This window comes from Acartia tonsa, chromosome 4, assembly GCF_053477335.1.
Source record: "Acartia tonsa isolate MP-2025a chromosome 4, ASM5347733v1, whole genome shotgun sequence".
NCBI classification, from domain to species: domain Eukaryota; kingdom Metazoa; phylum Arthropoda; class Copepoda; order Calanoida; family Acartiidae; genus Acartia; species Acartia tonsa.
In genome coordinates this window covers 34,762,278-34,889,234 of record NC_137263.1, presented here as the reverse complement: position 1 = coordinate 34,889,234, position 126,957 = coordinate 34,762,278, and the positions used below count along the sequence as shown (strand labels likewise).

The 126,957-nt window shown below is 31.4% G+C and overlaps 3 protein-coding genes across 6 annotated transcripts; 2 read left to right on the top strand and 1 right to left on the bottom strand.

The window, feature by feature from the left end:
• The first annotated feature begins 9,300 nt into the window (after positions 1 to 9,300).
• On the top strand, positions 9,301 to 38,076 carry LOC145318310 (uncharacterized). The gene is made up of 6 exons (XM_080159617.1): positions 9,301 to 9,541; positions 30,075 to 30,301; positions 30,878 to 30,969; positions 36,009 to 36,127; positions 36,329 to 36,402; positions 36,688 to 38,076. The coding sequence occupies exons 2-6, from the start codon at positions 30,077 to 30,079 to the stop codon at positions 37,291 to 37,293; spliced, it is 1,116 nt and encodes a 371-aa protein (XP_080015743.1). The 5' UTR covers positions 9,301 to 9,541; positions 30,075 to 30,076; the 3' UTR covers positions 37,294 to 38,076.
• A 16,590-nt stretch (positions 38,077 to 54,666) lies between these two features.
• LOC145316942 (uncharacterized) lies at positions 54,667 to 112,754 on the top strand. Of its 4 annotated transcripts, none has more exons than XM_080157792.1 (8): positions 54,667 to 55,021; positions 93,219 to 93,371; positions 105,272 to 105,374; positions 105,656 to 108,038; positions 108,137 to 108,523; positions 108,639 to 108,834; positions 108,935 to 109,089; positions 109,258 to 112,754. In XM_080157792.1, the coding sequence occupies exons 2-8, from the start codon at positions 93,224 to 93,226 to the stop codon at positions 109,339 to 109,341; spliced, it is 3,456 nt and encodes a 1,151-aa protein (XP_080013918.1). In that variant the 5' UTR covers positions 54,667 to 55,021; positions 93,219 to 93,223; the 3' UTR covers positions 109,342 to 112,754. The 4 variants fall into 4 exon arrangements, with proteins under 4 accessions (XP_080013918.1, XP_080013917.1, XP_080013914.1 ...); XM_080157791.1 differs by lacking the exon at positions 54,667 to 55,021 and adding an exon at positions 57,772 to 57,901; XM_080157788.1 differs by lacking the exon at positions 54,667 to 55,021 and adding an exon at positions 79,300 to 79,391.
• A 1,734-nt stretch (positions 112,755 to 114,488) lies between these two features.
• On the bottom strand, positions 114,489 to 117,351 carry LOC145316939 (J domain-containing protein-like). The gene is made up of 5 exons (XM_080157786.1): positions 117,289 to 117,351; positions 116,637 to 116,709; positions 116,426 to 116,482; positions 115,699 to 115,866; positions 114,489 to 115,363 (listed from the first exon to the last, which is right to left on the bottom strand). Exons 1-5 carry the CDS (start codon positions 117,330 to 117,332, stop codon positions 115,196 to 115,198), a joined length of 510 nt encoding a protein of 169 aa, XP_080013912.1. The 5' UTR covers positions 117,333 to 117,351; the 3' UTR covers positions 114,489 to 115,195.
• Between the last annotated feature and the right edge of the window lie 9,606 nt (positions 117,352 to 126,957).

The window sequence follows — 126,957 nt, the reverse complement described above, 5'->3', positions numbered from 1 at the left end:
AGATGCTCTTACTGGTGGGGATGGTGAGCTAAATGTTATCAAAGTGCATGCCCATAATGAATACTTATATATTGAACTATGGTCCAATTTTTGTAGTCATAGCAGCCTCCAGCCACGCAATATTAAAAAAGAAAAAAAATACAATTTTAATTACTAAAATTCATAAGGTAAATAATGTAGTTTTTTGATAATGGTTATGTTTCATGTCGTGAGGCTCTATTGGAGGCTGCTATGACTACAAAAAATGGTACATAGGTTAATAGACAAGTTGTTGTAATGGTAATGTACTTAGATAACATTTGGCTCACCATCACCACCAGTAAGAACATCTTAAAGGCCATCATCCTCAAAATAAAGATTTTAAAATGGATTTTTTTAACACATCAAAAAACATTTTTGTGTACATTTGAGGGTTATTTTTATCTTTAACATGTATTTAGCTTCATCCATAAGACTGGGGGTCAGCAGCTGTCCTCTAAAGTGATAGGGATTGAATTTTATTTTTAAAATTATCTATTAGTTAGAAAAATCATTAAAATCTACCTTAAACTGTTTTTCATTATAATCAATGCATAAATCCCTTAAAAATTGTTATTTTATCATAATCAACTTTAAAAAGTGGAGAAAAGTGCAAAACAAACGTTTTCCCATTGATTTTATTTTGATTTGCATAATGAAGTGGATCAGTAGAAAATCAAAAAATATAGATTTCAATTGATATATAAGCATTTTACTTTAAAAAGAATCTTTTTCTTTTATCATACGTGTTGCTTTAACAAATAGAAACAATGTACTGTAAAACTGTATACTTATGGACTACCATGGACAAAATATCCAGCAAAATATAGATTGCATAATGAAGTGGTTCGGGGTTTAATATCAATAAAGTTGCTACGCTAAAAGATTGGTTCGAGAACATTCACACCTAGTTTCAAATAAATAAGAAAATTTTAACATGCCCAACATTACAATGAGAACTCTGCCTAACGACAGATAGAAAATATATAAATGTAAAAAAAATATGCTTTATAATATCCATTAGCGGATGCGCCCCTAGCATCTAGGTTATCTTGATCTATAGGGATAAGGAAGGGGCAGAATATATCTTAAAACCATACCAATTCTCAAATCTAAAAATGAAAAACGACACAAAACCATCCCGAGACGTATGGGAAGCTTCCCTTAAAAGGAGAACTCAATTAGTTTGATAATTATTGCAATCATAAGCTACAGTTAAAACAAATTACTAATTGGATAAACTTACCTCTCTCTCTATCTTATTTTCCAAGCTGAAAAGTAATATAAAATATTGCAAAAGAATATTTTTCATCTCTTCTTAAGAATATAACTTCTCATAATATTAATACATCTTTTTTTGGTAAAAGTTGGTAGAATAATTTTGTTAATCCGTGCTAGTTTAATTAGTTAAGAAGCTTCACCGTTAACCATGAGAAAATAAGTGCAAATGGGCGGCTTAACCCTTAAAAGTTGTTTTCTTTATGCACATTATTCGGTTGGTCGTTTAAATAATCTACTGTAAGTCAATCAAAGTCATATTTGCTTCTTTCATCCTTTAATTTAAAAACATTTGTTTTTTAAGTTCTTTTTACCTAAAAATTTTAAACGGCTGTAATTTTCTCATTCTTGGAGCTAGAATAACAATTTTTCGTCCGTATATCCATTCTAAATATGATTCGCAAAGTCCGACAATTAATGTAGCTACGCTACAAAATCACAACAACATCCCCAATAAAAGTAAAGGTAAAAGGTGATTATATTAAATTAGATGCCTTTGTATGTTGTCCATAAAGAGGAATGAAAATGACCAAAGAAATTATCCTTATTGCTAATTGTAAACTTAGCACATAAACATGCAAAAACAAGGACATAAAGATCCTTAGTTTCGTGGCTTGGGAAAAAATATTGCAAAATGTGGCTTATTCGTTCATGACACATTTTAAAGATGCAAAATCTAGCATATAAATTAAATTCTGTCATTCTAATGATGTTATAATTGACATCTAATAATTGTTTTACTAGACATATTAACGTTGGTCTATTGAGGTACCTTTTATATTAACAGGTCAAAGGTTTGGTATAAAACACTTCTTTTGTTTATATGATTTTGCTTCATATTTATCATTTAATGCTTTTTCAAATGCAATATTTTTGTAGTTTGCTGTATCGTTAATTTAAAAGTGTCTTTTAAAATGATTTACGGCCTTTGTTTCACACTGCTATAGGCAGAATTTTACACATACATCATTATAATCCATTGATCCTTTCTCTCTCTCTCTCTCTCTCTCTCTCTCTCTCTCTCTCTCTCTCTCTCTCTCTCTCTCTCTCTCTCTCTCTCTCTCTCTCTCTCTCTCTCTCTCTCTTCTCTCTCTCTCTCTCTCTCTCTCTATCTCTCGCAGACGTCTATAAAGGAAGCAATTACTTGTAGAGATACACCACTATTTAAATAACATTTTGTAAATGCATAACATAAGCATTTATATGGCCTTTGTTTTTTCTAACAAACAATTAGACCTACAAAAGTACAAACAAGAATTATTTATGATTTATGCAGAGTCGTGGCATACTAAAGACGTTAAAATAGTAACTAATGATTTCACGTTTCTGTTAGTTGTATTATAGATGTTTTATTTAGCATACATTGGGTGCCTTGTTAAAAGCATAAGCATTCTCTCGACATGCAACATCGATAATTTTAAATCTGGAATCAAATAAAAGTGTTCTTGGCTGAAATAAAATCAAAATTGTCGGGTTAGGATATATTAGTTACAAGGTATCCCCGCAGGGTTAGGATATATTGGTTACAAGGTATCCCCGCAGGTTTAGGATATATTGGTTACAAGGTATCCCCGCAGGGTTAGGATATATTGGTTACATGGTATCCCCGCAGGTTTAGAATATATTGGTTACAAGGTATCCCCGCAGGGTTAGGATATATTGGTTACAAGGTATCCCCGCAGGGTTAGGATATATTGGTTACATGGTATCCCCGCAGGGTTAGGATATATTGGTTACATGGTATCCCCGCAGGGTTAGGATATATTGGTTACAAGGTATCTCCGCAGGGTTAGGATATATTGGTTACAAGGTATCCCCGCAGGATTAGGGCAACCCACCCCCCTCCCTGAAGGGATTAGACAAGATAAAGAAAAAGTACTTTTACAAATTTTCAAAGAATTAGGTGTTCATTGCTCGAAGGCCACTTTGCCGGAAAGCACCATTTTTTAATGTTGACGGTATGGTTTGTATAAAAGTGGTCTTAGGTTATATGTTATCCACATTCTAAAGATGAATGGCTATGTTATGTTGATACGATAACTACACTCATGTTAACTTAGTATAAAATTAAATAATTAGTATGTAGTAATAAACTAGATTCTCTAATATATAGATTAATATTAACATACTAATATGTATTTTTTTATCATTTTCCTCAATGAATTATTTAGAAGCATACTAAAAGTACCAAAAACAACATTATGATTATCTAATATACTTCTTGCGGCTACGCCCCCTAAAGGCTTCAAGGGGAACTTGAAGAGGTGGGGGGCTTGTTGACCCTGCCTATCTTCAATTTTAGTTTTAATGAGAAAAAGTAATTGGATGGGGCATTTTTTACGAAAGGGGATTTTTCTTGGGAGGGTGGTTGTATCTTTCCTAAAAAACAGTTATAAACATTCCCTTTGCTGTAAAGGAGAACCATATCGGTTAAAAGTTAGCGAGATCCTTCGCTACAGACAAAAAAGCTTTTTTTTTAAATAATAGGATTAGAATGTTCTATAATGAGGTTGAACTAGATCATATCAGACAAAACTAAACTGAAATCTAATAATAGACAAAAGTCAAATAAGCCATTCAAAAAATATTATTTTGCTTGGATTTGAACTTTTATGGAAGATTGATTTAGTATCCAACTATAACTCTGACAGCAAGTTTTGAGTTTTCAAAATCCAAAACTTTTAAGCAACATATATATACACTAACGGCAATGCCCTTAGAGGTCTCTAGGGGCATTTTTGGAGGGGGTAGTTGAATTATATAACCCAATTTTTTTTTTTTTTGGGGGGGGGGATTTTTAAGGGAGAGTAGTTGTATCCTGTAAGCTATCCTGTAAAGGAGAAGAATATTGGTTCAGCGGTTAGCGATATCCTTCGGTAGACAGACAGACAGACATCCTGTTACTTTATCATAAGGATAACTAGAGTTACTTACATAAAGTTAGATAATCAAAGCGAGGGAAGCTAAGCATTCTTTACTTATTAATAATACTTTTTTTGTATTCTTAAAATATAAATCAAAAACCCTGTAAAAATTAACAACCATTTATAATTAATCCAAAGCTTAAAGTTGTAAAAATACTACTTAACTATTTCCCCCTTTTTATTTAAGTTATTTTTATTTATTACTCATGTGTATATTTACTGTTTTTGTTTTATTTTGAAGGTCCTCTTAAACTTAATCACTAATAGCACCTACGGCCCTACAAATTCTCTTGGGACGGTTGTTGCGTCCTCCTTTAAAATAGATAAAAATCCTTTAAAAAACTTCCCTGAAAAAAGAGCCATATGATGATACGGGTGGCGAGATCTTTCGGTACAAACAGTCAGACACCTATCGTTTATAAGTTTTTTCACTCAATGTTATGGGTTTTCCTTCAGAGGTATAAGAAGAAAAGTTTATACCTATACTCTTTTCTCCCTTGCTAGTTATGATCATGATAGTCCTTGTTTTGTATGAATATGATAGACATATATATATATACACACACATTAAGGATTCATTAATTAACACTTACTAACTTTTACATACAATAATTGCAGATCTACAAGGCAACATAACAAGTACAATATCATTCAAAAACGCGTAATATATTAGTTATTTATCGTATCGTATTACAGAAAAGTTTCCAGTTTAACCAATTAATTTGGCGGGTTAAGGCAGCATGTGTTACCCTAAAATATTACGATTCCTCTGGGGATTTTTCCAAAGTGAAACGTTCCTGCAGGAGCAGATTGTTGAGAACATTGCTTCTGATTGTAAGTTACTTGTTACTAAATGTGGCTGAACCTTATGTATCTTGAGGCAAGGTTCAAGTTAGAATCTCTACCAAAACCACGTCTTACGAAAAAGGCTTAGAGAAATTAAAACTACTATTTTCTCAGAAGCGTGAATATATTGATGACAGGGCCTTGAAAGGTTTAAGGATTTATATACTAAGAAAATAAAAAAATTGTTACTTTAGGATAAGCTTTACTCTAAGAAAGGAAGTTGTAGATAGTCTTTAAAGAATTAAGTTTAGTACGGGATAAACGTTTAAGTAAACAAATTCAAAATTACACCAAATTGTAGTAATCAGGAATTACAACATCCGAAAAAGCGAAGCTTAACAAAGTGTTCCTAATTGTGCTAGTATTTGCCAATTAAAAACATTGTGTCAAAATTTACTCAAAAATATCTAACACATGTTTAAAAGGATATATTGACCTAAATGTTTAAGAAATCATCATGCAAAGTTATAAATAAATAGGACAATTCTAACATGTCTAAATTAAACAGCAGAGCTATCCATTACGGACGGGTTTCATTTTTTGAACCCCAATCAAATTGTAACCGGGTATTATCTGTCAATGTGTTTATTATTCACTTTAATTATTCAAGTTATTATAATCAGTGATTTTTAAACATTTTTCCTTTTCCTTTGCCTTTAGATGAAAATAATTTTTATAATTATTGTGGTTTAAAAGGGAACAATATAAAAAGGTTTATTTCATTTTTACACTAACTAAATTATGTAGACTAGTACTATAAAGTTCTAGAATATTGTATTTAAGAATACTTGATCTAAAAAAATTCAGGTTTAATTATTGACTGATCTCGGTGCTATCCGATGGCTATCGAGCATAGAACTCCCCCCAAACCTTTTTTAAAGAAAAGTAAAAAACAGGGAAGGTGGGGTAGTTTTTCCAAACTCCAGCGAAGGGCACTTACCAGGCGGAGTTTTTTCTTGCGGTATCCAAACCCTGTGGAGTTATATAATCTGTATTAATGACAAACAGACATTCTTTTAGTAAAGCATTTTTTCGCGAATCATTTGTTATCGCAAACAGACTGTTATTATGCCGAGTTCCATAACAATAAGGCAGATAGTTCAAATCTAAAACTGCAACAGATCCTAATTATGGAAATCCCTGCTCTTTTCAACCCAGCAGTTTATCTAGACTATATTATTCTCTGTATAAAACCAAATTTTTAAATTGATTTATAACCTTCATTTTCCATATATAACTAATTTGTAAAATATGGATTTATTACATGCGTAACACTTCCATCATAAAACACTAAGACACTAATTATCTCTCATTTAAAGCGAAGCTTTTCTAAATTAGGGTCAAAGAATAGCTCTTAACACTAGTTTAGGCATGTTAGAATTGTCCTATCTATTTTAAACTTAGCATGATGATTCCTGTAGTAGTCAGGTACGATTTAGAAAACGTAGCAACTCTATTATCGTTACCTTATACAGCTTTGCAACTAATTTACAATTTTGTTTTACTCTATTTTACACATTAATATTCTGCTTATTCAGTTCTGATACTCTACAAGTGTTCATTTTCCTTTGTCATACCGTTCCAGATCTTCACGTTCGTGGATGCTGTTATCTTTGTTATTGTACTTTTAAAAAGTGAGTGTTTTCTATAATACGTACGTAAAGGGTAGCTTTTATCGTTAATTTAAGCATGTAATTAATGGATAATTACAGGCAAAATATTTCTTATGAATCACAATATGTCGATAATATCAGCGACGACCACTTATATGTAAAATCAATTTATCTAATGTTTGACGAGCTAAAATAAGCTTAGCAAGTTATTTTGAATATATTTAGAGCCAACTTATCTCTTAGAACCCTGACGAACCTGAAAGTTTATAATGATATACAACTTCAATGTTTCATACCGACAGTATGTCATAAAATAAATCTACTTTGGAATTTATTTTCATCGACATATCATTTAAAGAACTAATACACCTGATATTTACATTAATTTCGTTACCATAAACATTGCTACAATATGATTTTATCTAGCACTGAACTCAACTAGAGGCCTCTAGGGGCACTTGAGGAGGGGTGAGTTGAATCCTAAAACACATTTTTAATTAAGATTTTTTAAAAAGATTTTTTTTTTTTGGGGGGGGGGGGAAGGTCGACCTCCCCTTCCCATCCATCCCATTTTTTATTTTCATTTTTTGAGGGAGGTAATTTTTTTCTATGGGCGATTTATCTTGGGAGTGTGGTGGTACTATCCCCCAAAATAGTACTTTCCCGGGACCCATGAGAATCTACCCTGTTAAATAGAACCCGATCGGTTTAGCGGTTAGCGGTACAGACAAACAAACAAACAGACATCTTGTTATTTCATTATAAGGATACAGAATAATAAATTTAATATTAAGAAATATGAAACTAATATTATACAGCAAAAAACAGAAAATATTTCTAAGATACTAAATGTCCCAAATTAACCTGTCCCGCGGTGAATAAATTGACATAAGGTTAAGAAAAAGTAATATTTGGTGTTCATAAACTTCCGCAAAAGTGTAGTATATACAATTGAATCATTCTGCGAATATTACAAAGAAAAACGCTAAAGTTCAATAGAAATTACGGTTAGATGAATATATAATGCTGAAAGTGATAAATTCACGGCTCTGAAAGCATTCTAAAAGTTCTTTTGAGACGGTGATTGTACACCGTAATTTTCGTATACTTGAATAACTTTTGAACATTAAAATTGTGCAAAAAATAGAATGAATTACATTACTAAAAAACATATATTTTGTTTTTTATCCTTTCCAAATAATAAACATTCACACGCGTGCGACAAATGCCTGATCTGAAAATAAGCTTGCATTTGGTTTAAATATTTAACAATTCGGGACCTTGCCGTTTCTGAGATCTTTCTGGACACGGTTCTCTCTACCACAATTAACATTACAAGGGTGGAGGGGGGTGTTTAACCCTCTCCCTCACCCAAAATATTTTTGAAAATATATAAGATTACCCCCCACCCCCCTCCTCCCTCCCACAATAAATATTTTACCCAAAAAAAAAATTGGTCCTAGTAGTTCTCATTTATGATAAAGTTTTATTTTCAAGTTTTTAAGACATTTTTGCATGCATATTAATTTTGAAATGACATTCAGTGGTAAAAATATTCAATCGTAATAATTTCACTATGTAATCTAGGGATATGCTGAATCTCAAATAGAGTGCTTGATTTTTTTGTTGTGCCAACAAACTTAATTGAATGCAATGGATATTAAAATTTTCAAATACTTATTCCAAATCGTCTTTTCCCTTAATTTTTGTTCAAGCCAGAGATCTGAAATAAATAATCAATAATAAAAATCACGAAACCTTTTTAAATTCCACCCGTTTATCTTGAACAGGAGTTAAGAAAATCACAAAAACTTTAAAAACTAGGAATCAATCTAGCACCCCAACTAATAAGGGTACCGTAATAAAACTTGATGGAATTATGTAGAGTTTAAACTTATTCAATCCCTAAAATTTTCAGCTGTCTATATTGTATAGGGATCGAAAAAATCAAGAAAACCTAAAAATCTAGGAATCGATCTAGCACCCCAACCAATAAAGGCATTTTAATAAAACTTGATGGAAATATGTAGAATTTAAATTTATTTAATCCCTAAAAATTCCAGCGATTCATCTTGAACAGGAATAGAGAAAATTGCAAAAAAGTAAAAATCTAGGAATCTATCTAGTACCCCAATTATTAGACAGATGGACAAAACAATGTATAGATTAGATGCGCACATGTCATAGTAATCTTCACTAAAAATTTCAGCTGTCTATCTCTAATAGGAGCCGAGAAAATCACGTTTCCCCCATAGCGTTACTGACTGACTGACTGACTGACGGACAGACAAAGTGAATTATAGAGTAGCTTCGCTACTAAAAATTGCCACTCCTGTGGATAAAATTACTGGAGTCTGGAGGGAAAGTTTAAACAATAAACAACCCAATATATATTTGATAGAAAGTCTCCGGTATAATTAACAGTCAAATGTCCCATCTATCCCTGGTTCAAGTCCACCTTTTTGGGGTCATATGTAAAATAATCTTATGAAAAACATTGAAAAACTTTGAACCAAATATGGTTTATATCTGCATACCTTGATCCCTGTGCACACCTCTCTTTCCATCCGTCCCTAATCTATTTGTGTCCCCGTGTGTGCTTGCAAAATATTGACTGCGCACAGTAACTATCACAACGCGCTTCACATAACTACAAAAAAGTTAACACACTAAACAACATAAAAAAAAACATATTTAAGCATGTTTTCTTGTATAAAAAGAAAATTTAGAAAATTGTGAGTCAAAAAAAGTTTTTAAATTATTAAATTTTAATAGATTAAGTGAAAAAAATGGATTTTTGTTGTGAATAAAAACTTCTATGTTAATTTGAATTCTTTTTTCTATTTCTTATAACAGCCACAGGTAAAATATAAGTTAATTTTGTCATCCATATTTTTTAACAATTAACTTTATTTGGTAAACAATAATAATCTCGCCTTTTATTAACCTTTATAAATAAATAATGCAATATTTTGCGCATTAAACTGTTTTAAGTTAATTATCTAACTCTACGAATCTAAAAATATACAAAGCAATTAGAAGATTTTCCAAATCAAATTCAAACCAGTTTAATTTAAGGTGAACGAACAATACCTTTGTTTTAAAATAAAAAATAATATAAAAAGAATAGCACCAAAAACTTTCCATTGATTAAAAATTGTCAATGCACTATTAATATCACTTAAGGTTTTGAAGGTGATTGTTGTTTCACTTTAGTGGTTCTCTATACGATCGAATATGGAAGGGCAGAAAAATAGCTTAAAACTATCCCAGGACATAGAAGATTCCTTAAAATTAATGACTCAATTATTTTAATGATGACTAAAATTGTATGCTACAAAAAAACCTTACTACTTTATATAATAGGATTCAAATAGTATAATTTTGTGTTTAAAAGTTCATATGAAACGAAATCGCCAATAAGTTTTGCAATGACGTTCACAGGAATTTTTCAGAATGTTGTCATCCTTTAGGGGTAAAAATGGGTTAGGTAGACTCTCAAATTTTATAAATCCAGATAGAGTTAATACCCCACTACACCACCCTTCTGCAAGCCCAGGGAAGCTTCGTATTGGTCTCAGGAATTAAGTAAACACATAAAGCAAATCACATTGGTTGTAACAAAAGATTACGCTGACCGCGCTGGATCGATATGGCTCTCCCTTCCTGTAAAAAATTACCAGAAAGTTTAAAACTGTAGTCTTTAATCCTATTATATAAAGTATTCATAGACACAGTGTTTCGCCCTTTTAGGGCTCATCAGTATGGCTCAATTCATCAGAGTTAATTTTGCACGTGGCGGGGCTTGAACCGGGAACCTTAGAATACCAGGCCAACACCCTACCCATTGCGCCATTACCCCATGACGAGTAAGGAATGAAGTTTCGACCAGAGAGCTATAAAGTAGTAAGCTTAGAATATTTGGAATCATATAATTGTCGATACCACTGTATAATCAAGTAGATCGATGCTTACCGTCCTGTTATTCTGCATGTTTGTTTTAAAGATGTTGTCATCCTTGTTTAGCCAAAAAATTAGATTTTTTCTCATTTCTTCTTCCCTTTCTAAGGACTAGAGACTAGACCGTAGCCACTATTTAACTAGAATGGGTTTGAGGTAAAGAAAATGTAATTTGTTTGCAAGATTATTGCAAATTCGTGCATGAATGCCCAAAAACACATTAATATTATGTATTTAGAAAAATATTTTTCTAAATATTTGAAAACCCAGTACACGTGTCTTTAACATACTTGGACAAAAATATACAGTGACAGATGGTGCTTTACTACAAGAAGCATGTTCAGTATTGTTACCCCCAACCCTTATTTTTTAATAAATTAAAATTAAGGTGGGGGATAGGGTTGTTTATTTTCTATGCCTAACCCTTGCGGGGTCCCTAACCCTGTGGGGCTACCTAGTTCCTAATATAATATTCTACCCTAACCTGACCTAAAGTAATAAACGTTCAAACGAGAACTATCCCCACCACCTTATTTTCAATTTATCTCAAAAGAATTGGGGGTATGGGGTGTTAAAAGTGCTCAAGAGAGTACTTTGTGTGACCTCAGTTATAAAGCATCTGCGCTTTTAATTATAGATTACATGAAGACAATAACAAAGCTTTAATTATAAAAAAAATATGATAATATACGCATATTTATATTCTTAAAGTAATTATATTATTACATACAATAACAAATTTAAACTAAACGTACTATGTATCCTATCCAAATATACCAGTAACAGGATGGATATAGGACATACATAGATAATAGGACATTCGAAAAAATTTCGTTACTTTAGGTTGCTTACATGAACATGACTTATTGCTCAGTTCGTTTATCCAGTAGGAGGGGGAAAGGATGGAGTAAAGGGGTTGGATGGGGGGAGGGTCGTTGTTTTAGCCAGCTACAAGTTTCACTTTTATAGAGTACATGATAATCTGGTGTAAGATGTAATCAATCCAAGTGACATTGTGAGTTATAGAGTTGAGGCTTATTGACAAGATAATTTTTTACAAGAAATTTCAAACTTCTATTTGATATACCAACGGAGTATTACACATTCCCATATAGAAATGCAATAGCGTAATAGACAAACGGCCGGACAAAGTAAGTTGTTAAGAAGTAGAGGTCTATTACAGCCATATATCTCGAATTTCATTTTAAAAAGTCTTGTTTTGTTCAAAATATTTTAGAAGGAGTGTCATTTAGTATTTTAGAGTAAACAGGAAGGAATTTTCCAGTATGGCTTTGAAGCCGATCAAAATTTGGCCTTACTGAAAAATCATGTAGAATCGTATTACAGATAATTTTCCACGAATATTAACAAAAATGATATTCATACACAAACACACACTCTCACACACACACAACACACAAACAAAAACACACTCACACACACAAACATACACCAATAAAAAAACACCTAACACTAAACCCAGGGAGGGAGGTTACATTGGGCTGTTCATTGGACTAGTCCCCAAACTTTTATAATAAATTATTCATCCACGCTTATTACACACTTAAACCACTAATTGTAATCTGGAGCATGGGTAATTTTGTGTATCATCATTGTTATATACATCAATTTATCAGCCATTGTCTTATCCCTAAGATCCCTGCACTAAACCACATGCACGCACATAAATTTTGAATACAAAGCAACACTAGAAATTAAAATTTAACTCTTTCTTAAATGTTTCTTCTCAATTATCCACTACTAGCGTCTAACATACCCCCTAGACTCTAGGGGATATGTTAGTTGAGGGAAATAGGAGCTATAAAACGAGCAAAAAACAATCTCAAGATATAAATCCCAAAAAAAGTCTTAAACCTTAAGCCATACATATCTTAAACATACATATGTTAAAAAATAGAGATCTCAATGGGTTCAGTACTTATCGAAAGCTACAGACAAAAAAAAACTTAATACTTTATATTATAAGATACTAAAGAAGCTTGATCCATTTGTATTTGTTATTGTGTGTGTACTGTGTATGTCAAGTAAAATCTCAAAAACTGTTGAATTATTGGTTTACCTGTTCAGGAAATCTTTTTGTTAACCTTTGTTATATTCTAACTTTTTGAGGATTTTATATCGACCCCCTAAAATATGAATTGCCCTATGAAAACTCCACCAAACTGCCCAAAAAAACATAGTAGGGGGTAAGATTAGATTTTTATCTGTTTTAAGCAAAATATCTCAGTGACGGCTGCAATAATTTGGTTGTACTTTTAAGGGAAGCTTTTCAGTGACTATAAATTCAGACTTTGCCAGGATTAAATTTCATTGACTTGTAGCGTATCAATTACATTTTGATGCAAAATTAAAAGTTAGCCAAATACTATAAAATACTACCGTAGGACCAGTATCTATATTCCGTAAAGACTGACAGACAGACAGACGAATAGATTTATATATTACTTTAATGACAGACGTACATGTCCTACTTTGTAATATAAATAAGGATAAACATCCATGAAAGCGAAGCCCTGCAACGGTAGGACAAACTAACATTAACAATTTTAGAGTGTCAGAACTGAATAATCATAATATAAATGTATAAAAGTCGAAACAAAATTCTAAGTAAATTTGTTTAAACAAAAATACAGTATAATGTTTAGGGACAAACTTACATTTTTAGTACTTGTTTATAGAAATGCATCGCTTATAAAATTGTACTTTGTTGTCGTGAGAATCAGTATTCGAAAAAATCAGAAAAATCGGATAATTATATCACATAAAAATGGACATACTGGTTACGCGTATAGAATTGCTGCTCAAATCACCAAGCAAATTTTGCAATCGATAGCACACTTCTAACATGCCTAAATTAACGAAAAAAGATATCTGTTATAGACGTACGGATGGATGTACGGACCGACCATAATTATATGAAAAGCTTCGCTTTTAATAAAAATATTGTCTAGGGTACAGTAATTTTTATAACGTAACTTTTTGACTTTGAAGTAATGTCAAATAAGAAAACAATAACACAGAAATTTAAAAAAAAGACAACACTACAATTATCAATTAAAATATTCACATACAAAACGACGCACACACACACACACAAACATACACCTATAAACACAGAAATAAATAAAGACAGTTCTCATATTAGTCCGTACCAACAGAAACAACATTTTGGTCAGAATTATGGTAACATTAAATTCAATGCTCTGACCTTCCATAAGCCTCTGCTGTTCCCTGGCAAGCCAAGCTTCTCACAAACTGACTAATTAAAGTGTTTGGTGCAAATTTAACATGTGTACTTTAAGTATAATTTAACAGTTCTAAATAAATAAAAAATCTATTTAAATAAAAATACTTTTTTTTGGTAATTTTAGTCATTTTTCTTCAGTGTTTCGTGGCGTGCACATCGATTCACCAGGGAGTGTGAAACCATTAGGAGTGAAATTTTAATTAAAAGGGGACTGTTGACAACAAGGGATTTCATTCAACATAATTTAGTTTATTCTCCTTTCACACCTACGTACTTCATCTTGGTTTCACCGCAAACATTATCTTTATGTTGCACAGTTTATGAAGATTTTCATCCTTGTTTGTTTTTGCAAGTGGTGCAACAACATTATTGTTATTCATTACTATTTTCTTTTTAACACGGATTCGTGGATTTTCAACAACAATGCTAGTGTATGTATTAAGCGGCTGTGCACCTAGCTTCTAGTTGCCTTGTATTCGAAGGGGTAGAGAAAGAGGGGGGGGGAAATAGCCTAAAACTATCTTACGATTTAAACCTAAAAAAATAGTCTAAAACAATCCAAAGACCCATGTGAAGTTTATTTGAAATTGAGAACCTAATCGGTTCAGTAGTTTTCGAGATCTTAAGCTTCAGAATACTTTATATTATAGGATTATGGAGGAAAAACGAATTTGAATTGTTTTTCGGATATCTCCTTTTAAGTTTATTCTGAATGACCCTTAAAAAAAAACATTTTAAAGTATCATTTAAGAATAAAATTTACACTATAACCAATAAATTTTTGTAGACTTAGTTTTTATATTTGAGCTAGTTCATTTAGTCAACTGGTTTTTTTGAATAGTTGTTTCATTGTGAAGATTCCCGTGCTCTAAAGGAAATCTAATTTCTATGTATAAACGAGGTTTTACTCAGCTCCTATTTTGTTGTTATTTTAAATTGAATTTGAATTTCTAGTAAAATTCATCAGATGAGTAGGCTCCAGGGGCGTCCAAGCTTTTTTTTGGGGGGGGGGTAAAAAATTTTAGGGGGGGGGTAATTCGTGTTTGGGGGGGGTAAAATGGCGCGCGAAGCGCGCCGAAATTTTTTTTTACCCCCCCCAAAATTTTTACCCTGGGGGTAAAATTTGATTGGGGGGGGTAATTACCCCCCCTAAAGTCTGTTGGGGGGGGTAAATACTCCCCCCAAATCTGTTGGGGGGGGGGGGGGTAATTACCCCCCCCAAACTAATTTACCCCGGGGGTAAAATTTTTGGGGGGGGTAATTTAATTATGTAAAAAAAGCACCTACCTAATCTATTAAGTTAATAAGTACTATCCTATAACATAAAGTAGTAAGTAAGGTTTATTTGACTATAGCTTCAGATTTCATTACTTTTAATACTGAGTTCTCCTTTTTAGGAAAGCTTCACATAGATCCCATGATGGTTCCACACTATTATAGGTCAATCCTTTGAGTGGTTTTAGGCTATTTTTCTCCTCCCTTTTTACCCTTTAGAAAACACGAGTTCTTAGATGCTAAGGGCGCCACTACTATTCAAATATATAGTAGTATCTCATTCTTTATAACATAAAAATACAATAATTAACTCACTAACCAATGAACCAATATGATTATACTTTAAAGTGAAGCGTCTTATAGGTCCTGGTAAGTTTTATAACTAGTTTTGAGACACCCTGACATGCTCCCAAAAGAAATCGCCTATAGAAATTCTTTTTCATTATTTAATGAAATATTTAATTTAGTTAGGTATCTATTTTATGGAATCTTCAGTGCTTTACAATTACATCATAGATCCCCGGGATGGTTTTAGCCCTTATAAAGGCCCAAGCAAATAAAACATGATCAAACTATTAAATTTTTTGTTATCATGGTTAAGAACTGTTTTAACTGGTTGGACTATATTGGGGTATAGTCCCTTTTGTGGCAACGCTCTTTAAGGGGCGTTTCTTCGTTTTTTTCACACAAGCTTCTCTCCTATTTCTAGCCCCTGCGGGGGGCCAATTGCTTAACCATGTGGGGCAATCACCTAAACCAATATAACCTATCCTAAAATAAACTATCAGTAAAATTTTTTTTTAAAGAACATTCGGATCATATGAAGAAAATGAAGTCATTCCTAAAAAGGACAGAAATTCCCTTCCTTGGGTATAGGAAGGCTATTTACTTTCCTTTTTCTTACAAATTCTCAGTAAGGAAGGTGATTTCTGTCCACTATCTTACAAATTCTCACTAAAGGAAGGTGACCTCTGTCCACCATCTTACAAATTCTTCCTAATTCTTAGAAATTCTTCCTTTTCCTTACTATTACAACTATGCTTAATAAATCTACCTTATTTATCCAAATTCTCACTTATTCTCAGAAATTCTACCTTAATTACACAAATTCTCCCTTATTCTAAGAAGACCTACCTTATTCTAGCAAATTCTTCCTTATTCTAAGAAATACTTCCTAATTCTATGAAAATCTACCTTATTATAAGACATTCTTCCTTATTCTAAGAAAATCTACCTTATTCTAAGACATTCTTCCTTATTCTAAGAAAATCTACCTTATTCTAAGACATTCTTCCTTATTCTAAGAAATTCTTCCTTATTCTAATAAGATCTACCTTATTCTAAGAAATACTTCCTAATTCTATGAAAATCTACCTTTTTATAAGACATTCTTCCTTATTCTGAAAAAATCTACCTTATTCTAATAAGATCTACCTTATTATAAGACATTCTTCCTTATTCTAAGAAAATCTACCTTATTCTAAGACATTCTTCCTAATTCTAAGAAAATCTACCTTATTCTAAGACATTCTTCCTTATTCTAAGAAATTCTTCCTTATTCTAATAAGATCTACCTCATTCTAAGAAATACTTCCTAATTCTATGAAAATCTACCTTATTATAAGACATTCTTCCTTATTCTGAGAAAATCTACCTTATTCTAATAAGATCTACCTTATTATAAGACATTCTTCCTTATTCTAAGAAAATCTACCTTATTCTAAGACATTCTTCCTTATTCTAAGAAAATCTACCTTATTCTAAGACATTCTTCCTTATTCTAAGAAATTCTTCCTTATTCTAATAAGATCTACCTTATTCTAAGAAATACTTCCTAATTCTATGAAAATCTACCTTATTCTAAGACATTCTTCCTTATTCTAAGAAAATCTACCTTATTCTAAGACATCTTCCTTATTCTAAGAAAATCTACCTTATTCTAAGTAATTCTTCCTTTTCCTTACTAATTCTCTCTTATTTTCAGATAACCTAGCTTATTCTATGAAGTTCTTCCTTAATTCCCCTAATTCTTCCTTTTTCTCAGATAATTTTCCTAATTTATATTGGGATATCATAACTGAAATAGAGGTATAGAGAATATATAAATTCTGCCTTTTCACCTTCCTTATTCTCTCAAAATCTTGGTTTTTCTCACATATATTTCCTTATGTTTATTGGGATATCAGAACAAGATGTGTAGGATAAGTTTGGGTTGTATCTTTTGACCTGAAATATTTGTTTGTACTTTAGAGGAGGAACCCCAGTCTGGAAAACAAATATGAAATTATCTTAAGAAATAATAGTACATTCAGTATTTTTTTGGTTGTATCTTTTGACATTTAGTGTTTATGTTTTAATTCATAAAATTATTGATAATATTAACATAATTTTACTGAGAAATAAACCTTATAATAACAGGATGGCAGAAAATAAGAACAGGAGTCTTTATAATCCTTCACTAGCCAACACATACAAATATTAGACCAAGACCAAAAAAGTAATAATTTCAAAACAAATTTAAATATATTGTTTTTTTTTACTGATATTTTCTTCAATAACTATATGTAATTATCAATCCTTTTATAAAAGTAACAGGATGTTTGTCTGGGCTCCCAAGAGAAATTGCTTAAAGAAAAAGTTCCTACCCTACCCATCAGAAAAAAATTAATTTCCTGGTCAAAAATAAAATACCAGGCTTAGAGTCAGACATTTTTATTTGATTAATTACCCTAAATGTCCATGGAAGCCTCTAGTGGCGTAGCTGCTAGTCTCAACCAATGTAATGTTTTTTTTTTTCACATTCCTATTTATGTGGTACAAACTCTATAGAAGGTTGGCAACTTATTTTTTTCGCCGGAAGTGATTGAACTCAAAACAGCTGATAATTATGAAATCAATTCAAGGGCGTACATTGAAGTTTTACTATTTAACCAAAAGGGGGGGAAAAGTTTAATAAATAGACAATAGAAAAAAAATAAATAGAAAGTTGTAATTGATTAATTAAACTTGGAAATTAAAATCATTTTACCGGCCATTATCTTATCCCTTAGATCTTGAAGACTGGTTTTCACACATTATCCACCCCATAAACTGCATACGGAAGGAAAGGTTTTCTATAATTAGGGTCGTTCCGTCCATGTGTTAGCTTTTTTCGTTTATTTAGACATTCAAAACATGCGGATTTTTTACAACTTTTTGTATGAAACTAGCGGCTGCGTCCCTAGCCTTTGGTGGCTTTGTATTTCAATGGGTAGAAAAGAGCAGAATAGACTAAAACCATCCCTAGACTTAAATTAAGATAAAAAAGTTGCCTAAAACCATCCTGTACCTATGTAAAGGTTCTCTACAATTGAGAACCTAATCGGTTCAGCGGTTAGCGATATCCTTCTTTACTTTTTATAATTGGAATAGCGGCTGCGCCCCTGGCATCTAGTAGACTCTTTCTGTTGAGGGGTAAGGAGGTGGAAGAAAAATAGCCTAAAACCATCCCAAGGCTTAAATATGAAATAGCCTAAAACCATCCCGGGACCTATGGGAAGGTTCTCTACAGTGGAGAACCTAATCGGTTCAGCGGTTAGCAAGATCCTTTGTTACAGACCAAAAAAGGCTTACTACTTTATATAATACTAGCGGCTACGCCCCTAGAAGCCTCTAGGGGCACTGCACTGGTAGGAGAAGGAAAAGTCGACCTCATCCTATTTTAAATTTGAGTTTCCAAAGAGTTATAAAAATAATTTTTTTGGGGGAGAGGGAGGTTAGGACACCCTCTCGAAAAATAGTTTAAAACCTTCCCAGGACCTATAAGAAGCTTCACTGTAAAGGAGAACAATATCGGTTCAGCGGTTAGCGAGATCCTTTGGGACAGACAACAAACACTTACTACTTTATATAATAGGACTAGCGGCTACGCCCCTAGAGGCCTCTAGGGACACGTAATTTTTTTTCTCTTATCAATCTATTTTAAAATCAGCTATTTACCAAAAATATTTTTTCGCTGATAGATTGTGTTAGTTATGTTTTTTTCCCGGGACATATGAGAAGCTACCCTGTTAAGGAGAACCCGATCGGTTCAGCGGTTAACAAGATCCTTCGGTACAAACTTACAAACACAGAGACATCCTGTTACTTTATTATAAGGATTTATTTATATATGTAACATGGGTTATTTTTTAACATTTTATTAATGGAAGACAATTGTTTCACTATTAAACAGATCATCGGTTCCAATTAAAATGTATAAAAAGAGTTACATCTTTATATAATAGGATAATTATCCTATTCATCATACTTTGGGAATAATGATTCCTAGGACAACAAGGTACAATATCATATGCAAGGCATCTCTCTAATCAAATCCTAATAAAAAAGTACATATATATAAACAGTATCCTGTATTTAACAGTTTAAACATTTTTACAGTAACACATTTATAGTCGGATTATTTAGTTCTGACACTCTAAAGTTTTAATGTTCTTCTTTCCCGCCGTTTTAGAGCTTCAGTTTTATGGATGTTGTCATCCTTTTTAAAACTAAAATAAGGGTTGTGGGTTGACCTCCCCTCACCTTAGGTGCCCTTAAAGGCCTTGAGGAGCGCAACTACTAGTCAATATTCAAAATTAACATTGTGTGTTTGTGTATATCTGTCAATACCTGTGATTATATATGTATATCGAAAGATCTCGCTAACTGCTAGACCAATTTCTGGTTCTCCTTTGCATAAATTGGGGAAGGTACCCCCACTCTCCCAAGAGAAATTACTTAGATAAAGAGGGTACAATGGGCTGTTTAATAATAGTCCCCAAAGTTTTATTATAATGATTCTTATTCGTTGGCTTATTACCTTGTGGAATATAGTGAATTTTGATTCTTTGATTTTTTGTGTTCAAACGTTTCAACCACAAATTTTTAAGGAGTAATTTTGTGTATCATCATTGGGTTGTACATCAATTTAACGGCCATTGTATTATCCCTTTACATCACTGGAAAAATCTGAGAAGAAACAAATTTAAAATCAAATTAACCAGCATAAAAACTAAAGGCATTAATAGTTAAAGTATGTAGAATGCCTTGGCCCCAAACAGTCACAACTCATTACCAATCCCATTTAGGACTTCTCCGACAAAGGTTTTGCAATCAAAATGGTGGTTGTGTGATGGGTGTTAGTGTTACTTAACCTAATACCTCGGGTGTTTGGGCAGTTATTTTGGTTTGTTGGACCTGGCGTTTGAGTTAATTGATAATACCCAGGGATCTAATGGGATAAGATAATGGCTAATAAAATTATGTAAATCTCAATGTTAAAACACAAAATTACCCCTTCTGTAGATTACAATTACAAACATTTGGACACTAAACTTAATACACCAACCAATTAAAATTTATTAAAAGTCCTCACAGTTGTTAAGCCAACTAATAAGAAAATGTTATTGTAGATATTTTTGGACTTGTGTAATTAACAGCCCAATGTCCCCTTTCTCTCTTTCTCTCTGCAAACACCAATATTCTCTGTTTATGTAATACTTTTTGAACCATGGTAGCGCGTACATCCCCAATGATGATGCACAAAATTATCCCTTCTATAGATTAAAATTAGTGGTTGAAACGTCTGAACACTTAATTAACCAACCAATGAAAATTCACTCAAGTGCGTAAAGTTGTATAAACTTACAAATAATAAAACATTATAATAAAACTTTGGGGACTAGTGTAATAAACAGACCATTGTCCCCTCTCTCCCTGAAATAATAAAAGTATAAACAAAATTAAACATGGATGACAGCATCCATAAAAGCGAAGCTCTAAAACGGTAGGACTTACGGACACTAACACATGTATAGTGTCAGAACTGAATAATCAGAATATAAAAAAAGGAGTCAAAGCAAAATTGTGAGTAAATTTGTTGGAAAAACTTCTTGATAGAGGATAATGTTTATGGACATATTTAATTTTTTTGTACTTGATTATAGAGTAGCTTTGCTTATAATATTGTACTTTGTTGTCCCAGGAATCACTATACCAACAAATTATAACAATCGGATTATTAGATCACATAAAAATTTGTTGTTAAAAAAGTAAAGAACTAACATGTTTAAAATGGACGTACGGACATTCTGGTAATGATTATAGAGTTGCTACGCTTTCTTAATCATACCTAAATACTAAAGGAATAATCACCATGAAATCGACAGGATAATTCTAACATGCCTAAATTAATGAAAAAAGCTATCTCTCTCAGACGTACGGACTGACGGACGGACGGACCAACTCTAATTATAGAAAAGCTTCGCTTTTTAAAAAGAATGACAATATCTATAAAAATGAAGCTCTGAAATCAGAAGGACCTCATTGTTATAGGAATCATCATGCCAAGTTTTAAATTGATAAAACAATTTTAACTGTTTAAATTAACGAAAAAAGCTAACTGTTACATACAGACGGACCAACCCTAATTATAGAAAACCTTTGCTTCTACCACTTTGAAGTCTCAGGGATCTAAAGGGATAAGATTATGTGTTCAATTTTTCAACTATAAGTTAAGTCAGTATTTAAATTATGTATCGTACAGACTTTAAGGTTAAAGAAAACATTCACATTTTTAAAAGAAAATATACAATTTAACATTAGCGATTGGGTGGGGTGGGGGAGGGTAGATATATAGATAAATACTATGCTAATTTTTGTACAGTTTACATGATATGTAATTTACATAATTCTAATCTTACGTAACTCCAGTCTTGTATATTTTAATGTTTTTATGTGCAATCTTAGTTCGTTATCAATAAATAATTGCTATTCTGCATAATTTTACACATTGCTATCGTGTTATATAAAGATAAATGATGATCACTGTTCAAAAAGTTTAATTTAAATATTTCTGGAGAGAACACAAAAACTTTCTTTATACCCCAAATAGTACAAATTCATAGTACGCCCTTGCATCCATTACATAATTATCAGCTGATTTATAGACAGACTGAAAATTAAGTTGCCAACCATTTGAGGGGGGGGGGTGTACTTTTCATTATATACAAATATCTGACTCTCTGCCTGGGTTTTTATTTTATTATTGTAAAGAAAAATTTTTTTTTTTTGGGGGGGGATGATTTTCCATTTTGGTCTAATATTTGTATCAGTTGGCAAGTAGAACAGATTATTGATACAGCTAGTGTGTTTTACAGACTGGGGTTCCTCCTCTAAAGTACAAACAAATATTTCAGGTCAAAAGATACAACCCAAACTTATCCTACACATCTTGTTCTGATATCCCAATAAACATAAGGAAATATATGTGAGAAAAACCAAGATTTTGAGAGAATAAGGAAGGTGAAAAGGCAGAATTTATATATTCTCTATACCTCTATTTCAGTTATGATATCCCAATATTAATTAAAAAAATTATCTGAGAAAAAGGAAGAATTAGGGGGATTAAGGAAGAACTTCATAGAATAAGCTAGGTTATCTGAAAATAAGAGAGAATTAGTAAGGAAAAGGAAGAATTACTTATAATAAGGTAGATTTTCTTAGAATAAGGAAGAATGTCTTAGAATAAGGTAGATTTTCTTAGAATAAGGAAGAATGTCTTAGAATAAGGTAGATTTTCTTAGAAATAGGGAAGTATTTCTTAGAATAAGGAAGAATTTTTTGGAATAAGGTAGATTTTCTTAGAATAAGGAAGAATGTCTTATAATAAGGTAGATTTTCATAGAATTAGGAAGTATTTCTTAGAATAAGGTAGATCTTATTAGAATAACTAAGAATTTCTTAGAATAAGGAAGAATGTCTTAGAATAAGGTAGATTTTCTTAGAATAAGGAAGAATGTCTTATAATATGGTAGATTTTTATAGAATTAGGAAGTATTTCTTAGAATAAGGTAGATCTTATTAGAATAACTAAGAATTTCTTAGAATAAGGAAGAATATCTTAGAATAAGGTAGATTTTCTTAGAATAAGGAAGAATGTCTTATAATTAGGTAGATTTTCATAGAATTAGGAAGAATTTCTTAGAATAAGGAAGAATGTCTTAGAATAAGGTAGATTTTCTTAGAATAAGGAAGAATGTCTTAGAATAAGGTAGATTTTCTTAGAATAAGGAAGAATTTCTTAGAATAAGGTAGGTTATTTGAGAATAAGGGAGAATTTGTAAGGACAAGGAAGAATTTCTTAGAATAAGGTAGATTATCTGAGAATAAGGAAGAACATGGAGGTATTGGGTTAATTTTCTTAGAATTAGGAAAAAAAAGAGAGATTTACGAAGGTGAGTTTTATCTTCTTTTTCAGATATGTAAGAAAAAGGAGAGTGATTTTTGTCCATATTTGAGATATCTGAGAAAAAGGAAGATGATTTCTGTCCTTTTTGGAAGGGAATTTCTGTCCTTTTTAGGAATGACTTCATTTCCTTCATATGATCCGAACATTCAATTTGGGGGGGTAAATACCCCCCCAAAAAAAAAAATTTTTTTAAACATTTATTTTGGGGGGGGTAATTACCCCCCCCAAAATCGTTGGGGGTGCCTACGGCACCCCCAAGGTAGGGGTAATTTTTTTTTGGGGGGGGGGTATTGTTCACAAAATTTTGGGGGTGCCAAATGGCCCATTACCTCCCCCCTTGGACGCCTATGGTAGGCTCTATAACTCATTTGTACATCCGTCTGTCTATCCGTAAATGGCGCATGGAGAAGATTAGATTAACTATAGAAAATGTGATTTATTCTGCTGCATATGAGTGAGGCTGGCAAAACTTACTTTGTCCGTCTGTCTATATTAGAGGTTCTTCTATATAACCTAACCTTAATTAAAAGAAAAAGGAATGGTTTGTTATATCCAGTACAAGTTGATTTTTCAAGAATTGTTTTATTTCAAAGAAGGTGTATCAACTTTTTTTTTTATAGCTAGCCGGTTCTTTTAGTAAGTAGTAGATGTAAAATTTTTCATAGAATTCAGATATGAAATCGGTTTTTTTGTAGACCTCTTATTTTTTAAGTTATTTAAGTTTTTTAAAAAAATTTAAGTCGATTTTAAGGTACTAAAATGCAACAAAAAAAAAAATGGCCATTATGAACAAAAATAGTAAGATCTTTAATTTGACACCTTACTTTTTCAATTCTGTCAGGTAATTATTGAAAAAATCGATTTTTTTTAAACCCTCGAGAATAAAAACTTTGAACTTAATTTTATTATTTCACAGGTAAAAAAATATGGGTTCATATATACCTTTAGAATCAGAAAAATATTACGAATTCATTGTAAGCAAAATTGAAAAAAAAAGTTTACAATATAGTATATAAACTACAATAAAAGGAATTATATGAAAATATCATATTATATTGTACAGGCAATGTCTTAATTCTTGAATTGAGTATAAAAATGGGAAGGGGGTAAAGAGGGGGTAAAGAGGGGGTAAAAAAGGGAAGACGATGGTGTTGCCTGAACAAAAAATATAATTGGCCATTTGTTTATTTTTTTATTTTTTTACTTTTTTTCAATTTTGCTTACAATGGATTCGTAATATTTTTCTGATTCTAAAGGTATATATGAACCCATGTTTTTTATGTCTGTTTGAGAAAATATTTAGGTCTAAAGTTTTTATTAAACCGAGGTTAAAAAAATAGATTTTTTCAATAATTACTCAACAGAATTTTAATAGTAAGGTGTCAAATTAAAGATCTTACTATTTTTGTTCTTACTGGCCATTTTCTTCTTTTATTTTGTTGCGTTTTAGTACCTTAAAACCGACTTAATTATTTTTTTTTAAAACTTAAATTACTTAAAAAATAAGAGGTCTACAAAAAAACCGATTGCATATCTGAATTCTAAGAAAAATTTTACATCTACTACTTACTAAAAGAACCGGCTAGCTATAAAAAAAAAAGTTGATACACCTTCTTTGCATTTTATCTTTTTTCCTAAAGAAGGTGTATCAACTTTTTTTTTTATAGCTAGCCGGTTCTTTTAGTAAGTAGTAGATGTAAAATTTTTCATAGAATTCAGATATGCAATCGGTTTTTTTGTAGACCTCTTTTTTTTTAAGTAATTTAAGTTTTAAAAAAAAATAATTAAGTCGGTTTTAAGGTACTAAAACGCAACAAAATAAAAGAAGAAAATGGCCAGTAAGAACAAAAATAGTAAGATCTTTAATTTGACACCTTACTTTTAAAATTCTGTTGAGTAATTATTGAAAAAATCTATTTTTTTAACCTCGGTTTAATAAAAACTTTAGACCTAAATATTTTCTCAAACAGACATAAAAAACATGGGTTCATATATACCTTTAGAATCAGAAAAATATTACGAATCCATTGTAAGCAAAATTGAAAAAAAGTAAAAAAATAAAAAAATAAAAAAATAGCCAATTGTATTTTTTGTTCTGGCAACACTATCGTCTTCCCTTTTTTACCCCCTCTTTACCCCCTCTATACCCCCTTCCCATTTTTATACTCAATTGAAGAGTTAAGACGTTGCCTGTACAATATAATATGATATTTTCATATAATTCCTTTTATTGTAGTTTATATACTATATTGTAAACTTTTTTTTTCAATTTTGCTTACAATGGATTCGTAATATTTTTCTGATTCTAAAGGTATATATGAACCCATATTTTTTTACTTGTGAAATGATAAAATTGAGTTCAAAGTTTTTATTCTCGTGGGTTTAAAAAAATCGATTTTTTCAATAATTACCTGACAGAATTGAAAAAGTAAGGTGTCAAATTAAAGATCTTACTATTTTTGTTCATAATGGACATTTTCTTTCTTTTTTTTTGTTGCATTTTAGTACCTTATAATCAACTTAATTTTTTTTTTTAAACTTAAATTACTTAAAAAATAAGAGGTCTACAAAAAAACCGATTGCATATCTGAATTCTATGAAAAATTTTACATCTACTACTTACTAAAAGGACCGGCTAGCTATAAAAAAAAAAGTTGATACAACTTCTTTCTTAGCTACAGACTCTTAATTTACTTCACTGTTCTTTATTATTTATAATTTTAGTTACTACAGGGAAGCTTTAAATTGCAATTATCTAAAGTTGCATTAAAATTTTTAATTGTTGATGCTATACTTTCCTAACTTATGTTTAATTAGTTAAAGCTTAAATATTCTTAAAAAGTAGAAGAACAGGTTTTACACTGTACAGTATGGCACCGAAACCTATTTATGTCCGCTGGATTGGAACCAGTTCTATTTCAATTTTCCACGAATATTAAAATAAAATCATAAAATTAATACAAGTTTTATTAGCCCGACCATGCGGCCCATCAAGGCTAACAAACTGGTTTTATAATTTATCATTTTAATAGCCGCAGAAAGCTGTAACTATTATTGAAACACAAGATTAATTTAATTCAACATAGCTGCATACTCATTGGCGTGTACAGGGTTACAGATAATGATAATTATAGAGTATCTGTGTTTGTGATAAGCATAATATACATGAATTATTCTAGTAACATATTACTGTTTATGAATAAATAATAATAATTTTCCACCATAAGGCATGGAAACTTAATTATTTACGATTATGTTATTTGTGTTCTTAGCATAAAAGTACTAAAGGCTGAGCCCCTATCATATATGAATAAGTACTAGGTAATAAGGGTTAAATTTAAATCCATTTGGGTGTTTAAATAATTAAGACAGCTTGCTATATTAGGAAAAGACCCTTAAGGTAAGTTAATCCATTATCTCTTAAATTGTAATTCTATAATAAACAAGGATGACAACATCCATAAAAGCGAAGCACTGAAACGGTAGGACAAACGGACATTAACACTTGTATAGTGTTAGAACTTAATAATTATCATAATATAAATTTATAAGAGTCAAAGCAAAATTGTAAGTAAATTTGTTGTAAAACTGCTTGATACAGGATAATTTTTATGGACTTGATTATAGAGTTGCTTCGCTTATTACATTATACTTTGTTGTCCCAGGAATCAATATACCAAAAATCAGATCAATCCGATGATTTGATCACATAAAAATTAGTTGTTAAAAAAGTAAAAAAATCAACATGTTTAAAATGGACGTACGGACATTTTGGTAATGATTATAGAGTTGCTACGCTTTCTAAATCGTACCTAATTACTAAAGGAATCACCATGCAAAATTTGAAATCGATAGGACAATTCTAACATGCCTAAATTAACGGAAAAAGCTATCCGTTACGGACGTACGGACGGACCGATCCTAATTATAGAAAAGCTTCGCTTTTAAAAAAGATGTTTAAGCTTGGTTTAAAATGTTTTTTAATAAAATCTCACTTGAATCTATGAGACGATTTTGATCAGATAGAAACCATTAATTAAAAGGGAGTGTGAGACTTCGATTTTGAAACTTAAAAACTTAAGTTGTAAAGGATGTTTTCTTTTCATAACGATTTTGTATTGACCAAAAAATCAATATCAAATGTTTATAACCTCAAAACTACATTAAAGAGCATCTACACTACTGAAGAAATTAATATGCAAACGTATTATGAAATAATATTTGGTGTATAAAGTTAAATGTTTTTTCCAAAAATTTTTCTTGACTCCAACCTCAAAGAAAATTGATTTTAGATCAACGGTGTTCCAAAAATGTGACTAATTTTATTAGTCAGCAATTCTGATAAATATAAGGCTCTATTTGACGATTTTTTTAAACATATAAATGAAAAAAAATACGTTTTTACTAGTGGCTGTGCCCATAGCCTCTAACAAATCTTCCATTCAGATTGGCTTGTGTTCTTTACTTTAATTTTTTGTTAGAATTTTTTGGTTATTTAAAGGACTGTTTAATTTATCTTCTATTTACATTCAAGAAATCATGCCAAGTAGGAAAAAAGTCTTCCCAGATAATTAAGATTTGATATAAGAATATTATAATTGTCATTACAAACGCATGAACGCCCCCTCCCTTTTTAAGTATTATGGGGGGGACTTTGCTTACTAGGCACTTTACGGGAAAGTGCCAAATGTTTTAGTATCTCTGTATTAATACCAAGTAGGAATTGCAAAGAATATTTGTAATTATTTGTTTGGTATATTTATGATTTTCTCAATGTTATTGAAAGAATTGATTTTTAGTGATTTGAAGCAAAGCTGCTTTATCAGATACTAGTTACTTCGTACCTAGCCTTTACGCGGTGGCGTTCCTCCCTCCCTTTTCTTTCCCCTCACTTGTGATGTAAATAATCAGCCCCGTCAAATCAATTTAAGATTTGTCCCCATTTTTTGCACCAATACTCACAGCATCCGTTGGGGTGGGGGTCATGAAAATAACCAAAAAACACCCCAATACATCTATAAAGCTTTCTGAAAAGTGCAACCAATTAGGATCTGACGTTTCTGATATCTTCAGCTTCAGACAAAAAAATTTACTACTTTTTAATAGGATTGGTTGGTTAGTTTCTCTGCTCATGATTACATCATAAATTACATAATTGATTTTCTAAAGATTTACAATAGATAGTCTAGCATGTACTTTTTTTATCAAATACTGTTTTCTAAATGCGCTACTTAGGGACAACAAATGTTTTAGAAGAAAAGCTACTCTATAATTCACGTTGTCTGTCCGTCAGTCAGTCCGTAACTCTATGGGGGAAACGGCTCCGATTCAAGATAAACAGCTGAAATTTTTAGGGATTAAACATGTTCACATTTGTCTTATTTCAACCAAGTTTCATCAAGATTTGCCTGATAATTAGGGTGCTATTTAGGTTTTTAGGTTTTTGTGATATTTTCAGATTGACGGCTGAAATTTTCAGGGATTAAATATTTTCACATTCTACATATTTATATCAAGTTTTCAGGATTTACTCGACTCCTATTTAAGACAGACGGCTGAAACGGCTGATAGGGATTAAATAAGTTTACATTTTACAAATTTAATGTTTATTTGTATTACACTTTTATAGTTAATGTTTTCCTGTTATTCATTAATAATTGTTGAGCTTCGCTATTTTGGATGATGTCATCTTTGTTAAATTTTTATGTACATAACCTAAATTTTATTTACTTAATTTGTCCAAAATGTGAACAAAATTATTGACTATTTTCAAATATTTTAAGTGTTTGCATTTTATGGTTTTCTAGAAATTTTACAAAATCTCTAGAGCATTACTAATGACTCTCATAATGAACTTAGATGTATTTGAGTCGACATATCAATTTCAAACCAGCGGGCGCTTGCATATAAAGTATCCTCAGAAGCACTGAAACCCCATTACCATCCTTAGTTTGAAATTAATTGAAAAATAGGAGGAGGGGTAGTTTTTAAAAGCGAAGCTTTTCTATAATTAGGGTCGGTCCGTCCGTCCGTCCATCCGTCCGTCCGTCCGTAACGGATAGCTTTTTTCGTTAATTTAGGCATGTTAGAATTGTCCTATCTATTTCAAATTTTGCATGGTGATTCCTTTAGTAGTTAGGTACGATTTAGAAAGCGTAGCAACTCTATAATCATCACCAAAATGTCCATTTTAAACATGTTGATTTTTTTACTTTTTTAACAACAAATTTTTATGTGATCTAATCATCCGATTGATCTGATTTTTGGTATATTGATTCCTGAGACAACAAAGTATAATGTAATCAGCGAAGCAACTCTATAATCAAGTCCTAAAAATGTTAGTATGTCCATAAACATTATCCTGAATCAAGCAGTTTTTCAACAAATTTACTTACAATTTTGCTTTGACTCTTATACATTTATTTTATGATTATTTAGTTCTGACACTGTACAAATGTTAATGTCCGTTTGTCCTACCGTTTCAGTTCTTCGCTTTTATGGATGTTGTCATCCTTGTTTTTTGTTAGTTTCTTTATTGCTTTGGGTTATATGATTTGGTTATATGGGGTACTTAGTAATAAGAAATAGTATTTTTCTTAATAATTTATATATATTTATTTCAGGCATGTATGGAAAAAGAAAGAAATGCCACCTAGTTTCTTTTCCCTCCACTCTGCAACTGTTGTACACCGCCATCTTTATTCTAGTTGCCACAAAACCGGTTCTAACAAGATTAACAGCTGACGGATATAAAAACAATGTTTATGATTATAATAGTGTTAAAAACTCTAAATACAATAGTGAAATAGAACTTTTTAATGATACAAATTCATCAAATTTTGTAACTCAGGTATTTTTCTTGGAGCAAAGTGTCAGCCATGTGACGTCATAAAAATGAGGAAGATGAGAGGAGAAGTGGGAAAGAAACCCCCTAAAAAGAGATGGATGATGCTGTGAGTATTGGTGCAAAAAATATGACGTAACAAAAAAAATTAGCCAATGAGAGGCCACTATAAATTTTACCATTGGTCAATAACGGCCTCTCATTGGCTAATTTTTTTTGTTACGTCATATTTTTTGCACCAATACTCACAGCATCGAGATGGATAATTCCTCATTTTTATGACGTCACAAGGCTGATTTTTTAGACACTCTTTCCAGCTGCTGTAAAGCTGCTTTTTAAACCTTGCGTGTTTGTCTGCAATGAAATGAAAAAAGTATTTATTTGTTCAGTTTACAAGTGGATAGTTGGCTTTTGAAATTAACTTTGCCTAAAGTTTGATACTTAGACTTAGCTAAATGAAGGATTTTTTATCAATATTTCATGAATTAAATAATTTTTTGAGATTTTTTTCTTTTCTTTAACTGTACAATATATCATTATCGCATTGCACAAGAGATGGTATATGATTGATTGATTATTTAGGCATCTTCCCGAAGTTCTGAGGAAAGTGTGACCTACCCAATATTTTTGGATCCAAGAGAAGTGACTCATTGGAATTGTCTAGGCTTTAACCTGTAAGTATGAACCCATTTTTTGGAATTTTGGAATCTTCCAAATATTTTCGGATCCAAGATAAGTAGTACACTGTAAGTGTCTAGGTTTTAACCTGTTAGTTTTAAAATCATCTAAATATTTTTGGATCCAAGAGAATTAATTAATGGAAATGGCTGTGCTTTAACCTGTAAGTAACCTTAGAATTTCCGAATTTATGACTTGCCGCTAAAATTAACCAATCTTGTTCCTCCTTACCAAAACAGCATCCAATAATAAGCAGGTATTTTGGCAAGTTGGTGCTTGATGGGTTCAGTTCAGCGGTAATTTCAGACATTTAAAGAAGATTATATTTTATTTGATTTATTTTATAATCAACCAAAAATTAATTAAAGGTTATAACAAGAGAAGCGACTGCATTGCATATTGTTTTACCTGTAAGTATAACTATTGCTGTCCGTTTGTCTATCAGTATGTTTTCCGCTAACAGTTTATTATAACGTGTTTGGGTTTTTATTTATTCTTATTTACCTCTATCTAGAATTTGCCTGTTATTATTTAATCAATTGTGTTATTCATTTTTTACTTAGAGAATAAAATTTCGTAGTTTTAAACTGCGTAAAAACTATATTCTTATTGGTCTTTGTTTGCTAAACAGTCGAACATACCTTTATCATAAAGTAGTAGCTGCCAAATTAAAGCCATACTGTACAAACCAATCCATTGGTTTTATGTTTAAATTTATTGACTATTTAAAAAACATAAAATGTCTAAATATCATGGAAAAAATGTTCATATTCAAACATACATATCAACTCTAACAAGAACAATTGTGATAAAAAGAGCGAAGAAATTTAAATTGATTTCAAAAGAACATGTATAAATTTGAAGAAATATTCTAGGATTTATACAAGTAGAATAGAAGGAGGACAACATCAATAAAAGTAAAGCTAAAGAAATGGGACAAAGATTTTATGTTTTTTATAATAAAATTAATTAAAAATAAACAGATTCTACTCTTACAGCATCAAGACACGACGTTTAAAAACCCTTTTAAAAAAAATTTAATATTTTTGAAATAGTAGGACGATTCTAATAAAAATATGTCTAGATTTACGATCTTGGTTATCCGTTATGGACGGACAGGCAACCCCAAAATAGAATATTAGAAAAGCTAGTAAGGAGGATAGCCGCCAGCTATGGACTAGCTACGATACTAAAATAAAACACAACACTTGCTTTACATTCAATATTGGCAGAAATGAATATTAAAATATGCAATAACCATAACATCCTTTTTTATTTTAAGCAATTCATTAAGAAAATAGTTACAGTGCTATTATACTACACAGTAATAACAATAAGTGTTGTCTGAACTGATATTTAAACAAGGACGAATGAGTACACGAAGAGCATTACACAAAAAAATCGCAAAATATAAGGAGGGAGGAGAAATGGGACTGTAAATTACACTTGAGTTTTATAACCATGTTTTTCTTTTTTGTTGGCTCAAAAACTTTGGGTACTTTTATTGAATTTTGGTTACATGATCTAAAACAAGCATCGAAAATTTTCATCCAATAATCTTAAACTAAAACAGGGGTTATGTAGTTTATTATCATTGGGAATTTAATTCAATTTATCGTCGATTGTCTTATCATTTTCGATTTCTGGTAGAAATAAAAAGCTTCTGAATGAATATACCAGATAAAATTTAAGCTTTTTTGTTCATCATATTTTAGATGGCTTTGGTAATTTGAGACCCATTCTTTGAAGGTCATGATTAGAATCATGCCCTTTGATTTAACAGCATTTGTCGGAAATTTTTGTTTTAGGGCTCGTCAATTTAATGGCAGCCATAGGCCAGTTACCCGTCAGGCTAAATTTGCGAATTATCCACTTATCCATACATCCTTTGAAAAATTGAGAAGATAAAAACAGTTAAAGTTCATAATGAAATTTTTGTAATTATCCTTGCTCATGCTCACCTTATGTCTTCGTGGTATGTAAATGGATATATAGAATATACGTGGATATTATGAAAGGGAAAACATTGTCTTCAATTTATTTTCCTAACATGGATATCACTAATTGGTCAGTTCCAACTTCCTTTATCCAGTAGCAGGGGAGGAGGTAAAGGGGGTGGATGCAAGGATGTCGTTATTTGAGAAAACTACAAGTTTCACATTATTAGAGTATATAATAATCTGGTGTAAGATCCAAGTAATAATAAATCCAGGTTTTACCAATTTATGCTGACAAAATTACTGCAGACAAAGGTTTACTTATCACAATAGGATTCAAATGGAGGTTAGATCATTGTCTTAACCATGACACTTAGGTTAAGTATGACTTCCGAATTCGCGGGAAGTTCTAGAGATCTTAGTTTGACGGACAAAAACCCCCAATACCAGGAACCATCAAGTTTCAACAGCAGGTTTGAGTATAGATTTATTGATACAAACTATTTCAAAGTCCTGAAATTACAAAATCAATTAATCAATCAAATTCCAGTTTTTATAACCACGTAATATTATTTGCTTTTTATAATCTTTTTTTCTACGGTTAAGAATCTTTGGGTACTTTGGCTTTAAAGGAAAATTATTTGGTTTAATAGATCATTGTTAAATGCAAAAATAAAGGCACATAAAAATTACTAAAACATAATAATTGAATCATAATAAAGTTTCATGTTTAGCTGGCTAAAGCCTTTTGAACTTATTAAATCCGTCCTATACGCCATTCAATTTAAATAAAATGAACAAAATCTACCTGAAGTTCTTATGGTTTAAAGCCCCTGGTATACTAGGGTTGTTCACGCACTATGAGACCAACGATAGGCCCAACTTTATTCTCCGAAATCTTCATCCACTCACATATCATTCAAAAGTAAAGAACGTGGACACATCAAAACATAAACAACATTCCATGCTGCGTCTCTTTAGGAAAGGAAAGTCAAACAAAGACGACATTTGCGCTGAATTGGAATTATGAATAAGGGAATTAATTTCGATCTTGATAAACACAAAGCTTCCTCGAAAAGAGGTTAAGACGATCATACAAATTTGCTACATGAATAGTAATCTCATTTTATGAAGATTTTTAAAATTCCATAGTTAAGATTTACAAAAATAAAAAAAAAGTAGTTTTGACAGAAAAAAAAACATGAAAGCAATGTTTACAGAAAAAAAGTTAAAAAACCTATAATTATTCTCTCATCGATATAAAACAATTGGAGAATATTCAAAACTAATTATGTCAAAAAAGGACTTTAATACACATTTTAAAAATATGATTCTTATACCTCATATTTACAAAGAAGGTAATGCTTGTAAAGTCCATTAGTCTTGGAAGTTTTCTATGGATATTGTAATCCTTGTTGTATTACGTTTAATATTCAAGATATAAACAGAAAACCTCTATTTGAATATTTTTAACAGAGCAATAAATCATTTTAACACTATGTAAAGATTTAAAAATTAGTTCAAATGCGGGAAAATTATATTATTACTTAAACGTTTGTGCATTTTAATTCAATAGTATTAGAAAACTATATTTTGCAAATATTTTGTATATCTACTATAGCAAAATAATAAATTGTTTTATTGGTGAAAAACTAAAAAAACATATATAAGGAAAATTTATATATTCGGTAAATCTATATATTTACACCTATATAAAACGCTCATCCACCCTCTTTAGCACAATTCTCTCTGCTTTTAATGAATGAACGAACTAACCAATAGATGAGATTTATATTAGCCACATAAACTGACCAAAAATTTTCCTTTGTCAATATATCCACGTATATTATCTCCATTATTCTGTATTATCAAAATTTATGTCCCTAAGGTAAATTGTGTTTGTTGAGTCATCTGACAACATGTTTCTCCTGGAGATCACCATTCATGTACCACAGAAAAAACATTAGGAGATTTTATATTTTTATTTGTTAGTGCTAAAAGCTTTGTTTCAAATAAAGGTTTCGCGATTTTTACTTAATAAATATATATATAATATACAAGTATTAAAGCCACTAGCCTGTAGGGATTTTTAACAAGTATTAAGAAAATAGCCCAAATCCACCAAAAGTTAAATATATGTCCTTCCTAAAAAGTAAAAGTCTTTCGGATTTGCTGTTTTCGAGATCTTTTGTATATCTTAGAATTTTTTCTTCGCCCAGCGGACAATGGATCTAAAATTCATATTTCTGACAGTCATGGACGTTGGGTACCAGAACACATGCAACTTTTATTATTTTGCCAAATTTCAAAGACTTTGGGTACCAGCGCAAAGAATGCCGCTAAAACAATTATTCCCAAAGCAGACGACTCTTACTGAACTAACCAATACAAATACTAGCAGACTATTTGAAAAAAAATTAAACAAATTTTTGGGGTTTTATAAACAAAATAGTTTTCTTCTGAGAATGGGTGAGATAAACCAGAAATTCTACTGTGATACTTCTGTAACTATCCATTCTAATCAACCCCTTATTAAATATGAAAACAAACCCCATTTATGGTATTATTTTGTGAGAAACTGGCAGTACTAAGGTCATACCTTTTATGATAAATTACAGACTATTCACAGGAAAATGAGACAGGATAACCTAATGTTAATACTTTTCTTTTAGTGTTTAATAATTTCTTATTAATTATACAAATCTAATAAAGATTGCAATATCTAAATTTTCCAGATATATCTGGTTTTGAAGATATTGAGTTAGAACTCTAAAATTTGATTAATTGCCCATTGTCCCCTCCCTTACTCCCTGCCCAGCGCCCCTAGGGGAGGTCTAAGGAGGTAAAAAAACTCGAAAATTATATAGCTTCATTGAAATGTACAACCAATCTAGACCATCCAGCAATAACTAGATTTTTAGCTACAGAAGAAAATAACTTCTACTTTATATTGTAGGATTTACAGAGGAAAAGGTTTTGTGATTTTTATGGTTCATTAATTCAGTTCTGTTTTTAACTCTGTTTGTGATAATAACTTCGAGGCAAAAGTTTTTTAAGAATTCACCTCTGGTCTGTATGTCTGTAATGTTTATATCTAGGTGGACCAACACCCAGAAGTCTAAACAGTACACTTACGAGGTTGATGCTTGCGTGCTGGTTGCCTTTGGTATACAGATTCTCTTCCCATGGATATATCAGCTGATCACTGGAGTTACAAGTAAACTTTTTAAAACAATATCTAAGACAAAGTATCTGGATGTCTCATTGACTGTCTATACTCTCAATATAAAGGGCTGTATAGTACTATCATCGACCTTGTCGGTACAGTGGTTTCCGATATCTTAAGATTCAGACGAATAGACGGACAGACAGCGTACTAATTTGTATTCAAGATATTCTAATTATTATATAATTATAGTCTTGAGTCGTATTGGAATCCCTCTAATACCTACAGGAAATCCAGGTGGCACGCTAACTGTTACGAATCTTCAGGTAAAAAAGTATTATTCCTAGCAAAACAAGGATGATAACATTCATAAAACGAATCTCAACATGTCAAAAAGTCAATCCTTCGAAACAGTAAGATTAAAAGTAGCTTTAACCACAACTTTTTTTAGAAGAAAAAAAATATTTCTTATTATCAGATGTTTATTTTTTACTTAATTTAAGACATTTTTTATCTGGCCCCCGAATATTTTTCTCTCGTTTTTTGCTTGTTGGTTATACCATTTCCTTGATTGAAAGAGATAACTCCAATAAAAAAAAAAATATGTTTAGAATGTGGATGGAAGCCTAAATCCCAGCATAGCCGAACGGCTGGTAATCCTCCTCGAATACCTGTCTGAACGACTGCCAAACCTGCCAGCTAAATCCCTATCTAAAAATGATAAAGCTACATTAAAGCTAAAGCTGCCACCGATTCCGACACCACCGCCGTTTAGCCTCCCCAACAAACTTGAATTAGCCGATTGGCTGCCGAGTCTTAATGAAATAACGGAACCGGTATCCCGCCGTACGTCCATGCTGTTCAAACCTAAGAAAAAGCAGCAACCACCATCATTATTAATGCAAAGTCTCCAACATAGGTTTGGGGGCGCAGCCATAAAAAAGCCAATACCCACACCAACAGCTGCCACGGCAAACACAGGCCAGCAACCAACAACTGCAAAAAAGAAAATAAGGTTTCCTGAGGAAACAAAATCAAACCCTTTTTCTTTACGCAGTCTACTCCTCAAATTAAGTCCCAAAGATCACAATAGAGAAATCCAGAATAAAGCTTTAAACATGGCGCCTGTCAAAGAAGCTGATAGTACACAGTCGAAACCTAGGCGAAAAAGAAAAAGGCCAAAATACTCTAGAAATGAGCGGCAGCTGCTTGTTTGAATCCTACTCTGTAAGAGCAGCTGCGCTTTACTGGTGATAGATGAAATAGTAAATTATTAAAACCGAACAATTATGATTAGGGTTTATTATATGATAATACTAAAGTGGATTGAGACTTAGAGAATAAATACAATTGAACTATAGAGAAATTAAACTAAAACGAGTGATTGGCTCCAATTGAATAATGCATTTTTAACCCATCTGTTGTTAAAACGCTAAGTGTGTTCTATAAAGCTGAGTTTCCCTTACTTTTTTCTGTCTGTAACGCCAATTCTTGAAAATCTTCTAGAATAGGAATGATTGTAATCTTAGGTCAGATACAAAGTTATACTTACCGATATTCTTTTAAAGGTTGTTTTCAATAATGTTAATAAAGTTGTTTACTTATACATTTATTCTATTATCAAATATAATATGATTTTGAAATCCCAAAATTGCTACTCTACCCACTCTCCGAGAATTAGGACTGGTGTTATGTTATCAATGTGAAATAAAATTATTATACCTTTTGCGTGCTTTGGCCACATGCAGTCTTGTTTTTAAAGAGAAAACAATTAACAATGAAAACATTAAAATTCATAACCTAAGTCATTACCAAGCCTACTTGCTCTAAATATCAAGAATCTCTATTAATTATATTGTAATTTTATAGTATTTATATTATTCATGTTTGCCTCTAACTATTCTTTTTAGCTTGTATTTGTACTTCTATTACTTTTAGAACTTTTGTGGATTTTCTTAAATAATAACATAAATGAAAACGAAAAAACTATGTCTAGCATCGTATTATATCCAGTTTTCTACGAATATAGAAATGTACAATCATAAGATTAAAACTGTTTTTTTTAGCCGGTGCCTTCGGCACCACGGGGCTAAAAAAACTAGTTTTAATCTTATAATTGTACATTCTGTATCCGCGGAAAGCCGTTTATAATACGATACGAGAAATAACTATTCTCGTATTCATTCGAGACCGATAAGGTGGATTATCCGCGGAAAGCTGTTTAAAATACGCTGCAAGAAATAACTATTATACCATTAAAATTTTTTGACAGACAAAAAATTCATTCAAGTTTCTATTTCTAGTCAAACTTTATTAAAAAATCTGTAATTTTATCATAAATGGAAAATGAACATTGAATAATTTGATTAACTTGGCTTTTATTTGCCATGGTTACAATTTAAGGTTTATTTTATAACCCTACTGTATGTTTGCTATAATGCCATTATTTATATATTCATAGTATTTTTATTTCTAGTCATATTCAGACCTGAATTGGGTAATCAAGACAAGTTAACAGAACCAATAATTGAAAAATATTTGGATTTAAAAAGGTAAAAAAGAGAAAAAAACCTTTTACGTTAATTAAAACATAAAGAAAAAGAATAAAAAATCAGTAATATCAGAGTTTTTTCCCCAACATATTGCTCAGCAACCAAGGACATTTAAGCTTTTTAATTTTGGGGGAGGGGATTATAAAAATTAAAGGGGAGTTGGGGGGGGGGGGGTAATCACCCCTTTATCCCCCCCCCCCTTGGACGTCCCTGTCAGCAACTCCAAAAATCTTTCGTATTATTTCTCTCATTGGTTATAATTTTGTCAATTCATAGTTTAAATCGTTAAATGCTTGTGTATGAATTTTAAAAATATAGCCAACTTTTCACGATTTAATTAATTTAAATCACAGTTTATTTATGTTTAAATTAAATTTAACAAGGATGACAACATCCATAAAAGCGAAGCACTGAAACGGTAGGACAAACGGACACTAACACTTGTATAGTGTCAGAACTGAATAATCAGAATATAAATGTATAAATGTCGAAGCAAAATTGTAAGTAAAATTGTTGAAAAACTGCTTGATACAGAATAATGGTTATGGACATACTTACATTTTTAGGACTTGATTATAGAGTTGCTTCGCTTATAATATTGTACTTTGTTGTCTCAGGAATCAGTATACCAAAAATCAGATAAATCGGATTATTAGATCACATAAAAATTTGTTGTTAAAAAAGTAAAAAAATCAACATGTTTAAAATGGACGTACGAATATTCTGGTAATAATTATAAAGTTGCTACGCTTTTTAAATCGTACCTAACTACTACAGAAATCACCCTGCAAAGTTTGAAATCAATAGGACAATTCTAACATGCCTAAATTAGCGAAAAAAGCTATCCGTTACGGACGGACGGACCGACCCTAATTATAGAAAAGCTTCGCTTTTAACAAATTGTATAACTTTTTATAAAGCTGGGACATTGAATCAGGGGCGTCCAAGCTTTTTTTTTTGGGGGGGGTAAAAAATTTTAGGGGGGGGGGTAATTCGTGTTTGGGGGGGGTAAAATGGCGCGCGAAGCGCGCCGAAATTTTTTTTTACCCCCCCCAAAATTTTTACCCCGGGGGTAAAATTTGATTGGGGGGGGTAATTACCCCCCTAAAGTCTGTTGGGGGGGGTAAATACTCCCCCCAAATCTGTTGGGGGGGGTAATTATCCCCCCCAAACTAATTTACCCCGGGGGTAAAATTTTTGGGGGGGGTAATTTAATTATGTAAAAAAAGCACCTACCTAATGTACTATCCTATAACATAAAGTAGTAAGTAAGGTTTATTTGACTATAGCTTCAGATTTCATTACTTTTAATACTGAGTTCTCCTTTTTAGGAAAGCTTCACATAGATCCCATGATGGTTCCACACTATTATAGGTCAATCCTTTGAGTGGTTTTAGGCTATTTTTCTCCTCCCTTTTTACCCTTTAGAAAACACGAGTTCTTAGATGCTTAGGGCGCCACTACTATTCAAATATATAGTAGTATCTCATTATTTAGAACATAAAAATACAATAATTAACTCACTAACTAATGAACCAATATGATTATACTTTAAAGTGAAGCGTCTTATAGGTCCTGGTAAGTTTTATAACTAGTTTAATCCCTCCCCCCCAAAAAAAAAATTTTCAGTAAAATTTTTTTTTTAAGAACATTCAATTTGGGGGGGGGTAAAACCCCCCCTAAAAAAAAATTTTTAAAGAACATTTATTTTGGGGGGGGTAATTACCCCCCCCCAAAATGGTTTGGTGGGGGTAAATACCCCCCCCAAAATCATTGGGGGTGCCTACGGCACCCCCAAGGTAGGGGTAATTTTTTTTTGGGGGGGGTATTGTTCACAAAATTTTGGGGGTGCCTACGGCACCCCCAAAATCGTTTGGGGGTGCCAAATGGCCCATTACCCCCCCCCTTGGACGCCTATGCATTGAATAAAGCAAGAAAAACTATCTTAGATAAGCAAATCCAATATTTTTTTTAACAAAAACTTTATTTTCAACAAATAGTTATAAAAAATGATTTTTTTGCTTTAATGTAAATAATCTAATGTTTTTAGTGGATAAAAAGTTAAATAAACTTAAAAAGTAAATATTTGTAAATATATTTTTAAGCTTTTTAATATAATAAATATATTTTATAATATACATTGTTTGTTTGAAACAGAATTTGTCAAATACAGTGCTTTTTGTAAATGTTTTTTTATTTCAATTCCATTATATTTTATGAATCTTAAAGATTTTGTTTATTTCAAAACAACCTAAGATGGAAGTACCAGAAAAAAAACTAAGACTGCCTAGACGGTCAAACAATGTTTGTCATAAAAGAACATACGCATTATTAACTCAAACATTCAATTCTGTTGGTGTTACTATGTAGGATACTAGTCTTAAACCATCCTGGGACCTATGTGATGCTTACCTAAAATGAAGAACTGAATCGGTGAAGTAGTTATCGAATTATCAAGCTACAGACAAATAAACCTTTCTAGCTTAAATAATCCTATTATATAATGTACTAATCACTACTAAATCGATTGAGTTCTCTGTTTTAGTTAAACTTCTCATAGATCCTGTGATGGTTTTAGGCTATATTGTTTACAAATTTATATGCCCTTACGAATACAGAGCCTCTTGTTGCTAGGGGCGTAGCCGCCAGTAAGATTTATAATAAGATTATTGGTTTCTTATATTTATCAATTTTCTTCTTAAAATCACGAAACCTTTCAAGAAAGGAAAAAATTCGCTAGCTTTGCAAAATTGTCTTTAACATTACAAAGCTAAAGTTTTATTGTCTAACTGTGTATGTTATAAATAATCTTAAATTTGTGGGTTTTTTCCAGGGTTTGAATCATTCTTGGGTGACTTCCCTTTTTATAAAAGTGACTTTTCTGTTTCAAAAAAAGTTTATGAAAATGGCCATTATTAGTCGTTTCTTTTTAAATTCCCTGGTAGCATATAGCAGTTACAAAGTGTCTCAGAAAGTTGTGACTAACTTACAGCTGTGGATGTATGCTGGGCTACTGAATAAGATGATATAGCGGGCGGCTGATAGCAACTTCACTTCGGATTTATCATGAAATAAGAGTGTGACTGCCCAATCCCGATATTTGTATAGTACAAGGGACCTCTAAAACAATGGCTTCAAAAAAGTTTCGACGCTTCGACGTTTTCCCTAAAAGTGCCTTGTTGGGTCCCCATTAATTTTGAAATAAATTAAAAATAAGGTTAAATGGTTAGTTATTGTGTAATAGGTAGTCCCGCTGGGTTAAGGCACTCACAGTTATGGAATCTCGACCACAAAGAATTTTTTATCCAATCTTGACAAGTGAGGTATTTTTAGAAAGAGGAATATACATAGAAAACGCCTATGTAAATTAGAAAATCCGCAGAAATCAAATTTGCAAGTTATTTGCAAAAATCTGCAATGTTAATTTGCAAAATTAATTTCATGCCCTAAATGACTGATTTAGAAAAAAATCTTTTTATGAAATGTGTTTATCTACAAGTTTAGAACATACTTAAGGCAAAAAAAATTTCTTTAGTGTTACTTTTTTCACCTTGTATATGTAAAAATCAGATATAGAATCCTTTTTAGAGTCAATATAGTGCAAAAATTAACCAAGACATTTTTGCAAAGTATGAAAATCTGAAGAAAATAGTTCTTTTTGCTTTTGATATACATATCAGATAAATGTATATAAAATTAGTGATCAAAAACTAAGTTTTTTCAACACTGTCATTGATTAAATTGCACTTTTAGGTTTAAGAATTACCAAAGTAGTGCATAAAAACTCTTTTTATGTAGTAATTAAACAAAATAAATGCCATAAAAACAACTATAAATGGTCTACTGCATTATAAAAAAACGCCTAATTGTTGATTTGAATTTATTTTGTTTGATAACTTAATAAAAAGAGTTTTTATGTGCAACTTTGGTATTGAGTAAACCTAAAAGTGCATTTTAATCAATGATAGGGTTGAAAAAAGTTATAACTTGTTTTATAGTTTTTGATCACTAATTTTATATACATTTATATGATATGTATATCAAAATCAAAAAGAACTATTTTCTTTAGATTTTCATACTTTGCAAAAATGTCTTGATTACTTTTTGCACTATATTTGCTCTAAAAAGGAGTCTATATCTGATTTTTACATTTAGGATGATAGATTTATGCCAATTATTGTGTTTACATCAAGAAAAAAATTTTTTTGGTTCTATTCCTTTTTTTATCATAAATTGTGAGAAACTGGTTTTTTTTTCATATATAAGGTGAAAAAAGTAACACTAAAGAAAATTTTTTTTGCCTTAAGTATGTTCTAAACTTATAGATAAACACATTTCATAAAAAGATTTTTTTTCTAAATCTGTCATTTAAGGCATGAAATTAATTTTGAAATTAACATTGCAGATTTTGGTAAATAACTTGCAAATATGATTTCTGCGGATTTTCTAATTTACATAGGCGATTTCTATGTATATTCCTCTTTCCAAAAATACATCACTTGTCAAGATTGAATAAATAAATTTTTGTGGTCGAGATTCCCTAACTGTGCACTGTGCACATCCTCTTCGTGTTTACTTTTTACTACACCCCTGATCTCTTGATGAATAGACCTGATTACTCTCTTCCTTGTCATAAAAAATATTTTCAAAAAAATTATACAATATAGTATGACATTTAGGTATGAAATCATAAAAAAACGACAAACTTAGTTATGCTGAGTTAGGTTGATAACTTCCTAATTGAAGTATCTTGGCCCCTCTAACTTTTGTTTGATATTATTAATACAGATTTTTACAAGGCAAACTTTTAAAATTAAAACAATTGACTTCTCTTAATTTTTAATTAAGAAAGACAATATTTTGGGAAGAAGGATTTATATTTCAACCGGGACTTTATTCCTTACTAGCGGCTATACCCCTAGCATCTAGGTGCTCTATGTATATTCGGTTAAATCTGAAAATAAAATAGCCTAAAACCATCTAAGGACCTATGTGAAGCTAACTTAAAATGGAGATCCCAATCTGTTCAGCAGTCATTGAGATCTTTAGAGTCAGACAAAAAATGCCTACTACCTTATAAGATAAACTCATCAAATGGCATAAAACTTGCTTGGGCCCATCAACGACATTTTATTGGAAAATAGTCTGATAAAAATAGGTCCAATTTCAAGCTTTGTGGGTATTGGACATTCAACCTTAGCTGCAAGTGTCCCGTTTTAAAGAACTTTAAAAATACACCCAAAATTGGGAAAGCAACAAACTATAATTTACTTAAACTTAAGTAACATAAAACTTTATCAAGTTAAAATGTTCTTTGGTCTTGTATTTGTTTTATATAAATTGTTTAATATATATGACTATCTTATGTTTATAGCTATATTTGCAACTAAAGAGCCTCGCCCCTAGAAGATTCTAGATGGGATGGGGAAAAATCACCCCTCCCCCCACTATTGGGAGGGGGGAGATACCCTCCCCCAAAATAGCTAAAAACCTTCCCTATAAGATGCTTCACTGTAAAGGAGAACCATATCGGTTCAGGGGTTATCGAGACCATTCGCTACAAACAAAAAAAAGGTTACTACTTTATATAATAGGATAGGATAAGATTGCCTTCAAAATAAAAATACTTGTAAATCCTGAAAGAATTGTCCTAATACGGGACCTCCGTGCTCATGCCTACGGTTTTTTTTTGGCGCCAAAAATTTGTAATTTTGAAACTCTGGCATTGACCTAGTTAGGTGAACTATTAGTCAGTCTCTCCAGAGCTTAGACATACTTATTGGTGTATTTTAACTAAATATTACATGTTGGGTGTGTCCGTAGATCCTTCAATCCGTAACGGATTGCTCTTATAATAACTTATAGGTTATTTATTTAAAATAAGACACAAACTATGTATATAGTTTTAAGATGTTAAAAATTTTGAAATTTCATTCTCAAAAGCTCTTTAATACATTGGATCTAAAGTAAAAAAATAGCTGCCAGAGTAATTAAAAAAGTAATTTAGCTTTATTATTATGATTTCTTCGTTTTTTTTCTATTGTAATGCCTGTTGTCCCTGTTTGACAAAAAATAAATTCTAAAGCACTTATTTCAGTTACTAAATTTTAGTATTTTTTAAGGGAAATGAATTAATGTAGCAAATTAATTTTTTATGCCTTTTCAGCAATTCTGGATTCCTTGTTCACTGAAATTGAAAAGATGTCATTTTTCCACCAATAAATGGTGTTCAATGTCAAATTGGGGAGTTTTTCCGTTAACTTTTTTTAACAATTTAACAAAATATTTGAGAATGGAAATGAGTTAGAGTAGCAGAGTTATGTAATTAGAATGCTTGTTTCTAGGATGTCAATATATCCATGTATTAATCTGCTTGTAAATTATATAACACTAGCGGCTTCGCCCCTCGCCTCTAGGGGCTTTGCCCCAAGAGGTTTGGTCAAACCAATTTTTCGTATTTTAGATTTAAAATAAAAAAGAAAAAAAAATTTTTTAAGGGGGGGGAATTTTTTTTTTGGGGGGGGGGATGTTAGTCGACCCCACTATTTTAATTTTAGTTTTAAAAAGAAAAACAAATTTTTTTTTGGGGGGGGTATTTTTCATTTTTTGGGGGGTTTGGGGTGTCCCACCCCCCAAAAAAATAGCTATAAACCTTCCCGGGACGTATGAGAAGCTACCCTGTAAAGGAGAACCCGATCGGTTCAGCGGTTAGCGAGATCCTTCGCTACAAACAAACAGACAAACACAAACAGACAGACATCGTTCTACTTTGTATTATAGATTTGAAAATAAATAGAAAACGACGATTGCATCCAAAAAGGCAAAGCAAAATATGGTTTTTAGATAATAAGCTTTAATCACCTGCAAATTAATATACTTATTAGTAGCGAAGCTACTCTATAATTCCGAATGTCCTTCCGTCCGTTTGTCCGTCTGTCCGTCGGTCCGTAATTGATAAATTGGGAGAAACGTGATTTTCTCGGCTCCTTTTCAAGATAGACAGCTGAAATTTTTAGGGAAGATTCCTATGACATATAATATAATCTATACATTGTTTTGTCCATATGTCTGTTATTTGGGGTGCTAGATCGATTCCTAGATTTTTAAGTTTTCGTGATTTTCTCAACTTCTTTTTAAGATAGAGGGCTGAAATTTTTAGGGATTAATTAATTTTACATTCTACATATTTTCAACAAGTTTTCATAATTTTTGAGCTTCGCTACTTATGGATGTTGTCATCCTTGTTTATTTAATGATTTTAAAAATTACGTTTGGAAAAAAAATATTTTATTCGAATTTAGTGTCTGTAGAAATATATTATTTTTGGGGTTTAGCGTTTAGTTACTTTACTTTATTTGTCATCTAATAATCATTAAATGCTTATGTATTTCTATTATAGTAATGGGTACTTTTTGTACCTATAGTCAAATTTTAATACGGTTAGTAATTTTTTTTTTTTTTCAACACTGCTCCGAATTCGATATGTTCCCACTTGTTATGATTCGTGCAGAAAACACTTGTATCGTATAGATTCACACAAATCCTCCACGAAAAAGAAAATGAAATTCATAGGACCAATTCCTTTCTGGGTTTAAGTCAAGATGTCAAATAAAACAACACTTCTCCTGTAATCCTATTATATAAAGTAGTAAGCTTTTTTTCTATCTGTAGTAAAGGATCTCGCTAGCCGCTGAACAGAAATGGTTTTACTTTACAGTGAAGCTTCTTATAGAACCTGAGATGGTTTTAGACCACTTTTCTGCCCTTCCATGCCCCTTCGAATATAGAGCCCCTACTTGCTAGAGGCGCAGCCGCTAATTCTTATAATAAAGTAACAAGATGTTTGTCTGTCTGTGTGTACCGAAGGATCTCGCTAACCGCTGAACCGATCGGGTTCTCCTTAACAGGGTAGCTTCTCATAGGTCCCGGGAAGGTTTAAAACTATTTTGGGGGAGGATACCACCACCCTCCCAAGAGAAATCGCCCCTAGAAAAAAAATAACAACCCTCCAAATATTTTTTTTACATTTTCTTTTAAAATCTAAAATAATATACCTATTGGGTTTTCAAATTTTAATGAATATTTTTTACATCATAAATAAATTTTACTTTTTAGAAAGATAAATTTTTAAGATCAATTACTCGAAAGAATTATTTTAATTTCAATATAGAAATAAAGAATTGATTTCCGACAAAGATATTTGAAAATTAAAACACATTTTGGTTGGAATGAAAGTCAGTGGTGTGCGAACGTATATGCAAATATTGTTAAAACCTGTTTCTTATTATTCTCGTAATCAAGGGGGTGTTGGGTCCGAATCTTGGTCTTGACTGTGTTGAAATTAAATATTGTGTATACATAACGGATTTATAGTATGTATATACAGATAACTACCTGCCCCACTTTTCCAAGTAACTTTTTCGTCTGCTAGTTAATTGTTGTCTGCTTCTTGGCTGTGTAAATATTCCCAACATTTTTTTTGGTTTTCATAACCCAATTGAGAGTGGGCACAAGGTCCTTGGGATGGGAACATACATTTATTTAACCCATATTCCCCTCTAGTGTTTTACTCAATTGAAAAAAGTGGTAGAGTAAGAAAAGGGAAATGCCTCGCACAATTGTAAATCTATTTATATAGACTAAGGTCGTGCAATCAAAGGGTTAAATATCTGTAAGTATCGGTATGCATTAAAAGATAGGATCTATTGCAATTTAATCCCAACGCATGAAAATAAAAATTTTATTTTCTAAAACTAAGTTGCATTGTTAGCACTCCAAGTGATTTCGAATGTAAATAAATTGCCTGCTAATCCTTTAACTGTTAGCAAGATGTCTTTATTTTAAATTGGTGTACACGAGAAAAAATCATCCAAAGAAAGAAGAAAAAAACTAAAAGAGAATGGATAATGAGATCAGATTAGGTTTCAATAGAGAACTATGAAAAATCATATATTTATTGCTCTTAAAACAAGGATGAAAAAACAAATAGTAGAAAAGCTGAGAATTATCAAGAAAAGCAAAGCAGGTGAACGAAAATTTGTGTTTATAAAGTGGATGTTCAGAACACAGTAATAGTGTCTGACTGATTATGACGTAACAAAAAAAATTAGCCAATGAGAGGCCGTTATGACTTATGGTAAAATTTAAAGTGGCCTCTCATTGGCTAATTTTTTTTGTTACGTCATAATCAGTCAGACACTATTACTGTGTTCGGATGTTCATTGTCCAGGCAATAATAAATCTCATCCTCCTATAACATATAAAATAAAGTAGTACTTTTTTTTGTCTGAATCTAAAGATTTGAAAAATTGCAGGTTCGAATAGGTTGATCTTTTCAGTGAATCTTTAAAAATGTCTTGATTTGGTTTAAGGCTATTTTCTTCTGACTCCCGCCTCACTCCTCTAGGGGCTAGGGGTGAAGCAACTAGCAACTATATTAACTATTAAAAGTTAATACAATTTACACAGAGTAGACTATTTTTTTTGTTTTTAAAAGTCACCCAACCTTTCCATTTTGAAACATAAACGACGAGCTTTTTAATATCGAATATGCTCTATAATTAGGATATGTCAGTTCGTACGTCCTATCGTATTTCTCTTAATTAAGTACTTAATTTAGCTTGAAAGGTTTTGTGATTTTGAACTAATTTTTTTCTCTCATAATTTTACCATTTTTTATTTTAATTCAAAATAACAATTTACTGTTTTTTTTCATCCAAGCTATTGTTATCTTCGACTGCTGTGCTACATATAATTGTCCTTGTTCAATAATATATTGAGTTATATTTTAGTATTAACAACAAGATGAGAAAGTAAGGTGATTTTTAAAAATGCTTATTTTTGGCCTACACCTAATTTAAAGTAGATTTTTTTGTCATCAATTATAATTTGCTGCATTTTCGGTAAGTTTAAGAAATGCTTATAGATCATAAAACAAAGATAATTTTATACAGTTTATTTGATTTACATGTACGTTTTTATGGAGTAAAAAATCACGCAATCTTTGATTTTTGTTTCCTAGCATTGCTATCTATCTGTCACTCATGGGTGTCCATATATATAGAATAACCTCTTACAATTTCGTTATTTGGTAGATTAATTATTTCATCAATTTTAGGGAAGCTTAGTACTAATCACTATAGTAAAATTATGTGTATTGGGTATGGGGGTGGGTAGGTCAACCCTCCCTCGAGACAGCTTCACGTTTTTTTAAAACACAATGTATGAACAAACACCCTGCACAATCAAAGGATTAGGTCGCTTCAAAATACATGAAAAAATTGTTAAACATCATCACCCTTTCTAACCCTGTCAACCTTATGGTTTGCGTTTCTGCCTAATCCAGGCCCCTAAAAGAAACCCTCTAGGAGTTTCCAGATTCATTTTATATAGATAAATATCCCTTTTAGGCTATATTCTCGAATAGTTTGGAAATATGAAAAACAGCCATCTCATGCGGAAAGACTATTATTTGTAATGGGTATGCTGTCTGTGTTTCTGTCACCAAAGATCACTAAAACGGTTTAAGAATTTATAATCTGGCTGCTGCATTATGTATTACAACGGCGTAAGGAAAGGCTTGATTGAGATGCTTTTTAAGAGGAACTTCCTATTTTCTTATTCTTATAGAGCAAGGCCAATGAAGACTAGGTAGTAAAGCCAGTAGTTTGGTTTAGATGTGTAAATAGGTAAGATGGTGTTATGAACCAAGAACTACAAGCGATTTTCTTTTCAGTTAAGCTTTGAAATGGTCCTGCTTTAATTTGTTTTTGTTTTTTTTGTATTTAATCATCATAATTCCCAACGATGAATCTAAAAATAAATAAACTAAAGGCTTTTTTAAAAAGCAGGAATACAAAAAAAATATCTTCTACGAAACAATTAAAAGGGGTATCATAAAACATACCTACTATAAACAATCATAAAAAAGGTATCTTTCTATCTTTCAAACAAGGATGACAACATTGAAAATATTTCTTAAAAAACAAGATTTCTTGGCTGTCAGCTAAAGATTATGAAACAAGGACTGCATTTTTGCGGATTTCATAAGTGATTTAAGCGGGTTTGGCTGCTGATGTAGATTGTCTTAAAATATTTTATCTGGACTTGGATTGTTTAAAAATGTGAGGCTGAACTTTGGCTTCAAATGCCGAGTTATCATTTTCAAATTGAAAAATACTATACTATCAAAGTACAGCTTTCATTATTGTATAACAGACTCGCTTTAAAAATACTTTTAAAGCTGAGCTAAGCTTTTTTTTCACGTTTGCTTCTGGCGAAAAAAGTCGTTATTTTAGGTGAAATTTGCCTTGGGCAAAATATGGAGGGAAAGATGTTGCGAGATAGAGAGAGAAGGAGAGAGAGAAGAAAGGGAGAAAGAGTTGAGATTTAATGTTGAGTTGCTTTGTATGCTTTTACAGGGAGTGTGAGGGCTTAAATCAATCTAGGCCCATTTCTTCCCTGCTATTATTATATGCTACCTGAAACAAAATATGTACAAAAATATTAGAGAAATAATGATTGATTATGATTATCCTTCGTCCTATCCATGTTTCCCTGATACTTGTCTGTTGTACATGTAGTTGCTATGCGGTTGCATTCTCTCTCTCGCTCTCTCTCTCTCTCTCTCTCTCTCTCTCTCTCTCTCTCTCTCTCTCTCTCTCTCTCTCTCTCTATCTCTATCTATCTATCTATCTATCTATCTATCTATCTATCTATCTATCTATCTATCTATCTATCTATCTATCTATCTATCTATCTATCTATCTATCTCTCTATCTCTCTCTCTCTCTCTCTTTCTCTCTCTCTCTCTCTCTCTCTCTCTCTCTCTCTCTCTCTCTATCTCTCTCTCTCTCTCTAAGTAGAATGATGTATGTCTGTCTGTCCGTCCGTCCGTCCGTCCGTCTGTCCCTTAAGATCTCGGTAACCACTAAACCGATCGGATTCTGCTCTTCAGGGAATATACCTACTGGTCCTGTGGTGGTTTTAGGCTTTTTTCTTGGGGGGGTGGAACACCCCCAACCCCCCCCAAAAAAAATATTAAAAGATTGAAAAGAAAGCGTTATAGGAACCTAAAAATTATGGTTCGCAGAACCAAAATATATTTTTTTTTTAAATATGTTCGAAATAAGTGGTTGCATCTCTATTTTTAATTTTTTTTTAATTACCACTTGGGGCAAAGCCCCTAGAGGCTAGGGGCGAAGCCGCTAGTATATATATATATATATCTACCTATCTATCAATCTATCTATCGCAATCTTTCTATCTTCTTTTCTATCAACAGGAAATCTCATTCAAATTGGCCTAAACCATCCTATGGGACATTAGTAAGCTTTCTTGAAAAATATTAGTCTACTCTACTAGTCGTTTTAGAGATCTTGCAGATCACAATTACCAAGCTAAATCAGTATTTGGGATTTATTTATCTTTTTATTTTTTTCAGTATTTTTTTATTTCTAAACTTCTTTCTTCACTTTTTAAACCTTTTTCTCGTATTCATTCGAATCCGGTGGATAGGAACCGGTTCTCATCCATACGAAAAAACTATGTCTAGCATCGTATTATATCCAGCTTTCTACGAATATAGAAATGTACAATTATAAGATTAAAACTAGTTTTTTTTAGCCCCGAGGTGCGTTTATAATACGATGCGAGAAATAACTATTCTTTACAATTTTTTCTATCTTTTTTTCTGTACTTATCTTTTTCTATTTATATTTTCCGCCTTTTCTTCGGTTTTTTTATCTTCCTTTTTCCCTTCATTAATCTTAAAATTGACTTTCCAACGACTTTTAAAAAATTAAACAATAATAAAAGGAATATTTACTGTAACGTTTTTTATGACAGAAAATTTATTAATTGTGAAAAGAACATAGATTTACAGATCTAAAATTTTTAAAGAATTATTAAAGATAAATCAAATAATTACATATTTTTATGACCTTGGAAGGGTCAACAGTGTACATATTTCAAGATTATCTAAATTGTATTTTTAAAAAAAGTTTAAGATTTAAAATAAGAGTTTTAAAAGAATTTTAACGGTAAGACAATTTTGAAAGGGTAGGACCTTTTTTGAAGGTCATTATGAATAATTATCGAAATATATAAAAGTTATTTTATTGTTATTTTTGTTTAAAAGCCGCTTTTCTAAATAAAATAAAAACTTTTTTTGGAATTGAAGGCTAGAAAATTGAAATGACAACTGTAACCTTGGAAGGTCAGATGAGTGGCGCAAAGAAATATTTGTTTTCATTCAGGAAGGGAGGGAAAATTGGCCAGTTTATTTCACTGGTCCCTAAACTTTTATAATAACGTTTTCTTATTTGTTAGCTTAACAACTTTGGGAACTTTTATGTGTCCAAACGTTTCAACAGCCAATTCTAATCTTCAGAAGGGATTATTTTGTTTATCATCATTGGTGATGGACATAAATTTAAGGGCCCTTGTCTTATCCCTGATTTGTATAGTTTAGGCGTGTTAGAATTGTCTTATCAACGTCAAACTTGACATGATAATTCCTATAACAGTGAGGTATAATTTAGAAAGAGTATCAACTCTTTAAATATTACCGAAGAGGTCCGCATTTCCATTTTTAACACGATGATTTTTTTGCATATTGAAGAAAAAAATTATGACACATCTTCTTAAGTATTTTCTTGATTTTTGTAATATCTAGGACGATTAGGTATGCTGTTACCAACAAATCCTCTCTATAGTCAAGTCTGAAAATTTAAATATAACAATTAACCTATATCTAAGTTTGTTTGGTATAGATCTTTATTCAGACTTCAAAATAATGTTCAAATATAAATGCTATGTTACTCCAACTTTGTTTATGTTCGTACGTCTGATTTATTGAGCTTCAATTTGATGGATGATGGTATTCTTTTTTTGGCTTCACTTTGATTTTGGACTTTTTCTGGTGTTTTAGATTGCCCTGCAAATGTGCAAAAAAATTTATTGGCTTGTGTCCCAATAAAACTCTAAAAATACAATCCCTTTATGTCTACAATCATCAGTGATGTCTTGTATTCATCTAAGTCAAGTTTAAGCCCATTTTACGTTTAAAAGTAAATATATTAGATATTATATATTTTTACCAATACAATGTAGGAATTTTTAGATAAATTATTTTTGTCTCTGTCTGAATGATTTTGTGACAAATTTATAGATGTATGGTAAAGGGTGCAACAATTTACTGTATAGGCTCTATACCTATATCTTTCCTTGTAAATATTAATATTTATCTTAAGCTTTTCTCTACATTTCATTTCTGTCTTATCCCCTCTTTTTCAAATAATCTGCATTTCACACTCCCTATTCTTTTTTCCCTTCCTCTCTCTCTGTTCCTTAAAAGCAAAGAAAGTAGGAAGGGCTTCCAGAGAGCATAACCCCATCACACACACATATACACACACCCACACACACACACACAAACCACAAAAATTGACTTTGGAGAAATGAAAAAGAACAACAGCTTTGTGACTGTGTGGGGGTAGAGAAGAGATAGAGCAACAAAAGAGGAAGGGTAAAGGGAAAATGATTTAGAAGGGAGGCTTCTATTTTAGAGGAGGAATGGAGAAAGGGAAGGATTTGCCGGTTTTGATCTGATAACATTTCCACACCTACTATCTAATCTGAACTTCTGAAGGCTTTGAAAGTTTTGAAGCTGCACCCGAGCAGAGAGACAGGCATTGCCCTTGCATCCAACACTTTAATTATTCTCAATAAACTTTTTAAAAAATAAATCTAAATATTTGAAATTTTTCTACTTTTTAAAGAAAATTAACTTAAATCTTTTTATTTTATTTAAGATTGATGTTCATTAAATAGTGGTCTCATAATCTCATTTATGGCTAAAACATGCAAAGGGGTTAAATTTTCGGGGAGGCTTTATATCAGATTAAAGGTTTCGATGGAACAGGTTAAATTAGGAATGGGCAAAGAATATAGAATTTAATGAATAATATGGTAAGCATAAATAGCCCCCCCCCCCCCACCCCCATTCATTTACGATAGGGGCGCATTAGAGTTGAGATAATCATCATTATTTATCATTACTTATGTACGTTGAAAATTAAGAACATGTGTTGTGACTTGAAACTCTTTTTTTCTTTGCATAAAATTTACAACTAAATTTCTCCAAACATTAATCAAGTTGTTAGCTCCTCTTTAACTAAAAGACTTAAAACGACATAAATTATTCATCAATAAGATGTAATTTAATATGTATACTATTTTTTAAAGAATCAATATAAAGTCACAGGACTGTCCAAACAAAATGACATTCACTTTGCAAAAGATCAATATTGTTGTTATTTAAATTGGACAATCTTTTTTTCACTTCCTATGATAGGAGAGAAATGTTACCTTCCCCTTTTGTTGTTGCTATTCACTCACCGGAGAAAATCTAGCGGATTTTGGTTGGGTTTGGCAGATTCTGCCCAAGTCAAGTTCAGGGACTTGTGCGCAATGGTGCATTGCGCATCGTGTTTTTTCATATTTATTTTTTATTTTCATAGCTAGCTTAAGATAATGACAAAGGAATTAAGATATTGATTTAATGTGATACCAAGAATAGATAAATACAAAAATTTTATTTTTAGAAAAAAATTACTAAAATTGAAAATAAGTGAAAAAAACCAGATTTGCCTGACGTAACTAAAATGTTCCCCCCTTTTATGATGTCTACAACTGTCTGGTGAATTTAGAAATTTCTCCACGGCTTTCTAAACTTTTTTTTACAGTCAAAACAAAACAAAAATAATCTATATGTGGTAAATATGCTTAAGATGGAATAAGATAAAAACTTTTTATAGCATATGTTAGGTGCATAAAAAGGCTAAAAAGTAGCAAAAACCTATGGTAAAACTGTGCACACAGACAGTACTCAATGAAGGGGGACTTAGGGTTGGGGGGGGGGGGGAGTGAAGATGGGTAGAGAAGGAAGCCGGGAGGCTGTCTAAAAAGTATATATCGGGGAAGGAGGAAGGGAGAGCAACGAACCTGAAGGGCATTGAACTTTTAGCTACACATATCAGTTTATAGTGAGAGCCGAGACAAGCACTAGGGGGCGCTGGCACTTTCCAACATATTTTCCAACCGATTTCTTCATCCCTTTAAATTACACAGAACAAAACATTGTATTTAAATGAGTAGAACAAGTTAAAATATAGATTATTACGCTATAGTTAACAAATATAATACTAGTTTATTAATAAAATATAAGTGTCACTATAAATAAATAAGTGTGAAATTGTATAAATTGAAAAAAGTTATAAAATTGATTGAAATCTAAAAGTGAACCCAAAAGCTGTGGTTGTCATACTACTCATGGTGTCCTAATGAGATGATTAGTTGGTGTTTCAAACCATATAATGATCAAAAGTACAATGTAAGTAAAATTTAAAATTATTTTATTATAAACAATACCCATTCATTTTTGAGTTGTTCAGTACAAATTTTAAGTTAACAACGAAAAGTTGAGAAGCACATAAATAAAAGAAATCTTCCAAAATTTGGTGAATTAGTATTGACGCGATGGTTATATAATTTCATAGAGTAGCTACCAATGAAATGGAAGAATATTCACGTAAAATCTGTGTTTCTTTTTTAGTAGCTAAAAAATTCTTTTTTCTCCAGTAAACTACAAAAAAAACTTTTTATGGTATTTTTAAACGGTCGGACAGACAAAGTGAATTATTCATTAGATTCTTATTAGCCGAGAAATCTTCACCAAAAAAAATAGCTGTCTATCTTTTAAAGCAACCGAAACTGACGGTTGACAAATTGTTGGTTAAAGAGTAGTTTTGCTTCTAGAATTGGTAAACAGTATTTAATATGTATAAACAAAATTTAAATAGGTTTAAATTCAATTCCACATAACGAAGTTTTGGATTCTAAGTGCAGCTTTAAAAATAAAATGTATGTTTGTCTGTCAGCTTTTCCAATATAAGGTTGCCTTTATGTTTCAAATGTCTTTATGTTTAAAATCTAAAAAAAAAAATATCAGAAATTTGAGTTAATTATTTGCTATATTATTATTTAATCTATCCCCTATCTACTTTTTGCATTTCTATATGAAAAAGTCATAAAGATTATTTGTATTTAGATACCTATCAGCTCTTAAAAATACTAATTACTACTGAAAATTTGATTTAATCAACAAATATTATTTAACATGTCAATGTTACATAATAATACTTGAATATGAAAAAGTGATTTATCTTTTACAGCTTTTGTTAAAAAAATTACAAGATGCTAAATTATGTATTTTTGTTACTATAGTAACAACTTATACATTATAAGTATATAAAAATGTTCTTATTCTAATTTTTTTATTTTTTATTTTTTTAAATGTATTTATTAGTTTGATTTTAAAAAAATTGTTAAATCTTACGAATTTGATTGAATTAACTTGTATGTGTGTCCAATAATATCTCAACAACTTGACTGAATTGTATATTAAAATAAGTTACGGCTTTAGAAAGTATCTACCCTCAAGAATATTCTTTTTCTTGTTCAAACATATAAATTTGAGGGTTCATTAAAAACTCAATTAGTATGTTTGTTTAAATTATATTGTGTTTGACAGCCATAAATAAATGGCATAGGACACCTGCCATTTTATTCAGCTGAAAGAAACTGAAATTGTTTAAAAGATAGATACCAACGAGTGTCTAAAAAAATTCTTTACATAACAATTAATTGAAAGGCCCAGGCATGTACGTCATTCTATCCCCCTCAAATTAAAAATAAATACATTAATTAACGCCCTTAAAGTTTTAAAACCCCTTAATTTACCTACCTCAAAATAAAAAGCCCTGATGTCCCCGCAGCAAAACTTAATATTTATATTTATTATAATGTAAAGAAAACTTATGATTATTTTTTGAAAATGGACCAAATTAAAAGGGTTAAATTTCCTTTAAAATCTTTCCTCGGATATTAAGATTTTCATTATTGATAAAACTATATACAGTTTAATTTTTGCAAATATCTAAATATGTCTGTATGTACAGATTTATTATTATTTTTAGCGAAAAATTCAGACGGAGGTTAAAACCTATTAGGGCCCTTTCCAAACCTATTTAAATCCAATTCAACCTCAATAAATCTTAACATGGATATTATTTTGAATAATGGATCTAATGAAAAACTGAATTACGATGAAAATTTAATAAAAAGTAATATTTATCAGTGGATTTCTGTACGATAGCATGCTGTTATAGCCACAACCAGTCAAAAAGTATTTTTTTTATATGAGATACAACATCCATACCTATTTCCTACTACCCATACAATTTTTTTGCGACATCAAATCATTAATTTTATTCATTAACTTCATAAAAAAAGAACTATCATTGATAACACTTTTTTAATCAAAGTTTGTTGATAATTTAATAAAATGACAAAACTATTTTTTTTGCATATTAATTTATGTTTAAAAGTACATATTGTACATAATTAATCATATCATGAATTATCAGAAAAATAACTTTTCGTTAAAGTTTAATTTTGGTATATATGGTTGTGCCTTGTCATATAACTTTTAAGTTCACTTATTTTTTTGCCAGTCAGAAATTCCAAATTATGTTCGTATTATCAATCTGGTGGTTTTATGGAGTTTTGTACATAAATGTTATTGTTAAGTATGATCTCCATCATATGAATTCTTTTCCTATAATTTGGCAGGTATTGTTATACAACATTAATTTTTTTATTAATGTAATTATAAAAATAACCTATTGTTTTTTTCACGCTATCTCAAACCACGTTTAGCTAGCACAATGATGTTAAAATTTATTTAAGCTTGTTAAATAATGGGAAAAAGATAGGAATTGATAGAAAGATAGATAAATTCATAGATGGATAAAAGATGAGAGATAAAGAGAAATGAATTTAAAGTGCAGTATTATGAGATAATTACTCTTTATGGAGGCCCCCCCTCCCTCCGCATGCTCCGGGAGGTAAGAGACATTACGAAATGGGAGGTGAGAGAATTTGCATCAAGGAGGGGTAACAAAAAGGGAAGAAAAATGCATTTGTAAGAAACTTTGTATGCCAGGATGGTCTCCTGCCAGTCTGGACACTCCCCACACACCTCTCAGTGTCTGGCCGCCGCTGGGATTCAAACTACAACCATCTGAACCGCCGCCGATTCTTTTTGTACCGCCTTTTTATACGCCGCCGATTTTTTGCATACTAAAACTTTGTCATGGTTGTGATTGTTATTGTTTCAAAATGTTGGGATGACTATTTGGGCTCCTTCCAGGTATGAAAAATCAAATCTGTACAGAAGTAACACATTGATAGATAGATAGCCTTGCAAATCTGTTCCAGGAAAACCTGTATGGTTACCAGGAAAAATGAACAAATATATTTTTACAGTGTTTTAATTAATATTCAAAAAAATCAGTTGTATAATATTGAAATACATTGGTACAGTTACAATGAAAAAAGGATTTTGGACAGACTAGCTAGTGTAGATAAATAAATTAGAACTTTAGATTAAAAAGAAGAATCTTTACATAAATAAGAGAAAGCATGATTATATTTACATAGGTTAATCTTTGCACATTTTTAAAAAGAAAAATTCCTAACATTTCTGCATTTTTTTCACAAACAAATTAAATTATTTTTAACTTTCTATTTGTGTTTTTGCCCTGTCAACTATATGGCAATTTATAAAAGTGATCTTGGCTGACATACTATCGACATTCCTGTTACTCTACAATTGTTTGGTCTATAACCAGCAAAAATTTATTTGGGTAAAAAAAATCCAATGATTCATAGAGAAATTTCTCTCTCTCTCTTTTTATAGTTGAATCATATATAATCATTTTTACACGTAATAATAAATATATAGTGAACACTCACTTCCGCATATCATCAAATCTGATTGGGTTTCATTCGAAATTCTCAAAAGACATATATTCTTTAGCGAGGGGAAGAGGGATATTGAGCTGTAAATTACATTGGTATCCAAATTTAATAGACACGTTTTCTCATTCGTTGTCTTGAATAATTATCAAATTTTGATTCGTTGTAACACACTTTTTCACCAATAATAATTATTTACAGAAGGGCTAATTTTGTTTTTCATAATTGGGGGTGTACATATATTTGTCCTCAATTGTCTTATATCATAAGGTTCCTGACAGTTCGTTAAATATCCAGTTATTAGTAGCGAAGCTACTCTATAATTCGAAATGTCCGTCCGTCTGAGACAAAGTGGGGGAAACGTGATTTTCTCGGCTCCTATAAAAGATAGACAGCTGAAATTTTTAGTGAAGATTCTTATAACATATGCCAATCTAATCTATACATTGTTTTGTCCAACCGTCTGTCATTTGGGGTGCTAGATCGAATCCTACATTTTCATGTTTTCCTGATTTTCTCAACTCCTTTTTAAGATAATGGGCTGAAATTTTCAGGGATTGCTTAAATTTACATTTTACATATTTTCCTTAAATTTTATTACGATTTTTTATTAATAGGGGTGCTAGATCGATTCCTAGATTTTTAGGTTTTCTATTGTTTTCTCAAATCCTATTCAAAATTTACTGCTGAAATTATCAGGGATTGAATATGCTAATAGTCTACATATTTCCATCAAGTTTCATTAAGATTTGTTTATATATTGTGGTGCTAGATCGATTCCTAGATTTTTAATTTTTTGTGATTTAAAGGTTGCGTGATTTTGAAGTTTTCGTCATTTCCCTATTTCATCAAATATATAGGATGACACTAGTATATGGTAAATATATTCATAATATACATTCATAATTTCTGAGCTTCGCTACTTATGGATGCTGTCATCCTTGTTATGTACATAAGTAAATGCAGACCCTGATATTTATTTTGAATTAAAGTATTTTCCAGTATCGCTTAGAAACCGTTTAATATCCGGTGGATTAGAACAGGTTATCATCCATACTGAAAAATTATGTATAGAATCGTATTATATTCAATTTTCTACAACTATAAAAATGTAGAATCCTAAGAAGAAAAAAACAGATTTTCTAGCCCTTGCCTTTAGCAGCACGGGGCATAAAAAAATGGTTTTGAGCTTATTATAGTACATTTTTATATCCACGGAAATCTGTTTATAATACTATATGTAGTAAGTCCTATCAGATATATCATGTTATTTTTCTGATTTTTTTAATCAACATTTTCGACAATATAATATTTTTTTTATGATAAAATCTCTATATAATGACGCATGGTTAGGGCTCCAATAGAAGCTGTAAACATTTTATACTTAAAGTAAGAATTATGTGGGTTGGGTAAGGATTTGTCTTCTATTGGAAATATATGAAAAATTTGCGCGTAGTTAATGTTAGCTACGTCGTATAATTGCAATAATTACTTATTCTGTTAAAATGTAATTTACCCTAGCAAAAAAATCGTAATTTAGATGGAAAAATATAACACAAAAAAATTACTCATATTTTGTAATTTTACCAGTTGTTTTGTATGAAACTATTAGAGCAAATGGGCATTTTAAGTTTAACTGAATTAGATTTAGATTATATTCTTAATACCTACATATTTACCTATTTATTTAATATTTTTGTAAACAATTCTTTAAATGAATTTAGTCATCCTTTTTATTAAAAGCGAAGATTTTCTATAATTAGGGTCGGTTTCAACTTTTGCAAGGTGATTCCTGTATTAGTTAGGTACGATTTAGAAAGCGTAGCAACTCTATAATCATTACTAGAATGCCCGTATGTCCATTTTAAACATGTTGATTTTTTCTTTTTCAACAACAAATTTTTATGTGATTTAATTATCCGATTGATCTGATTTTTGGTATACTGATTTCAGGGACAACAAAGTACAATTGTATAAGCAAAGCAACTCTATAATCAAGTCCTAAAAAGTAAGTATGTCCATAAAAATTATCCTGTATCAAGAAGTTTTTCAACAAATTTAGTGACAATTGCTTTGACTCGTATTCATTTATATTCTGATTATTCAGTTCTGACACTATTTAAGTGTTAATGTCTGTTTGTCTTATCGTTTCCGAGCTTCGCTTTTATGGGTGTTGTCATCCTTGTTTTCAATATGAATGCATTACTTTTAAACATATGTTATTTTTATTCGTCATTTAATTTTTTTGTGTTTGTGTGAAATTTATGGTTGTTTGTTTGTTTTCATTTCTTTAAAACCTTTTAAAATGCAATTTTTTTCTATGATGTGCAATATCAATTTATACTTTTTAAACAGAATTAAAATATTTATTAAATCATTATGTTTTTTTTTGTTTTTAAAAGCTACAAAATCAAATAAGAAATTATTTATTTGAATTTGCTAAACAGTCAAAATATCAGTTTTAACATGGAATGGCCAATAAAAGAAGCTTGATGTTTGGGGAACAAGATACCACATTCAGCCGTTTATTGATTTTAACTAACATACAGAAAAAAATCAATTACTATTGTATATTACTACAAGGATAGAACATCCAAAGGATCGAAGAAAATTACATATATCTCATTTCCAGCAGAATCATCAAAAACAAGCCTTCTATCTTTAAAAACAGTTTGGAAAATTACAACTTTTTATAACAATCTCATTTACTAAGGTTGTACTTATTTAGAACAAAATTTAAAGTTAATGTGCTTTTAAAACATGCGGTAATCATTTCAGTTCATTGCTTAACTCATTAACTAGCAATTAAAATAGCCATGAAATAAATATTAATTAACATATTAAATAAAATTATCACTAAGATATCAAATGAAATGATAGTTCAATAACCTAAATAATGATTATTATCATATAATTCATGCCTTAAAGTATGAAAAATTAAGCATTAAAATTGTAATATAATAATTATGAACAAAGTAATCTTATTATTAGAAAATATTATTGATTTATAATTATAGAAGTGCATTAGTCATCTTGTTGACGTAAATATGAGAAAATACAGCCCTTTCAATGGCTTTTCGACATAACATCATTAGTGATACTTTTGCCAAATTTGTCATAAGGTCGAAATGCACCGTCGAAAGTATATGTTGATATATTGCAAATTGACGAACTATAGGCCAAACTATCAAATTAATTTTTTTAGAAAAGCTTCCTTTCTTCCTCACAGGAAGATTTGGCTATTTAAAAAAAAGAATAATTCAAATATCAGAAAAAATATTTTGCATTAAGTTTAGTCTTACAGGTGTTAAAAAAACAAAATTTTCTCCATGTGAATATTAATTCCAATATTACAAGTCATTGATCTAGATATCTTATTTCATCTTTTTTGCCTCAGGGACATTGGGATTGCTTATGACAATTTCTTCACGATCTTGGAAACCTAAGACGGCTGGGCTGACCGAATAAACCTAAGTTACTTCTTTCAATTTAATTTCCTTATATAAAAGTAACATGATGTATTTGCGTGTGTGTCTGTCTGTAACGAAGGGTTTCGATAACTGCTGAACCGATATCATTCTCCTTTACAATGGAACTTCTCATAGGTCCAGGGTAGGTTCATAACTATTTTGGGAGAGTACCACTATTCGTTTGATTTTGGCTCTCTAAATTTTGAGACAGTATTATTTTATTTTCTATTGACTATCCCTTGTTCGTGGCAATTTCAGCGTGAAATATTCTAAAATAGAAAGAAAAATATGCTTTGAAGATAGGACAGCATATTTTATGCTTTATTGTCACTAAAACAGCGACAGGTCAATGGAATTTTAAAAAAGTTACCGCCCAATTCTGTATGTTCCAATATTGTTCTAGTTCTAAGAAAAATGAAAATATATTAATTTAGGCATAGATAAATTTAGTTTCCATATAAATGTCTTCGCTTTCCTGAGTATTTCATGGTAAGATTTTTATTTTGAATTTTGAAAAATTAGAACAAATCAAAATAACCAACTAAGAGCAATTTTTTGTCTACCCCTGCGGGACATTAATTCAATGAATAATTTTACTAATTTTTCTATAATTAGGAACTGAGGTGTCTAAAAAATATACTGTATTATCAAGGAGGGAAAGGATAGTGGGCTGGAAATCTAATACAGGAGTATAAACAGTTTCCTCATGCGTTGACTTAATGATTTTGGGTACTTTATAAAATCTTAATTGTAATGGTTCAAACTAGCATTTACAAACTTTTTAATCAATAATTTGAATCTACAGAAGGGGTACTTTTGTTTATCATCACTAGTGATGCATATGCATCCTCATTGTCTTATCCCTTGAGATCCCTGTTTATTATCCTCTTGCTTGTAAGCGACTTTGAAGGCATCAATTTATTTATAATCAATCTATTTAAGCATATAATTTACTGCATTTTTGTTATGTTTTTAACATTATTGCTTTTTAAATGCTTTTTGAAAATGCTAGCATATATAGGCTCTGTATTCAAATGGAGTGGGAGAAAGGGGGGTGGAGTAGGGTACAGCCATAAAATAACCCAAGACTTGACGTAAAAAGTAAGCCTTCTATCAACCCGGGACCTATGTGAAGCTTCTTTAAAATGAAGAACTCAATCGGTTCATTGGTTACAAAGATCTAAATGAAAAACCACAGAAAATCTACTTTAAATATTCTTAACAGTCCAATATGTGATTTAAGTATTGTTTTTGACAACTTTTTGGGAAGCTTTATATATACTGGATATTGACCCCAAATTGTATATTTGCGTTTTTATTACAATTAGGCGTACGTATAGATTATAAACTCATAATAAAAATAAGAAGAACATTGAACTTGGCTTGTAAGTAACAAACAAAGGTGTTTACACAAAAAAAAAACAGATCTTTAAGACAGCTAAATTCCATGATAACATTATGTTTAGGTAAGGATTTTGTCGACTATTTGCATACCCTTATATATAAAATGAACATGATGTTTATCTGTGTGTACCAAAATATCTCGAAACTGATATAGTTCTCTCTTATAGGTTAAAAAATATATAAAGTTTTTGTTGGAACACCCCCGTGAAAAATAAACAACAAGCATAAATACCATCAGCGCCCGTTATGGTCAATGTTAAGGACTTTCCCAACCCCCGATAATCCCCCCTCCCCTTATGTTATCCCCCAACCAATAACATGGATAACAATTCATTCACCCTGAAAAGCCCCCATACGTAAATGTTATTGCTTTGTACATACACACACACACATACCTACACACCCACACACAGAAAACCAACCCCCACACATTTTTCTGAGGGTTTTCTAGCTTATATATTATGCATACTATAATATTAATAGATTAACCCTCTGCTATAAGGACAATTTTTATATAAAAAATTAATAGTAATAGTAAAACAAATTTTAGCACATCACCTTAACGGTAACTTAAAATTTGTGTAAAATGGTAAATATTTTGATAAAATAACTCTATGTTAAAAAAATTATTTTAACAGTTCAAACTTAAAGATGGTTTTGATGGAGGGTAATGACTCAAAAATAATAAAACCTGCAAAGAATCTATATAAAGTTTCTTTTTAAATTATAACAAAACCGGCATAATAGTTAAAGGAATCTTAAGAGATAGACAGACACACATCTTTACTATTTTTTTGATAAATTTTAAAATTCAAGTTGAAAATAAGAAAAGCTGTTTTTATTGATTTTTTACATGCTTATATTTTATATTGTAAATTTTTTATAAAAATGTGTACATTTATACTATGTGTGTGTGTGTGTGTGTGTAATGTGTATTTGTATGTGTGTGTGTTTTGCAGAAATAATGGTTTAGAAAGCCTGGAGAAAATGTTAGGGTAAGGTCAGTCACCCGACATTGAGATAAGGTTGGATGACCCCCTCCCCCCCCCTCTCTATTCTTTGTATGTACACTTGTAATGTGCATGGATGGTGGTATTCTTGTTTTATGAAAGATAAAAAAATAGCCAAAAATATTATTGATATTTAAGTAGGATTTAAATCCTTTTTTTATTTTATGATGTACTAATCTCTCAATAGGTAATTTAAAGCTTAGTCTATCTATTTACGAGATCTTTTTAGACATATACACTTAAACTTACCATTTAATAGATTAGTTTTGCATGTACTGCTAAAATTTTAAAATCAATCTTTTTGTCTTTTTATTTGAATACCCCTCCATAAATGTAGATAGCCTGATATCTAGTTGCCGAAAGTGTACGCAGTTTCCTGAGTGTTTCCTCATCCTAGCTCAATATTTACTACTAGCTAAAAAAGCTTCAAACTTCAAAAAAAAAAATCAAAATTTAAAAAATTCAAATTTATAATGTATATTGTATAAATCGTTTACACATTCAAATTTTGATTTTTTTAAGGGAAGTTTGAAGATTTGTAGCTAGTAGTAAATATTGAGCTAGGATGAGGAAACACTCAGGAAACTGCGTACACTTTCGGCAACTAGATATCAGGCTATCTAAATGTATGTATATTTCAAATAGGGGTGAGGGATCTTACACATACACCCACACAAACATACATTCACATACACACACAAACATACACACACATACATAGGAAATGATTGGAAGAGGGGGGTGAAATAAATTTATAATGATGATATGGTTGTAGATAAAGTATATCTGACATGAAAAATATATCTTCTAACCGGTTTATGATAATAACAATAATAAAAGGAAAATCTCATTATTCGCTCTTTTTTTAAGTGCAACTACAAATTCTAGCGATTTTAAAAGACTAAAAATGATAAAAAGATTTTAGAATAAAATAAGCATAATATTTGAATTGTAAACATATGTATTTAGTTACATCCAAGAAAAGCCACAAGGCAAATAAATTAAAGAGTAACTGCACTGTTGATCAACAATTTTTTGGCTGGAAATCCATAGTTTGAAAATTATAGGACAATTCTAACATGCTTAAATTAATCAATTTATCGCATCATATTATAGACAGCTTTCCATGGTTATTTAGAATGAAAACATATACAAATAAAACCAGTTTTGTGGGCCCTGAGGTGCCTAAGGCCCATGGTAAAAAAATTAGCATTAATTTTATGATTTTTATTTTAATAATTGTGGAAATTTGATTGTTATACCAAGCTAAACATTATTTTTCAGTATTGCATAGAGCCGGTTCTAATCCAGCGGATATAAATCGGTTTGGAAGCCATACTGGAATAGGTATTTATCGCATTGTATTATAGACAGCTTTCCACGGTTATTTAGAATGAAAAAATGTACAAATATAACCAGTTTTGTGGGCCCTGAGGTGCCTAAGGCCCATGCTAAAAAATTTAACATTAATTTTATAATTTTTATTTTAATAATTGTGGAAATTTGACTGTAATACCAAGCTAAACATTATTTTTCAGTATTGCATAGAGCCGGTTCTAATCCAGCGGATATGAATCGATTTGGAAGCCATACTGGAATAGGTATTTATAGGTATTATAGACAGCTTTCCGCAGTTATTTAGAATAAAAAAACATACAAATAAAACCAGTTTTGTTTGCCCTGAGGTGCCTAAGACCCATGCTAAAAAATTAAACATTATTTTATGATTTTTATTTTAATAATCGTGGAAATTTGACTGTAACGCGAAGCTAAACATGATTTTTCAGTATTGCTTAGAGCCAGTTCTAATCCATCTGATATAAATCGGTTTGAAGCTATACTGGAATATATATTTATCGCATTGTATTATAGACAGCTTTCCACAGTTATTTATAATGAAAAAATATATAAATAAAACCAGTTTTGTTTGCCCTGAGGTGCCTAAGACCCATGCTAAAAAATTAAACATTATTTTATGATTTTTATTTTAATAATCGTGGAAATTTGACTGTAACGCGAAGCTAAACATGATTTTTCAGTATTGCTTAGAGCCAGTTCTAATCCATCTGATATAAATCGGTTTGAAGCTATACTGGAATATATATTTATCGCATTGTATTATAGACAGCTTTCCACAGTTATTTATAATGAAAAAATATACAAATAAAACCAGTTTTGTAGGCCCTGATGTGCCTAAGGCCCGTGGTAAAAAAATTAACATTAATTTTATGATTTTTATTTTAATAATCGTGGAAATTTGACTGTAATACGAAGCTAAACATGATTTTTCAGTATTGCTTAGAGCTAGTTCTAATCCATCGGATATAAATCAGTCTGAAGCCATACTGGAATAGTTATTTATTGCATTGTATTATAGACAGCTGTCTGCGGATATTAAAATGGAAAATTATAAGATTAAAACCAGTTTTGTGGGCTCCATATGGCCGAAGGCCTGTGCTAAAAAAACTGACATTATTCTTTAGGATTTTTATTTTAGTAATCGTGGGAAAATGTGGAAATTTGACTTTAATACGAAGCTAAACATGATTTTTCAGTATGGCTTAAAACCGGTTCTTATCCAGCGGAATAAATTGGTTTGGAAGTCATACTGGAATAGTTATTTATTGCATTGTATTATAGACAGCTGTCCATGGATATTAAAATGGAAAATTATACAATTAAAACCAGTTTTGTGGGCTCCAAATGGCCGAAGGCCTGTGCTAAAAAAACTGACATTATTCTTTAGGATTTTTATTTTAGTAATTGTGGGAAAATGTCTGTAATACAATGCTATACATGACTTTTTCAATATGGCTTAGAACAGTTTCTTATCCAGCGGATATAAATCGGTTTGGAAGCCTTACTGGAATAGTTATTTATCACATCGTATTATAGACAGCTGTCCGCAGATATTAAAATAGAAATACAAAAGTTAAAAACTTAAAAACGAAGTGAAAAACGTTATTCTATAGTCATTAAATTACTAACAATATTTGTTAAAAAGTATCGTTAAATTGGATGGTTTGTAACGTAAAAACATGTAAAAAATTGATTAAAATAACGGTTATTCTATAGCCATTATATTGCTAACTTATTACAATCGTAAAAAACGACACTAAAAACCATAAACCCCAAATGAAAATAAAAAAAAACATTTTTAAAATAAATTATTTAAGACTGTTCACGTTATCGTCAGCTAAGGGGTTAATACGAGCCCACTTATTGAAACCATTTTTAAGATTTTTCATGAAAGCGAAAGTGTTCCCCTATTTCAGGCCATAAAGGGGGAGAGGGAAATGGCCACAAACCGGTTTCAACATATCCAACACAATATAGAATTAATCTATACTCAATCTGATGATATACCACAGAAGAGGGATGGGAAAGGGGTGGGGGTAAGTATTTTAGAAACTAGGGTGGATAAATAATTCATAAACAGCTTCAAACAAGTGTTTAGTTTCACTGATAACAAGGATGATAATGTCCATTAAAAGTAGAACAAAAGAGTAGACGGCTACAGTGCTTTAAATATATTGACAACTAATCTGAAATTTATAAAAGACAAGAATGCCTTGCAAAGTTGTACTAACATCATAAGATGTAAATCCTTACGACAGTTTGCCTAATCATCATAGGCAACATCAAACAGCATAAAAAGTTTGTTGTCAAGCAGAAAAATCAACCTTTTCACAAATGTAAAATAGACTTTCAGGTAAATAATGCACATAGTTGACATGCTTTAAAAAATGAATTTTTTAATGTCAGGAATCTTTATTTACAATAAGATCTTACGGACGGACGTACATTAACTAAATATAGAAAAGCTTTGCTTAAGAAAAAAGATCCCTAAATACAATTTATCTTTTTAAACCCTGCTATTTAAAAGAAAGCTAGTAATTATATGTTAGAAAAGTGGGAGGGTTGTTTTAGAAGGAGAAAACGCGTTTTAGCTTTTGTGGTAAGGGCCCCCTAGCACCAAACACACACACACACATAAAAAGCACACATACATTTTAATACACTTGACAGTTCATAGGCAAGGCAGACATTTTCTCCATGGTACAATTTCTTCCCCGACAATTATCCCCCTCCCTCCGCCATCCTCCTCAAGCTATTCCATATCTTTATGTATATCTCTGAATAGAAAGGTGGCAATGAACTTAGCTCTCTCTCTCTCTCCCACTCCATCTCTCTGGTATAATCCATCTCTCTCAAGTCTATCTCCCTCAGCTATGGTTCTTGTCTCTATGTTAAAGAACAGCATATGCTGTGAAAAGAGTTTCTAGCCAAAAATGCTAAAAAAACTATTTGATTTTTATCTTAATGTTGAATTAACTATAGAAATGGTGCTTTTTTTATAAATACACAATTTAATTATTATAATTTCCTTAGATGGGTATTTTTTCTTGATAGACAGTAAGAATCAACCCACAACTATATTAGCATACGAGTTATAATGATAAAAGATATACCTAGTTTTCTTGAAATTTTAATAGATGTACATTGTACATATGAATATATTATCAAGCGCATATTTATAAGCAAGCACATTCCTAAAAAGCAGATTTACAAGTATTTTGTGTGCGTGCGCGTGTGAGCGCGCGGCAGTCGCACTTCAAATCTCTCTAGCATTGATCATGAGATGATAAATTTTGGGGGGAAGAGAAAATGGTTCTAAGAAATCTTTGAGGAAAAGGGGAGGTTACTTATGTGTATGTGAGTGAAATCAACCAATCGGAAGTTTAACCTTCCCCTTCTGCTTCTCCATTTGCGTCTCTCCTTGTTTGAAATTTAACCATGAACTCTCTCTCTCCTCCTTCTCCTTAACCTTGATGCGCAGGGGCCGGGGCCACACCTTGACAGTGGTTCTGGGTATAGGGGGTGCGTCAAGCGTAGGGGAAAATTCAAGACAATTGTATCTTTCATTTTGCAAATGACAAAAAAATAGCAAAATCAATGACTTTTTAAAAATAAATTAAAATATGTGATTTTTACCGCCGATTTAAAATCGAAATTATAGGTACCGAGATTGATGTTTAAAGTGAATAAATTTCCTGTACTACCAAAACACCAATTCCCCCTTTCTTATAAATGTTTAGGTTGTTGAAGCTGTCTAAGCCCCCCCCCCCCCCCCCACTAGTTTCTCTTCCTTTAAATCTTTTTCAAAACCACTTTCAACATCTTAATTTTCTTCATTGCTTTTAGAAAAACTTTGATTCAAATATTATGATCATTTAAAGTTCTATTACATTTTACTTTGAATTAGATTTCTTAAATTTTCCTATTACTAATTATAAGATTAATGTAATATAATACATACATTCAAACTTAAAGTTAAAAACTTTAAAATTGACAGTTTTTGGGGGGTTAAAAATAACGGACTAACGTACAATTCTAAGTTGAAGAGTAGATTATTTTGCTATTTATAGGAATTTGCTAAGTTGTAAAAATGTACAACATTGTATGTAGTTGTGATGAGACATGGTAGAAGTACTTGTTGGTTGGTACCGTTAGAGAAACTTTTTAACAACTATGTGCGCACTTTTACACCCCCTATCAACAAACCAACCATCCGATACCATCCCTCCAACCCCGCAAATTTACTACCCCCGCAATAAACCATCCTATTCCTTTCCCCCTCCACTGATGTTTTTTTTCCAGCTTCCTGTCAATGCGTTTGCACTTTTAAAGACAAGATTTTACCGTTTCTTAAGCTTCATCAACCTAAAAAATTAAGTTTCTTTAATAGATAATTGAGGCATTTGTAAAAAAAATTATATATTCTATGATATACAGTAGCAAAATTGTTTGTCTGAAGCTAAAGATCCCGAAAATTACTGGTCCACAAAGTTGGGATATCGTTGGGTGGTTTAAACTATTTTTTGACATGCCTTTACCTCCCATAATGGCTATTGGCGAAGCAACTAGTCCTAGGTGATAAATTATTATTTTTTGTATGAAGTTAAATATCTCAGAAAATTCTGGTTCGAATTGGTTGTCCTTTTAAGGGAAGCTTTATGAATAGCTTAGGGTGGATTTAGTCTATTTTCCTGACCACCCAATCCCTACCCTAGAGACTCTAGGAGCGATGTAACTTTAAAGTAACAGATCCAGTAAAACCTAACCTAACATTACAAACTAGAAATTTATTTTAAAGATTTAGATATTTTTATCAGATCTACTAAAATAGTCATAGGATAAGTAGAAAAATAAATATATTTTCATATTTTTTTCACGGTAAAGAAGCCAATTTTCACAGGGATATTAAGGTATAAGACAATGGCCGATAAATTGACGTATATCCCCAATGATGATGCACAAAATCACCCCTTCTGTAGATTACATTTAGTGGTTGAAACGTTTGGACACTCAACTAAATAAACCAACCAATCAAAATTCTATAAAATTCCCTAAAGTTGTTAGACCAACGAATAAGAAAACGTTATTGTTAGATTTTGGGGACTAATAAACATCCCAATATCCCCTCCCTCCCTGCCATTTTTACAATCCTAAATCTACAAACAGGATATAAAAGAAAATATTCTGAAATTTTTTTTATCTAGGTATTTTAGATCTTAAAGAACTATTTAATCTGTATCAAATTGTGAGATTTTTAAATTGTCCTTTAAGATCTCGCTAACCGCTCAACCGACTGAGTTCCATCTTAATGCCCATTATGTTTATAGGATATATTTTAAGTCCTCTTTTTTTTCCATTCAAACAAAGAGCTCCTAGATTCTAGGGTCGCAGCAACTACTTTGTAATAAAGCACAGCAGTCTATAGTAAGATATATAAAGACCAAGGGATGAATATTAAGAGATATAAGTTTTCCGGAATTGTAATGTAGGGAGTAGATTTGAAATCTGCATCAAATTTTAAGGATTTTTTATAAAATTCGTTTTTTATATAATTCTTTATCTAAAAGCGGAAATACAAATTAAGTTAATTAATTTTGGCATCTGTGATTGGTGGATTTAAAAAATCTGCGCTCTGATTGGATGTCGTACATCATTCAACCAATTAGAGCGCAGGTAGTTTAAAATCCACCTATCCTATTGGTCAAAATTAATTAACTTAAAATGTATTTTCGCTTTTAGATAAAGAATTTTACAAAAAACGAATTTTATAAAAAAAAATCCTTAAAATTTGATGCAGATTTCAAATCTACTTCCTTCATTAAAGTTCCGGAAAACTTATATCTCTTAATGAATATTTGGTTTGACAGAACAAATTCATAATTTAGTCGAATAATCACGTTTGAATAAATGTTTTTAACATTTTAAAATTCAAATCGAAACTTTACAGATGAATTTCTCTATGGCTGTCAGGGGTGAGAGGGATGAGTTGTTGCACCAAGAACGAACTCGTATAAAAGTAGCGATGGCTTTCAAGAATATAAGACTCCATGAAGATTACTGTCAATGTGTTTTCACCATTTTGATTTAAACGTCCAGCATTAAAAATAAAACTTTTTGTTGATTATTTATAAATCTCTAAATGTATTTAATAATATAATAGCGGTTCTATTCCTAAAATCAATTTCTAAGTTGAACACTATAAATGTATATAGGATATTCTTGGATTTATTGACAGGATAAAATTTGTCGTCACTTTAGCTTGCTAATATGGACCCCATTAATTGGTCAGGTCGTTCATCCATTATGAGGGGAGGAGATGGGGTAAAGATGGTGGATTGGGTGTATCGTTATTTTTGCCAGCTGCCAGCATCACTTTATGTTTACATGAAAATCTGATGCATTATTCAAGTAATAATATATCGATTACACTATACCTTTATTTTTTGAGAGAAGCAGCTAAACATAAAATCATAAATAAGATAAATTTTTGTGTTTCAAATTTTGTCAAACTTAGTTGCTATGAATACTTTTCATATTTATACAACTTTTAGTACAAAACATTTTTAGAATTTTAAATTTTTGTATTAATTTCTTAATTTTATTTTTAGGTAAGTAAAACAGGACTTTTTGAAAATATCGGATAAGGATAAAAATGGCATCAAATATAACAGTCGATCCAAACTTAAGAATTAAAGCACAAGAAGAAAATCTCCCCCCCCCCCTCTAAAGAAAATAAGATAGGGACGAAACAAGGAGGCTAAGGGAGAAGCCATTAAATTGGTGTTTGTTAAATAACCCTATAGCACAATAAGATCTCATGATCTAACATATTAAAGGTTAATGTTTCCCTTTCTTAAGGAATATCCTATTATAGGTCTTTTTATTATTCCTATTTATACATGTATTGGTCACAAAATTTTTTTTACAAAAATTGTACACTTCTATAAAGACAGCTTTATCGTAAAGGTTTATGTGAAGCTGCGCCCCTAGCACATATATTTCAGCATTTAAAAAAAACAATATGAGAATATGAAAAACAATATGAGAATACCCAATAAGTAGTAAATTCAGTATGAAGCTAAAACAAGGATGACAACATCCATAAGTAGCGAAGCACAAAAAATCGTGGATGTTAATGTGTACAAGTAGATTTAAAGTGTGTATTTTATAAAATCAAGAATATATTTATCGGAGAAAATAAAAACGAAACCTTGCTTTATTTTGTATGATGACGACATAAAAGATGCTCATAACAATGGGAAAAATTATTTTGATACTGATATCCCAAAAAAGTTTGAAAATTGGACCAAAAACACCAAAGATATGGGGAAATATGTAAAATATATAAAAATAGCCCAAAACCTGCTAAAAGGCAGTCTGACTGCCATGTTTGTTTTCTTTAAACGACAGGAAATTTAATTTTGATATCTATAACTGAAAAAAAAATTGAAAATCGGACAATAAACACCAAAGATATGGAGAAAAATGTGAAAAATATAAAAATAGCCTAAAACCTGCAAAAAGGCAGTCGGGCCGTCATTGTTGTTTTCTTTAACCGACAGGAAATTTAATTTTGATATCTATTACTGAAAAAAATTTGTAAATCGGACCATAAACACCAAATATAGGGAGAAAAATTAGAAAAATATAAAAATAGCCTAAAACCATAAAACGGGGTCCAACTGGCATCTATGTTTTGTACTTAATTATGCTCCATATTAATGGAAATGTTGACAAGAAATTTTAACCTTCCATCTTAAACAGGAGCCGAGAAAATCACGTTTCCCCTTTTCTGTCTCAGACGCACGGACGGACATTTCGAATTATAGAATAGCTTCGCTACTAATAATCGTTCTTAATTTTGTGTTTAAAATCAAAACAAACCTTAAGCTGAACCCATTCTCTTTAAAAGGCATAAAAGCTCAGTTGTTTCAGAGGTCTTAAACATCAAAAATTTCAAATTTGTCATAGACAAATGTTTCTTGAGGGACATATTTACGTATTAAGAGTAAAAAGTTATTGACCCTGTCTCTATATTTTAAGAGAAAAAAAATTTGCAGAAAAAAACCATTCATATTCAAAAGGAGCGCCGCTATTTAAAATTTATTTGATAAAAAAATTGATTAATCTTTCAGACAGCAAGAAATAAAATTATACAGTCCCTTTCTTATCGTACTTTAATGAAGAAATGGACGCGTGTTTTTAAGTTATAGAGTAGCTTTGTTATAAAAAAATATTTTTCTTAATTATTTTTTCTCAATAGAAAACAATGACTTTTATATTTTGAGGTGTTATTTTTATTTAATTTCAGCCACATTCAAAGTTCAAAAAATTTTTAACAGGTTTTATGGACTCTAAACGTGAATAGATCTATATATTTAGTTAAAATGCCATATATTTTTGTTCGGGTTTTGCGTTGTTCTGGGAAGCTTTATTCAGCTGTTGGGATGGTTTTAGGCCGTATAAACCTCCCCCTATCAAAGAAGATAGGAGCGCTGCCAATTAAAATTTTTTTATGTGCATCGAAAGAATATTATGAAAATGCCATATTTTGAACTGTTTCATGATAAAAAAAAATTATACTTATTATATTTACGTAGAAAGCGCGTCATTCACTAAAATAAATGTAGCAAGGCTTCTCTACATTTCGTAGCTTGTCGGTCAGCAAACTGGCAGTAGTGTTCAGATTGGTCCAGGTAAAGATGGTATAATAAACTGTCTCTAAGCAAGTAAGAAAACGAATTTTATTATTTTAATGCGAAATTGATTTTGTTTTATTAGAAATGTCAAACTATTTAATGACATATACTATACTAGCGGCTACGCCCCTAGAGGCCTCTAGGGGCACTTGAGGAGGAGAGAGTCGAATTTAATAACCCAATTTCTTATTTTAGATTTTAAAAGAAAAAGTAAAAAACAATTTTTGGGGGGGCAAAATTTTTTTTTGGGGGGGGGGATTTTTCATTTTTTGGGGGGGTTGGGGGTGTCCCATCCCCCAAAAAATAGTTATAAACCTTCCCGGTGAGAAGCTACCCTGTTAAGGAGAACCCGATCGGTTCAGCGGTTAGCGAGATCCTTCGGTACAGACACACAGACAGACAAACATCCTGTTACTTTAGTATAAGGATTGATAAGCATAATAGTACTGAAATTAACTACAGATGAATTTAGATTAATTAAACAAACGGACCTAAATTATGTTTCTGTCTTCAGCACTTTTATTATATTTCTGCTATGAAGTCGATATAAATACTGATACTGTTTTATTGTCATGCATATAGAGAACATGCCAAGTTCTGTTCATCCTCTATTTCACTTTTTGGTTCGCCCATAGTCTCAAATATTCTCTGAGTACTCGCAGGGCCCTACCCCCCCCCCCCCCTCTCTATAAACCTAATATCTGCACTTTACCAGAACTAAAGGGGAAGTTCCACGAAATGCATTTGAACTTAATTTTGTGAACCGCATATTTTTTCCTGATTGATTGGTTAAACTACATTTATATGGCATATAATTGAAAGAATTTTAATTTTCTACCACGTAGGTTTTAAAATATCAAGACTTGAAAATCGTTTTTTTCTATTTGCATATATCACAAAAAGACTATTTTCAAGTCTCGATATTTTAAAAACTACGTGGTAGAAAATTGAAATTCTGTCAAATATATGCCATATAAATGTAGTTTAACCCAATAACTAGGAAAAATATGCTGTTCACTAAATTAAGTTCAAATGCATTTCGTGCAACTATTCCTTTGCCTCAAAATTTTAGAACTATCTGTTCAGCCGTTAACGAGATCTTACTTGACATACACAAAACTTTCTACTTAATGGCACAGGAATCCTCATTTTTATGCCATATTCCTTAAAACTTTTCTTTGCTTTTTTGGTCTTGAATCTTTTTCTGTCCTTTTATATTTTGTTATCCCTTTGTCTCCATGCATTTCTTAGAAAAGAGAAATTTCAATATTTTTTTCAACTCCAAAACCACATGTGTGTGTGTGTCTGTCTGTTTGTGTGTGGGGTGTGGGTTTGTTTGTGTGCTTTTGTGTTGCATTTGTGTTTGTGTTTGTGTGCATTTATTAGTGGGCATTTTCTGTGTGATTGTGTCTGTGTGTGTGTGGGGGGGGGGGGTGGAGGAGGGGTGGAATTACACAGAACTACATCAGTAGCAAAAACGTGGGTTTAGATCAGCACAAATGCATTTTTCTTAACAAAATGATGATTAAAACAAAATATTACTAATCCTTTATAGATTAAATGATTTTAAAAGTTTAAAACACAAAAGCATTATGTTGACGACAAGTTTAAATAGATTAATAATGGAGGTCAAAAATAGCATATATTCTACATTCTTATGGAATGAAATCAGCCTGATAGTTAGATTGAAATTTTCAACAATCATTACTTAAAGAAATATCTGCCAAGTGATGCTGTTCTAATAATTTCATTATAACGAAAATTCTTAATTAGAATGATTTTTGTATATACTCCTACCAACAAAATATCCATCTACAAAAACAGTTTTTCGCTGAAATAATTTTGCTTTGGTATTGCCACACCATATGAGAGTTGAAGAACCTAGATATAGGTCGCACATGCAAACTTTTACCGTGTTCTAGCGTCTTATATTAATATTAATATAACAGCACAATTCTAGACCACAACTGGAACTTATTGTATTGTGATATATGGCACCAGCCAGGTCTAAGAACCATAGTTTTAGTTGCACACTAGAGGTAGTTCTAATATTGCACTTCACATAACGTCAGCGAGAAAGCGAGATAAATAGAGAGATAGATAGAGATGGAGAGAATGCATATGAATGATTCTTTCAAAGGAAGATGGATAGATAGATAAACAGAATATACAGAAGAAAGATATATAAACAATAATATAAATTATAGTTTGTATACATATTAAGATTATTTCCATCTCTTTTTATCTATTTTACTATCCATAATTTCCTGGAGATGTCCTATAAAATGCATTGTCCCTCTATTTCTCTCTCCAATTCTCTTTTACCTTCTCTCTCTATCTTTCTTTCTATCTGTCTATCTTGATCCCAAATTTGGTTGCTACCCTGATCTTAAACTCATAAAACTTTTGTCAATATCAAATCCACGGATAACCATTTTCCTTGTCCTATTTTTAAGGGCGTGCACTTAACCCTACCCCCCCCCCCCCTATCCCAATTGATCTCCTATTTTTCTTACAAAGGTTGTGAATATCCCCTTAAAGGGGTGTCATATCATAAGGTAAGAAATTTTTTTTTGAATTCACTCAACCTTTTATTTTTTTAGTATCACATTTTTTAAAGAGTTGGTATAATTAATTGCATGTGTTTTAATTCGCCAAGATTTCGCTAAATCCTGGATCGATTGAGTTTTATTACCATGAATGTTTTATATATGTAGGACGCAGGTACCTTTTTCATTTTAATCTGTGTAATTTTTTAATAACATTAAAAATACAAGTTTGTTTTTCATCAAATATAATAAATGACATTAATTGTAAAATTATTATATTCCTTCAATAATAAAAAGCTAACCAAATAAACCAGAATATTAGAGGGAGGATTTATTTGTGGACTAATGCCCTATCCCTTCATGAAAAAAGACAAAAGCTTGCATGTATTTTAAAATACTTTAAATAGATACATTAACAAGGATTAAAACTTTATTATTTCATGACAAACTGCGAAAAAATCTACAAAAAAAAAGAATTAAAGAGGTTGGGAAATTGGACGAAAATGAGGAAAAAAGACGTGTAGATTAAACCAAGTTATTGAGTAAAGATCAAGAAAATTGACTTTGAGATTATTAAAAACACCTGACTTCAATTCCTTTCTATGCTGCTTTAGCTGATAAAAAAGAAATATTTTTGTTGAATTAAAAAAAGGAACACTTTTCACCCCCTAACAAGTTTTTTTTCACCCTCCTGAAAGAAGACATTCCTACGTCTGACAACATATTTAACCCCCGCCAGGGTTAGGTGAGGGTAACTGGGGGAAAATAAGTTCTTAAACTTTCCAAGGGTAGGATAGAAGGGCAAATAGGGCTGAGGATTTTTTTTTATATAACAGAAAATTTTAAAATAGCACAATGAATCAATCTTAAAGTAAAATATACCTATCTTTCAAACTGATACATTAGGAATTTAGGTATACCTAATTAGTTAAGTATTCGTCTTACAGAAAACAATTAGTATTTTATGTAGAAAACTTTTTGCGAATTCGCGAAAACGTAAATTTGAAGGGATGATATGAGGGAATCTTGAGGGAAATTTTTGTCTACATTTTCTTATTTTACACATTTATACTTTGGAGGGTTGTAGTGTGTTTGTGTGTGGCGAGGGGGGGGGGGGATTTTTTAGATGGGTATGGGGTAGATGGGGAATGTTGATAATTTTTGGGAAATTTAAAAGTGGAGGGGGAAATAAGGGTGAAATCTATAATGTAATGTAACAGAATGTTTCTTTAAAAAGTTTAAAATCAAAGTAGCTAAAATTTGAAAATTATTCCATTTAAAGTAGAAAAATTAGAATCTTTTCTTATTACCACAATAATTAAGATGTTTTTTGTATGTTTTTTATGAAATGAAAGTCAAGAATGATAGATTACATGCTTTTCAATGTTTTTAATTAAAACAAGATAATCATTGTATTTTTAAACAAACTATTTGCTAATTGAAAGCCTCAAATTTTATTCTGAAATATGTATATAGAATACAAAAATGTTTTGGTATTTTAAATTTTTGCGAAAATGTGTAAATACCAGAAATAACGGTACCATGGCTTGGCCACTACCTTGACAATGAGGCAGATATTTTCACCGGGGGCGTGGGGGGGGATAGGGAGGAGTTACCGGTCGCAAGGGGGGGGGAGGAAGGGAAGCGCGCCGTAATCTTCTTCTTCAATATCATGCAGGGGAGATTGGCATTAGGGGGTGTGGGGGTTGATACATGACCTTAAATGGAATATGGAAGGGGTTGGTGTTTTTATAGTCTGCTTTCTCTTTGCACCCCTTATACTACACCTTAAATCATTCCTCCAACTCCCCCTTAACCCTTTAGGCCATGACACAATGTTATTTATATCCACTCTAATCTAACAGTATATACTATAACCGGATTTTACTTCGAAGGGTTGAAATTTCTCCCCCCCTATTATTTCTTCGGTCAATCAAGTTTTGGACCTTAAACATTCTTGTAATATCCCCCTTCCTTCACAAATATGCCTTAATTTTCCCTCCTAAGTTATATAATATATATTTATACATATATGTTGGAGGAAAAAGTAAATATTTTGTATAAGCCGGCTGAAGGAAGGGAACGAAATAGGATATAAGAAAGTCAAGACTTGATATTATTATTCAAGGAATCAAAGCAGTAAGACGTAGTTATCGTGGTATGTGTTAGCCAGTTAAAAGTTTCTCTTGTGATTTATGTTATAATTCAATCTTGAATACAGTGATTTTTTTTATCTGACAAGAATAAACATTTTCTTGAAAGGATAAATAACTATTATTATTTCAAAAGTCAAACTAGAGTTATAAATGGACTTGTTTGATTAGTGAAAAACGTTGATATTGATGATATGTAAAATTCTTTCTAAAAATACTTTTAGAAGTATTTAAACAGGTAGATTTATAATTTTTATATAGTTTGTTTTTATAATAACTAGTGGATGCACCCTTAGCTTCTAGGGGATCTGTATTAGTAGCGGGGAAGGTGGTAGTAGAGAAAAAAACTGACTCTGACTTATGGAAAGCTTCACTGAAATGGAGAACTCAATCGGTTCAGTGGTTAGCGAGATTTTAGCAAATAGACAAAAAAAAAGATTATTGCTTTATAATATAGGGTTGGTATTGTAGATTTAATTATCTTAAAATGAAACATATTAAAACGCATTGATTGAAATTAAATTCATTCAAATTTTATTTGAATTAGTAGCAAAGCTACTTTGTAATTACCATCTTTTCGTAATTGTCAATTACGTTGACAATAAAAAAAAACGAGTTTTAAAAACATTTAAAACATAATATACACAGATTCGAATAATCTCTGTCATATAATACAATGATTTAATGTTAATACCTGTCAAATCTTCTTATTTTTACTGTTTAATACTTTTCTGTTGTCCATTAGCTGCTCTACTTATGCACATAATTGTCCTTCATATTAGAAAATAATTATCACAGGAAGTAAAAATATGTAATTATTTTCATATGATATGTCATTAAATTTTGTTGAAAATTTGGAGGAAGGGTGGGATAAGTTGTAGCAGCTGTCTGTTTCAACCCCTGTACACTGGTACAGTACACTCTTGTACGTTTACCCACGTTTTGGTTTCTAGTGGCTTTGCCATCAAGCCCCATGGGCCTTCGCTCGAACGAGAGAACGGAGAGTAGGCTTAAATTTATATTTGTGTTAAGAAATATTGAGGATTTTTTGGTTGGATGACTTACATCTTTGAAAATGGCCTGAAACCTAACCAAGACTAGCACAAACATACTTAATAAAGATTAAGTAACACACTCTCAGACGAACGTCCTAATGCTAAAGAATTCTGAAGAGAGTGTTCTTCATATGAAAAGAAAAAACTTATTTTATCACACCAGCTGCTAAAAGCAGCCTTAGCCTTACAGCAAATTATCGGCTTCGTCCCAATGTAATCAAATTAACACCCGTAAATGTAATTTATCCTTATTTTGAAAGAACCGTTTAAGAGATCTAATAAAGCTTTATAGTAAAGACAGACAGACGGACATTTTATTCCTTTATAATATGGAATTTTCATTTGTATAGATACGCACGTATTATAGAAATAATGCTTTCTAATCTAGGCCATATTTAGAAACGTTTATACATTATACATTTATTTTATAGAGAGGGGTAGTTATCAGGGATATTAAGGAATAAGACAATAAATTTCTGTAAACTTAAAATTTTGATTTAAATTCTTCCATACTGTATAAGATCAAACTATTGGTAGAAAAGTTTGGACGTTGTATGAGAGTACATTTTTGAGACAAGTAGGAATTACAGCCCAATGTCCCCTCCCTTCCTGGATAGTAACTTATATTTAAAAGAAAGTATTGTATTTTAATTAGGAGTTGTGCTTTTTAGAGAAGCACTTTTTATAATCTATGACATTAAGTATTTATAATTGTGTAAGGGGACAATTTTTTCTTAAGCTGATTAAAGCAGAAATCTGTCTAAGGCCATATGCAAAGAATGGTCATTTATCGCATCGTATTATAGACAGTTTTCCGCGGATATAAAATAAAAAAAATACCAGATTAAAATCAGTTTTGTTATCCCCAGGGACCGAATGACCGGACTAACAAAACTGGTATTAATCTCATGATTTTTATTTTTATCTTCGTGGAAAAACGATGCTGTACATGATTTTTCAGTATCTCTGAGAACTGGTTCTAATCCAGCGGATATTAATCGGTTTCCAAGCCATACTGGAAAAACTAATATTCATATTCCTGTTGATTATATTTTCTTTGGTTTGTTGTCACTTACTTTACTAATGGATGTAATTTTTCTTGTTTTTAATCTAAAACAATTGCATTTTTTTTCTCGTATTTTCCCCATTCATGATACACACCCACACCCATATGAATAACATTATCCCAATTAGCATAACCTAGTCTGAAAGTATTACTATGTAAATATGCTAGTGGTTTTGCTCTAGCCTCTAGGGGCTTTACTACACTATAACAATCATCTCCCATCCTGGAAAAACTTGTAAGCAACAAAAAATACATTTCTGCTTTGTGAAATAGAATATGTTGGAGAAAGAAAAACCTTTTTTTCCTTTGTATAAATTGTTTTCTTTGCTTTTCATGACGATACATTAAAAGCATGATAAAGGCATGTTGAAAAGGGGACAGGGGAGAGGGGGGGTGTATCCTCCCCTATTCCCTTTTTATATTTAATTCTTACAGACACTGTAAAGAAAGCATGAAAAAAAAAGAAATTAGAAAATTTAGCTGTTACCATGCATTGTCCTTTCCCTCTTAGTGCATTCCCCTTGAAAATTTCTTTTCCCCTTTCCCCTTTTTAAATGCTACAATTCATCGTAAATAAGCAAGGGGAGCCTTCTCTGTTGCCTCCGTTAGAGTGTGCAATTCCCCCCCTTTCCCCCTTACCGTGAACCTCTGTCAGTGTTAAACCCTCCGTCCGCCCGGCTTTCGGACATTGAACTTTAGCAACAAATAAATATATGTACATGTTTGTACAATTATTATGTGTGTGTGTGTCTGTGTGCATGGCATGACATGTGTGTGTGTGTTACAAGGGTGGGATTTAAGGGTTAAAGTATTAGATATTACAACGGAGAACTTTATGTGTGTGTGTTTGTGTGTGTATGTGGTATTTACTCTGTTATCAGAGAGGGGTTAATGTTATGTAAGGGTAAATATAAATTTAAAGGGTTGAGAGAAACTTGTTACAATCTTACTAGAGAGAGAGGTCAATGGCTAGAGCAGTCCCGTTACACGTGGGGTCAACCCATTCACCAGGGGAGCAACAATAAAAGGGAAATATACTGAAAAAGGGAAATAATTAAAATGATTGCATTATTCAATTAAAGTTTTAATTAAGAGTCTTTATAGTTATTGACTTTTTCTTGTCGACATAACAATCCACTTGATTTATTTCTAATGTCCCATTTTTTTGCTTTTTTAAGTGTAAAGCTCATTTAAAGTATTATCTGCGGAATCTTAAAGTTTTAAGTTGACATTAGATTTCAAAGATTTATTTTGACAAAAGTAAAGTGGTTAGGTATAACTAACATATCATTAACATGCTCTTATTGTTGACAACATAGCTTTAATAAATTATGGTCATGGATGACATAAAACCGAAGAAAACTGTATTATAATAAGATAAAATATTAGTTGGTATTTTGTATTAACAACAAACTAAATTTTATAAACGATTATTTTAAAATTTCAAAGGAACATTTCTTAACACAACACTACTATGAATTTTGTCATGCTTGTTATTTTTTTTCACGTGTATGTATTTAAACTTTGGTAAGTCATGCGACATATATAAACAAGGATGATTATTGGCCATAAAAAAATACATTAGTAGTGCATTATACAGTAAAAATTAAGATATTACCTAAACTGTTATTAAAATGGTAGGTTCTTGTAAGGAAAATTAAATTTTGGCAAAAAAAGTTAATTAATCATAGTTATTATATTTTTGTTGATAGTTTATCCATTTTAAAGCTATGTAATGTTTTCAATTTTGGATAACCGCCAACGTAAATTAATTTACTTTCATGTTTCTCACTTTGATGGATTTTTAAAGAGTTAGGGAGCCAAATTCTTGCAGAATTTTTGAGTTAAACATTGCATGAGTTCATAATACATTGACCTTTGAGTCAGGGTGGGGGAGGACAATGACGATAAAAATATTCTACACACTGCAACCACCCTCCCCTATCTCCTAATATTTGCTCATAGCTAGCTAGGGAAGAACTGTACTAGCATGAATTATTGGAAATATTAATGTATATGTCCATTGTCGTATCCCCGCATCCCTGTCTTTCTGTACTTCCCACCCAATACAAAATACAATTCAGTTTTTATTTTGGAATAATCCTTTTTCTTTTTAATGATGAAATATTTCCACCTTCCTCCAATCAAAAAGTTTACCAATAAGTTGGATGTCTTGTTCGATTATTTGAAAAAGTTAATAAAATTTTATGAAACTTTAAAATGGCATAAATATTAAACAGTGTTTTATTTACTATACCTGCCAAAAATTCGAACATTAATCTATTTTTTATACAACCATCATAAAATTTTGTTGTGGAGGTTAGATAAAAGCTCTATTTAATTTGATTGGATTATGTTTTTCCTTTTGTCAGACAAAACTTTTCATTTGTTCACACCATTGTTAGTTAATAATTGGTATTTAATATTATTACTTGTCTGATTACTTTTAACATAAACAAGGATGACAGCGTTCATGAAAACAGTGCCGGGTACTTAAAATGGACGTACCACCATGAGTCCATATGGTTGCTTTTGCCAGATTGTAATTGTTATACAAAGTAGTTTAAATAGCATTTTAAAAATCAAAGTTCAAGGTTTTATTATGTGTAGGATAATTCTAACATGACTAAATTATCAATTAAAACTATCCATTTTATTCACTTACCTTTTATGTTATTTGTGGAAAAACTTCGCATTAATAATGTTGCTTTAAATTAAATTAAAAGATGAACTCTTTTTTACCTATAGAATTTGATTATGAATAGTTTAAATAGCTCAACTATTTCATTATAACTTGTAGTTAAACTTGATATTTTATATTTCTCCCTTGTTTTTTAACTGATTTTTAAATGCTAATGTTGAATATTATGAAATTTTTATTAGCATAATATTGCTAGGCTCATGTTTTTCTTATTATACATTCATTGACATAAGAAATTGTATAGGTGTGACCTAAATCTAAAAGCAATAACATTCATTGCTTTAAATCTGGGGATCGGCAGCCGTTTTTAAGCCGAAGCCAGTCGTCTCGTATTGCTAATCAGCTATCGATAATGGCAAAATTCAAGTCCATGTCAAGCTGCCTGTTTTTAACAATATTTTCAACAAAATGCAAAGCATTTCGTCAAAACTGTCTAATACCCACAACTAAAAATTATTTGTATGATTTGGACAATTCGCAGCAATTTTTATAAAAATCTATGGCCACGGAGAACTTTAAGTTCGCGGCTGCCTAATACTGTTAAATTTATGATGAATGTACATATATTTTTTCAATTATGTAAAAGCTTTGAACACCAGGATGAGAAAATCCATCTGAGCAATGGGCATGGCTGAAAATTAAATATTTATTATTGCTTAAAAGATTATATGAATAGGATACATATAACTTTTCAGTAATAATTTATGGCATCTTTGCAGTAAATTATCATATAAACAAAAACATAATGATTTGATTATATATCTATTTAAAAAATTATTAAACCTAACCTTCGAAAAAAAACTAAATATATAAAAGTATCTTTCAAAAATGTCACCTTTTAAGTATAACAGGTTTTCTTCTTTTTTTTGACAATATTAACAATAAGTTCAGGTTCATATTAATTAGAAAAATATATGCACTTGACATAACATTAGACCTAACCAACGAACAAAACAGAATATAGAAAATTATCTCTTTAAAAAAATGTCACTTAAGTAGGGGAGAACTGAATGATAAATCATGTATGTAAACATTTATTCATACAAAAACATACAGAGGGTAGTAAAGCGACTTCTCCCCTAGCCTCTAGTGTCATAGCTCAATATAACTTTGTAGGGTATTACGTCCATACAAAATATTTTTTATTTTAAAAATAGATGGTTAACACTAATAAATTATTTTACAACCATAGGAACAAAGTTTATGAAAAAAATAAACAAATTTGTCTAGGACCTAAAAATTTCTGAAAATCATAAACATAACGGTCTAGCCGTTTTCAGTATCTTATTGGACTAACATCTTGTATTAAAATAGATTTTAAGTGGGGGAGGGGAGTAAAAAACCCAAATGTACAGAAGATAATCCAATTTCCATGATACATGCTAATAAATATAATGTTAACTTAGCTAGTGTAAACAATCAAATCAAATTATCCTCTGACCTAAATTGCTGATTGTTATTATTATTTTTGCAACTCAATTCCTTTTTCTATTACATAAAGTAAATATATTATGTTATATGCTAACAAGTATGTCAATATTAATAAAACAAAGAAGCTAATCTTAAATCTAGATGGCTGGGCAGACATAGGAAATTCACAAAAAAAATATACCTCATTTATGCTTCATTGGAAGGTATCATCACATCATTGCTAAAAAAACATGCATTCTATTAATTCATTATATTTTACGCCCATATTTGTAAAAAAAAAACAAAAATTTGCATGTTAACTATTTTTGCAAATAAAACACCAATATTTTTGCTTGCATATTTTTTTTTGCATTTTTCTGATTAGTAGGTCATTCCCCTTTAATAGTGTAGCTACTCTGTAACGGGAAAAAACCTTTTTTTCCGCGGAAAACTGTCTATTATACGCTTCTTTAAATAAATCTTTAAAATTGATATTTTGATTATTTAATAATTATTACTATCCCTCTTTTATTGCTTTTTTTAATAAAAAAAAAATATATTTTTAAAATTAACAAGAAATAAGTATGTATTTGCATAGCTTAAACATGAAATTCTACGAACCTAAATATGTATATATACCCAATTTTATATGAAGATACTCATTTTGTTAGTACTCCTAACTTATTTATGATTCCACCTAATATAAAATACTCTACACTAGTACCTAAAAATAAACTGATATATACGTTTTAGGTAAGTACGGACAACATTGAGAAAAAAGTACAGAGAAGCTTTGCTCCACAAAAGGACCAACTTGCATTTGCAGATTTTTGCAATTGTTAACTAAATAATTTTTTAAACATTACCAAAAAAGTTTCTAAGAGTAAAAAGTGCTTTAATAAAGGTCTAAAATGCATCATGAACCCCCTTATTATCTGCCTACCCACTCCCCATTTTATGCCTAGAAAGGGGGACCTTTAAAAATACGGCATAGAGAAAGAAAAAAAGATTTTAGATTGGAGTGTACACAAAAAAGAGAGAGAGAGATATTCAGGCCGTTCACCCCATATATTTATCTATCTATTTACACTGAAAATATCTCGTACAAACACACACACACACACACACATACACGTTACACACAGTCACTAACTACGAAAGCAAAGCACCATCAAAGTGCAACACCAAAATTTTTTTGGAACTTTAAAATATCATACATCAGAAAAGCTGACTTGTAAATTTTTTTTCTTTATGCACAAATGTTTTGTTTTTCTCTGTTATTTACAAAATGAAAATTTATATGAATATTATATAGAAGTCAGCTTTTTTACCGAAAACAATGTTGAAAAAAATGTGGTAAATTTGTTGAAGATGAGAAAGAGAGTGCGTTCAACTCTAGTGTTGATATAAGGCGCAAGGGGCGCTGCTGCGCTACTCTCTTTATATGCTTTTATGTCTGAGCAATAATGGGGGAGGGTAGGAATAACCCGCAAGAAAGTGGAAAGTTCAGAGGGGTTTCCTGCTATAAAAGGGAATGGGGGTAAAGACTATGGGGTAGCCGTCATGAAACTGCCTGACTGACTGAAAACAGACTGACACAGCGTATTTTAGAACAGGGGCCTATATATTTTTACACAAAAATATTTAATAATATATTATATAAAAAATTCAAAAATATAAAATTTTTAGTTCATCAAAAAGTTTATTTTTTTTTGCAATATTTGTAAAACCTGTGGAATACCATGATAAATTACTACAACAGTACTATGTACTCAGTACTTAGCTAAGAGGTCGTAATAACTCCCCCCCCCCCCTTCATCTAGTGATTAGACAGCCCCTAATTTCTACTACTATATGTTGTCTACCTAGGCCTATAATACAACAACAACAACATATTAAATCTGTAGTAAGTCTACAGAACCAACTTTTACATTTTTTCTCTTAGTTAGAATTGTGACTAGCGTTTGATAAATAGAAAGCATCGCGCGTATTCATAGTTTTATATTTTTTTAATTAAAAACAAAACAAAAGCATATCAATATTAATGCTATAAAATTAAAGTGAATAAGTAGAATAATTATAAAAAGTTAATGTTATGGAAAAAAAATTACACAGTGAGCAATAGATAGATAAAAACGTATATCTATAATAAGCATAGGTCAAAGACCCCTATTTAACAATCTATAAAGAAATGTGATTTTATTTAGTGATGTTGCTTTATTACAAGTATTTTTAGGCAATTATAGTAAGTAATTTTACCTATTTTATTTGTAAACCTATATGATAATAAGAAATTAGAAGATTTTGTCAATAAATCACTGTCAATGACATTTTCATTCGATTTGATTTAGTAACTAGAACTGAGACTTACTTCAAGACCTTATTTATAGAGCAAGTTTTATTAATAAAATTTGTACCAGAATTGCCTTAAAAAAGAAGAAAAATCTGTAAAAAAAATTTGTTTTGACTTTAAATTTCCAAATGGCTGATATAATTGAAATTTAGAAGAAAACAAAACAAATACTTTTTTGCTTATAAAACTAAGAAGTAAAAACTTAATTTATGTACACAATATATTAAGGTTTTTATCAACAAAAAATGTTTTTCTATAAAAAAAAGTTTTAACTTACTCAGACCGGCTTTTTCTGTTTAATTTCCTTTTTTTGAAAAAAATAACCACCATAATTCCCTTCTTTGTTTAGTATTGGCTTTTGAAGATGTTTTATGGTATTTGATAACAGTGTGGCTGACATATCGGACAAAATGCCTCTTATGCAGTTTATGTTTATAAAATAACAACCAAAAAAATTCACAAATATATTGTAAAGGATATAGAATGTACGTTAATAATATTATGAAAAAGGGAAAATCTAAAAAAAATTTCGTCAATTTAGGCAGCTAGCATGGAACTCATATATTGGTAAGTTCGATCATGTAGTACAAGGGGAGGGAGTGGGGTAAATGGGGTGGAATTTAGCCCACTGCGAGTTTCACTTTATTAGAGAACATGAAAATCTGGTGTAAGATCAAAGTAATGATATGTCCATTGTTGTTGTACTATTGATTTTTTTGCACTTAATACATCCATAAATTTTTTTTGCTTCCATAACTGCAAAAAAGTATGGGAGGGGTGAGAATTTGGTCCATTTAATATTGGTGGGATATTGAAGCTTTTTCCCCTTGTAATATATATGTTTTGTATAATTTCTCTATCTCTCTATTGATAGAGAAAAAGTAAAACAAATAAGGAGGGCAAAAATATGTTTTATCCAAGGTTTTTAATATTCAGCTTAAACATTAAATAATATTCATTTATTTAGTCAACAATCTTAATCTAAAAAATGTAAAGAAAATCTGCTATCCTCTAATGCAAAGTAGTAGGGTCATTCGTCTGAAGCTGAAAATCTCGGAAATTTCTGGTCTGAAGGGGTTTTACTTTTTAGGAAAGATTTTAAGTACTTCTTTATATTTTTTGATAATAAAAACATTAATAAAATAAAATTTTTAAACAATATTAAATGAAGAAACTACTCTATAAATATCCTTGCCCGTGAGGTTACAAACAAAAAGAGAGAAAAGGGGAGAAAAGAGAGAGAGAGAGAAATAGAGATAAAATAAAAAGAGAGAAAGAAGAGGAGAGAGAAAATCAACTTTTTGTAGGTGATATGAGTTTGGTGAGTAAAAAGTTAGTTCAATACCCCCTCGACCCTTATCACATACACTTTTTATATTTCCAGTATGTTTAGGGGTTTCTTGTGTAGAGTTCAGGGCTAGCTGCCTCACTTGCACAGCCATTCTATAAATCGCCATAGACGTAATTCTATTTCATGTCGAAGAAAAATATTACAAGTTTAAAATAAGAATTCATGATTGTGGAAAAATTATTAAATTCATTCTAAGTTGTGCTTAAATGCCAGAACTTTTTGTTACATGTTAGTTTAAGGTAAATTTTTCACTTGTTTTTAAGCTAGGCCATTTGCCATTATTGATTTTCCTTTCTTACTGCTGCGCTACTATTGGACACATATAAAGGGTAAAATACTGGAATGTCATTTGATGCTTTTTTAAGGAGCAAAAAAGTGCGTATAAAAAAGCGTAGAATCATTGAAATTTAAGTTAAGTTGTTAGTTAGTTGTAAACACTTCTGTTAGATCAATGTTGAAAATTTCGAGTGATTATTTTTAAGGATTAATAATTGTAGATGCAATATTTGGTAAGATTATTTTACCTATTTCATTATCTTTTTTTTTGTTTCTTAAATTTATTAAACATTAAACTAATTTAAAACAGTTGGGCGGGAAAAGAAACTTTTTAAAGCATTTTTTAAAAAGAAAACCCAAGAGAAAGCTATAAAAATGGTTTGGGGCCATGAGTCACTTTTTAGGGGAGGTCCTAAATTTAATTTTTTTTTTTTTAGGAAGGGAGGGGAGGGGATAATTGACATCTTTACAATATTTAAACCTAAAACATTTTTACCCCACCCAGATGAAAATAAGGATAAGAAATAATAGACTACACCAAAGGGGAGAAATGGGGGAGGGGGACAAGTTATTGAAAATTTAAATGAAAATTACAGGGGAAGTTTGTACAGGAGGGTTGTAAAAAGGTTTGAGTCCTGTTAACTTGCTGCTGACTGGCCCCACCAGGTTTACCCGGGTGAAATTTTAAATTTTCCCTGTCAAGTTCAATACCAAATTACCCGCTGGGGTAACATAAAAAATTTTAAGTGAACAAACAAAACGACGAAATTTTGTTAAAATTCCCCTGACAAAAAAAAGAACCTTTAAATGTATCAGAATTTAAAAACATAATAAGATATTTTAAAGTAAACCTATAAAATAAAGTTTGTAATAAAAGTTTATGCTTGAAGCAAAAGATCTCTAAAATGATTGAACTATATTTTTTTCAGGGATTTTTTATAATAATAAAAACCTTTAAATATTTTGATATTTTTTTCTTTCAGTTTTATGGAACAACCAAACTTTTTAGATATTGCTTCAAATTACAGAGAATGTTTTTTAGGAAAAATTGGAGAAAATTTTTCTGGGGTTAGACCATAAAAAGGGATGGGGGGTGAAATGTCCCTTAGCATTTTTTTTACAATACAAGGAAGTTACTTTTTAGGCTTTCTTTTTAGTCTTTAAAATATTTTATAAGACACAAAGGTTTTAGAATTTTAATAGTTTTATATTAATTTTTTTTTATTTTATTATTTTTGTAGAAATACAAGAAATACGTATGAATGAACATAACATTTTAGACGTCTTAATATGTCTTTATGCATTCTTTTTAGACTATCTATAAATGTATTCTGAAATAACTACATAATTGTACATAACAATCTATATATCCAATAGAAAAAAAATGGGATCTACTGCAGTTCACAGTAAAATATTGCTGGTAAGCAATATTTTTAAAAATCTATGAATTTTAAAGGCTGCTAGCTGCCAAACGGCTGAACGTACAGATCATGCCCGCACACTGATTTAAGCGGCATAAGAAGGCCTACAAATAATCTGGAATAGCCATAAATCAATAATGCATAATTATCTCGCAGTGCAGAGAAATGCGCGAAAAATACCTATTTTACGCGTTTTTTCTTTAGTAAAGCTTTCCCTGTGCATCATTGGATCTTGGCTATTCCAGATTATTTGTAGGCCTTCTCATGCCGCTTAAAATGGTGTGCTAGCATGATCTGTACGTTCAGCCGTTTGGCAGCTAGCAGCCTTTAAAATTAATAGATTTTTGGAAATATTGCTTACCAGCAATATTTTACCGTGAACTGCAGTAGATCCAAAAAATGCTTAACAGACAACTTGCTATTTCGTTATTATTAATTAATATCATTATATAATCGTTTATGATGAAAAATTTTGAAATTAATCAACTTTAATTTCTTGATGACGGTATAGATTTTAAGTATTTAGAATCAAAGCTTTTTAATAAGTAATGTTTTTTTTTCTGTCAGTAACAAAACTTGCTTTAAATCTCCCCTTAATCTACATCTAAAAGAATTTTACTTTAAACTAGTGATGGCAATCCGTCGAATTTTTAGGCCGGATTCGGAGTCCGGATTCTTAAAGAATCCGTCAAAAAAAGTAGCGGATTTCCGGATTCTTATTTTTGGCGGATTCCGGATTCGGATTCCGATTTCTAGCAATATTTTATAAGGATTTTTAAAATTTTGTTTTAAATTAAGTGCTACATATGTCCTAAAAATCAATGTTCTTGGTGTTCCCTAAAATTCACTTCCGAGAATTTTTTGCCTTCAAAGAGGAGGAGTTGAAAGAAAAAACTCAAGACGCTAATTTTAGCCTACCAAATAAGAATCCGGAATCCGCTATTAAAAAACGGATTCCGGATCCGGATTCGGATTCCAAAATTGGCCAAAAATTGGGCGGATTCCGGATCCGGATTGCCAACCCTACTTTAAACAATCTTCAATTTCAATTATATTCTTTGAATAAATTAATAAATAAATGATAATAAATATTACATAGTACGGTATTAAGAAAAGAAAAAAACTTTGTTTTATTAAAAAATTTACAAACAATTTATAATAGTATATCATAAATGCATTTAAATGTATACATAAGTTATTTCTTCTTCAACAAGGATTATAACAAAAAGAAAAATGAAGCCAACATATCATAGAATTAGACAAACAAACATAAGATTAAACAATTTTGAATTGTTGGAATTTTTAAATTGGTTAATTATAGACATTATACATACCGTTTGAGACGAAATTATAGATATGCTAAGCTTATAAAATCATGTCTAAACGTTCTAGGGATCATATATTAGAATATAAGAAAGCTTCGCTCATTTAATTTTGAAGATTTGATCCCCTTTATCTTTGATTTTCCATGAACATATAAAAGTACTTTTTAAAATAAGAGAAGAAAAGACAATGTATTGAGAGGTTTTGTGATTATCAAAATTAAAAATATTTTTCTCTGTTGCATTTCCAACTTCTACCACTCCTTTGGTTGGCCTAAGACTTCTTATAACTGTAAACTTACAATTAAATTTCTACATATAAAGGCATTACAATGTACTGTTATTATAATGTACTCTGTGACTACAGGAACGTTCTGTCTGGAAAAATCAAAGTACAAATGATTTTTTCTCTCAGATTTGTATTTACACAAGACAACGGCTGCAGTTTTTTAGGGAAAAAGATACATTTTTGTAAAATTGAATTAATTTATTAAATTAGATAGAAAGCCAAATTAAATTCAAATGAAATGATCGTTTAAACTTTAAAGGTATTTTTAAAATTGTACTTTTAGATTACATATTCTTACTATAAGACTACTGTATATTTAATGATCAGTCAAATCTTCATATTTTAGGAGTTTTTAAACCCTTTACTACATTTCAAAATATACTATTAATTTCTCCCTCGACCTGATTGATTCATTTACATCACTCCTTTTTATAATCCTGTGCACGTGCTAACCTAAGACTTGATATTATTAAGTCAAAACTTTTAACACAAAATATGATTTTAGAATTTTAAAAAAATCATTTAATGATTGAAACACCAGTTCTCGTCTGATCACTAAACTTCAAACTTAAAATATCACCAAACCTACAACATACAAATTAAATAAAAGTTTAAGCTTTATTATACTTCTGAAAATATGCCTTAATTTAAATATTACATTGTTTCATTGGTTATTTATCCATGTACTTTTTAACTTGTGTACATTCTCGGTCTGTTGTGTGTCTGTCATCGTTAAGATATATAAACCATTGATCAGATTACACTTACATCTATAAAAAAGAATGTTTCTTCACCAAAAATAACAGATTTTTTTATTTCAGGCGTAATGTTGGTGTGGGGAGGAGGGGGTGTGAGTATGGCAGCTGTGCCACCAGCCCACTGTGCGCCCAGTGTTGACCGGGTCCGCGACATGAGTCTCTTCCACGACTTCAAGCTGAAGCGGCGGAAAGTGGACTCGCGCGGCAGCAGTGATGGTAAGTTCATTATTTACAGAGTACACATGACAATTCAATAACAAGGAAACAACTTTTTATGAAAAAGAAAAAAGCAGTAAAGTCCAATATAGTATTTGTTTTTTCTATTCTTGTTAAACAAAATTATTTAAAATCTTTAAAATAATTTAAATTTCCAAACATCCTTTTTAAAATGGTCTGTTTTACATCCAAAGAAATTAAACAAAATGTTTTGCAAATTAATTTAAAAGGGTTTTTAATTTGAATACAACATAAAACAAGGCATTTTAAAGTATAGGCCAGTTTTTTTTTTACTAGCACACATTTTACTTAGAATATTCTTATTTCATCATTGCATTTTTGGCAAGCAATGTCTACAAATCTCCTTATCTTCCAACCCTAAGTAAATATTCCTTGTTACTGGTATGTAAATTAGGATGTAATAACGTCCTCTTGGGATTAATTCTAACAATTTTGAATAGAGTTTTAAAACACTAGAATGGTTTTAACACCTCCATTTTCTCCTTACTCCATTAACTGCTGGACTCTACTAAACTTGTGGGCTAGTAATCTATCTGCCATTGTCCACCTCCTTTTTTGGTTTTAGCCAATAAAGTTGTAGAGCCAAACAGACACAGATTAATAAACCTTTACCATTCTAAGTTATCATAGTTCTATTATTTAACAGAAATTATCTTGTTAAAGATATGTTTAGATTTTAGTAATGTTTCAAATCATTAGCTTAAACATTTTAAATTATTACCAAGGGATACACAGATAAAATTATCTTCCCACCAATTTTTATATTATTCTACCTTTTACTTAATAGATTAATTTAATTTCTTCCTACTTAAAAATGTATATTTTTTTAATGAACCAATTTGATTATAATTAAAAACTTTTCGTGTATTTTTAAAACATTTTGTTATCAATAAAAAATATCAGGAAATATTCTTTTTTTTATGATTAATTATTTTTAGATAAAAATTCTAAAAAAAGTGTCTCATCATTTAGCTTAAAGGAAAATCAATTTTAACCCATTCTTTTGAAAGAAAGGGGTGAGATTTATTTTTGAAAGATTTATAGAAAGTGATTAAAAATTAATGGACATGAAATATGATAATTTTTTTCCTAAAATAATTTTGATTTTAAAGCCTTTTTGTAGCAATTAATCTATAAAACTTTTCCGCAAAAAGAATGATTCTAAAATGTATACATTAAAAATTGTTTACATTAAACATTTTAAGTACGAGTATAGCCAAATGTTAAAAAAAACATTTCTATTTTATTTCGCATATAAACGAAAGAAGGGACTTATAGTAATATTTATCCTCTAAAGGATTGCCTACCAAGGGTAGAATTTCTCACATAAGAATATTTGTTGAAACATGTGAACATCCCCTAAAGTTTTTATGAGTTGTGTGATGATTAGCTCAATTTAGTTTATATCAAAGTTCAAAATGAATACAACTTCTTGGGCGTAAAGCATCTCTAAAACAAATACTCTTCTTAAGATTTAAATTTCGTGTCTTTGGTATAATGTTTCTATTAATACAAATTGTTTTCATTCATCTTCTGATAGGAGTATTTTTTCAATTTAGCAAAAAAATTGAAAATTATGTCTTTGTTTTATTGCTATGGTTATTTTTTGGTATTTCAAAATAAGACTTCCTATATAAGACATTTTTCAAAAAGAAGCTTTATTTAATATTTGAGGTAATAAAGTCATAAAAAATTATCTTGGGTCGTTAAAATGTTTTAAAACAGTCTTCAAAAATATGTTTGAACGTTTTCGAGTTTAAATTTCGCGGGGTTTATGTCGGAGTCAGCCTTGATTTTTTCTAGGGGCATCCCCTCCCCCCCTCATACAATCTCTCTCCCCCTTTCTGAACAAAGGTATTACCTATACCAAGCCATACAAAGAAAGAAACTAATTATTCTAAATCTTTTTTTCAAGGAGAAATTTTTGGAAATTGTCCGTTATTTACATCAGCCCTTATGCTTAATAGAAACATTATTCTAAATACAAAAGTAGTATGATATGAGTCTGTATTTACGTTACTTAATATCTCTGAAACAAATGAAATTGTGAGCCTAAAGTTATCAGTAACTCTTTGCTATTGTTCTGACCAGGTTTTTGGCTTATTAAGGCTGTTTTTGTATCCAAATATTGATTTTATAACAAAAATTGTTTGCTTGAAATTTTTAAACGATTTCAAGCAAGCGAAACTCAGAACTTAAAGTGAGACTGGCAGTATAAAATGAACCTGAGCCACAGCAAAACCTGTCCAAAAATGCAGACCCAAGCCTAAAAAAAGAAGCTTGGCTACAAACTTTCGCGGGTAAATTCGAAGGATATTTTTGAATTTTTTTCAGGGATTAAGAAAAAGTACTTTATTTCAACCAAAAAATTTACTATATTTTTTCTATGATGAAGTCCTATATACATAAATCAATAGCATGTAAAATATAATAAGTAAAATTTTAATCATAAATTAGCTGGTTCTTTTACTCCTGAGTTTTTGGCAGAAGAAAGAAAGTAAAAATCAAGGGAATGGGGAAGTAAATTAAAACAGACAAAAAATGACCAAAAAAGAGAAGGATTAGTGGGAGGTGTTGTTATCTAATGTATAAAAAGGGTAGGGTTGGTGGCTTCAAATGATATATTAGGCTGAAATCCGGAAAAATTATTTTTGGAAGAAATTTTTGGGTGGTGAAATTTTTGAGTATATTGAAAGACAAGAGTGTTGTAAAAGCAAGATTGATTTTCCTAATGGTTTGAAATTAAGGGCGAGGAAGGCCTTATGTCACAAAATATAAAGTAGAAATCTGGAGGATCAAGATTCATTTACACCCAAATTTATGCCAAACAAATCTACACCTTCTGGAAATTAAAATATTTGGTGAAAAGTTTGGACAATAAAAGACAACAACACCCAATCAATCTCTAAAGTTGGAGAGAGATCTTTGGGCACCAGATTAGTTTATCCCTATGTCCACTCCCTTCCTGTAAGGGATCTCTTACAACCTCTTACAGAAATATAATTTTAAAAACTAAACCTGATAATTTTACAAACAGAAGGTTATCAATTCCTGATTAATATTAGGTTAAGGATGTAACTTGAGCTAAATTGAAAAAAGTTTTTAGAAATTTTGAGTGCGGTGCTTTACGCACTTTTGGGCTATTACCCATCCGCTCCCCTGCCCTCCCGCGTCGTCGCCTTAACCTAAAACTCCGTCGCCGCAGGGGTTTGGGAACACAATAATGAAATCAATGTTCAATGTTTGACTTCTCAATCAAAGTAAAGTGTTGACATGTCATTAATTGGGACAATTGTCATTAATTAAAATTTAACGGCCTATCATAGGAAGATAATATTCTTAAAGCATTATATTAAAAGTCGAATGTTTTACGAACGTTTTCAAAGGATAGAATATTAAAAAAAAACATAAAATAAAATATTAAGCTATTTTTATTTTGTATAAATTTCATATCTAGTAGATAATTTTAAACATTCAGTTTTCTGAACAATTTTCCCTTTCTGCTACTAATAAGGGATCTAAAGGGATAAGACAAAATAAATGTACACTCCAATGATAATACACAAATTTACCCCTTTCTAATGATTACAATTATTTGTTGAAACGTTTGGACTTTCAAATTATTTAACCTACCAAGTCACCAAAGTTGTTAAGCCAACGAATAAGAAACGTTATCATAAAACTTTGGGGACCACTGTAGTAAACAGCCCTATGTCCGCTCCCTCACAGGGTACTAACGCTTCTGTTCTGTCAAATTTTGTCATAAAATCAACATAAATGATTATTATTTTAAGACATTAAAGTCAAATATTATATAAATATTATAGACTTGATATTTCATATAAGTTGTCAAGAAGTATATTTGATCATTAAGGGGGGATTTAATTTTTAAAAAAATAGCCTTTCATTCAATATTGAGTAACTTTAATGGAAAAAAAAATTACAACATCCTTAAAATTAAGCCTGACAAAATTATCCCTTCTGTAGTTTAATATAATTGGTTCAAAAAGTTTGGCCATTTCTTAAAATTGCGTAATTTGTTTTAAAAACTTTGGGTACTATAATAAGTTATAGTGCAATGTGTTCATCTTTGGTAAAATTGCTTAGAATACATGATTCGGATAATATAGTTACTTTAGATATGATGAGCTTACAACCGTAACTAATCAAACCGTCATACGGTTACACACTGTATATTTCAAATCTTTGCTAAAATCAAAATTTCACCCCAATTATATATCGAATGATATTAAGTTTCTTATCGATTCTTTAACATTAAAAAAACATTAAATACTTCACATATATCAATTTATTTAATGATATTTATTTGATAAGATTTTATTATTTTTTTTATATCAAAAAATTATTACATTTCTTTGATTATTCATTGCTTTTAATTAAAATATACTTAACAAGCACTGCTAGTTATAAAGTATCTGTGCTATTAGAAAAAAATAAAAAGCAAATACGTTGTTTCTTTAGATTTTTTAGCATAATAATTCTTGCGATTAATATTTTCATTCATGTACTTTATGTAAAAAAATTTAATATAAAACTATTTCAATTCATAGTAAACGCAATTTTTTACTCTCAAAATTCCTCTAAATATACATTTTGTATATTATTTTTTTGCTACTTATTTCTAAAAATTGCTGGCGGTTTCAGCTGCAGCTTTAGCTTTTCTAGATATACTAATGTGGCTCATAGTAGACTTACCTTACCTGCTGCCGAGCCTTATTTATACTTCGAAACTACACGTCATTAGAATAAACAAACTTGCTAAACCTTATTTTAATATTGCAATTTTAAAATGTGCAATTTTGGTGGAAGCGTTTTAGACAAAAGTTCAGACACTACGCTATACTATATGAAAACAGGGAAAAGGTCGATGGTAAATTGCATTTTAAATATTTTTTTGCGATTTGCAAGATCTTTAAGTAAAGATAAATAAATTCACAAGCAGACATACTGCTTCTTTTTATTTATAGATAGGTTGAAAATTCAATTATTGAACTTTTTCCCTTTTCTTTTGTTGCTGGTACTAATACTTATACGAAGATCGTAGTTTCTTGTAATATTGTACACATAGGGCCTCTCTCAGAGGTAAAGGTACCCGTCGGAGGCACAGTGGTTCAAACAACAACAAAAAATGGACATTGAAATATTTTATCTTATTTTAAGTCTTGGAAGTAAAAGTCTAGTTTGGGTTACAGTTTTTCTAGGACATCGGATAAAAGACTTGAACCTGTCCAAGATATTAAAAAGCTTCCCTGGACAGACAAATAAGCCGTTTTAGACATTTAAATACTACGAAATTCATAGAATTCGTGGATTCATTGAACTTCGCGGATTTCTAAAATACTTCCTGAAATTTTCCAATGTAAAATTAGTATAGTATAAAAGAGCAAAGTATTGCGAAGATGAATATATGGTGGTTGGCAAAAACCATATTTGTGACGCAATTTTATGCGTTTTAATCTACGGTTTTATAAATATTTGTATTATGTAATTTTGAATTTATGAAGAGTAATTTGTTTTCATGAAGAAATATTAGGCTTTACCTTCTGAAAGGTCATAAGCTATTTTGTTGACATTTAATTTATTGGCATATGTATATCGACTGGTCATTTAATTTATGTCGACATTGTGACAAACTTTAAGCATTTTGCCAATATCCTATGTTGATGTAAAAACAGCACAAAACTTGTTTTTTACTTAAATATCTTAATTAAGTAATGGTATGTATTGTAATTAAACACATAAACTGTTAGTGTTCAGCCTTGAACACAACAGGTTTTCAAGTAACCTTCACTAAAGAATTGAAAGTACCAAATTGATTTTCAAAATTTCCCACCAAAAAAAATCGAGGAAACCAGTTTTGAAAATTGGTTTGCTGAAAGGTCTCTTGCAACCATTTTCTTGACCCAAATGTCTGTCAAGGTCTTTGTTGTTGCTTAGATAGGCTGTTGTAGGCTGTGGGTATGCTGTAGGGAAGTTGTGAGAAGGTTGTTGATTACACTCCTAGAAATAACTCTTTCTTGATAAATACATAGCATTTTAAATAGATTTTTTTAAGAATAGTATTTAAAAATTATAGACTTTGTCATTAAAATCTAGCATTCAACTTTTGTAAATAAACAAACAACTTTTTCTCGTAGCCTAAAACCTGCCCGTCACGAAGTTTCAGAGATCTTAGTGTACAAACGGATGGTTAATTAGACTTTATCAATATTGAAAACTAAATATTTTGAAATTTTTTTTACAGTGCAATGTATATTTTTAAGATTCCATGGTTGTTAGCATATTGCCCTACCATTCTTTTTTTTTCTCATATCAGGTTTTACAAAATATAAAGAAAGCAATATCCGCCTTCTTTAATTCAAAACTAGTAATAAAGGAAGAATTAAAGTTTCAAAGAAATAGGACTATTTATCATTTAATTTTGATGTATTATTAATCAAACAATAATTGTATCATTATCAGAGAAGCTTTATGTTGGTGTTGGTTAGATCTCAGAGAGCTTTACTGAAAATAGGCAAATCCCCTTTAGGAGAAAGAGTCCTCTAAAACTGCCATTCATAAAAATAATCACCCAAAAAACAAATTTGTTCATTTACCCATCTTTTTATTTTCAAACTCAAATAAAAATTAAACACTCACATACACACATAGAAATCTCCATGCCCTAAAACCTTTCCAACTATCCAACCACTATGGGCGTTTGTCAGGGTGGGGGGCGGGGAGGTGGGGATACTTTCTGACAGACGCAGACGGTACTTGTTGCTCATATGACCTAGAAATTATTTTCAGAAAAATCAGGGGTTAGGGGATGGTCAAAGATGACAATTCTATTTCAAAACTCGATTAGGAGAATAATAGTAAATTTTTATTGGAAATATGTATAAAACATAGTGAAGACTTTAAAAAAAACTGAGTAGATGCTGTAGAGTCTAGACAGTAGATACTGTAGAGTCTAGACTTTCTAGATACTGTAGAATCTAGATTTTTTAGATACTATAAAGTCTAGACTGCAAAGTTTCTACAAAAATGACGTATAAACCATTTCTTAAACGTACTACGGACATATCTTTGTTATAAATAGAACAATCAGCCTGTTCCTTTCTCCAAACAAAAATCACATTGAAAAAGAAATAATGTGTATCCCTACTACATACACAGTAGGCTCCCTATTACTCAACATATACTACCAATAGCCCCTTACAATTCCCTTTCTTTCTTTTTATCGTCACAGACAAATCCCCTTTAGGAACTATATGAGTAAGCCACCAAGGATTAGTGACAAAGCTTTGAAAAATAAAAAATGTTAAGTAATAAGTAGAAATTTTGTTAACCAATTGATTATGTTTATTGTCCCTTTCTTTTAAGCCTCAAATCTAGCCCTCTCAAAATCAGCAAGAATTATGTCAACAGATAATTTTAAAAAAATGGTTTATGTCGACTACATAGGCAGGGGCGTCCAAGCTTTTTTATTTGGGGGGGGGGGGTAAAATTTGGAAAATAAAAATTTTGGCGGTGCCCCAAGCTCATTTTGGGGGGGGGGGGTAATCTTTATTTCATAGAGGCATTTTTTTTATTTGGGGGGGTTAAAAATTGAAAATCCAAAATTTGGGGGGAGTAATCACCCCTTTACCACCCCCCCTTAGACGTCAATGTACATAGGTATGGGTTTTGATAAAAGAAGTCATTACTGACAGATATATTTGACACATGCAGATCATATATTTGTCGAATATTTAATTTAATAAAAATATTTTTATGAATCCTGTCCCCAATCCAGGAAACTAAATGCCCCTGAATTTTACCCGCGAAAAAATCCGAGGGAAAGTTACGCAGTTTTTTTTCCTCCGTTGAATATTTTAGTGAGCTAAGACCCTGACACCAAATTTTTTGGGAACGTGGGGGCTAGATAAGGGTAGGGGGGGGGTGCAACCATAGAATGCGAAAAAGACTTGTTTTTATTTTTTCATCTATTCTCATAGAATTAATGTATATGCTACTTCAGACATGTGTGACAATTGAATTAAGATTTGGGGGCTTTGAAACAGACACAGGTGTATTACTAGAACTTTTTTGCGAAGTAAAGCAATCCTGAAATAGAAATAGTCTTTACCATTTTTGTTGCATATTTCTATCAAAGGCCCATACATTAAACTAGTATATTGTGTGATAGTTGCCTTTGGATAATTAGAACGGTTTCACCCATTTGTAGTTGGTCCGCACTGACTTGAACTTGTTGGTAGTATATAGATGATTTTTGGGTCATCATATAAAACAACAATATTGCGCCCCAAAAAATGTTAATGTTTATTTTTTACTAAATGTTGTTTCAATTGGAAAAAAACAGGTTAAATTGACAACGAAAAAGGTCTAAAATATAAAAATCACAGAATCAACAAGACATTGCGTAGAAACTGTAGAATTTGACTGTGTTATTACTGTTGAATCTTGATTGCACAGTTTCTCTGAGAATAAACATTTTATCAGTGTATTCTTCTATATTTAATGGTCCTACTGAAAGACAGGCATACACATATCCTAGTTATAAACTTGCCTTGGTAAAAAAAATTTAACGCAGTTGTTATTCAACCAAAGAAAAATTTACTATATAAATTGTAAAAATTATGCTATATTGAATTAACTCTGAATTTTGAGTAAATTGAAGGAAATTAGAAATAGGACCGTTGCTGCCCTACTTTTATACTTTTAGGGATCCTAAATTAACCGCCAAAAATGACTTCACCTTTCGGGCCTTCCCTTTCACGCGCAACACATTTACCCCTCCGTGTCCTTACTAAAAAATCTCCAATATTGCGTACTTTTTTCACCCCCAACCCTCTATATTTGTCTACCACCTAAAGGCCAATTTTCCAACACCACCTATTTTTTCCCCCACCCCCCAAAATTTTTTTCTTTCACTAATCTCCGTCCGTCTTTTCTATGCTTGCAATGTACTTCGGGGAAATTTGGTGTTTTTGGAAAAATTTTACTTTCAGTTTCATTTGCACATCCGACTGTCTGACATGTCAGTCAGTGACCAGTGGTAAAAAATCTGTTTAAGAAAAACTAAAAGTTATAAAAAAAATTTTAAAAAAACATAAAGTGAAAAAAGTTTATACATTTATAAAATCTATGATGACATCTAAAATGTTAAGAAACGGGTGACTAAAAAAACAATAACAAAACCAAAGAATTTATTGAAAAAAAAGTACAAAAATTTGATTCCAAAATGAAGATGCAATTCTGGACAACATATTCTCGGCATTATTTATGCTCTTGTCAGAAATGTAAGTTTTTATAACATTATTTTCCCTGCTTTGAAATTGATTATACTTGTGAAATTAAATCTACTTTTTTTAATTGGTATTGCAATATTGACACTACAAAAAAAGATAGATTTGCCTATCCTATTTGACAGATATGTTTTAGATTTCTTTTCTTTTTAATATAAAAGATATAAATTTATGTATTTGAAGGAATAAGGAAAGTAGGAACCAATCTTGGGGTATATGAATTAAATATCCTAAAACCATCTAGGAACCTAAAAGAAGCTTTCATAAAATGGAGAATTAAATCGGTAAAGTAGTTATCGAAATCTTAAGCTACAGACAAAAAATATCAGATTTTTAGAAAATGTAAAAAGTACAGCACTTTAAAATTCGTTGCACCCTATGATTACTAAAATATCTATATATAGAAAGTCAGAAAAAAACAGTTCCGTATTTAGGAAGCGATATTATGTAGCATGTTTCATTTATGAAAATTATATAGATAGCAAATCTATATTCCTAAGTGATTAGTAAATTAGAATTAGTGGATGTTTAATTCAATGAAAACATAAAATATAATGAAAGTTAATTTTAAATTTTTTATTTTTTTTTGTATTAAAATTGAAATTTCTGATCTACACAATTTTAATGAATGCACTAATGTATGGACAAATGGATGGACAGACTGACAGACATTCATATGTCTGTTTTATTTAAGGAAAGGGGAAACATTGGGCATATTTTTGTATCGTAATTTTCATCCAAAACTGCATATTTTTGGGATGCACAAAAAGTTTTAAAAAATTAGTTGAAAATATTTTGTATTTAATAATTGTATTTTCTGAGTTTATCAGTGAATTTTGCATATTTTAACACATATCTTATTTAACTTTTTTTCTTAAATATCTTATCAATTTGAAAATCCAGAACAAGTCTACTCTAACAATGTAATAAATCAATTTTACCGTTATTTGTCTTGAATGCACTTTTTAGCGTGTTATTGTTGCGCTACTTTTGGGCCATACATTTTTAAACATTTTTGAATGAACTTCGTCAAGTGGGTGTTCATGTCAATTAAGGGAAGTAGAAAGGAAGGAAGGAAGGGTGTGTGTAAAGTTTTGCAAATGTAGCAAAAAAGGGAGCAGCAGTGGGTGGAATTAGAAAGGGTGTAATAACATAGCAAGCCAACCCTAGAGAAATTTACGGGGATATTTCCGGTGTAGTTATTAGTCATGTATCACATTACTAAAGCAGCCAACCTAGGCTAAATATTTCTGTTATTATGGGATGTGTAACAACTCTTAAACTCACCCTTATACGTCGGTGCTTCGTGACAAGAGGAAGTGCCGGGTTGGGGAAAATAAGGAAATGGACTTAATTAAACAGGGTCAGGGGAGGGAAGTTTAAGCAAAACCGGGTAGAAGGAAGAGGGGGAGGGCTAGAGCACTAAATGAAAGGTGGCTAAAACTTGAAAAGTGCTAATTAAGTTTTCTATAATGCTTTAACTTTAATATTATATCAAGGGTTAGAAATTAATCTTTTCCCTACTTTTTTTTGGTCATCACACTTCCCTTTTCCTACCTTTCTCTTGCCGGCATATTTTACACACACACACACATAAAATACACTTTGCGAATGTGAAAGCTCTTTATCATTTCATTTGATAAGAGAACACTGCAAAAAAATTATCAAAATATCTTGGTTGAAATTTTCAAACTTTTTATAACATTATTTTGAATATTAACTTTCATTAGTCTGACAATTTAATGTGTGTTTTTAAGAGTCAATTCAAAATAAATAATGTAATTTTTAACAGTGCATATATTGAAAAATAACAGAGTAAGGAAGCATGAGGGGGATAAAAAAAAGTCCTAATACTTTTTAGGACACGGAAAAGCAAGGGTAGGAAAGTCAAGGGTGGTGGTGAGGGGTTGTTTACACTACCCTGGAATATTTAGGGGAAATGGAAGGGTGGAAAGGCCGAAATAATGTAAACATGGATATTTTAGTATCATATATAAGTGACAAACAGTTGTTTTTCAAACTGTGATTATTCTAAATTTTTATTTGATACATTATTTACACGAAAATCAATAATAATCAATGTCTATGTTTTCAAAAGGGGGTCGTTTGATTGAAAAATATATATAAATTTATACTTTGTACATTATAAAGAAGCTAGACTAAAGATTGCTGGTAGAATTTCGGTTAATAAATTTATAATCTTTTTGTAGTGACCAATGGAAAAATATCATATAGAAGAAGATCTTAGGATATATTTTATTTTCCATTGTCTTATCCCCCACTACCTGCCATCAATTTGATAATAATTTAGCAACATCTTTTGTTACAGTTTGCAATTATCTCATTTAATCAATTTTATAATTAACTTTTTTAAAGATTACAAAAATACTAATTTTCTGTTAGCTATGTTTGGTATTTCTTATTAAAATTAAAATAATTTAATATGAGATCTCAAATTTTTGATGAATTTCAGAAAATTGTATTATATTTTTGTTTTTATTGAGAATACATACCAAAAACTGTAAAAAAAAAATATAAATAAATATTAATAATTTCTATTTTTTTCAGGTGAGGGTTTTTCTGAGATGACAAATCTCTCCCCAGAGTTTAGTGAGGGGGGAGGAAAACTTGGCTCCACAGACCTGAAACCTCTAGATGGCTCTGAAAATGGGTAAGCATTCAATATTTCCTGCTTTGTATCATATCCTTCTTATCAGTATATCAATTTTTTGGTTAATATGAATTCATAAATAGTTTTATGCTTTTTAAAAATAAATAAAACACATGCACACTTTTAAAACTATTTCATTTTTTATGTAAAAAATCACGTTTTTATTAAAGATAACATGTTTTATTTCTTTAACATAAATTTATCAATTTAAAGTTTTTATGATTAAAAACCTAAAGTTCAAACTAAGTTAAATATTATTTTTAGAAATCTTTTTTTTTCAGAATCGGGGGATCAACAGTTAGTAGTATTCGCCTTAAAAAGGAGGCCCCCGACCCAAATGATTCCAGGGGTGAAGCCGAGTCCATGGCGGCGGGTTCAACCAGTGACCGCCGATCGCCGACCAGCATGCTTTCCTCACCGCCGCCGCCACCGTCGACGACAACGTCGGCGGTCGCCGCGTCCACAACAACCACCACCGACCTTCCTATGACGCACCGGTTGCCGCCGGTGGTTGTGAAACAAGAATTTTCCGGACTTGAATTAAAATCTCAGTGTGATAGTTCTACTAGTAATAATAGTTTTACCAAGTCAAGTCACAGTTATAAAAATAATAATGTGGTGGAGGTGAGACCCCTAGACATCTCCATGACCTCGCACAACGAGGCGTCCACGTACCAGTCCCCGTACACGGCAGCCTCGACGACCACATTCTCTTCCGCGCCCCTGTTGTCCGGCACGACTATTACAGCTGTACCTCAACCGCCAGCGGCAACATCAGCCGCTATAACTACTGCAGCCATGTCCCTGTACAGCTCAAAACTGTATAATACGTTGTCACAGCCGCGCACAGAAAAACCGCGGTCTTCAGTACAGATAACTGTACACAAGGGTGGCGCGGCGGCTTTCAATCAGTTTCCCCGGCCGGCGGAAAATTTGTACCAATCCTCGCCCAAGTCCTCCCTCAATGATGCAACATCCATGGTGCATATCAAGTCTGAATACTCTCCAGTTCAGATCATACCACGTGGCGGCGGCGGCGGGATTGGCGGTATAAACAGCCCCATGGGCTCCTTACCGCCCATGTTTAAGCCTGGCGGCGGATATTCTTCGTATTCCACCCCCGCATCTACAACAGGATCTCCTTCTCATATTGGCAAGCCCCACAACCCGGTGACATCTGTGAGCAGCCAGCAGCCAGACTCGGCCACACTGCACGAGGACATGGTCGACCAGAAACCAATCTTTCTTTCAGCAATCCAGAACCTTGTGGCCAAAAACCAGCAACAATACTCGGATGGTCGCACCCCGAGTCCGGGATCTTTCAACCCGTTCCCTCTCCGGTTACCTCCTCAGTCGCCTGTTCATCCGGGCAGCGGTATGGTCGGTGGGTCAGGTCCACCATTTAGATCACTTCCACTAGGCATGCAGCATTACCAGAATATTATTAGCAGCTCAGACCTCACTAGGCCGCCAATGCTTGGTGTCAACGGGTTGCCGCCGCACAGCCGACCCTCGCCCGGTCTCCCCCAGCCAAAGAGACAGGATAAACCAAGCAGCTCTGGTCTGCCCGGCACCAGCGTTGTATTCAGCAAGTCTGGTGGTGTGCGCACCATGGTGTGGAGTCCGTCCCCGGGACAGAGCCCGCGCGACTCGCCGCATAGTTTCGGAGTTCCCGACACGACGCGTCGTAGCACGGATAGCGAGCATGACATGCAGGCTGTGAAAGGATTAGTCGAGCTCGGCCAGTCCGCCAACAATTTACCGCCACAACGGTCTCCGCAGCTACCAGGAGGTGGCGGTGGTTTCTATCCCCATCACCAGGATCTATTCCCGCCTGGCTCCAGACCGGTCTTTCCATCCAACTATTCCAACGTGCCGACAGATTTGTCGTCAAAAATGCGACCTGTCCCCATGGTGACGCCCAAGTCAGAGCAACGCCACCATGTTGACATGGCAGAATTATGGAAGGGCAACATTGGTCAGTTGCCGCCGCAGGCCCAGCCAGCCGGCGGTTTCTTCAACCAGAACAACGGTGAACCGACCAACCGAATGATGGACGAGGACGACCAGCCCATGATCTGTATGATTTGTGATGACAAGGCAACAGGGCTGCACTACGGAATCATCACCTGCGAGGGCTGCAAGGGATTCTTCAAGAGAACCGTGCAGAGCAAGAAGGTGTACACTTGCGTGGCGGATGGAAACTGTGAGATCAACAAGGCCCACCGCAATCGTTGTCAGTATTGCAGGTTCCAGAAGTGTCTGGAGCGGGGAATGGTATTAGCTGCGGTGCGGGAGGACCGCATGCCTGGTGGCCGCAACTCTGGTGCAGTGTACAACATGTACAAAGTCAAGTACAAGAAGAATAAAAAGGCTATGAAGCCAATGCCGCCGACAAGCAGCGTGGCCGCCTACAACCAGTACAACCTGATGTCAGCCGCTGCAGCTGCCGCAGCTCATAATAATGGCGGTCGTGGCATGGGCGGCATGACAAATGTTGAGAAGATGGACACAATGTATGCGATGTCCTCGTCTGGTAGCAGTGATCCTGGGGTGTCAGAGGCCACCAGTCTGTCGGCGCCGCCCTCGCCGTATTATGACCGGCCGAGCCAGCCGCCAGCAGGAATTAATATTCTCAAGGCTGTTCTTACTGGTTCACAAGATGTAAGTTTTTCTTATAATATATAATAATAAATACTTTTAAAAAATTTTATTCATTCATACGTTGAAATTATCAGTTGAAATAATAATATTTTTTCTAGGGCCTACCGCAATATCGCCAGATGGACCGAGCTCGAAAGCGTGAGCGTTACGAGGAGAGCTGTCGCCTCATCCAGGAGCTCATCGACTGCGACAACTTCGAGGACATCTCTACCTTCCGGGACGTGAACGACCTGCTGGACCACAGCAATGCCCGTCTCTCCGACAAGTTGAGCAGGATAGGCGATAACATTGTGGCCAAACTTGTCCAGTGGACCAAACGGTTACCTTTCTATGGTGATATTCCCATTAATATTCATACAAGTTTGCTGGCAAACAAGTGGCATGAGCTGTTAGTCCTCACAACCTCCTCTTATCAGGCCATCAATGGTGGACGGCGGATGGGCACCACAAGGTCAGACGGCGAAACGGCGGAGCTTCATCAAGAGGTAAAGATAATTTTCAATTTAAAAATTTAATTCATAATGTAAATAGTTAGAAAAAAACCGTTTTCATCTACTGAAGACTTTAATTTTTTTTCTCTACATTTTTCTTTTGTTATAGGTTGCCACCAACTTAGTAACCCTGCAGACTTGCCTAACCTCTATGATGGGCCGACCCATCACCATGGACCAATTGCGCCAGGACGTAGGCAACATGGTGGAGAAGGTGACCAAGGTGATCACCTCCTTGCGGAACTTCAGACTGACCATCCAGGAGTATGTCTGCTTAAAGGTCGTTGCCATGCTGACAGAGGATGGTAAGTAGTTGTAATCTTTTTTAAACATTAGCAATTATACAAATCAAAATGAAACTTGTTCTGTTGGTTACAAAAAAAACTCAGATTTAAAATTTTGTAGGAGTAGTACAGCACAGTGAACTAGAGATGATACACGACCGTTACCTGAGCTGTTTGAAGGCCTACAGCGAGTACAACTTCCCCGCGGAGCCTGACAGAGTACAGCACCTGCTACATAAGTTACCTGAGGTACAGGAGGCCGCCGGCCTTCTTAAGGTGTGTATTTTGATCTACTTATTGCTATTTAAAAATAAATAATTTTAATACCGATCTATAATGCTATAACAAAGACTAATAAGATTATTTCCCATAAAAAAAAATACATTTAACAAAACTTGTTTTGAATATTTGGAAATTTTTAAAATAAAATTCTTTTTTGTTTAGGCCAGTAAAATGTTCTATGTTCCATTTCTCCTAAACTCTACCATAAGTTCATCAGCTGGCGAGGATCTGGTTATTAGACACTAAAGAGGAACCATCATATACACAGCGGCGGCGGCATGGCGGCGGTAGCTGTAACGGCGGTACCCGTTACAAGCAGCGGGGTAGAACTTAAAACATAAAAATGAAAGAGTCCAATGTACCAACAGAAATTTAATAATATTTTACATCAAAAATAACATGAAAAAACTTTTGTTATGTTTTGTATTGGAATTAAGAAATCAGAATTTGTTGAAGCTGTTCCTGACAGACTAACAGGCCAGCAGAAGGCAAGAAAACACAAGAACAGAGCACCAGTTACCTGATATTATAATTAACAATTTTTAAAATGTTCAAAAATTTAAATGTCATATTTGCTAAGGCTTATGATTATTTTAGAGCAGTTTTTTTACTTTTTTCATAAAAATATTTAGTTGCTTGTAATTTTACTTAAAACTGTGCCTCACCTTTTTAAGCACAATAAAATAATTGAAAATGTAAATTGCTTCAAAGATAAATTAAGCTCACAGTTTCTAATGTTCTGATACTTAGTGCCTAGCTTAGGTGTATAAAATGAGAAAAATTCGGGTTGGAATTTACCTATAACCATACAATTATAATACAAAAACATATTTGTATAAATTGTATCATATTATAGAAAATTTCTACCTAATTTAACTCATAAAAATGGTACCTTGTTTAATATAAAAACTTAAAATCACCTCGTCTTTTTAAACTTCATACTTAACAGCAACTTTACTACATTTTTGGTAAAACTGTATTTTCTCAACTTTTTATAAACAATTAAAAAACTTGAAACATGTAAAAGTTACCCTAATGTTATAATACATACATTTTCTTTCATAAATCTACCAAAACTAATATTGAAGTATGTAATATTTCATTAGACATGTACAGAAAATCTTCCTTTTTAATAGAAAATCAAACCAATCTTACAGTTACCAAAAGTTTTGGAATAGCAACAAAAAATGAATCTAGATCTCTTCACGTCTTCCTTATTTAGCATTATGTGACCATTTTCATTTTTTTTTTGTCTTTTTACATATTTATAAAACCTTTTTTTTCAAATGTTGTGTTAGTTTTTTGCACATGAAATTGAAATTTTAAATGACAAAAATTGGAAAAAAAATGTGTCAGCCAATCCACAGTGCAATATTTTTATTTCTAAATTGAATTTTTATTTAGCTTTTCTGAGGCTATGATGAGGGACAACGAATGACTCCGGAAAATGGGACAAAAAAGCATGAAAAACAAAAATTTAAAATTATGCAATATTAACCTCCTGTTGATTTGATTAAACAGGAATTATTTTGTAACTTTATTGGCATTATATGTTACTGTGGCCCAAAAATTATTCAGGTAGAAAAAAATTTCTCTCCCCCCTTTTTAAAATGTACATATTTTGCCCCCACCTGAATATTTATCAAAATTTAGATAAAAGCATTATTACTTATCAGTTTAATGAATCTCTTAGAGATAGGATTTTTTTATATTTTAGTAAATTATTAAAGATTTGCTTAAAATATAAAAATCTGAAAATCAACTCTCTATTATACTGCACGTATTTATGTATCTTTTAAAGTATTTCCTCTGATTTCTTCACTAATCATCAATAATATATAACACAGTTAAAATTAGTTATTAATATAATACACATATGTAATATAAATTGATGTTAAATTTTAAATAATTGAAATTAACCAATTGATCTAAGTCCGCCCACTGTGACTTTGTTATGTGCAGAGACAGAAATTGAAATTTTTATAAAATAAAAAATGAACAAGACTGGCAAGGATTTGATACAGATGCAAGAATAGTGATTTATCGCATCGCATTGTAAACATCTATAAAAACGTACAATTATAAGATTAAATCCAGTTTTGTTAGACCCGAGATGCCGAAGGCACTGGCTAAAAAAAACTTATTTTAACCTTATGATTGTACATTTTGATGCTCGTAGAAAACTGGATATAATACGATGTTATACATAATTTTTCGGATGGTTGAGAACCGGTTCTAATCCACCGGATATTAATCGGTTTTGAAGCGATACTGGAAAAAAATTACTGTGATTGAAAATAAACTAAACTTTATAAATGTTTGCCAGTTATGTTCAATATTATTCTTTAAATTATGATGTCTGATCCTGACTATGTAAGGAACAAAATACCAGTTGTTACAAATCTAGATGCTACTCCCCAGAGAGGGATAGCTACTCCTGTATCCAGTGTTCACTGTTCATATTTCTCTTTCTATCTGTATTATACCATAAGCAGGAAAAAATATCCAAAAATTATTTTTTAATAGATGTTCTTAATGTAAAGAAAATCACTGCCAAAAAATTTGACTGACCTCAATTTTTTTATCAATAACTTTTTTGAAACCAAAGTCTGAGTGTGTTTTTGGATATTTTTTTCTTACTTTTTAATAATAGTAACTTTTTGGAACAATTTTCTAAGCTGTAGATTTTTACAAAAACAAAACAATAGTAGTTTTTAAAATATTCTCTTTCCCTTTCTTAGAAATAGAAATTTACCTACGGTAATATTTACTAATATAAGTTATTTGATTAAAAATTAATTCAAGAAATCAAATGTATAGACTTAATAAATTGCCTTATAACTTGATTACGGCCATTTTTTATAACTTCATATAAAAAATTAGAAAAAAGAAAATCTTACTGTGTTTCCATTGATTAAGACTTGACTGTGTGTATGTATAGAGTTTTTATTCATTATTATTTCTGTTTGGTTTTATTATTTATTTTAAAAATTTGTATGTATTATTTTAATTGACAATGTTTAGTTAGGTATAATTTACTTAACATTATGTATAAATTCGGTGCTAAAGTTACACACACACACATTTTAACACTTTATTAGTTTTATTATTACACCACTTTTTCCTCCTTGCTATACTACGCACCCTGCGCTTGTGGGATAAGAAAGTTGAAAGTACTGTCTACAAAAAAGAATTGCATTTTATGACGTAAAATCATAAACTATCATTACAAAAAAACATACTTATTATATTAAATTTTATGTAATTATACTTATTTTTTCTTTAGCAAAAAAAATACTTTAAAATGTCTATTGTCTTTCTTTGATATGCAAGACAACCTCAATCTTTTTTTATACCCACGAGCACAGCGTGTATACTAATACTGATTTGCATTTTTATACTAAGTAAATATTTCTTTGTTTCTTCGGGCAAAGTGGTTTTTACTTCATTTTTTTATTATCATAAAATGTTTATCTATCTATCTATACAGTGTCTAAAACTATCTTTCTATTAGTTAGAAAGGGACGCTCACACACTTACACATGTTCTGCATAGTTTGTGAAAAAGATAAGAATGAAAATTTGACTTGTTGTTGTGTTATAATTATTATTATTGCTTTATTATAATCTGTGAAATAATAAACATGAAAAATATATAAATTGTTTTCATTTTTTTGTTAGGTAAAGTTAGTTTCAACAGCTATCGTCAAATTAAAAAGATATATCTCCCAAAATGAAAGACTGTCTAGTATCCACGTCGAACGTTAATCTTTTTTCTCGTATTCATTCGAATCCGGTGGATAGGAACCGGTTCTCATCCATACGAAAAAACTATGTCTAGCATCGTATTATATCCAGCTTTCTACGAATATAAAAATGTACAATCATAAGATTAAAACTAGTTTTTTTAGCCGGTGCCTTCGGCACCTCGGGGCTAAAAAAACTAGTTTTAATCTCATGAGTGTACATTCTATATCCGCGGAAAGCCGTTTATAATACGATGCGAGAAATAACTATTTAAGAATTAGGAGTATGAATTACACAGTCGACATATTATTACTTGGATGTTACACCAGATTTTCATGTACTCTGACAAAGTGATGCTCGCAGCTGTCTAAAATATCAATATCCCGTCCCTCCTAATGGATGAACGAACTGAGCAATAAATAAGGTCAATATTAAAAAGCCAAATTTTCACCTGTCAGTATATCCACTTATATTCTATACCTATTGATTACACAAATTTAAACTCATGAATTTGCCGCTAAAATAAACCAATCACATGTCTCCTTGACAAATTACCAGCGGATATAGAGAATGTGGATATTGTAAGAGATTCTCGCATACCATCTTGAAATGTTTCTCCCAGCTGACTAACGATACCCACTCCCCCCCCCCCCTTATGACTACCCTATCCCCTGACCATGAAGGATCGTATTGATCAATATCTAAGGACTAAATTATTAATCTAAATTGACGTCAAAAATTACCCTGTTGCAATATCCTCGTATTCTTTATCAATTATTATTGGATGTGTTTTAACTACCGTCCAAACATTTCCACCATTGATTTGAATCTAAAAAAAAGGCAAATTTGGTAATCATTAAACGGGATTTTGAATCAATTCTTATTTTGTCCGAAGAAATATTTTTTTAACATAGTTAGTTTTCTCTATAACATGGCTGAATATATTCTTGTTGACTTGATATATTTTCCAAAAGTTAAAATCACGCAACCTTGATTCTATCCTGTTATGAGGAAAAATGGTTATTTTGATTGTCAGTGTAATAATAATCTAGCTAACCACTGCACTGTACCGTTTGAGTTATTCAATTCAGGGAAACTTTATATTGGTGCCAGGCATATTATATCTATCTATCTTTTCATATTAAAAGATGACTTTTTTTGTGGCGTATTTTGGCGTAAAACTTGTTTTGTGCTGTAACTTAAGGGAAGTGGGTAACAAGGGGAGGGGGGGAGACAAGGAAGTGGGTTGTTGGATAATTTTTACTAAGCATTGTTGTTTTAATTCTAGTCACTTGTAATTGAGTAGCCAGGAACAGACCCATCGATATTTATAATACTAGCGGCTTCGCCCCTAGCCTCTAGGGGGCTTTGCCCCAAGAGGTAATTAATTTTTTTTTTAAAATTAAGTACTACTGGTGCTGCCAGTAGTTTTATGTGAACAAACCACAACATAAACGAAAAATGGGGGGGTTGGGGGTGTCCAACCACCAAAGAAAATAGCTTAAAACCACCACATGACCAATAGGTATATACCCTAAAGAGTAGAATCCGACCGGTTCAGTGGTTACCGAGATCTTAAGGGACGGACAGACAGACATCAAGCTTCTTTGTATTATAGATGTAATAGCTCTGCAACTTAACTTCAGAATATTTTATAACATTTATTACTAATGTATGTATAAACAATATGATATGATTAGAGAAATTACAATAATATAAAAATTTTATGTACATAACATATGTTTAGTTTAACTAGTTGACCGTAATTAACAATTTTAAAAAATCAATATTTAGTATAAAATACGCGTATTACATAGGCATAATAATAATATACAAAGATTTTAAGATACTTTACATAAATTTTATGTAACAAATTTTGAAACATTAATAGACTAAAAAATTTCTATTTTTCTTATTTTTTTTAAAACTCACGAAACCTCAAAATTAAACTTAGCTTTTAAAAAACAATCTTTATGTTTGAAAATACTAGATTTTATTGGTATGTAGCCGTATAAGAAATTTAAATGTTTGATTTTAAAAATGAAATACCCAACCTCTGAAAATCGAGGTATTTAATTTCACTCAGCTATAATTATAAAATTTTACACCTTTTAATTTTTTCATTTAAATTGATTTTGTCATATAGATTTTTATGTTTTTAATTATACCAAAATTAAATCCTAAAAATATTTACATAGCCTACAAGTTAGGGTTTTCTAAGCCTTATATGATTTTAAGGACTATGTAAGGCTTAGGTACCCCTACTCCTAGGCTAGCATAATAAATTTTAATAGGATTTTGCAAATTGTTTTGAAAGTTGGTTGTTGATGTGTCCAATTTTATTTAGAAAAAGTCTAAATCTCATAATTTCTAAACTTCTTTCTGATGTCGTCTTCGCTCCACTTGTTGACAATAATCAAGGTTGGATGGGTGGAGTCTTGACGCAACAGCTTCTTTTCTGATGACGTCATTAGAGAGTTTTCCCGCTCCAGGGTGGGAGATTTACCTGGGGGCTTATTCTCCTACAAAAAAAAATATTATCATAACAATAAAAATATTAACAAATAAAAAAAACTTGGAACATACACCAGACTTTCATGTACTGTACAATTGTACATAGAGTGAAACTTTTAGCTGGCTAAAATAATGATCCCCCCATCCAATCCCTTTACCACATACTCTCCCCTCCTACTGGATGAACTCCCACCTCTCCCCTCCTGCGATGAATAGAGAGGATGAACGAAATGAACTCCAAGTGATTTCAATGTTAGCAACCTAAATAATCCTGTCTTAATATCCACGTGTATTCTGCATCCATTAATGCAAGTATATATATATTTATAGTCTGTAATGCTACCTGTCCTTCTGGAAGCATCCTCTCCTGTTTAGGGACGGCCCAGTGAAGAGTGGCGGACATACCCGCCTTCATACTCTCCCATTGTTTGAAAGGAACATTGAGCCCAGAGTTGCGCCACTTGTCATACAGTGACCGCTTTGCCTGGTCCAGTAAGGTTTCCTTGGCTTCCTATAATGCATTTTATAAATAATATTAGTTGGAACCAACAACTAAATTGATTTAAAGACATATTTTGTAATTTCAGCTGATAGCAAAAAAATAGCGGAAATCGATAAATATTTTTTAGAATTAATTCAGTTGTTGGTTACACTTCTGCCTGATACGATATGAAGGTAATCTCAGTGAGTTATCGATGCTGTAAGTATTGGTGCAAAAAATGGGGACACATTTTAAATTGTTTTGGCGTGTGACGTCATACCCCCAACTCTTTTCTAGGGGGTTTCTTTCCACCTTCCCTTTTCTTTCCCTTCACTTGTGACGTAAATAATCAGCCCCGTCAAATCAATTTGAAATTTTTCCCCATTTTTTGCACCAATACTTACAGCATCGAGTTATCTAATAATTAACAATGAAATTTAAATATTAAAATTATTAGCAAAAAAACAACTATAAAAACTATCTCAGTTGATATCTCATTTATGTAACGTTAACCTAAATGTTGGTTCAATGTGGTTGCACCCTGTATGGGTTTTCGCTTTGAGGGAAAATACTGACATATAAAGTTTACCTGGATTTCCTGAAATTCTTCAGTATTTCCCTCCTTGTCAGGATGGTGTAACCGAGCCTGGAAAAAAACATATTTTTTTTTAGAAATAAAATCTTTTGGATAATTTACATTTCAAAGTTGACAAGAATAGATTTAAAACTTGCTTCGTGAATCCTAAATATTTCAACAAATAATCAATTGTTTTTATAACTTTCCGTAGAACAAAACCAACCTTAGCTCTGTATTCAGCCATTATCTGTTCATCACTGGAGCTAGGGTCACAGCCAAGGGTTTCATAGTAATCTCTAAATAGATAGATAAATTAATAGATAGATTGATAGAAAGAAAGTTAGAGGATAGATAGGTAGACACAAAGACAGACAGACAGTCAGAGAGAGAGAGATCTTTGGATAGTGTTGGATCTTTTTTTGTTCATTTTTAGAGCTATATAGAGCAACTAGCGGGCAAAGCCCCTATCCTCTAGGGGCTTTGCCCCAAGAGATGATAAATAAAAGTTAAGGTGGTTTTTTTTTTTTTTTTTTTTTTTTGGGGGGGGGGGTTGGGGTGTCCCACCCCCCTGGAAAATAGCTTAAAACCATCACAGGACCAGTAGGTATAATCCCTGAAAAGTAGAGCCCAATCGGTTCAGCGGTTACTGAGATCTTAAGCTTTCAGACGGACAGACAGACGGACAGACGGATAGACAGACGGACAGACAGACATCGTTCTACTTTGTATTATAGATAGCAAGGGATTTATATAATAATTTCTCAAGTCCCCCAACCCTCCTATTCCTAACCTTTATAGATATAACCCCTCTTAGAAGCCAGGGGGGCGAAGCTGCAAGAATAGAAAAATTTTGAATATGCTGTGCTAAAAATTACCTGGAATTTTGCTCAGCTGATACATTATTAAGAAAAGCATCCATTTTTACTATTTGCGTTTTCCTGAAAATTATAGGAAAAAATGGATTTAATTACATATATGTATATAAAATAATAGTAAACTTTCTTGTTGCTAAATTTTAAATTGTTTTTACAAGTTCTACCGTTTCTAAAACTTTTAAAATTCATGGTCTACCTAAAATTGGTATTATCTAATCACTCATCTAACATTTTATTTTTCAATCCCCTCATTCCCTGTAATACTATGCGATCAGGTATTTCCTTTTACCCATTTTTAAAATTTTATATTTAATTATCAAAAAATGAGTAAAAATTCTTAATTTAAAAAAACTTTCCTTTTTTACCTTAAAATATGAATATGAATAAAATCATAGGTACTCAGCCATACTGAAAAATCATGTATAGTATTGTATTATAGACCTTTTTTCAAGATCATTAAAATTGAAATCATAAGATTAATACAAGTTTTGTTTACCCTGGCCTTCGCCCCCTCGGGGCTAATATATTTGGTTTTGATCTTATAGTTTTTCTTTTAAATATCATCATTTTGCGGAACGCTGTCCATAATACACTGCGATAAATAACTATTATATTACTTTAGAATACAATGAAAGTACATCTTATAGTTAAAGATTAAGAATTTGAAAAATCTTTCACAATTTTGTATTTAACTTCTATATTAACTTTTATTCACATACATATTTTAAGTTGATAATACATGAAAATTTATAACTAAAACTGATTATAGTTCACCAAAATAAGATCTAATACTGCCAATACTTATGTGTCCGTAGATACTGTGTGTGTGTGTGATGATCAACAGGTTGTCCAGAGGCTGTTCCCATCCTTATGGCATCCTCTACACACACACACACTCACACACACTTAAACACACACATACAAATACACAAACACACATCTACACACTAACAAATACTTCTTATAAAGGATTACCCACACTTCGCTGAAATATTGTTATTTGGAAAAAAAAGTTTAAGAATAATAGTGAAATGTCAGTTTATTTAAAAATTTTCTAAGTAGAAGAAAACAAGGATGACAACATCCATATATAGGATGGAAAAAATAATAATGGATGGACAAATCAACAAAGTGATCTAAAGAATAGATGTTCAGTGGCCATAAAGATATATAAGGAAAGACGAAAATGATAAAACAAAAATCGCACTACCCACTAAGCTATAAAAATTGGAAAGAATTGTAATGAATATAAAAGATTTGAAATCTGCATAAAATTTTAAGGAATTTTTATAAAATTCGTTTTTTGTATAATTCTTTATCTATAAGCGCAAATACAAATTAAGTTAAATAATGTTGACATCTGTGATTGGTGGATTGAAAACTATCTGCGCCCTGATTGGAGAAGCTTAAGTGACGTACATCATTCAACCAATTAGAGCGCAGGTAGTTTCCAATCCACCTATCCTATTGGTCAAAATTTATTAACTTAAATTGGATTTGCGCTTTTTAATAATGAATTATATAAAAAACGAATTTTATAAAAAATCCTTAAAATTTTTATGCAGATTTCAAATCTATTATATTCATTACAATTCTTTCCAATTTTTATAGCTTAGTGGGTAGTGCGATTTTTGTTTTATGATTTTCGTCTTTCTTTATATTTTTATGGCCACTGAACATCTATTCTATAGATCACTTTGTTGATTTGTCCATCCATGATTATACCCACAGACCAAAAAACCAAGTAAAGGAGGGGTTTTTAATGCAACCATCTCGTAATCAATGAGTAAATGGCACTTAGAATTCGAATTTCTACCTGAAATTTTGCATTAGTAATCCATGGTAGGTCTATTTTCCCAAAATCGAACAAAAAGTTGGAAAGGTATCGGCTAAACTTTTCCTATTCGAATTCTAAGTGCCATTTACTCATTGATTACGAGATGGTTGCATTAACCCCCCCCCCCCCCCCCCCTATATACTTTTTGCTAGTTGGGACAGGGAATCTTCGCAAAATTATTATCAGACGTCTATTTTCCCAATATTGTTATGGAATGACGATGGACAGACAAAGTGAAATTTAGAGTATCTTTTTATAAGGAACAATAATGTCCATAAGAGACGGAACAATAACAAACTAACAATAGTTTGATGAAAATACAAAAGGAATTGTAAATCAAATATAATTTCATTATACTAATTTTGCCTTTGGTAGTTCACTTACGGTCATGTGGTCGAAGGGTCGGTCCATCAACCCTAGCCTAACTTGGCCAATATGGAGATGTTTTATTCAATGTTCAATAAAATTAACCCATGTGTTTTACTAGCGAGGTGTTAATATATGTACTGAATGGTCAGGATATTATTCTTATTTCTTGGATAGGAGAACAAAAGTGGAGAAAAAAGTTAGAGATGTGGAGCCATTGTATCACAACTGGCAAAATCTTATTAAATTTCCGAGGCTAGCTTCGGAGTTAAGGTTTCCTTACCTTTATCCTTATAATAAAGTAACAATACGTTTGTATGTCTGTAACAAAGGATCTCGCTAACCGCTGAACCGGTATGGTTCTCATATTTTGGGGAAGGGTACCACCACCCTCGCAAGAGAAAATTGGGTTATTGAATACAACTCCCCCCTCCTCCATTACCCCCTGGAGGCCTTTAGGGGCGTAGCCGCTAGTATAGATATAAAGTAATATATGCAAGACTTAGGAAACCCTAACTTCTGGCTAGCCTAAGAAACTTTATAGAATTTGACTTAATGATAAGTTTAAAGTTTTAAGTATTGTGGTAATCAAAATTATCCTTAATTGCCTGTCCTTCCATCTGTTTGACTTAAGCAATAAATGGTTCGATAGTTTTCTACTTTTTAGTGAAAATTCCTTGAAAATATAAAATAGCTTTCTGAATATTAGAAAAGTGTGATTTTATGACGAAAAAATCGTCCACTTAAATTTTAGAAATCTTTGAAAACTTCGGCCATAAGTAATAATTTTCTCTGGCTCCGCATCCCTGGAAAGGAAAAAATAAAAGCTTTTCTTTCATGCAATATTTACATCATTCGTCATAGTGTCACATTATCAATATAATAGTGGATGCGCCCCTAGTTTTTTGGGGAATCGTCCTGCGAAGTGTAATTTTTTTTTACAGTGCAGTGGGATAGAATTTATTCCCTTTTCATTAGTAAAATATAGCGGATTATCATGCTTTGAGGACACATATCAAAGGACGAATAATAAATTATCAGACAAAGTTTAACTCAATTTAAAGGTTGTTTTTATCATAGAATTGAAACAATTCTTTCATACATATATCACTGAAATATAACCACTGCTGCTACGACATACTACTGCACAGGCCCTAACTATAGAAAAGTTTCTCTTTGCATTAAATATACCATTAACACTTAATACGTGGATATTCATTATTATAATGGGATAGGAAGTAAACAGAAGTCTCAATAATTTAGTTTAACTAGAATCAAACAGCCCCTGAAGACATTTAAACCAGGGATAAGGGATGGGAAACGTAAGAAAATATTATTCCAGGCCTATTTTCCAACTAGGCCTAAAAAACTAGTTTCGGGATGACGCAGTAGTTAGATTTGAAAACTATGAACAATGATGAAATAGCTATTATATGAATGCAAAGAAAAAAAGTATAGAATAGAATTCAGGTAGTTGATTCAACAAAATATAATAAAAAATTTTCAAAGAACCAATTTGTTAGTGGCTTTAAGTAGAATCCCGTTAAGATGGTCATTATTTCGCCACCCCCCCCCCCCCATTTAAAAAAAAGTTTTTTTTGAGATGGTTAAATCTGATTTATTTTCAAACATTTTAAGGAGGGATCTACTTCACCCCAAAATTTGTATTTAGAAATGAACACCGCTTTAGCCCCCCAGCTTTAATAAATAAATTAAGTAGATTTGAATAAGTACATGGGTAACATTCTATCAACAAATTGTTCCATAGCATACATATAAATTAAGAATTTTTAAAAAAATTAATTTTACGTTAAATATTAACAGAAAAGTTCAATTAAGTGTGCATTAATTTTTACCAAAATTAATGAAAAAATTTTTTTAACAAAACAATTCCACATGAAATGTAACTTTTAAATTGTCTAAAGACAATGAGTTTTTCACATTGTTCTAAAGTATAAAATGTTGAATCCTACTCAGTCTTCAAAAAACGATCTCTCAATTTATGTTTTGCTATATGGACATTTATTAATGTGTAGGTTTAATAAAAAGTTGATGTGATTGAACGTCATATATATTGTTGTCCTTCTGATAGCAGAAACTTTCCATTGTTGTCTTTCTAATAGCAGAAATTTATGTTTGCTTGAATTAATTTAGCCAATAATGAACTGGGGGACGCGTTTGTTATTAATAATTGGTTAATGCTAAAAGCAAGTTTCAGGTTATTGGATATTGGCCTACAGCCAATGAGGAACTGGCGAAAATGAGTTGATTTTATAGGCAAAAAAGAAAAGTTGCCCCATCACTTTTAAAAGGAGGCTGAGACCTAATTTTCGGCCAGGTTTCCCATCCCTTATCCCTGATTTAAACTCTAAGAAACCTTTGCTTTTAAAATATTTTTAACTGTTTTGTTATTGAAAACAAGACTTTTCCACAATTAGGGCCAATCTTTGTGAGTCTTTTTACATGACAACATCATATTAACTGTTAAGCTTCGCTTTTAAATTGATCCTTGTTTTAATTCTAAAAGTATGTATTTAAAACATCTGGTTTTTAAAAGCGTAGTAAATGCGTAGTAATGCGTCCATAACAACAAATTCGAATATCATTAATAAAAGGATAAAAAAGTTGACTTTTTTTAGACTTGATATTTCATCGGCTGTTATTTAAGACAGACGACTGAATTATTGTAATATTCACTGAAACAATAAGCATCTAGTATAACTATACAACTCATATGGTCCGTAGGTCTGTCGATCAGGCTTAGGGAACACAGAAATTCCTCAGGAAAATATTTAATTTCTTGGCTACTCTTTGGTCTGAGTAGTCTTCTCACATAAATTTGATTTTCCACTTCATTACTGAAATACTAATTAAAGGTATGTGCATGTGATTAAGTCTAAAGATAAAAAACCTGAAATAAACATAAACAAAGTCAAGCCTCCATAATCCAAGCAAAAGAATACAAATCATACAAGATTTTAGAGAATATAATAAAAGATAATTTTAAGTTTGAGATATTTTAAGTAGCCTTCGAGTATTTCAATTCTAGTCAACTAATATTTAGTGTATTTAGTGAAATAACATTTTTGATGAAGCACTGTAAAGTTTGAAACCGGTACAAAAAGTAAATCAGAGAGAGAGGGGACAATGAGCTGTTTATTACAATAGTCCCCAAAGTTTTATAATAACGTTTTCTTATTCGTTGGCTTAAAAACGTTGGGGACCTTATTGAATTTTGATTGGATTGTTCATTAAGTTTAGTGTCCAAATGTTTCAGCCACTAATTTTAATCTGCAGAAGGGGTAATTTTGTGTATCGTCACAAGTAATGTACATCAATTTATCTGCCAGTGTTTTATCCCTTTAGATCCAACAAATAATAATATTTCCTAAATTCTAGAAATAAAATAAGCAAAATGTCTGTCGGTATGTCTGTTCGTAAATCCCGCTAACTGTTTACTGATTAGTTTCTTTTACGTGAAATCATGCTAAAAATTTAAATGCCTGGATGAGATGTATAATATGGCAGTTGTTGTTTGATTGTATATTTTAAAAAATCTTTAAATGCCCTGATGAGGAAAGATGCCTTCTTTCGAAAATTTGGAAATAAATATTGAAATTAAGTAGAGTTTTTTACTGGGGTTAGTAGTAGTTAAGACATGTATTTTTCTCATATTATGTCTTTTAATGTTTGTTTATAGCAGGGCAGCCCCGCATACTTCCTGGACAGGTTTTAATCAGTATTTTAAACAATGCCCCTTTTCAAAAGGGCGAATAAATAAAAAACAAAAACAAAACAAAAAATATATTGGCAATGATAAAACACAATTTATCACGATAATGTAATAACCAACCAAACTGGTCAAAAGTAAAATAAATACTGATGTTATAATACAGATCTTAGGGCAATTTAAAGATAGGAGTAGAGAAGTCGTATAATGAAATCTGAGGCTTCACACAAAACCGCAAAAATTCCCTTTGGAATGAATAATAATTATTTGAAATATCTTGATTTTCAAGAGATGTTTATTTAGTTGATTTTGCAATATGTTAGTACAATTTTTTAATTTGCATCTATTGTCATTATAACCCCTTCAACATTGGATTAAAAAATGTTTCTGTCATCTAAATTGAAAGGGCAAGGACGTCCAAGGGGATAATCTCCCTAACATAAATTTTTTTTTCAAAATATATATGATTTTACCAATTCTACCCCCCCCCCCTCCCCTCCCTAAAATTGTTACCCCAAACTTTAAATAAACAGGAATATATACATCCATGAGGACCAAAATATTAAGGATGGACAAATAGGGACAGTGAGTTGTAGACTTTAGAGCAGATATTAAGTTGTAATAAAAAGAAAGAGAGAGATAAGAGGTTGATAATTAAGCAAACAATAAAACCATTATATCTAAATATATATGTCATGTGTTGCATGATATATAGATTAAGTGACCAATTCAGTACAATTAATGCACATTTGTAATGTACACACAAAAAAGAAGTCGTCCATCTAAATTAGGTGCTGACAAAATCATGTTTACCTCAACACGTTTCTTACGAAAGGAGCACATACAGACTGACAAATTGGAATGATAAAGTAGCTACTCTTTTTAATACTCGTTCATAATTGTATTTGCCATACTGGGCTAAAACTCATACAAAACATTAGCAAAAATGTGACAGCACCTTCCTCTTACGTAGCCTTCTAATTAGTCTGTAGATATGTTCTTGCATAATAACTGCACATAAAACACCAAAAAGCAGATTTTTTTTTTATTTTGGAGAAAAAGTTCAATATGAAATAATTTGTTTAACCTGAAACCTAAATATTGTGTAATATCAAAAGAATTATAAAATAATATTATTTCTGTGTTTCTTTTGGGCATAACTCCTAAACTGTTGCATATTTTGTAAATTTAATTTTTTTCTTGAGGCAAATTACAGTGGTTTATAGGCTGAAATTACGCGAAGTCTAAAACAGTTTGAGAATAATAAAATGAAAACAAGAATAATTATCATCAAAAGAAACCCAATTGTTAATATCGTGAGTATGGCAACAAATATATATATTTATGCATTCTTTTACTTACACTTATTAATATTTTTTTCCATTTTGTCAACAAAAAAAATTCGTTTACTACATTTTTAGTGAAAATAATTGGTATACCCAGTGGTCCTAATATATGCATATTTCAAGAACATGTTTTAGCTCTATTAGATAACTCTCATTTTCCTCAACATGATAATAAAGTCAAGAATTTGAATTGGAACTAAATTCCTGCATAAGGAAAGATCCTCTGGTAAATTAAGAATTTATGTACAAAAAGATATCTATCAATGCTATCGTCCTAGTTATTAGAAATTAGTTTGAAGAAGCAGACATTTCACAAATATAAAATCAATGCAAGATAAGAAATCAAGTTTTAAAAAACACAACCAGAGCTAGAGGCAGTTTTGGAACAAATTCTAATTTTTAATGGGGCGATTACCCCCCCCCCCCCCATTTAAAATTTACCCCTACTCTGGGGGTGCCGTAGGCACCCCCAACTATTTAGGAGGGGGTATTTACCCCCCCAAAATTTTGGGGGGGTAAATACCCCCCCCAAAATAGAAAATCTCTAACAAAAAAAATTTTTGCGCGCTTCGCGCGCATTTTTAATACTAAATTTTTGATAAAATTTAAATTACCCCCCCCAAAAATTTTATCCCGGGGGTAAATTTTGGGGGGGGTAAACAAATTTTACCCCTGCCAACAGATTTCAGGGGGGGGTAATTACCCCCCCCCAAGCAAATTTTACCCCCGGGGTAAAAATTTTGGGGGGGGTAAAAAAAATTTACGGCGAGCTTCGCGCGCCATTTTACCCCCCACAAAACTGAATTACCCCCCCCTTAAAAAAATTTTACCCCCCCCAAAATAAAAAGCTTGGACGCCCCTGATAGGAGTTTCTATAATTAACCAGGATGACAAAATCACTAGGTATGAACAAATATAAAGAATAAAAAATATTGCATAATTCAAAAACACTTTTTTATATCGGAAAAATAGTTTTCATAAATTATACCTTAAAAAGTTGTTTTGTGAAAGTAGTGATCTTTAAAATCAAGAACAAATCAATAATTAGAAAATATTGTAATTTTAAAAATTGGAAATTTTTTGAATATTGATATTTGCCAAATTCTATGATTGCAAAAATTCAAAGTAAAAAACTTGTCTTTTAAATCTTTTCCAATTATGTAGTTTAAGGAGTGAAGCTTTCCTACAATTAACTTATTAAAACTAATAACTAAACTGAAAAAATATGGATGGCTTGAGTACAGTAAACAATATGTTTTACAGCTATGAATTACATTAAACGTTTAGAAATTTACATAGGACCAACTCCTTTAAAATTTATTAGGCTAGTCCAGGAGTAAGGGTTTCCTAAGGCTTATATATTTCTCACATCTATGTAAGGCTAAAGGAACTCTACTTCCTAGGGTAGACTCGGAAACTTCATAGGATTTGGCCCATTAACTTCCCAAAATTTTGTGATTTAATCCAGTGGTGGAGGGGACATTAGGCTGTTAATTACACTAGTCCCCAAGGTTTCGAGATAGTGATTTCTTATTCGTTGTCTTAACAACTTTGGGGGCTTTTATAGAATTTTTATTGGTTGGTTCATGAAGTAAAGTGTCTAAATGTTTCAAACATTAATTGTAATCTACAGAAGGGCTAATTTTGTGAGTCATTATTGGGAATGTTCATCAATCTATTAACTATTGTCTTTTTCCTTAGATCCTTGGTTTTATTCATTATTATCAAAATTAAAAAATGTTCAGGTGAATCTAGGTAACATATTTATTGTCGTCTTCTATGATCATACTATGAAGATTATGAGAGAGGGAGTGTACTGTAAAAATGGATATATGTAAATTATTACTTGGATCTTACACCAGATTTCCACGTTCTCTAATAAAGTGAAACACGTAGTGGGCTTAAATAACGATTCCCCCCCCCCCCATTTCCCCCAATTCCCCTCTACTACTTGTGAACGAACTGACCAATAAATGAGTTCACTGTCATAATATCCACGTAAATTCGTTTATAAGAGAGGGATGGTAAATTGGATTTGAATTATACCAAACCCCAATATTTTATAAATACATTTCGTTATTTGTTGGCTTAAAAAAACCTGGACTTTTGTTAAATTTGATTGAATTTGTTTGAAAAATCCAACAGTACCCGAACTTTTCAAAATTAAATTTGATCTACAACAGGGGCAATTTTATTACCTTATTTAAACTTAAAGTTCAACAGTTGAGTATAGTTTTTTTTTGCTTTAACTCTTATATCATATTTTGACTACAATGTTTATGGCTTTTTTAACCAGGCTGAATCACTAAAGAATTACGTCAAAAAAAAAAGATTAAAATAGTTATTTCTTTCATCGTATTATAAACGGCTTTCCGCGGATATAGAATGTA

Bases quoted from the DNA above. Each gene is read 5' to 3' on its own strand.
- LOC145316939 (XM_080157786.1), bottom strand. From the start codon at position 117,332: ATGGATGCTTTTCTTAATAATGTATCAGCTGAGCAAAATTCCAG. The intron at 116,710-117,288 runs GTAATTTTTAGC...CTATCTATTTAG, and splicing joins TCAGCTGAGCAAAATTCCAG to AGATTACTATGAAACCCTTG. The intron at 115,867-116,425 runs GTAAACTTTATA...AATGCATTATAG, and splicing joins AAGAATTTCAGGAAATCCAG to GAAGCCAAGGAAACCTTACT.
- LOC145316942 (XM_080157792.1), top strand. From the start codon at position 93,224: ATGTTGGTGTGGGGAGGAGGGGGTGTGAGTATGGCAGCTGTGCCACCA. The intron at 105,375-105,655 runs GTAAGCATTCAA...TTTTTTTTTCAG, and splicing joins CTAGATGGCTCTGAAAATGG to AATCGGGGGATCAACAGTTA. The intron at 108,835-108,934 runs GTAAGTAGTTGT...AAAATTTTGTAG, and splicing joins TGCCATGCTGACAGAGGATG to GAGTAGTACAGCACAGTGAA.
- LOC145318310 (XM_080159617.1), top strand. From the start codon at position 30,077: ATGTATGGAAAAAGAAAGAAATGCCACCTAGTTTCTTTTCCCTCCACT. The intron at 30,970-36,008 runs GTAAGTATGAAC...GTTTATATCTAG, and splicing joins AATTGTCTAGGCTTTAACCT to GTGGACCAACACCCAGAAGT. The intron at 36,128-36,328 runs GTAAACTTTTTA...ATATAATTATAG, and splicing joins GCTGATCACTGGAGTTACAA to TCTTGAGTCGTATTGGAATC.